The following is a 144,179-nucleotide window of genomic DNA, read 5'->3' on the forward strand; positions in this document are numbered from 1 at the left end:
GTTGTATATGCTACACTTTTCCTTAAGATTTTTGTCAGCTCAGAATTACCACCAATCAGTGATTAAGTTCTGTAAAACTTGCATTTTACATCCTGTTTACATTTAATTGAAAATAGGTATATGAAAGAAAGCTGTGGATTTTACTTGTTCGTGTTATTAAACACTGCTCATCATTAACAGGACAGAGTCCTATGAGAGATGTTACTAATGTTTAAAATGATAATATAAGCACTTTATGAAATGTTAGTGTTTTTCTTAAAAGCTAGTGTTTGATGTAAAACGGAGTCCATGCATGGACTCTGGCACCTGCTCTATGATGTTTCCTAAGTAGAGTGTGAAGTGGAAAATTGTCCTGTAACAACTTCTGTGAGTTTAAAGGCCTCACATTTTCTAATGCCTCGCGATAGCTGAAATATACCACCAGGGGGTTCTTTTGGTTCCGTTGTTCAATCATTGGCTGGCCAGTTTTTGTCCGATGGACTAAGAATTGCAGGTTTATTTCTCGCAGCAATATGAATGCAGGCCCCTCTTGGAATAAAGTACAGCGTCCAAAGAATTCAAGAAAAAGGCAGAGTAAATCCCAAGTCCCCCATCTCTCGTCCCAGCCGAAAAGCAGTCTCGGAGGATGTGTCCCCCAACCAACTGAGGATAAACTGAAGGAAAGCATTTCCCCGGAAGGAAACCCCAAAAGGAGTCCCCTTGGCTACAGGTGTCGGGGGTCCTCAGGGAACAAGTTGTTTCTGGACTTTCAGACGATGAAAATTATCAAAGAAGATGCTGAGGAGGACAGCGCCAGTGACCTCTCTGATTCAGAAAGAATCCCCGTCCCCCCTTCTCCCCTCACGCCTCCAGATCTTCATCTTCGGGCCGAAGAGATCGATGCGGCTCACTTCGATCTGCACCCAGGGCAGGGTCCCACCCAACAGCCCGAATACTCCTACCCTGACTTCCTCCCGGCCCCGTGTAACTCCTGGGACCTGCGGGACATGGCCGTGCTCTTGCACTCTGAGCGCAGGACAGAGGCCGTGCCCAGAACCGGGGGGCTGCTGGGGAAGTACATCGACAGGCTTGTCCAGCTCGAGTGGCTGCAGATCCAGACTGTCCAGTGCGAGAAAGCAAAGGGGGCCAAGGCGAGGCCTCCCACTGCCCCTGGGACCTCGGGGGCTCTGAAAAGCCCTGGGAGGAGCAAGCTGATTGCCAACGCTCTGTCCAGGCCTCAGCAGGAAGGGCCTCCGAAGTCAGGCCCTTCACGAAAGAAAGACGTGCACCGCAAAGAAGTCCATCCATCCTATTACACATGTGAGGCTTCCACCAAACCCCTCGATGTGCTGAATAGCAGCAGACTGTGTTCTCAGAAGCAAACCCTGGACGTGCAGACAGAGGAGAAGAAAAAGAAATCCAACAAGAGCTCCAAGCTGCAGCGCTGGGATCTGTCCTGTGGGGACAGCGGTGACCCTAAGATCAAGAGTAGCGTGAACCTTCGCCTTCCCAGGCAGCCAGCAGTGATCGGGGACTCCACGGACACCTACAAGGCCTCCAGAGCGCCAGCACATGCAAGTCTTAAGCAAAAGGGAAATGCAAATAATTGTGCTCGAGCCACTGTATCCAGCGAGAAAAAGCTCAAAACAAATGGAGTAAAACAAAACACACACAAATTCAAATCATAACTGAGACGATGAATTGCAAGGACCTGCAGGTGCCTCAATATTAGAGCTCTTCCAAAAGTTACAATACTGTGAATTTTAAGAGACTTTGGGATTACTGACACTGAAGAGGTTGACCAGTTCTTTAGTCCACGCCACGCCCACCCAAGCCACAACAGGGTGGTTTCCAAAGAAGGGTGTCTTTCAGTAACCATATTTTGCGTTGACAGTCTTAGGCAAATGAGAGCCCTTCAGATAAAAATTAACCAAGGTCTGTGCCGTATAAAGAAATAAAACGACAGCTCTCCAAGGGAAGAGTAGACTAAACTTCTGAAACCTCAGCCAGGCCACGTACAGCGCAGGTAAACTAGTGCGTACTGCTTCAAACGGTGTAGAATCCTGAAGGTCTGAAATAGGGCTCTCTGCATCCTCATCCTAAACTATTCAAGCAGAAGGTCCGGGCATCTCACTCCTGGGGAAGCTTCGGCTCTTCCTCGAGTTACGGAGCAGCTATTATGAGCAAAGTCATTTATCACTAAGCTGCCTGTTCCTTCCAGACAGTGGAATCTAGTGCTTTCAAACACTTTCCCTGATATGGGTTTAAAAAAAACAAGGCCGGGCTTCCCTGGTGGCGCAGTGGTTGAGAGTCCGCCTGCCGATGCAGGGGACGTGGGTTCGTGCCCCGGTCCGGGAAGATCCCACATGCCGCGGAGCGGCTGGGCCCGTGAGCCATGGCCACAGAGCCTGCGCGTCCGGAGCCTGTGCTCCGCAACGGGAGAGGCCGCAACAGTGAGAGGCCCGCGTACCGCAAAAAAAAAAAAAAAAAAGGCCTTTTCAATTTAGAGGTGGTGGCGAAGTCCATTTCTGTATTCTCTAAGCTGAACTTAAAATAGCGTGCAGGCTTCGTCCCAGTGGATGTCGGCGGGTCTAAGCACAGTTGTTAGCACGTGATGGGAGGAAGAATGAAACAGTTGGCACCAGAATCCCCGGCGTGTGTGGCTTCTCTGAAGAGGTGCCGTGGGAAAAATCATCAGAATGATGATCTGTCTTCATTTGCAAGAGCAGGACTTTATAATCTTGCTGGGAGCAGGGAGTGGGAGGGCGGACCATGGATAAAGTTACTGAATGTCTTAACCTCCTCACCTGGCCCTGCGGCTTCCTGACTCCCCTAAATGCTTCTTATTTAACTGCTGTTAAGTCACATCTACTTGTCCCTATGGTTGTGCTGAGAGATTTCTCTTGATATTATGGTGAATATCCGTAGAACCTTTGCTTGACTACTTCTTGATGTACAGTATGTTTTAATGACTGTAGCTGATTTTATCCCTTCAAACGATTATTCTATTTGTTTTTTTACATATATATTTGTTTCTGTTTTGTCACCTTTGGGACAAATGAAAAACTCGGCACTTTTCATCTGAAAATATTTACTAACTCGCAGACTTTTCACCTAGTAACTCAGTGTCATCCAAGGCACTGTTTAAGTTAACATAAAGACAAGATGCGTTTATAAATAATTAAAATAATAGGCCGAAGTTGAATATTAAGATGCCCTTTTAAAATCTGATTTTAATTGTATTAAACAACAAAAATTTTTACGGTAATTTTTTTTCTTCTAAGGCTTTTTTTTACAGAGTCCCTCTTATATTCTCTCTCACACCACCCTACTGGAGAAAGCACTGCTTACAATAAAATCTTATGCATTTTTATAAATGAACAAACAATGTACATCTGGCAGGCATTACTTCCATGGTTCGCAATTATACTATAACTTTTGTACTCAGTATAAGTATAGTGTTTTGAAAACAGTGCTAGTCTTACTTTTCCTTTCTGTGGTTCCTGAGTGGCACCCCACATGTCCCTCGACGGCCCTGCTCCAGTGAGTACAGATGGGTTAGTCCTATATACACTGCCGGCATGTATATAGGACCCAATTCATGAGTCGTTCTCTGCTAGATTTTTTTTTTTTTTTTTTTTTGCGGTACGCGGGCCTCTCACTGTTGTGGCCTCTCTCGTTGCGGAGCACAGGCTCAGCGGCCATGGCTCGTGGGCCCAGCCGCTCCGTGGCATGTGGGATCCTCCCCGACCGGGGCATGAACCCGTGTCCCCTGCATTGGCAGGCGGACTCTCAACCACTGCGCCACCAGGGAAGCCCTCTCTGCTAGATTTTTATGTAGCTCTTTATGAAGTATTCCGGGTCGATAAATCTCTGTAAGCACATTACATATATTTACACACATCTATATACACATATATACGCCTGATATTAATCCCACAGGGTTTATGCTGAGCTGCCGCCTCTACCAGTAATGCACCTGTGCAGGTACCCTCAGAGACCTTTCCCGGCCTCGCGTATGTCTGAGCTGATTGAGAAATGCTGAGGTAATGCCTTGAATGTTCCATTTGTTCCTAGCTCTTTGACTTGAAGTTGGTTGCTTAATTTGGGGGGATAGCTGTAATGTCACATGTTAAAACAGTTTTAAAAGCCTGAAAAAGTGGCTTGTTTACTTTTTTGCCTCGGGTTCGTAGTTTATTTTAACCAACATTATTGTGAATGGATCAGAGCTCCTAATGAATACAGGTTCATTATGGAAGATAAGCACAATTTTATGATTTCTGATGCACACATCTTAATGCACTAAACGCGGCAGATAAAGATCTTGCCATTCAAGCAGACAACATTGGAGAGTTGAGTCAGGAGCTCATTCAGTTCATCAAATCGAAGCCATTGAATCTTGTGACATGAGTCATTGTATTTCTAAGAAGTGCCTCTCATTTCTGTGGAGTTGTTTACATACATGTTGCATTTAAACCAATTAAAATGATCCAATAAAATAAAATAAATGGTAGCAAAAAAAAAAACCCCAAAGTTTAGAGAATCTAAGAAGAACTGCTTCAAGCTTAGGATCAGGGGAAAAAGTTGTAAAAACAGTACAAAAATGAATTACAAATATATATCAGTATTAGCTACAATTGTTTAGGTTGAGACTACTTCTCAAATCTTTAATGACTAAACTGGCTGCAGGTTTGTAACTTAACTGGAATAGGGTGGGATTGGTGGCTATGACAGAAAAGATGGGGGAGAGGATATCATTGATTAGTAGTGGTTCTTAGGCCTATTTGGTTAGTTTCCAGAAGGAAGAATTTCTACCTTCCATGTTTAAATATTATCTATTTCCTCTTTCCTTTGTGCTCATTTACGTGAGTAGTAAAATAAAAATATAAAACTCTTGGTGGTACCGTATTTCAAGGTAATAGAGAAGCAGCACTTATTACTTATTCATGTACATGTACAGAGCACCATTCAAAATGGCCTGAAAATATTCAGCATGTTATTTGCCGTGTAATTATTGTATGCTTGGTTTTGTATATAATAAAACAATACACGTAGGTTTTTGTGAATCTGGACTTTTTCCTTCCTTGAGATCAATTAAACACTAGAAAAATATTGCCTGGATTTTTCTGGTATGGTTTTCATTTGCCTTTTATGCAGTTTTATTTCAGAGTTTGTCTTATTTCTCTCCCTGATTAGTTCAAAAAACTACTTGAGGGGGAAATTCTGTTCCAATTCCTTTCTTAATACTGAGCAGCGTGCATGGCAGCAGTACTAGAGGCATCTGAGGAGCACCCCTGGCTGTACCTTTCTTGGGTCCCTCTTCCTTTTATGACCCCCAAAGGTGGTTAGGGAAGCAGATGAAAATTCAATAAAATTGACATAACGCGGTAGAAATCTATTGCACGTGAACTTACACATCCAGAAATGAGTCCCGTGTCTTTTCAAGGAAGCCCCCCGGCTGGGAGATGGCAGTTGTGGGCAGCCACTGGCGTAAGCATTCTGAAAGGTTTCCTGCCCCTCTTTCTAAACTCACTCTGACAATGAGGCGCCCTCTTTTGAGTCTACCAAATAGTGGCAGTTTAAAAAAATAATTTTGGGGTGTAAAAAAGCAAGTTCACTGAGTAAATTTCAATCTTACTGACTTTATTCTGTGATTCACGAATCAGCAGCATGGAGTCCAGCAGCTAGAAAGGAGCTCTGCGGGGCTGTATAAAATGGAACTACGGGCAGAAGGGAGCCGGACGAGAAAGTTATACCAGCAAAAAGCAGATTGGTGGTGTCAAGGTCGCCTTCCTTTAGGGGCCAGGATGGCAGGGGGCGGACCAGGCAGGCGACTGAACGAGTCCCGACTGGGCTGTTCCGACAGACTGGCTGAAGATTCCGTCTGGGGAGAGCTGAAACTAAGTCTCGGTTTGGTGAAGTGGGGCTTAGCATAAGCGACTCATTTGGGGCCTGCTGTCTTGTTTTTAACGGGGTTTACAAATAATTTTTTGATAACTTGAAAGTTAACCATGCTGGAGGTTTTAAATCATTTGTTTGTACAGAAAATGGTAGATTATCTTTGGATGCGGCTCTTTTCTTATCCACGAGGTGGCATGTAAACCTTTTCGGGAAGCACTGAAGCGGTTCTGTGAATGCCTTCTGCCCAAATGGAGACATTTTTCTTGTAATCAAAAAGACATGGGGAGTGGGGAGGACTGTTTGATTTCAGACACAAGAAGATTAAGACTTTTCTCTTTGAAAGATTTAAGGATTGATTTGAGCAAAAATCAATTCAAATTGAGCAGCAGCAAAGCCTTAGAGGTTCGGAGCACTACTTACTTCCCAGACAGGAGCTGAGGGCGGAAAATTTTATAGAGAGGATGCAGAAGCAAGGAAATCATTTGATTGGCTGTGGCTTAGGTGGTCCTGCCATTTGGGAAAGCCTGATTGGCTGCTGGTGACTGGGTTGTTTTTCCTGCTCTTGAGGCATTTGCAGGAAATACTCCGCTTAGGGTTTGGTCTGCTCAGGTAGGCGAAGAAGGGGTTAAAACCACCTCAGTCCAAAAGCCTCCCTGCATCGACTTTGATATCATAAAACACTATTTATAGCATAGAAACAATGCTCCATGAAGGAACATAAATCATTCGTTTATAAAAATCTTCAGAGAGACCCTGTTTCAAAAAATACCAATCGTATATCTGTCCTCAGCAATTTGGTGTTTAAGGAATTAACTGTGATAACACTGGAAAATATATATGGAACTTTAAAAATGGGAGAGTCGTACATAGAACTGTCCCAGCTTGCATGATATTTTAGAGAAAACTAATGATGCATATTTAACTTTCGATCCCGTTCAGCTAGCACAATTTTAGGCCTTACTCCTCGTATTGTGAGCCCCACTTCAGACCCACTAATGGTGAAGGAGTTCAGAACACACCACCCCGAAACACGGCGCTCTGGCGTTTGGATGATTTTGAGTTAAAGGCACTCGAAAAACAGCAGGTACAAGACCAAACACTCCTACCTTTCTGCATTCTCCTAAAAGCAGGAAATTACATTCCTCTATGAAAGATGTGCTCCTTATACCAGGAGGAAAGTAACGTTTCTCATCGTCAGGGATGAGAAGTTGAGACCGAGAGAACTCTACACAAACTTGAGTTGTTCAATGATTCTTAACTTCCTCTAGCCGTCCACATCGTGGACGACAATTGCCCACTTTGTTCAACCTAATATAAAAGCAAGTTAGTGTCACCATTTCTCTGGGTCTTCATTCTTTATGAAGGCTTCTGGGTCCTGGAAGACCCGTGTTGAATAAATTGGTGTGCTTTTCTCCTGTTGATCTGTCTCATGTCAATGTAGCTGTCAGGCCCAGCCAAAAATAACCCTAAGAGGGTGGAGAGGGGCAGAACTTGCCGCCACAAAATATGCCTCTTTGGCATGAGGATTTTTTTAGGCTGATCATTTTTGAGAAACAGCAGACACTGGAGAGGCTTTGAAAACTGAGACGTTACCCTTTTGTAAAAAGATATTTACATTAAGGGAAATCTCCGTCTGTAAGGGTGTCTTCCTCTCTGTGCCTGGAAGAGGAGGATGAACTAAATCTAGAAATTCTTATCAGTCTTATCAACTCTTATATTAAGGCAGGAGTTAAACCTGCATAACAACTATACTCCCGTTTCCTGTGCTTTTCCTGACAACTTCCTTTTTCACTCGCTCTCCCAAATCCAACATCTTTTGTCTTTAGCTGGAGATGGTATTTATGGCGGCTGGGCCGTGTCTGGGAGTTCCTCACTTTTCCTGGGTGTCTCCCATGTATGCAGGGAGCATACAGGTTATTCAACTTCTGTTGGTTTTCCTTGTGTTAATCTGTCTCTTATTACAGGGGATGTCAGCCAAGAGGCTAGAGGGTAGGGGAAACATTATTTTTCCTTCCCCATGTCAACTACAAATTGGCGCTTGCCATCCACCTCTACAAGGGTTAAATCACATGTTGCTGCAGCTGCTGACCATCGACACCCCCTGAAAGGAGCTCAGGGTGGAGAGCAGAGATGAGGCACTCTGTGCTCTGAAAAAAACTAGCACAACAGGTCTTCAGATAGTTAGATATTTCCATGAGTCATTTTTAAGAGCCCACTTCTTGTATCTCCTCGTATCTAGAAAAGCACTAAAATCCTTCATGGTGACATCTGCTCCTCGTTGACTAGCAGAAACCTTCTGCCAAAAGATATGTGTTTGACTGCATGTACTCCCCCTTCACCAAAATCACATCTATACTGACCTTCCCCCCAACCTCTTTGGAGCGACTTCTCAGAGCTCTCTGAGATGCTGTCTCCCAGGCTACAGTCCTCATTTTGCCCCCAGTACAACTTAACTCACGACTCTCACATTGTGCTTCTTTTTTTTTTTTTAAGTTGGCACTCACAAGGGTAAAGGTAAACGCTGGCCTCCAGAATCAGAGTCTGTGTTTTAACAACATCTTTGGAGGTTAAAGTTTGAGAAAACTGCCTTTATGGCACTTAAAGACTGCAAGGTTGAAGTGGCTGCTTTGATAGCATCTCACCTGCTGGACCAGTCCCCTCTCATGCTTTGGCCACTAACAAAGCCTTTTGCTTACCCCCGTCTACTTTCTCCAGGGCTTAAAGGCACTTAGCTGGCTCTTCACCTCAAGAATAGGTCACTACTCAGCCATCAAAAAGAAGGAAATTTTGCCCTTTGCAACAACATGGATGGACCTGAAGGGCATTATGCTAAGTGAAATAAGTCAGACAGAGAAAGACAAATACTGAATGATATCACTTACATGTGGAATCTAAGAAATATAACAAACTAGTGACTATAACAAAAAGGAAGCCGACTCACAGATATAGAGAACAATCAAGTGGTTAGCAGTGGGGAGAGGGGTAATATAGGGTAGGGGATTCAGAGGTACAAGCTGTTATGTATAAAATAAGCTAAAAGGATATATGTAGGGAATATAGCCAATATTTTATAATAACTATAAATGGAATATAATCTTTAAAAATTGTGAATCACCTGTAACTTATTAATATTGTACATCAACTATACTTCAATAAAAAAGAAAATAGGACACTAACCTGCATGCTTCATGGCTCTGATGACCTGTGCCACAGGTGGGTATGAAGGAGTGGAGGTTTCTCAGAACACATCCACCTTGAGTATGTTTTTCTTACATCCACACTCTTCTATTTTTAAACTCCAGGTGTAGAGAACTCACCCTCCCTTCAGCTGACTTTTTCACATTCTTCATTCAACATTTTGGCCAGGTTTTCCTGTCACCAAGGTTTTCCTCTGAACTCATCTCTCTGGAGATGTCCACCTTAATAAAGGAAACAGAAAGAAAAGGAAGGCTTGGCCCTTTTCCTATGTTGTTCAATTTTCTAAATACTGAAATGAAATGCTTTTTGCTAACAGGTCTTCTGCAATAATGAATGATCTACCAAGTTTAACTGAAAATATTCTAATTTAAAAAAGAAGCATATATTTTTACCTCAACAGGATAGCTTATGTGGGGAGACAAAGTAAATAGCCTCAAATCTTTACCTCCCTTCTTCTTCCCTAAAAAAGCATAAAAACATTTACATACATAAACAACTGAAGAAAGAGCTTGGTGATGCTACTATCAGAATACTTGCACAAAGCGAAAAACGCTCCAATCTGTTGTGTTTGGCAGCATCCCCCCCCCCCAATTGTTCATCTACAATGATTAGTTGAACAAATAGGGGCAAGAGATTAAAATCTCTCAAAGGCAATTTTCTGGCCAGCTCTTGGTGGCGGACTCAAAATACTGAAACATAAGGGACCACTTCTGATCAACCTATGTGACTACAAAGCACCCAGATAGGAGACAAACATTTGTGAGTCACTGAAAATAAGTCAGGAAATACAAGTGATGCATTATTTTATTCTCTCATGAAATCTAACACATTAGATGTGTTCCCCTGTATGTGTGTTAGATATTGGGCTACAACTGGATACGTGATATTAACATTGGAGTAAAACTACACTTAATAATAACTTGGATTTTTTTATTTTATTTTATTTTTTACTGCTGGAGTCAAATTCACTCCAGTGACTTTTTTCACCAATATTGTATTGTAAAACATTGTGAACATACAGAAAATTTGAAAGAACTGTGCAGGGAACACCCACACACTCAGTACCCAGATCCTGCATGAACACCTGGCTCTCGGCCCGTCTGTCCATCCTCCGTCTGTCCGTCCTTTTCTGGGCACCTGGTTCCCTTTAGTTTCTGCGCCTTTGGTCTCTCTCCAGAGGCTCCAGGCAGTTGTTGTTTTATGTTTTGTTGAAAGGTGATCATTCTATAAGGCAGGGCTGGGCTTGTGGGAACCACTTCCCCATTTCTGGAAGCACAGCCCTTCCTTGGGTTGTCTTCTGTTTTGTCTCTTGGAGACTGTTCTCAGAAGTTAAGCTTTTCCCATGACTATGAAGAAACAGACTCTCCCCTCTTCTCTCTAGCTCCCACCAGCACAGTAGGGCATGGCTGTGGGTCCCACTGGGACACCTTCCTTCCCTCCTTCTTCTGTTTCCAGGTGGTCGCTTAGGTTGTCTCACCTCCATGGAGAAGGCGTCCAAATGTCCGACTCTGGACTCCTCTATGCATATGAGGTATCCCCCACTCCCAACCAGCAGCATCCCACTGCGGGGGCAGGAAGAAGGCTCATACCCGACCATTTCCCTTCTTTGATGTTGACTTGACCAACGGGAGAAATTCGGTTTCCTCGCCACACTCAACGGAGGAAGTGATGGGCACTTTTCCGTTATCCTTCTCTGAGTCCTGCTGGCCACCACAAGGCCCTTCAACTCAGCTGGGCACAGGGCTCGGCCAGCCAGCCACTGTCCGAGCAGAAGTCTAAGCCAGGCTGGGACGCCAGGGCCTCGGCTTGCAGCGACCCTCGTGCTTGACCAGTGATCCTCAGGAAGCTCCCATCCCATTCACAGGAAAAATCCAACTCACCGATTTCCTGAAGTGGAAAGAAAGCATCCCATCCATCTGCAGCAGGGAAGGTGGGATCAGCTCTCACTGCAACTGAGGCCCAAGGAAGCCAGCTGACACCCGCCCCCCTGGACTCCTCACCAGTGGGTGGGCTGGGACCAGGAGACTGGGCTGTGGTGCAGGTTGTGGGCCACAGGGTCAGTCCTGCCATTTGGGGGAACGCTGAGGTGTCTGGTCCTAACTGTTGGTGTCTCTTTTCAGAACGTTGTGAACTACTGCTTCTTTATTCTCAGTTAATGACTCTACTCACCACTTCCTGGGCCAGTAGAAACCTCCCATGAAACATGCTTTTCCCTGAAAAGATGGAAGATGAACATGTTTCAGTCGTCTTGACTAACAACCCTGAAAATGAAACTCAGTGAGTGCCTGGCAACTGTAGGAACCCTGACTGACAGGGAGAATCCAAGACAAAATCCTTGCTGAGATGCACTCATGGTGCGTTTATCATTATAAAAAACACTGAGAAGACTCTTGGAGGGCTCACGCCAAGGAGTACTTCCCAGAACTTCTGCTGCCAGTGTCCTTGTCCCCACGGTGAAACAGAGCCACCCCCTACCTCTGTAGGAGTCCCTCTAACACTAGCAGATACACCAGAAATACATCTACACGTGGAACAACTCCTACAGAACACCTACTGAACGCTGGCAGAAGACCTCAGACCTCCCAAAAGGCAAGAAAGTCCCCACGTACCTGGGTAGAGCAAAAGAAAAAAGAATAAACAGAGACAAAAAGATAGGGACGGGACTTGCACCAGTGGGAGGGAGCTGTGAAGGAGGAAAGGTTTCCACACACTAGAAAGTCCCTTCGCGGGTGGAGACTGTGGGTGGCGGAGAGGGAAAGCTTCAGGGCCGTGGAGGAGAGCGCAGCCACAGCGGGGCCGCGGAGGAGAGCGCAGCCACAGCGGGGCAGAGGGCAAAGCGGAGACATTCCCGCACAGAGGATCAGGGCCGACCGGCACTCACCAGGCCGAGAGGCTTGTCTGCTCCCCCGCCGGGGCGGGCGGGGCTGGGAGCTGAGGCTCGGGCTTCGGTAGAATCGCAGGGAGAGGACTGGGGTTGGCGGCGTGAACACAGCCTGCAGGGGGTTAGTGCACCACGGCTGGCCGGGAGGGTGTCCGGGGAAAAGTCTGGAGCTACCGAAGAGGCAAGAGACTTTTTCTTCCCTCTTTGTTTCCTGGTGCGCGAGGAGAGGGGATTAAGAGCGCCGCTTAAAGGAGCTCCAGAGACGGGCGCGAGCCGCAGCTGAAAGCGCGGACCCCAGAGACGGGCAGGAGACGCTAAGGCTGCTGCTGCCGCCACCAAGAAGCCTGTGTGCGAGCACAGGTCACTCTCCACACCCCCCTTCCAGGGAGCCTGTGCAGCCCGCTACTGCCAGGGTCCCGGGATCCAGGGACAACTCCCCCGGGAGAACGCACGGCACGCCTCAGGCTGGTGCAACGTCATGCCGGCCTCTGCCGCCGCAGGCTCGCCCCGCCCTCCGTGCCCCTCCTTCCCCCCGGCCTGAGTGAGCCAGAGTCCCCGAATCAGCGGCTCCTTTAACCCTTTCCCGTCTGAGTGAAGAACAGACGCCCTTCGGCGACCTACATGCAAAGGCGGGGCCAAATCCAAAGCTGAGCCCCTGGGAGCTGTGAGAACAAAGAAGAGAAAGGGAAATCTCTCCCAGCAGCCTCAGGAGCAGCGGATTAAAGCTCCACAATCAACTTGATGTACCTGCAGCTGTGGAACACCTGAATAGACAACGGATCATCCCAAATTGAGGAGGTGGACTTTCGGGGCAAGGTTTACGATTTTTCCCCCTTTTTCTCTTTTTGTGAGTGTGTATGTGTATGCTTCTGTGTGAGATTTTGTCTGTATAGCTTTGCTTACACCATTTTTCCTAGGGTTCTATCTGTCTGTTTTTTGTTTGTTTATTTTGTTTTTTGTTTTTGTTTTTTCTTTTAAAAAATGTTTCTTCCTAATAATTATTTATTATTTTAATAACTGTATTTTATTTTATCTTCTTTCTTTCCTTCCTGCCTTCCTCCCTCCCTCCCTTCTTTCTTCCTTCCTTTTCTTCCCTCTTTCTTCCTTCCTTCCTTCCTTTCTCTCTCTCTCTCTCTCTTTCTTTCTACTTTTTCTCCCTTTTATTCTGAGCCGTGTGGATGAAAGGTTCTTGGTGCTACAGCCAGGAGTCAGTGCTGTGCCTCTGAGGTGGGACAGCCAACTTCAGGACACTGGTCCACAAGAGACCTCCCAGCTCCACATAATATCAAACGGCAAAAATCTCTCAGAGATCTCCATCTCAACACCAGCACCCAGCTTCACTCAACGACCAGCAAGTTACAGTGCTGGACACCCTATGCCGAACAACTAGCAAGACAGGAACACAACCCCACCCATTAGCAGAGAGGCTGCCTAAAATCATAGTAAGTCCACAGACACCCCAAAACACGCCACCAGACGTGGACCTGCCCACCAGAGAGACAAGATCCAGCCTCATCCACCAGAACACAGGCACTAGTCCCCTCCACCAGGAAGCCTACACAACCCACTGAACCAACATTAGCCACTGGGGACAGACACCAAAAACAATGGGAAGTACGAACCTGCAGCCTGCAAAAAGGAGACCCCAAACACAGTAAGTTAAGCAAAATGAGAAGACAGAAAAACACACAGCAGAAGAAGGAGCAAGATAAAAACACACCAGACCTAACAAATGAAGAGGAAATAGGCAGTCTACCTGAAAAAGAATTCAGAATAATGATAGTAAAGATGATCCAAAATCTGGGAAATAGAATAGACAAAATGCAAGAAACATTTAACAAGGACCTACAAGAACGAAAGATGAAACAAGCAATGATGCACAACACAATAAATGAAATGAAAAATACTCTAGATGGGATCAATAGCAGAATAACTGAGGCAGAAGAACGGATAAGTGACCTGGAAGATAAAATAGTGGAAATAACTACTGCAGAGCAGAATAAAGAAAAAAGAAGGAAAAGAACTGAGGACAGTCTCAGAGACCTCTGGGACAACATTAAATGCACCAACATTCGAATTATAGGGGTTCCAGAAGAAGAAGAGAAAAAGAAAGGGACGGAGAAAATATTTGAAGAGATGATAGTTGAAAACTTCCCTAATATGGGAAAGGAAATAGTTAATCAAGTCCAGGAAGCACAGAGAGTCCCATACAGGATAAATCCAAGGAGAAATACGCCAAGACACATACTAATAAAACTGTCAAAAATTAAATACAAAGAAAACATATTGAAAGCAGCAAGGGAAAAACAACAAATAACACACAAGGGAATCCCCAAAGGTTAACAGCTGATCTTTCAGCAGAAACTCTGCAAGCCAGAAGGGAGTGGCAGGACATACTGAAAGTGATGAAGGAGAAAAACCTGCAACCAAGATTACTGTACCCAGCAAGGATCTCATTCAGATTTGATGGAGAAATTAAAACCTTTACAGACAAGCAAAAGCTGAGAGAGTTCACCACCACCAAACAAGCTCTACAACAACTGCTAAAGGAACTTCTCTAGGCAAGAAACACAAGAGAAGGAAAAGACCTACAATAACGAACCCAAAACAATTAAGAAAATGGGAATAGGAACATACACATCGATAATTACCTTAAATGTATATGGACTAAATGGTCCCACCAAAAGACACAGATTGGCTGAATGGATACAAAAACAAGACCCATATATATGCTGTCTACAGGAGACCCACTTCAGACCTAGAGACACATACAGACTGAAAGTGAGGGGATGGAAAAAGATATTCCACGCAAATGGAAACCAAAAGAAAGCTGGAGTAGCAATTCTCATATCAGACAAAATAGACTTTAAAATAAAGACTATTACAAGAGACAAAGAAGGACACTACATAATGATCAAGGGATCAATCCAAGAAGAAGATATAACAATTGTAAATATTTATGCACCCAACATAGGAGCACCTCAATACATAAGGCAAATACTAACAGCCATAAAAGGGGAAATCGACACGAACACATTCATAGTAGGGGACTTTAACACTCCACTTTCTCTAATGGACAGATCATCCAAAATGAAAATAAATAAGGAAACACAAGCTTTAAATGATACATTAAACAAGATGGACTTAATTGATATTTACAGGACATTCCATCCCAAAACAACAGAATACACATTTTTCTCAAGTGCTCATGGAACATTCTCCAGGATAGATCATATCTTGGGTCACAAATCAAGCCTTGGTAAATTTAAGAAAATGGAAATTGTATCAAGTATCTTTTCCGACCACAACGCTATGAGACTAGATATCAATTACAGGAAAAGATCTATAAAAAATACAAACACATGGAGGCTAAACAATACACTACTTAATAACGAAATGATCACTGAAGAAATCAAAGAGGAAATAAAAAAATACCTAGAAACAAATGACAATGAAAGCACGACGACCCAAAACCTATGGGATGCAGCAAAAGCAGTTTTAAGAGGGAAGTTTATAGCAATACAATCGCACCTTAAGAAGCAGGAAACATATCGAATAAACAACCTAACCTTGCACCTACAGCAATTAGAGAAAGAAGAACAAAAAAAACGCAAAGTTAGCAGAAGGAAAGAAATCATAAAAATCAGATCAGAAATAAATGAAAAAGAAATGAAGGAAACGATAGCAAAGATCAATAAAACTAAAAGCTGGTTCTTTGAGAAGATAAACAAAATTGATAAACCTTTAGCCAGACTCATCAAGAAAAAAAGGGAGAAGACTCAAATCAATAGAATTCGAAATGAAAAAGGAGAAGTAACAACTGACACTGCAGAAATACAAAAGATCATGAGACATTACTATAAGCAACTCTATGCCAATAAAATGGACAACCTGGAAGAAATGGACAAATTCTTAGAAATGCACAACGTGCCAAGACTGAACCAGGAAGAAATAGAAAATATGAACAGACCAATCGCAAGCACTGAAATTGAAACTGTGATTAAAAATCTTCCAACAAACAAAATCCCTGGACCAGATGGCTTCACAGGCGAATTCTATCAAACATTTAGAGAGGAGCTAACACCTATCCTTCTCAAACTCTTCCAAAATATAGCAGAGGGAGGAACACTCCCAAACTCATTCTATGAGGCCACCATCACCTTGATACCAAAACCAGACAAGGATGTCAGAAAGAAAGAAAACTACATGCCAATATCACTGATGAACATTGATGCAAAAATCCTCAACAAAATACTAGCAAACAGAATCCAACAGCACATTAAAAGGATCATACACCATGATCAAGTGGGATTTATTCCAGGAATGCAAGGATTCTTCAATATATGCAAATCAATCAATGTGATAAACCATGTTAACAAATTGAAGGAGAAAATCCATATGATCATCCCAATAGATGCAGAGAAAGCTTTCGACAAAATTCAACACCCATTTATCATAAAAACCCTGCCGAAAATAGGCATAGAGGGAACTTTCCTCAACATAATAAAGGCCATATATGACAAACCCACAGCCAACATCATCCTCAATGGTGAAAAACTGAAAGCATTTCCACTATGATCAGGAACAAAACAAAGTTGCCCACTCTCAAAAAAAAAAAAAAAAGTTGCCCACTCTCACCACTCTTATTCAACATAGTTTTGGAAGTTTTAGCCACAGCAATCAGAGGAGAAAAGGAAATAAAAGGAATCCAAATCAGAAAAGAAGAAGTAAAGCTGTCACTGTTTGCAGATGACATGCTACTATACATAGAGAGCCCTAAAGATGCTACCAGAAAACTACTAGAGCTAATCAATGAATTTGGTAAAGTAGCAGGATACAAAATTAATGCACAGAAATCTCTGGCATTCCTACACACTAATGATGAAAAATCTGAAAGTGAAATCAAGAAAACACTCCCATTTACCACTGCAACAAAAAGAATAAAATATCTAGGAATAAACCTACCTAAGGAGACAAAAGACCTGTATGCAGAAAATTATAAGACACTGATGAAAGAAATTAAAGATGACACAAATAGATGGAGAGATATACCATGTTCTTGGATTGGAAGAATCAACATTGTGAAAATGACTCTACTACCCAAAGCAATCTACAGATTCAATGCAATCCCTATCAAACTACCACTGGCATTTTTCACAGAACTAGAACAAAAAATTTCACAATTTGTATGGAAACACAAAAGAACCCGAATAGCCAAAGCAATCTTGAGAATGAAAAACGGAGCTGGAGGCATCAGGCTCCCTGACTTAAGACTATACTAGAAAGCTACAGTAATCAAGACAGTATGGTACTGGCACAAAAACAGAAAGATAGATCAATGGAACAGGATAGAAAGCCCAGAGATAAACCCACACACATATGGTCACCTTATCTTTGATAAAGGAGGCAGGAATGTACAGTGGAGAAAGGACAGCCTCTTCAATAAGTGGTGCTGGGAAAACTGGACAGCTACATGTAAAAGTATGAGATCAGAGCACTCCCTAACAGCATACACAAAAAAAGCTCAAAATGAATTAAAGACCTAAATGTAAGGCCAGAAATTATCAAACTCTTTAGGAAAACATAGGCAGAACACTCTATGACATAAATCACAGCAAGATCCTTTTTGACCCATCTCCTAGAGAAATGGAAATAAAAACAAAAATAAACAAATGGGACCTAATGAAACTTCAAAGCTTTTGCACAGCAAAGGAAACCATAAACAAGACCAAAAGACAACCCTCAGAATGGGAGAAAATATTTGCAAATGAAGCAACTGACAAAGGATTAATCTCCAAAATTTACAAGCAGCTCATGCAGCTCAATAACAAAAACACAAACAACCCAATCCAAAAATGGGCAGAAGACCTAAATAGACATTTCTCCAAAGAAGATATACAGACTGCCAACAAACACATGAAAGAATGCTCAACATCATTAATCGTTAGAGAAATGCAAATCAAAACTACAATGAGATATCATCTCACACCAGTCAGAATGGCCATCATCAACAAATCTAGAAACAATAAATGCTGGAGAGGGTGTGGAGAAAAGGGAACACTCTTGCACTGCTGGTGGGAATGTGAATTGGTACAGCCATGATGGAGAACAGTATGGAGTTACCTTAAAAAACTACAAATAGAACGACCATATGACCCAGCAATCCCACTACTGGGCATATACTCTGAGAAAACCATAATTCAAAAAGAGTCATGTACCAAAATGTTCATTGCAGCTCTATTTACAATAGCCAGGGGATGGAAACAACCTAAGTGCCCATCATCGCATGAATGGATAAAGAAGATGTGGCACATATATACAATGGAATATTACTCAGCCATAAAAAGAAACGAAATTGAGCTATTTGTAATGAGGTGGTTGGACCTAGAGTCTGTCATACAGAGTGAAGTAAGTCAGAAAGAGAAAGACAAATATCGTATGCTAATACATATATATGGAATTTAAGAAAAAAAATTTCATGAAGAACCTAGGGGTAAGACAGGAATAAAGATGCAGACCTACTAGAGAATGGACTTGAGGATATGGGGAGGGGGAAGGGTAAGCTGTGACAAAGTGAGAGTGGCATGGACATATATACACTACCAAAAGTAAAATAGATAGCTAGTGGGAAGCAGCCGCTTAGCACAGGGAGATCAGCTCGGTGCTTTGTGACCACCTAGAGGGGTGGGATAGGGAGGGTGGGAGGGAGGGAGACGCAAGGGGGAAGAGATATGGGGATATATGTATAACTGATTCACTTTGTTATAAAGCAGAAACTAACACACCATTGTAAAGCAATTATACTCCAATAAAGATTTAAAAAAAAAAAAAAAACCACCGAGAACTTGAGGTGGGTTGGGCACCCCTCAACACCCAAGGTGTGAATGTAGAGTCTAGATAATTAGTTCTCACCCTCACCTTCCTTTTAATCAAGAAACTTTTATCTCACCATCACTTTCTTCATTTCAGCTTACATTGAGCTGGGAGCTGCCACCTTGTGGCCATAAGGTATTACTGCACTTCCAAGGACACAGGAACACTGATGGTCTTTCCCCGGAATTGTGGATACACAGAACAGAGAAACTTGACATCTTCCAGCTCTGACTCACCTAAGACATGAGGCAGGTGAAGCCCAGAGTCACCAGCCCAGTGAGTCACAGCCTAACTGAGAAGGACTGCCATATGGGAAACTGGCTTCTTGCTCAGTTAGTTTTAAATGTTTGAGGATGTTGAAAATTTGTTTGCTTTTTAAAATATTAAAATACTAATTTTCTTCAACTTAAAGCAAATATAAAAGTGGAACCCTTCACTCGCATTCCCCAGCCCCTCTCCGGATCTCTGGAGGCCAACACATTGTGTTTCTTTTTATTTTATTTTATTTTAGTTTTTGCGGTACGCGGGCCTCTCACTGTTGTGGCCTCTCCCGTTGCGGAGCACAGGCTCCGGACGCGCAGGCTCAGCGACCATGGCTCACGGGCCCAGCCGCTCCGCAGCATGTGGGATCTTCCCGGACCGGGGCACAAACCCCTGTCCCCTGCATTGGCAGGCGGACTCTCAACCACTGCGCCACCAGGGAAACCCCACACTGTCTTTCTTGATCAACATTTTCAGCGCCAGCATTGGGAGTGTACGACCTGCATCTCTCATGAACATTCCACATGGTTTAGTTTACCTCACCTATAAATTCTGAATTAGTGACTCTAACTTAATCAAGTTTTTGAATAGACTTACATGGAATCAAAATATCCACTTTGAGGGGCTTCCCTGGCGGTGCAGTGGTTGAGAGTCTGCCTGCTAATGCAGGGGACACGGGTTCGAGCCCTGGTCTGGGAGGATCCCACATGCCGCAGAGCAACTGGGCCCATGAGCCACAACTACTGAGCCTGCGCGTCTGGAGCCTGTGCTCTGCAATGAGAGGCCGCGACAGTGAGAGGCCAGCACACCGCGATGAAGAGTGGCCCCCGCTCGCCACAACTGGGGAAAGCCCTCACACAGAAATGAAGACCCAACACAGCCATAAATAAATAAAATTTTTAAAAATCCACGTTGAAAATAAATGCAAGGTTGTAAATTTGATAATTATTGTTATGCTTCTCTTTATGCACAGGAAATACAGAGACGTCTTAAAATTACATTAGTTACTCTTTTCAATAACAAACTATTAATTTGGATTCAGATTATAAACTATTCGAATTAAAATGTGCAGCAGCCTCTCGTGGAGCTATGAATGTACGGTAAGGCAAGAAAGCCTACCTTCTATTTCACCTGCTCAAAAACTGTTTACTATTTTAAACAAGGTGATGAGATAACAAGGTAATAGGTTAAGGTAATGAGGACTAATGGATGTCAGATTGTGTTTTAAACTTGGTCATTGCAGCCTTAAGTATTGGTATGGTAGAACCTCAACTTGTCTTTTTTTCAGAATTCTAATGCAAAGACCCCAGGTTGGTACAGAGACCCCACCCGTAGGGAGTCTCTTTCCCATCCCTCCTCCCTCTTCCTTTAACCCCAAACTCAAAAAGCCAGACTCATCTAAGCATAAAAGAGATTTTGGTAGAAGAAGTCTACAAACCCCAGAGCCTCGAGACATGGTTGGGATAAAGATTGTTAGTGCTTTGCAAAGTAAAAAGTATACTTTTTCTTTTTTCCTTGATAAAGTTATCCTTTCCTTTTCCAGTTCTTTGGTTTCAAATGATAGAGACTATAAGGAAATAAATATTAAAATACCCTGCTATAGAAAGAGATCACTGGGCATTTCACTGATTTTTGGAAACTAAAAATAAAGAAACTAAACCCCTAGTTCCTCAGAGCCACTGGTTTCACTTTCCTCTGACTGAGCCCTAATCTCCTGGGGTCAGATTCCCAGCCTCATGTCTGCTGTATGTGTGGCAGGGGCAGTTTTATTTCCGTCCACTCCCTTCCTAAGAATTCTGCTTGTAGCCAATGAGGTTAAAGGCTAAGGCTCAGCCCACCCCACTCTGATAAACCAAGAAAGGCCAGGGATTAGTTTGCCTAATCCACCAGAGGGAGGACAGCAGAAGCAAGAAGAACTACAATCCTGCAGCCATTGGAACAAAAACCACATTCACGGAAAGACAGACAAGATGAAAAGACAGAGGGCTATGTACCAGATGAAGGAACAAGATAAACCCCAGAAAAACAACTAAATGAAGTGGAGATAGGCAATCTTCCAGAAAAAGAATTCAGAATAATGACAGTGAAGGTGATCCAGGACCTCGGAAAAAGAATGGAGGCAAAGATCAAGAAGATGCAAGAAATGTTTAATGAAGACCTCGAAGAACTGAAGAACAAACAAACAGAGATCAACAGTACAATAACTGAAATGAAAAATATACTAGAAGGAATCAATAGCAGAATAACTGAGGCAGAGGAACAGATAAGTGACCTGGAAGACAGAATGGTGGAATTCACTGCTGTGGAACAGAATAAAGAATGAAAAAGAAATGAAGACACCCTAGGAGACCTCTGGGACAACATTAAATGCAACAACACTCACATTATAGGGGTCCCAGAAGGAGAAGAGAGAGAAAGGACCCGAGAAAATATTTGAAGAGATTATAGTTGAAAACTTCCCTAATATGGGAAAGGAAATAGCCACCAAAGTCCAGGAAGTGCAGAGAGTCCCAGGTAGGATAAACCCAAGGAGAAACACGCTGCGACACATAGTAATCAAACTGGCAAAAATTAAATACAAAGGAAAATTACTGAAAGCAGCAAGGGAAAAAGGACAAATAACATACAAGGGAACTCCCATAAGGTTAACAGCTGATTTCTCAGCAGAAACTCTACAAGCCAGAAGGGAGTGGCATGACATATTTAAAGTGATGAAAGGGAATAAACTACAACCAAGATTACTCTACCCAGAAAGGATCTCATTTGGATTCGACAAAGAAATCAAAAGCTTTACAGACAAGCAAAAGCTAGGAGAATTCAGCACCACCAAACCAGCTCTACAACAAATGCTAAAGGAACTTCTATAAGTGGGAAACACAAGAGAAGAAAAGGACCTACAAAAACAAACCCAAAACAATTAAGAAAATGGTAATAGGAATACACATATCGATAATTACCTTAAACATGAATGGATTAAATGCTCCAACCGAAAGACACAGGCTAGCTGAATGGATACAAAAACAAGACCGATATATATGCTGTCTACAAGAGACCCACTTCAGACCTAGGGACACATACAGACTGAAAGTGAGGGGATGGAAAAAGATATTCCATGCAGATGAAATCAAAAGAAAGCTTGAGGAGCAATTCTCATATCAGACAAAATAGACTTTAAAATAAAGAATGTTACAGGAGACAAGGAAGGACACTACGAAAGGGATCAATCCAAGAAGAAGATATAACAATTATAAATATGTATGCACCCAACATAGGAGAACCTCAGTACATAAGGCAAACGCTAACAGCTCTAAAAGAGGAAATCAACAGTAACACAGTAATAGTGGGGGACTTTAACACCTTATGTACACCAAAGAAAAGATCATCCAGACAGAAAATTAATAAGGAAACACAAGCTTTAAATGATACAACAGACCAGATAGATTTAATTGATATTTATAGGACATTCCATCCAAAAACAGCAGATTACACTTTCTTCTCAAGTGCACACGGAACATTCTCCAGGATAGACCACATCTTGGGTCACAAATCAAGCCTCAGTAAACTTAAGAAAACCGAAATCATATCAAGCATCTTTTCTGACCACAACACTATGAGATTAGAAATCAGTTACAGGGAAAAAAACATAAAAAACACAAACACATGGAGGCTAAACAATACACTACTAAATAACCAAGAGATCACTGAAGGAATCAAAGAGGAAATAAAAAAATACCTAGAGACAAATGACAATGAAAACACAACGATCCAAAACCTATGGGATACAGCAAAAGCAGTTCTAAGAGGGAAGTTTATAGCAATGCAAGCCTACCTCAAGAAACAAGAAAAATCTCAAATAACCAATCTAAACTTACACCTAAAGGAACTAGAGAAAGAAGAACAAACACAACCCAAAGTTAGCAAAAGGAAAGAAATCATAAAGATCAGAGCAGAAATAAATGAAATAGAAACAAAGAAAACAATAGCAAAGATCAATAAAACTGAAAGCTGGTTCTTTGAGAAGATAAACAAAATTGATAAAGCATTAGACAGACTCATCAAGAAAAAGAGGGAGAAGACTCAAATCAATAAAACTAGAAATGAAAAAGGAGAAGTTACAACAGACACCGCAGAAATACAAAGCATCCTAAGAGACTACTACAAGCAACTCTATGCCAATAAATTGGACAACCTGGAAGAAATGGACAAATTCTTAGAAAGGTATAACCTTCCAAGACTGAACCAGGAAGAAATAGAAAATATGAACAGACCAATCACAAGTACTGAAATTGAAACTGTGATTAAAAATCTTCCAACAAACAAAAGTCCAGGACCAGACAGCTTCACAGGTGAATTCTATCAAACATTTAGAGAAGCGCTAACACCATCCTTCTCAAACTCTTCCAAAAAATTGCAGAGGAAGGAATACTCCCAAACTCATTCTATGAGGCCACCATCACCTTGATACCAAAACCAGACAAAGATACTACAAAAAAAGAAAATTACAGACCAATATCACTGATGAATATAGGTGCAAAAATCCTCAACAAAAGAGTAGCAAACAGAATCCAACAACACATTAAAGGGATCAAACACCATGATCAAGTGGGATTTATCCCAGGGATGCAAGAATTCTTCAATATACACGAATCAATCAATGTGATACATCATATTAACAAATTGAAGAATAAAAACCATAAGATCATCTCAAGAGATAAAGAAAAAGCTTTGGACAAAATTCAACACCCATTTATGGTAAAAACTCTACAGAAAGTGGACATAGAGGGAAACTACCTCAACATAATAAAGGCCATATATGACAAACCCAGAGCAAACATCATTCTCAATGGTGAAACACTGAAAGCATTTCCCCTAAGATCAGGAACAAGACAAGATGTCCACTCTTGCCACTATTATTCAACATAGTCCTGAAAGTCCTAGCCATGGCAGTCAGAGACAAAAAAGAAATAAAAGGAATCCAAATCAGAAAAGAAGTAAAATTGTCACTGTCTGCAGATGACATGATACTATACATAGAGAATCCTACACATGCCACCAGAAAACTACTAGAGCTAATCAATGAATTTGGTAAAGTTGCAGGATACAAAATTAATGCACAGAAATCTCTTGCATTCCTATACGCTAACAACAAAAGATCAGAAAGAGAAATTAAGGAAACAATCCCATTCACCACTGCAACAAAAAGAATAAAATACCTAGGAATAAACCTACCTGAGGAGGTACAACACCTGTACTCAGAAAACTGTAAGACACTGATGAAAGAAATCAAAGATGACACAAACAGATGGAGAGAATACCATGTTCTTGGATTGGAAGAATCAATATTGTGAAAATGACTATACTACCCAAAGCAATCTACAGATTCAATGCAATCCCTATCAAACTACCACTGGCATTTTTCACAGAACTAGAACAAAAAATTTCACAATTTGTATGGAAACACAAAAGAACCCGAATAGCCAAAGCAATCTTGAAAGAGGAAAATGGACCTGAAGGAATCAGGCTCCCTGACTTCAGACTATACTACAAAGCTACAGTAATCAAGACAGTATGGTACTGGCACAAAAACAGAAAGATAGATCAATGGAACAGGATAGAAACCCCAGAGATAAACCTATGGTCAACTAATCTATGACAAAGGAGGCAAGGATATACAATGGAGAAAGGACAGTCCCTTCAATAAGTGGTGCTGGGACAACTGGACAGCTACATGTAAAATAATGAAATTAGAACACTCCCTAACACCATACACAAAAATAAACTCAAAATGGATTAGGGACCTAAATGTGAGACTGGACACTATAAAGCTCTTAGAGGAAAACATAGGAAGAACACTCTTTGACATAAATCACAGCAAGATCTTTTTTGATCCACATCCTACAGTAATGGACATAAAAACAAAAATAAACAAATGGGACCTAATGAAACTTCAAAGCTTTTGCACAGCAAAGGAAACCATAAACAAGACGAAAAGACAACCCTCAGAATATGTGCAAACGAATCAATGGACAAACGATTAATCTCCAAAATATATAAACAGCTCATGCAGCTCAGTATTAAAAAAACAAACAACCCAATCCAAAAATGAGCAGAAGACCTAAATAGACATTTTTCCAAAGAAGACATACAGATGGCCAAGAGGCACATGAAAGGCTGCTCAACATCACTAATTATTAGAGAAATGCAAATCAAAAGTACAATGAGGCATCACCCCACACCAGTTAGAATGGGCATCATCAGAAAATCTACAAGCAACAAATGCTGGAGAGGGTGTGGAGAACAGGGAACCCTCTTGCACTGTTGGTGGGAATGTAAATTGGTGCAGCCACTATGGAGAAGAGTATGGAGGTTCCTTAAAAAACTAAAAATAGAATTACCATATGACCCAGCAATCCCACTACTGGGCATATACCCAGAGAAAACCATAATTCAAAAAGACGCATGCACCCCAATGTTCACTGCAGTACTATTTACAATAGCCAGGTCATGGAAGCAACCTAAATGCCCATCGACAGACGAATGGATAAAGAAGATGGTACATATATACAATGGAATATTACTCAGCCATGAAAAGGAATGAAATTGGGTCATTTGTAGAGATGTGGATGAATCTAGAGACTGTCATACAGAGTGAAGTAAGTCAGAAAAGAGAAAAACAAATTATCGTATATTAACGCATATATGTGGGACCTAGAAAAATGGTACAGATGAACCGGTTTGCAGCGCAGAAATAGAGACACAGATGTAGAGAACAAACGTATGGACACCAAGGGGGGAAAGCAGCGGCGGGGTGGGGGGGTGGGATGAATTGGGAGATTGGGATTGACATGTACACACTAATATGTATAAAATGGACAACTAATAAGAACCTGCTGTATAAAAAAATAAATAAAATAAAATTCAAAAAAAGAAAAAAGAAAGGCCAGGGAGAAGGGAGGGGAGAGTTGAGATGAGAATGCCTGGGACAAAGTGACCGAAGAGTGACTGGAGGAGAGGGCCTGCTGGAAAGGCTGGGCTGCAGGTGAGCCCACGGTCCGGAGGACTGACCATCGCCCGCAGGCTGTGGGAGTATCCCAGGCATCCCCACATCGGCATGAGCTCCAGGGCCCAGTCCGTGCTGTTGCTTCTTCTCGCACTGCTGATGCTGCAGGTGAGCAGGGACGGGTACCCACAACCTGGCGCGTGGGATCTATCTGCCAGGTGCCAGGAACGGAGAGCACAGCTCCAGCTGGCTCTGCCCCTTCGAGGATAAGGGGTCGGGGGTGGACTGCATGTGATCGGCTGCAGCTGAGAGCGAGGGGGCTGGGAACTTTAGTACCGGGGAGGAAAAGGCTTTTCCAGAATTTATACAAAGGAGGGGTTTAGCGCCGTGCTCTGTTTGGGAGAGTAGTGGGAACAGGCTAAGGGGACTGGCCTTAAAACCGGTATACACAGTACACACACTTTTAGATTTGTATCAACGCATTTCCTAAGGATACGTCTATTCATCTTACATAAGACTGAGAAAATCTCAACTGAGTATGTCAAAGACGGTTCGAGCAAACCGATGGGGGTGGGAAAGCTAAATCCCCCCGTCCCCCACCAGTTGCCTCGGCTCAACTGGGAAACAGTAGAATCAAGGTGAGAAAAGTATGGGCTTGTTCTGTTTGTACTTACAGTGGACGGAGTTAACGCTGCTGCATACGCCTGTGGGTCACGACCTGCTTAGTCACGCTCCTCAGAGCGGGAGGGAGAGCCGTGAGACTCGCGTTGCTGCTGAGTTCCTCCTTATAAACCCGCCGAGGGCCGAGGCAGGAGGCCCTGCAGTGGGCGGGGGTCAAGATGCTGGGCCTGCGCTGGGTTAGTGGGGTGTGGCCTGGGCGTCCGGTTTTTAAAGGTTTTAACTTCACCTTATTAAGCCTCATTTCCTCCACCTGAAATTGGAGCTAATGCTTGTCCTTTTCTGCGGGAGTCAATGAGGTAATACAGAGAATCTGCATCTTTCTGTTTTCGCAGCCCTGGTGAAATGGTTGCTCTGTTTACTCAGGGCCGGGGCTGCTACTACTGATTGGCTACTCGTTCTGAGCCAGGTGCTTTCATAGCCACTGGGGTGTAACAGTAAACAAAAGAGCATACAAAAAGTTCCCAGTCCTCTAGCCAGCTCTGCTTCTGAAATTTGATGCCTCATTTGGCACCCTTTGCTTGGTGTTCGGAGGACTTTCTTGGCTACTTTTTAACATGGAAGAACCTTTTTTTATAAATTTATTTTATTTGCTTCTGGGCTGTGTTGGGTCTCATTGCTGCGTGCGGGCTTTCTCTAGTTGTGGCGAGCGGGGGCTACTCTTCGTTGCGGTGCGCGAGCTTCTCATTGTGGTGGCTTCTCTTGTTGAGGAGCATGGGCTCTAGGCACACAGGCTCAGTAGTTGTGGCGCAGGGGCTCAGTAGTTGTGGCACAGGGGCTTAGTTGCTCTGCGGCATGTGGGATCTTCCCGGACCAGGGCTTGAACCTTGGTCCCCTGCATTGGCAGGCGGATTCTTAACCACTGCACCACCAGGGAAGCCCTCTTGGTTACTTTTTGCCATGAGGAGTTGTGTGTTCTGGTAGAATCCTGTTTCAGTAGCCCATGTTCACCTGGATTTGAATACATCACAAATCAAACCCTGTCTCCATCTTTGTCTTGCTCCTGCCCTCACCCCTAACTGGACTCATTAGAAAACAGAGGTGTATTTTTTCTCCTTTCTGTTGTGTTAGCACAGAGCCCAGGCAGGTCAATTCACGTCGGAGGGTGTGGTGGGTTGGCTGGGCAGTAGGACTGGACCGTGGGTAGCAATTCCGTGTTTGTTGAAAGCAGCTTTATATAGATTCCAGGGTATCAAGGCCAAGGGAGAGAATGGGATGCAGCAGGATTCAGAGGTTTTGAGCAATCCACACTCTGGACCCTTAATTGACGAAGACCTTTGCACCTGGGAGGTGCCCAATTATTTGCTGAGCGGGCTGTAAGTAACCTATTCCTTTCCACCCCTACCTTTTCCTCCCACACTGGCTTCTGACCAGCTCTGACATGCAAAGCAGGCACCCCCTCCCCCTCCTCTGATCCAGATTTAAAACTGGTACCCATTCTGCTGAAGAGCTGCAATGTCTACGACAGTTTTCTCCCCAAATCCCCTCCCCTTGCTTTGTCATCCTGACATGAAGCAAAGGACAAAGCTGTGACTCTGCTGCAGGTCTTTGTCTCAGATTCCACGACAAGCCACAGAAGCAGGGTCCTGCTCCCGTATTTGCCATTTCCAGTCCTGAGAGCCTGCACATCCTCAGCTTTGGGCTGTGGCAGCTTCCAGGACCCAAGAGAAGGGAGGGTTTGGGAAAGAAGTTAGTGCACAAAGTCTGTTACGGTTGGTTGTTGTTTTTAATCTGGGAAATTCTGAGTCGAGTTATCTTTGAAAAGTTTGTTAGCATTTATGCTCTGCCTGATTAACTCACTCAACCACTTCATTCAAGAACAACAGAGCTGGCGGATTGCAGGAGGTGAGGGGTCATATGGTCAGAGGTGATGCTGAGCCCTCAGCAGGGGGCAGAGTGGCTGGTCTCTGTCCTAAGAGCCCTGAGAACCCCATTTTCTGTTGCTCTATGCCAAATCCGCACCTGTAAACGATCAGCCAAGCTTCCATATGCAGAGAATGTGTTTGGACCCGTGTGCTCGTCTCCAAGGGCTGTTATTACAAAGGACAAACTAGGTGGCTTAAAGCAACTGAAATGTACAGCATGGCGACTCTAGTTAATAATTCCAAATCGCATATTTGAAACTTGCCAAGAGAGTAGATCTTAAAAGTTCTCATCACAAGAAAAAAAAATCTGTTACTATAAATGGTGACAGATATTAAGTAGACTTATTGTGATGATCATTTCGAAATACATACATATATGGATTGAATTATTGTGTTGTGCTCATGGAACTAATATAATGGTGCATGTCAATGATACCCCAATAAAAAAAATTGTTCTTGAATTCCAGTGTGCTGTGAAAAATATTTTCAGGAAAGAATTATTTCCATATAGGTCTCTTCGTTCTTTACGACCTTCTATAGACACAAAGCCTTCATTTACTGAGAAAACGTCTCCCCAGAGTTGCCACGGCTCCTCAGCCTGGCCCGCACAATGCCGGTGACATGCCCTCAAGTCAGCAGCAGCTATTATGTGATGGGCAGGCTGGACCTTACAGTGACCGCCCACCTGCCACACTCCCATAAATAGGTGGACAGTGCAGCTGGAGATGCGCTTGGAGAAAGTTTGCTCCCCAGTCGCGTTACAGAAAGCATTACGTAAATCTTTTGAATGGCATCCTCTTTGGACAAACAGCCTAAAATTGGCAGGGATGGGAACTATAATAAGCATACTTACAAGATCATTTCGACAAATATAACTGTTTCCAGTCTTCCTGCCTCACCAGTCGAGACAGTGCAAATGAATTCCAAGTGGTGCATAAAGAGAGGAGAAACAACACACATGTGCACACAAGGATGTGAAATTTCAGGTGTCTCTGGGCGAAGAAATACACTCTTTCAGACCTCTTTTCCAGCGCTCCAGCCGGCTCCTAGTGACTGTCGGCTGTGCTGTTTATGTGCCGTCATAGGAAAATGAAACTAGAGCTTTCCTGTTGAAAGGGCCCTACACCTCGCTTCACACCCTTGCTCACAGAAGGGGAAACTGAGGCCAGAGAGGAGACAAAACCTTCATGTATCCTTGTTCATGACCTGGGCCACCCGGAAATACACCTGTCTTAGAAATGGAATGAATTTCTTCATTCTGTTGCAAGACCTGCAATTTTCTCCATTTTAAAATTCCACATGCGGTTAGGCTCTTAATTTAAAATTAACAACATTAATCAAGAAGCATTTGTTGTCTGAATAAGTCGATGTTTGAGATTTTGGAAAGAGTTTAAAAAAATTCTTTGCCTTTAGGGAAAAAGATAGAAATAGAGTCTGTGGCAGGAAACAAATACGTTTATATTTGACATTAACAAAACCAGATGACCCAATAATATACCCCACTCACTGGAAGGGTGGCCGACCACAAGAAATGAAGATTTGGAGAATGTTTCTTTACTTTCTATGACGCTGTTATTTACTACACAGTCCTTTATGCTGCGACAGATCCTTATAGTGGGGGGGAGGCGACCACAACAAGGGGTGTTTGGCAGGCTCTAGGTGGGCTGGTGAGCTCTTACCCTGTCCCGGGAGATCTTAGGTATAAATCCTAGAGGAGCAGCTATCAAACCTCTTGCTCTAAGATGCCTTTCCACTCGCAAACTTTATGCAGAACCCAAAGAACTGTTGCTTATGAGGTTATATTTACTGATGCTTACCATGTTAGAAATTAAGACTGGGAATTATTTTTTCGGCCACGCCATGTGGCTTGTGGGATCCTAGTTCCCTGACCAGGGATCGAACCTGGGCCTCCTGCAGTGGAAGCATGGAGTCCTAACCACTGGACCGAGAGGGAATTCCCAAGACTGGGAAATTTTAAACGTATTTCTCAATTCATTAAAGTTAATGATAAGTCCATTACATGTTAATATAAATCACACATGTCTATGAAAAATAAACGTTTTTCAAAATTCCATTCAGTTTGAAGAATGGCACTCTTTTATGTTTTTTGCAAATCTCTTGGCTGTCCGGCTTAAAAGCAGACAGCTGGATTCTCCTCTCTGATTCCGAATTCAGTCTGTTGTAAATGTTGTTTGGTTAAAGTATGTGAAGCAATTCTGGTCTCACATAGGTATATATGGAAAGGGAGGAATATTTTAATCGCCTGGAACAGATAATTGTGGGTATTCTTTTTGACATCACACCAAAACTTGACAAGTGGTCCTTTTTTAACACTTACTTGCAATGTGGAATCCGAAAGCATATTAATGAACTTTCCTTACTCTGTTCCATTAAAACCATTTGTGTCTCTTGCATTGCAGATGACTCTCACCTGTGCATGATTTTGGACCGTGATGTCTTAATCAGTAGGAAACTCAGCTCTCGGAGCAAGGAAGATCTTCCAAATGTTGACATTTTTCATTCTACAAAATCAAAAAATCACATTCATCCATCTGTCCACCGATATCAGCAGAAAACTCTTTACCTGTTGGGAAGCTGTCAAGCTCGGAGTAGCAGACACAAATTTTCCAAAATTCTAATTTTTGCTTGAGAGCTTAAATTTTACTGTCGGCAACATGACTGTCCATTGTTTTTCTCGAAGTGACGGGTTGACTCTGTTCATTACCAACGACCTGTCAAGTACCTGATCCCGAACAGCCATGGTCAGGCAGTCATTCTTTCGAGGAAAATGCTGCTTCAGAAAAAAGTGGCCTGGGGCTTCCCTGGTGGCGCAGTGGTTGACAGTCCGCCTGCCGATGCAGGGGACACGGGTTCGTGCCCCGGTCCGGGAAGATCCCACATGCCGCGGAGCGGCCGGGCCCGTGAGCCATGGCCGCTGAGCCTGAGCGTCCGGAGCCTGTGCTCCACAACGGGAGAGGCCACAACAGTGAGAGGCCCGCGTACCGCCGGGGGAAAAAAAAAAAAAAAAAAAAAGGGGCTTGTTCAGCTGTCAACTCTGATAATCACAAAGGTGCTCTTCTTTGATTCAAACCTTCTACACTGATGGGCAGCACAGGGGTTCATGCATCCTTCCCATGTAGACCCAGAGTGCTCAAAAGATAGACATGCAGGTGTGGCAATGGGATAAATTAATAACATTTCCTGCCTCGCCCATCCTCAAGTGATTTCAATAACTAAGTGAATTCACCAATTACATCATTCTTAAAGGAGACTGGCTTTTTTTCTTTTCCTTCCTCTCTCCCTTCCTTCCTCTGTCCTGCACGTGCGCGGTGATGAAGAATGCATGACTATCAGAGGAATTTGTGCCATGGCCTCCAATGGTGCTGAGGCATCAGCAGTTTTGTCACCAATCTTTGGTACCATCAGTGCAAATGTCACACAGCAAAACAAATAGTATCTTAGATTATTATGTACGTGTTTGGCCTTGTGGAGTCTCTGATAGCGTCAGGGACCACAGTGAACCAAAGTGAAAACCAGGGTCCAGAGACATTTTCTATGTGCATATGGGTGTTTATAACATTTTTATAACATTTTATAACATTTTTATAACGTTTTTGTGCGTGTGTAATAACAAACAACTGGAAATAACCTAAATGGCCATCATTAGGAGAATGATAAATAAATTGTCCTCTATTCGTATAGTGAAATGCTACAGGGCAGTGAAAATGAATGAAGTAGAACTATGGGTGTCACACACATGCCCATACATGCACACACATGCACATATACATACAGACACACATGTTTTGTGTTGGTTTGACATCCATTGCAGGGCTCGTCTCTTTCTCTTGGTACTTCAACACTCTTACTGTACATGTTTGGGGTTTTTTTTTTGAGGGGGAAATTTGTTGAGATAAAAATGATAAACAATTCTCAATGTAAATAATTATGTAAACGTAAAGTACCAAATTCCTTAATTTTATTGATGACTGTATGATAAAGTCTAAAAATAAGGTAAACATAAAAGAAAAAACAAAAAAAAAGCCCACTTGAATCCCACCACCAATTAACGTTTGGTGCTAATTTACATGTGCCCATGGAAATACATTTGTGCTCACCCTGAACAGACAGTTTGATTACCCATTTATTATGCTATGCTAACATAACAGTAACATTTAGGGTTTTAAATGTCCCTACCGTTGGTAATACTTAATCAGAATTCTCCTCCAGCTACAGAAGGGAAGTGGTAATTATGAATTGAGATGTCAAGAACGAGAAATTATAGTTATCAAAACTGAATGCAGTTCTTTTTTTCCCCTTTCTAATTCTAGAAGATTTGTGTGACTTTAGGCAGCTCCTACCTGATTCTGCTAAGTACATTCCCTACTAATTAATGTCATTTTTATTTTTAAGGTCAACAGTGTTCCACCAGAAAATGATGGTCTTGCTAATCGAACAAAGGTGGGGTTTGGAATTCAGTTTCTTGATAAACCAAGTGAGACTGTACTTTACTTAGAAGCTGGATTGCAATTTTGAGTTTTTCAGTGCCCTGTCAATATTTGGTTGAGACAAAATAAATTAGTAACTAGATGTGGCCTTTTAGAATCTCAAAGGACTGAAGAGAATTGCAGACGATGCTTTTATGTCTAATTAGAACACGAGCAATCTGTGAACATCAGGAATCAAGCACACAGTGCTGGCCCAGAGGTTTGCCCACACTCTTTTCTTCTTTAGGGAATTAGAAACAGCAGACTTGCTATTTCCCAGTGTGTGAGCACAGGGCAGTGCAGGGATGCAGTCACCACCACCATCATGAGGTTTTGTTGTATCCTCATCCACCTTATGGTTTCCTTCCTGTAGTTCTTGTGATCTACTCACTTTCTAATTACATAATTTTTTTAAAGCACATTCTTGTGAATAAAAATGAATGTGACTAGAAACCGGCTATACTGTAAAATATATATAAAACAAATGAAACCACATAGTTAAATTCTATCTATATTCCCTTGCCTGACTAATCTCTGACCCTAACGTCTGAGTCTAAGTCTGTTACAAGGGACTTGAGTAAACAGAGGGGAATTCAAGACCCAGCTGCACTGAATGGAGGCTTTCTCACCAAGGATTTCAGAAAGATGGAGAGAGAAATGGAGGGGCAGTAAATCTCCCACTAATTCAACAACGCTGTGCCTGTCTACTTTAGAGCAGGTGCTCGCACACGCTAGGCGATGATCTTCAGTGCTGTGTCTTCATGGCCCTGAAATTATCTCATGAGCCACATAAAAATGTAAAATCCTTGGGTGTCACATGCCCCCCAGTTTAGAACTGACTCTGTGGTTGTAGAGAGAACGGGCACTTGGAATTGCTGAGCATCGGAGACTGTTGTGAGGATGGGAGAGGAAAGGGCTATCAGTCACTGCGCCCCTGGCACCACAAACACCCTCCTCCTCACCACGGTCACTGTGATTTCCGGGGAGACAGCCGGCCTCTACGGCGACCCAAGAGAAGATGGGTTATCACGACCATGGAGCTGGAGGGGGAAGACTCGGGACCCTTTCCCAAACTTGCGGGTGAGGTAAGGCAGCTGCTCTAAGGAAGGGCCCCATCACCCACCATCCTCCCCGATTAAGCATGCCGCTGTTGGCAGGAGGCTACGGAGGCCAGGTAGTGGAGTGGTAGGGGCAGCACTGGCCAGGGTCAGGAGTCAGGAGGCCTGGGTCCTAGAGCCCACCCTGCCTCTACCTGAGTGTATGACTTTGGATAAATCGCTGCTCCATGTGAGAGTGAGCTGAGAAAGTCAGAATCACATATATACACGCAGAGCTGATTCACTTTGCTGTACAGCAGAAACTAACACAACTTGTAAAGCAACTATACTCCAATAAAAATTAATTAAACAAAAAAACAAAACAAAACAAAAATATTAATTTAAAAAAAATCACATATGGCAACAGGCTGGTTAGTTCCAGCCTGCAGGCCTGTTTTATACTGTACCATGATTTTAAAAATTGGAAAAAATAGGGTGATTGTATTAAAAATTCTGCACTTCTAGAGGCTTTTTAAAAATGGGAAGATCTGATTCCTTGGAGAGTACATCCCCACATGGTAGGAATTTGCTGGGGCTTGAGTTACCCAGGGCGTCACAGTCCCCACCACTCCCTATTGTCTCCCTCACTTTGAGGTTTGAGTGTCAACTGAAGCACCAAAGAAGTCCCATGGGGATGTTGGATGCCAGGATTTTTATACTCGGCCCCTGCTGTTCATTTCCACCACCTTCCTGACCTCCATGGGTCTTTGAGTTACATACTAAGTCCCCTACAGCTCTGACGTTCTATGATTCCTAGAAAAAATTTTTAAATGATTCATATTTGTTCAATATTTATAAAAATAATATATACCTACTGAAGAAAACCCATCTATAGACAGTTTGGAAGGCCCAGCGGTTAACAGTGAATACTCCCAAGGGTCAGGGGACTCAGTGGGTTCGTATTCCAGAGGTACCACATCCTCACCATACAAATTAGATAGACTTTTTGCCTCCTCATCTGTACAATGGGGTCAACGATAGTACCTTCATTATAGGGTTGCTAAAAGATTAAGCAGGGCTCCCCTGGTGGCGCAGTGGTTGAGAGTCCGCCTCCCGATGCAGGGGATACGGGTTCGTGCCCCGGTCCGGGAAGATCCCACATGCCGCGGAGCGGCTGGGCCCGTGAGCCATGGCCGCTGAGCCTGCGCGTCCAGACCCTGTGCTCCACAACGGGAGAGGCCACAGCAGTGAGAGGCCCGCATATCAGAAAACAAACAAACAAACAAAAAAAGATTAAGCAGGTTAGTGCAAGTAAGGCAATATATAAGCTGGCTCCTTCTAAGCAATTTGTAAAGTTAGCTGTATGATTATTACTCTTCTTTGGAGGAATAATCAGTATGGACAACTTGGTATGTATCCTTTCAGATGTTTCTTTGCACAGTCACTACTATGAATCTGTATTAACAAAATGGGATCACACTGAGTATACTGTCCCGCTGGTGGCCTTTCTTGTTTTACCATGTGTCACAGCCCTCATTCTGGGGCAGGGAATATAAACACTGAAAAGCTGCAGAGCCCCACGCCACGGGAGGGGAGAACCACTACACGACTATTTCCATAGGGATGGACATTTATGTTGTTTCCAACTTTTCACTATTACAAACCAAACTGCTGCTATACCCCTTGTTCCTCCATCTCTACCTATCTGTTTATTTCTTCAGGGTAAATTCTCAGATCTGTAATTGCTGGGTATGGTTCTTTACAAATGCCTTTGAATCTTAGCCTAGATATTTGATAGGCGTAGTGGCTTATTCTCGCCCTCATTTTTCCCTTATTTTTTCTCCTTCCAGCTGTTCAATAATTTGTCTGCCGGCATGGAATTAGTATATTTAATCATTGGAACTGGTGTAGATAAATATCCAGAGACTGGTTTGTTTTCTAAAGAAGATAATGTGAATGGAAAAATACATGTTCACCGCCCTGTTGATTGAGAGAGAACACCATCTTTTACGGTACTTAAAATTTGATACATTCTAAGCTTGGATTTATTGTAAAAGTCTTGCAGGAATATTGTATTCGGTAAGCATTCTGTAAGCTGGCTGTGTGCCAGGTTCTGGGAGACTGACATCTTATAAAATGTGCCACGCTTTAGAAGTGAGCCTGGGACACAGAGGTTAATTTTGTAATCTTCTTTTCCAGTTCTGGACTTTGGCTTTGTAATCATATCTGTAATCTGTGAACTGCTACAGGTCTCCCTTCTAATGACCAGTATGCTGATATGATTCAGGATATCTGAAAGCATTGGGCTATAGAGAGACAGAATGTTTATAAAATGGGCTGATTTAGTCTTTGATGAGTCATAGTTGAAATCTATGGAGAGAAGCTACAAACAGACTCCATGGATTGCATAATGATGAATGAGGAATTGCAGCCCTGGGTCATGGTTTCTTACTGTGAGTCTAGGTGTTCTTTATGATTTCATCACACCCTAATACCAGGAAGCTGAAATTCAAGTTCTAAACCACAAAGGAAATTCAAAATAAGCATGCCCCAGACCACATGGTGGTATCTCGTGCTACCAGCCTAAGCTTAACGGGCTTCTTAGGAAGCCTGCAGCCTCGTCTGGTTTGACGTCTGCTGGAACCTGTGCTTGGGTCTCAGGCCTGCTTGGCTACACATTGCCTCCTTCAGGGGGGCAGAAGTAATTTGTGAAGGTTTTCTCCAGTGACTCAAAACTTTTATATACAAAGTAAACTATATACCCTTAAATCATTGATGCGCTTGGACTCTCTAATTCTTAAACAGGCAGAAATTCTCCCAGACTCCAAAAGACATGCAAAGATGACTGTCTAGGTCTTCTCTCTCCACATAATCCCTCACCCACCTCCACAAAACGTGCAGTGTTTGTTTAAAAGAAGGAATATACAGTGGTCATAAAGGAGACCCTGGGACAGCACTTCTCAATCTCTACTGAGCAAATAGGTCACCCAGGAATCTGGTTAAAATGTGCGTTCATCATACTTGTCCTTTTACATCGATTTCTGCCATTATTTACTAGTTGGTCCCCTCTGACTGTAAACTTTCATGAGGGAAGGTACAGGCTGGGGACTCCAAGGCCTGCCTCCACTGCCCCGAGGCTCTCGGTCCTACTACCTGCTTTACTTTCTCCTCAACACCTTTCATTACCTGAAATGTATACCTGGATGGAGGTCCTCACAGCCCTGCCGGTCCCTCTTCACCCATCACAGCACCGCCTGGCCCTGGCGACTGCCGAGTGTGAGAACCTTGCCCGGCCTCGGTGCATCTGAGCGGGACTTACATCTCCCACATTCTCTTCACTCTATGTTCCAGGTCAGGGTTGGCCAGGAGAGAAGCCTCTGGGCCGTCTGGAAGGCAGACACGAAGCGGCGTGAAATGGGCTCTGATGGGCCGGGCCTTGTGGAAGCTCCTGCTTGTTGCCTCTGATGGGGCCTCACCTGATTGTCCCGGGGCAGCAATGGGACCAGCGGCTCCTCCAGCTCCAGTGAGTCGTGGACCAGGTGCATGGCCAGCAATGTGTGAGGGTGGCCATCCAGCCAAGCATCTTGTGGGCTTAGAGGTGGTGTGAGACAGAGGCAGGTTCTAGTCCATCCTGGGGGCTCCAGTTTCTCCCCGCCCCTCCTGCTCTGTGTGCCGCCCTGCTCAAGCCGGGAACTTCGGGCCAACCACCCGATGTAAAGGCATCAGCCTTCCGGAGACTCGCTCACCTCCTTCGTCACTGCATAAGGTCGAGCCCCATCATAAATCTTATCCCAAATCACTCACAGGGTTCGATCAAGGAAGCACAACTTCTTATCAACACAGCCCTGGACTAGATGGTCCCCGAGGCCACGATTAAATTCTGGGGGTCACAGGTCAACGTGAGAATCACATGAAAGCTATGCGCTCCATCACAGACACATACTTGGTGATAAGACGTTTGGCCCAATGGTGGGTGTCTGACCAGTGGGTCTCAAGCTTCGATGTGCACACATGTCACCTGGGGATCTTGGTCTCTTACTGAAATGCAGACACAGGGGCTGCAGTTCTGGGGTGGGGCCCAATATTCAGCATTTCTAACAAGCTCCCCGGGCAGTGCCAGCACTGCGGGTCCACGGACCACACTTTGAGTAGCCAGGTGTCAGAGGGTTCACGGACCGCATGTGAGGAGAGGTCCACAAAGGTTTGCCCAGTAGTTTGACTGAACAGTTTGTCCAAACTTTCACACACGGGGAGAGGCACAGTGTGATACACACAGCAGATTCTCAATAAATATTTGCTGCACGGATGAATAAACGTGCAGTTTTCACAGGTTTATCCTAAGTTGGTGTCCCTTGGCCATCTGGACCTCCATGCTCCCTGTCACACCTCGCACCATTCATTTGTGGGTGTTCAAGGACCAGGGACCCCTGTCACCAGCATCTTCACCACAGTCTAGTCAGAAAAGTGAGCCAACGGCTCAAAGGCTGTGGGCACGGCTCTCAGAAGCAAAGAAGAAGGGTAAGGGCAGAAGGTTCGGGTTTGGGCAAGCAGGTTTAAACTCAGGCTCCCAGGGCCCCAGCCCAGACCTGCCGAAAGAGGCTCTGGAGGTGGGACCCAGGCATCTGCATGTTAACAAGCTCCCCGTCTGGCACATTCCATCCATCGTTGCTGTGTATCTGTAGCCATCCGTCCTTAGCGTGAACCAGTAAGGGGCTTTGTCCACTCATCTGCTACTGCAGCTCACTCTGACGAAGTGTCCAGCTCGTGCCAGGCGCCGTGTACCACAGAAGCAGGTAAGACAGCACTTGCCCGCAGAAGGCTGGCCTGCAGTGGGCTGGGTAGGCAGACAAGCCAGGAGGGGGCATACTTCCCCAGTGCCACGTGAGGGGCGGTGTGAGGGGCCGGGGGCCAGAGGAGAAACACGACCTGGTCACGGATGCTGGCCAGGCCATCCCAGCTGGCACCCGCAGGCCAAGCATGGGAGAGACAGGCTGGAGGGGCACACCCAGAGCCTGGTCTTCCCTCCAAGAACACAGCATGCGAACGCTGCACCTCGTGGCCCCACCCTTACGCAACGGGTGTGAATGGCCCACATTCTGTAAGTGCCCGGGAAGCGCTGGAATATCGCCCGCTCTTCAGAACCTAAACGAATATCGCCCGTCTGAAGACAGTTTGCAATAAAATAGTCTTTATCATTATTGAGAGTTTGACCTGAACCTGCCAACCGCCATGCTCGATTTAAAATCCTTCCATCTGGAATTCTTAGTTAAGGGCAGTTTATCAAAGTAAAGATGGATGGTGTAAGCAGATTTTGCTGCCGGCATTCAGAAAAACATGTCATCCCCTGCCATTCAGCAAAAGTTCTTTAATCACGGTTGAATGAAGGTTACCAGCTTTGAATTATTAGTTAATGGCATCTCTGCAGAAGAATGATTTATTGGGCACCTAAACTTTGCAAACGAACGCAGATTCTGAATTGCTGGGTATTTCATCCAAAGCTGAAATGTGCATTATTTGGACAATCTGCCTTCACAGAGAAAACAAAGTCCAAAGCAGAGGCTGACGTTTAGCCTTGAGCTCCGATCTCTCTGTGCATTCGAGATGTTGGGGATACTGAAGCCTGAGGCACAGCAGAGTCCCCACATTTTCTGTTCCCCTACAGCCTGGAAAGCCCCCCCTCAGCAGGCCTCGCCACTTTGGAGCAGCCGTCAGGAGAGACGCGTGCTTCAGTGACTGTGACTTGGTCACCCTTCTCTAGGGCCCTGTCCTGAAACACCAGCCCCGCTGGGCCAGCACCATTCACTGTCCCACACATACCAGAGACCTGACACCAGCCCCCAGCCCAGCCCTTCCCGAGAGGGATGACTCACCATCAGGCCCCACTCACCTGGACCCACCTCAACCCTGCCTGTCAGCACAGCAGTTCTCAGGGACCACGGGGAAGGAAGTGAGGGGGACCTGTCATCGGCCTCAGCCACCGTTCTCAGACTCCCGAGCCTCAGAGCCCTCGGGAGGGCTTGCTAATACCCAGAGCACTGGCGCCACCCTGGCTTCGGAGCCTGCAGGCCCGGGGCTGGGCCTCAGAATGTGCTCTTTAAGGAGCTCCTGGGTGATGCCACTGCGGGGCCAGGGCACCCTGCTTTGAGAACCGCTACTCTAGTCTGAGCCAGAGGCTTCTGGGCCAGGACAAAGGTCACCAGGAGCCCTGGGTAACACCCCACAAGGGATCCAAAGTGTGGCTTCTATTTTAGCCTCAGGATTCTGGCCAAATCCTACCTTCAAAAATAACTAGACTTAGGATCATGACCTGGCCTTATTAATCAAGGCCCATGAGATCACTCAGTGCACCGAACGAGGGCTCCCTGCCTGCCCAGACCTGGGAGCATCAACCCAGGCAGGTCAGCAGTGCCCGAGGACCCTGGGCCAATCCCCACTCTCCCCTGACCAGCAGTGGGTGTAAGCAGCCCATGGGGCCCTGGTGAGCAGAGCAGAGGCAGCAAGGGTCCAGCCAGGTGAACTTGCCATCATACACATCGTACCATGTGTACGATGGTACACAGAGAAGCTCTGTGTGCTTGCCACGTACTAGGTGCTCAGTTAAAGCAGCTGCCGTGAATTATACTATCAAAGAGCCGCTCCACCCGGTCCTGCCCCACGAACGTCTGCTTGAAGAGACGGCTTGTGCTCGTAAATCATTACATAGCAGTCTCGCGTTTCATGTGATTTCTCAGTTACGTGTCTTCCCTGTTCATAGCTGGGGCATTAATCAGCTCCCCCAGCCCCTGCACCAGGCTGGTCAGGAGCAAGAGTTGGACAGAATTCCTGCCCACAGCTGTCCCTCCTCAGAAGCCGAGACATGAAAGCATGTTGCTGGCACCCAAGTTCCCGTGAGTTCTACTTGTGACTTGCAGTGATCTCAAAGGCAGCTTCCCAGAGACAGTGGGGGAGCATTTCTGAAGCCCTGTCGGGTTCAAGCCCCGGCCCTTCCACGCGAGGGGTTCATTTGCCAAGGGGCCAGCAAAGTCTTGCCGTTAAGGTAGTAGAACTGACAGAGGGCTCGGCTGCGCAGCTCTGAAAATCTCTTAAGCAAAGGAGCTGGAAGTGGCATTTCATTTGAGCCTGAGTACCAAGGCCGTCTTGGCAGAAGCTGAAGCTGTGGGCACCCTGAGCTGGCTGACCTTTGTGGCTGGGCGGCCTGCCTGCTGCCCGTGTTGTATCAGCTCTCCCCGGGGCTGCCTCTGGAGAGCAGTTTTCTAAATGCAAGCCCTCGGCCCATGACCAGGGTATTTTTAGCCCATCTCCTGGTGCCCAGGGCTCAGAGAACATTCTTGAACTGTGAGTCCCTGCTCTAGGCTGGGCTGACTCCCACGGATACTTTAGCACTGTGTGGCCTCCCTCCCGACCCTTTCCCCAGAGCTCAAAGCTCCTCCTGACCATTCCGAGGACAGACTTTGGCCCTGCAGGTCCTAATACTGGGAACAAATCATCCCTTCATGGTTAACAGCAGCAGGGACGCCGTTGCCCCCACTGGGAAGAATGTGACATTACTGACAAGAGAGTCATTCGCACTCAGGACAAACTTCAAGTGTAGAGCTTCTAAGCTGGAACGGACAGACACACCCTCTGGCCCAGGGTTCCTGAATCTTCAGCGCTCCTGGGCTTTCCACCTTCACTGTTTTTACCTTCCCTCTCATACTCTGTAATGTTATTGCTACTCATGCACTTTCTTAACCAGTATATTAACTTTAGCTGCATCCCAAGAACTACCATATATAATTTCATGGGTTTGACATGCTAGTTATTCTTTTTCTTCCTACAATGCTTTAAAGGAACTTCTATTAAAATTTGTAGGAAGAGAAAAAGAAACTCTTCTGTGTGCCTCTGATAAGCAGTAATGAAACCAGTGGAGAGGAAATCACACTCTAGAAACACCACTGTAGCGCAGTTCCCACGGTTCACGCAGGAAAAAATATTTATTGCCAGGCCTTGGCATATGTTATTTCCTCTGCCATGTTTTCTCTCTCTCTCTCTCTCTCTCCCTCTCTCTCTCTTTCTCTCTCTCTCTCTCTCTCTCTCTCTCTCTCTCTCTCTCTCACACACACACACACACACACACACACACACACCCCTCTTGCCCACTTGGATAACTGACACCTGCTCCAGGAAGCCATTTCCAAGGCCCTAACCTCCGAGAACAGACACATGACCCCCACTACATTCTCCTTAGACCTGGGGTGGCCTGACAATTTTACTGCCTATTATGCTCTGCTGGCTCCTTGCAAAGACCCCTTTTTGTTAAGGGGTGATAAGGAGTGTGAGCTCTGGACTCAAATGTCCCCTGTTCACTTCCTGGCTATATGGCCCTGGGCAAGTTACTCGTCTGTTGTCCCCAAGTCTACCTCCCTCATCTACAAAACGAGGGTGATGACAGAATGTGAGAAATAACGTAGGGAAATGTTTAACATAGGCCTTAATCAGCGCTCAATAAATATTCGTCGAATGCATGAACACATGAATGGATGCAGTCTGTATACAGGCTGAACTTAAGCAATAATCCACAACTTATTCAAGAGCTACTAACAACCTTATTTAAAATACAGGTTCCCAGACCTGTAGCCAGACTTCCTAAGTTAGATCTAGAACCTGTATTTATGCAAGCCCTCAGTGTGATTGTTTCAGAACTAGCCTATTTCTTCGTAGGGACAGTGCTCAGAAGCTGAATGACCACTGAGAATCTGTAGATGCTTCCACAGATGCAAAGTCCCCAGCTCACCTCACATTTTCCCATTACCCTCACACTGTACGCACCACTGCTTAAACTTACAGTGGAGTTCTCTCTGAAGCTACGGCAATAGGAGTTAGAAGTTAGCATTTAGAGACCCTTCCATGGGAATGTGGTGTCTAAATAATAAGTGATTATGATGATCTTGGTGGTGGTGTTGGTGATGATGGTGATGACAGTGGTGATGGTGGAGACGGTGGTGGTGGTGGTGGTGGTGGTGGTGATGATAGTGATGGTGACAGTGATGGTGGTGATAATGATGGTGATGGTGAAGCTGGTGGTAGTAATGGTGACGAGAATGTTGATGATGGTGATACCAATGATTTCTCGAAAACCTACAAGAGAGGGATTATTGTTTTCCTCGCTTTACAGACAAAGCAACGAAGGCTCAAAGTGTTGAATAAACTTAATCATAAAGGAGGTGAATGATGGAGCTGATTTCAAGCCCTGGCCTTTTCCCAAACCACAGCAGATGTTCTAAACACCTACAGTATGTCTTCCATACACAGTGTTTTCATCCTCTGTGGGACACCAGGGTTGGAAATATGTTAGGGTTACATTCAAGTTCTTCATAATTCCACCATCTAAATCTGCCAGCAATTCCCTGGCAGTCCCGTGGTTAGGACTCCACACTCTCACTGCCAAGGGCCCGGGTTCGATCCCTGGTCAGGGAACAAAAATCCCATAAGCCGTGCGGCGTGGCCAAAAAAATAAATCAGGGGCTTCCCTGGTGGCGCAGTGGTTGAGAATACACCTGCCAACGCAGGGGACATGAGTTCGAGCCCTGGTCCGGGAAGATCCCACATGCCACGGGGCAACTAAGCCCGTGCGCCACAACTATTGAGCCTGTGCCCTAGAGCCTGCGAGCCACAGCTACTGAAGCCGTGCACTCTAGAGCCCGTGCTCTGCAACAAGAGAAGCCACCGCAATGAGAAGCCTGCCCACTGCAACAAAGAGCAGCACCTGCTCGCCACAACTAGAGAAAAGCCCGTGCGCAGCAACGAAGACCCAACGCAGCCAAAAATAAATAAATAAATTTTAAAAAACGAAAAAAAAGATTGAATTAGATTGTGTTGTTTAAATCAATCAATCAATCAGAGTCTCAAGTTTAGTTTCTGACTAACAAACACAAGAATAGAAATCCACCTCACGGTGGTGGAGAGGTAATGTGCTTTCAGCATCCATGTGTTCCTCTCCGTCTCACAGCCTCCCTTAAGTTCTGGCCAATAGAATTTAAGAGCCACTGTGATTTCTTCATCTTTTCCCTGCCGCAGCAAACTTGGAGGCCCAAATTGTACAGTTACTGGCTTTTGCCTACATGAGAAATAAACCTTTGTTGGGTTAATGGAATTTGTGGATTTATCTGTTCAAGCTGCTTGTACTAACTTCCCTGACTAACGTAGAAATTAATTTCAGGGTTAATTTCTCATGCCAACTTCTCCCATTCATTGCAACACTCAGGCCTATATGGTAGCATTTTAATAATTATAGTTATTGAATTATAATACTGTTAAATTATTTTTAAATTGTTCTTAGCCTGTACGGCTTTTGAGGAACAACTCAGTGTTTGTTCCATATTAAAAACTGACTTATAGAATGAGTCAAGTCTTCCACTCCATGTCACCAATGTTATTAAAAGCTAAGAGGGGCTTCCCTGGTGTTGCAGTGGTTGAGAGTCCACCTGCCGATGCAGGAGACACGGGTTCGTGTCCCGGTCTGGGAAGATCCCACATGCTGCGGAGCGGCTGGGCCCGTGAGCCATGGCCGCTGAGCCTGCGCGTCCGGAGCCTGTGCTCCGCAGCGGGAGAGGCCACAACAGTGAGAGGCCCGCATACCGCAAAAAAAAAAAAAAAAAAATGCTAAGAGAAGCAGACAGCTGTCTGTTGGGGGTATCGATTTACAAATCACATGATAGATTAAGTTAATATGCTTCCAAAGTGGAAAATAAAATCTTCAAAAAGATAGATCCGGAAGGTGAAAATACAAAGACAGTGCTTACCTCCCGGCCCCTGATGAACACCCAGAGTGAGGGCAGGAATCATGCAGCCCTCTCACCTGTCCCCTTCCTGCTCTCCCTCAGACTTTCTTCCAAAGAACCTTGCATATCTCGCAAAGCTGCTCACAAAATGCAACAGATGGGAAATTACAAACAGAATTTCATGAATATTACCTTCCTTTCATCTAAAGAACATGAGGAAGTTTTTACAAATAATTAATTAAATTCAATTAACTCTCAAGTATTAAATTTCAGATGCCTGAATCCATAACCAAACCTTTCTAAGGAGGAGAACTCTATTACATGCACAAATATAGAGACTCAAACCTCAGTGACAATAAAGAACTTTCTTGAAAGGGGGCATTTGGGTCAAAGCCCGGTGTTTCCATTTCCCAGGCTCTGCTAGTCTTGGTTTCATCATTTCCTCATAAATATTCTGATGCAGCCCCTGTCAGCTGTGGCCCAACTCAACAACACCGTCCCTTTAAGCCACTCAAAGCAGGGGCAGTAGCTCACGAGGAGGGGTCTCTGGGAAAGTTTGACTCCTAGTTAAAACTTTTGAAGCAAGTCATTTCATTTGAGGAAATTTTCTTACTCAGGCTGGTTTCTAAAAACCTGAATTAGGCACAAAAGTAACGTTATCAGTACAGGTAATTGTCCAGGGGAAGTTGTGGAGTCACAACTTGGTGCAGGACCAAAGCAAGGTTATTAGGAGCCAGGCTCTGTCCTTCTCTCGTCTCAGCTCCCCTTCATACTGCCTGATGCGGTGCCCTCTGCCCCCAAAGCTCTGCAGCTTCCCCTCATGGTTGCAAAGTGGCTGCAACTGCCCCTGCACTTATACCCACTCAGGTTCCAGCCCTACCCAAAGACTTGAGTAGAACTCGGCCTGACCCTCATTGGCTCAGATTGGCTGACATGCTCATCTCTGAGCCAATTATGGTTGCTACGCTAACTAGCTTAGGTCATTCATGATCCACCCCTAGAGCGCATGTGAGCAGGGGATGAAGAGAAAGGGAACTGCGCGTAGGAATTCCCATATGTGCTTTCCCAGAAGAAGGGTGAGGAGATGCTTGTGGAAAGACAGACATACAGATACCTATAATACCAACAGACCAAAGTTCCTCTGCCGTAGTTGATCCTGGGTCACACTGATGTCCCTGAAAATGCTGAGACTCTGGGGAACTCAGGTGGGAAAACCATCCACCAAAATGAACCCTCAGTCTTACAGGTAGATGCTGATGCCCAGACCAGGGAAGTCTCCAGCAAGGGGGTGGCAGAGCCCTGCACAGCCAGGAGCCGGACCCTTCTTCAGACCACGTGTCCCATTGTGGGCCTGTGCCTGCCTCTGGGCTCTGAGAACTCTGAAGATTCCATGTAGACTTCCTGTTAAGCATAGTGTGTAGCACAATGAGTTCATTTTTCTGGGTTGAAGGCATGTAACGTATGAGTTCTGTCTACTCTAGGTTGATTTTGGTCAGGGGCGAGCAACTCCTGTCTAATTATCTTTATTCTGTTTTCAGTCCCCACAAGCAGTGGCTTAAGAGCATTTTGATGACAGAACAGTGTCAACCCAGGGTAAGTCGTGTGAGGGTGGCAGCCCTGGCCCAGAGGGAGCCCTCGAGATACACAGTTTACTGTACTGCTTAATATCAAGTCTCTCAGCTCATCTCAGAGAGGCAGTTCTTTTAAAACAGAGGTCGTTAGCTTCTTGCCATCTGCACGGTATTTCAGAGCGGGTCTCAGTGGGTCTAGGGCAGGGTTTTTCAACCTTGGCACTGTTGGCCCTCTGGACTGGATCATTCTCTGTTGTGGGGACCATCCTGTGCCCTGTGGGACGTTTAGCAGAATCCCTGGCTCTACCCACCCCTTGCCAGGAGCACCCTCTCCCAAGTCGTAACAACCAAAGTGTCTCCAGTCATCACCCAGGGTCCCTGGGAGCAAAATCGCCCTGGGACAACTGGCCTGTGGAAGGAGGCTTTAAAGTACAGCCTCCCAGAGCTCTCAGTGGCTGCTGACTTCATTAAACTGGGCTTCTCCCCACAGACACTGCAAAACATAGAGTGAATTTCAGCTGTTGGAGGTGGTTCATTAGGACGATGTGAACAAGAATAACAATAAAATCATTCTTTTTTTCCCTCACTTAGTTATGTAAATGATTAGTTAAAATGGAAACTGTAGGGTCTGGAGACCCTGAACAGTGGACCCTGGCGATATCATTCCTCAAACCCGGGAAATGCTCACCGACCTTTCCCTGGTGAAGGCCTCCTTCATGGGTTCAGATCTATGTGTGGATCCTCCTGATGGCCAGACACAGCACCATCTTGGTTGACACGAGCATCCTGGTAACACCGCCTCTCCAGGCATGTGAATTCATTGTGCCACAGAATCCTAGGGGGTTCTGAACATCACAAGGCAAGAACTAAAGAATAAAATTGATTGAGCTCACCCGGCCCAGCTGCACAGCGATGCCATGGGCTCAAACGTTTTACGGGTTGTGGGCCCCATCCTCCACCTTCAGCCCCATTCCCAGCCCACAGTGCTGTCACTCAGGCTGATCCCTCACCTGCTTACCCGGCGAGGCCCTGAAGGCCTTTCGGCAGTTTCCAAAAATCAGACCCAAGCTCAAAATGATACCGTGTGGACAGAAAAAAGGATATTTAAAAGAGTCTTGTCACAGGGTAGTGACAACCGTTTTGGAAAATAATCTTAGAACTATATTAAGCCTTCATGCAGCACAGGGAAGAATGAAACATTCATTGTACAAATATTTGAACATAATGGAAAAAATCTGTTCAATGAATAAAATTAACTACACAGGTAATCGCTCTGAAGCATAATGCACATATTTTGTTATGTCAATGTTTTTTCTATTTATTGGTTTGTTTTTTAGGTTATGTAACCTGAGTTAATTAGTACGAAGTTTGGCTGTGAACGACAGAACACGAACCCCCTATAAATAGAGACAGTGTCTATTTCTCTCTCGTAAAAAGGGAGGTGATTCAGGCTCTCATGGTCTCCAGGGTGAGGGATGAGGCTCTAACACATTATCCCATGGTCGGAAGCCTCCGTTCCCAAGGTCTCCCGATAGCCTGCTTTTACAGCCATGTTCCAGCCTACAGGGAGAGGAGAGGGCTGGAAAGAGGCATCCTGTTCTCCTCAAGGACCCATCTCAGCATCTGCACATATGCTTCTGCTTCTGCTTCTGCAATGTGAGTCCCATTGGCCAGAACATGGTCACCTGGTCACATCTAGTTCCAGGAGGGCTGGGAAATGTCATTTTCACTTGAGGAAGCCGTAGCCCTCACTCAAACTTGGGGAAGAAGGAAAGAAGGGACAATGGGGGTTGGGAGACAGTAGTCTCCGCAGCCGTCCATGCTTTGGCCGCCCACATACCTGCTTGCCCTTCTTCTACACACAGAACCCCTCCCACACCCCCCCCAAGGGAATCAAGTGCAAAGCCCCACCCAATTACTGCATCTGGCTCACAATCCAAGATCCCAGGGTAAAGCCCAGTCCTCTCCAACAGATATGGACGAGGTTCTTCATGGTTTTACAACCTACAAACTAAATCATAAGTTCCTGGTTCCCAATACACCCAGCATAAGGTAGATAAGTAAGAACAGTAAGACGCCTGCAATAAAAATGCCCATTTGGAGAAAAGCAAACTAATAAACACAATTATCATTGATCCATACACATGAGCGAATCCTGGAGGCAGGAACAGTGAAGACACCCCTGCAGCCGTCGCCGCCCCCGGCCCCTACCTGCGTGCTTGCTGTTGTCTCCCCTGCCACAGCTGACCGGCGTGGGTACCGGAGGGGATGCCCTTCCTGGGACCTGCATGGTTTTCACAGCTTGCTCCTTGTTTTCAGGGATTGCTTTGGGGTTGAACAATCGCAGGCTTTTTCAGACCATGCTGTGGCTTCTTTGGCAAAGCATTTTTTCAGAAACGTAAAGATTTCTGATCTATTTGTTTCCAGCCAGCTCTCTCTGTTGAGACACAGTTTATAACCCTGGAGCACCTGGCCTGTCCTTGTTGGCCTCCACGCTCGCTTGGCCAACGTCTCCCGTCCCTCAGCACAACGGCACCGCCCACCTTGAGTCACCTGAAGCAACAGGCCTGGGTAGGAAGGCAACATCCTTAAAGTGACTTTTGCCACAAGGTTTACAAATTGGTAGGACGGGGCACTAGTTTTATTTTCCACTAAGTGCAATGCTTTGCACAGAACCTTTCCAATGATTGATGTCATCTGAGAGATGCAGCGGTTGCTTTTTTCAACCCTGCAAGGCTCCAAATTACCCAGTTCTCAGTCAATTTAGATTGCGGGCTTCAGGCAGAGATGGTCTCCATGAGCATAGCTGCCTTACCTTTCATGCCACACCTGCCCTGGCCAGCAGTCACCCATGTCCATCTCTTTTGTGGGACTTTGCTATAAGCAGTGAGAAGCAGCTAATGCATTTCTACATTATGAATTTCTCCTACCATTTCCTTCCTCAATCCTTGTTCAGAGCAAGGGCTGCTTTTCAAAAAACAACAGAGGAGAGTTGTTAGCAAATGCTTTGTTTCTGCCCGATATGGGTCACCTGTCCTCCAGCCCCCACTATCTGAGTCTCTGCCCCCGACCACATCCATAAGCCAACGCCCCAAGTTTCAGCTCTCCTACTTACAGTTTGCTTACCTTGGTCCTATATTTTGTATCAGTTAAGATTAGATTTGGCCATGAGTGACAGAAAATCCAAAATGGCATGGGCTTGAACAAGACATATTTAATTCTCTTTCAGTTTGAGTCCAGAGTAAGGGAGTCCTGGGATGGGTCCAGTAGGGCTCTCTGGTGTCAGAGACCTCCATCCCTTCTATCCTGTTGGTGTACCATGCATCAGCTCTAACGACAATGTCTAGGATGGCTGCTCCTGTGCCAGCCATCACATTTTCATTCCAGCCAGTAGAAGAGAAGAGGGGGAAGAGATGAGTCTACATCTCCATGCTTCAAGGACACTTCCTGGAAGTTGCCTTCCATTGGCCAGAACGTAGTCACATGGCCATACCTGGCTGCAAGGGAGGGTGGGAAATGTCATTCCCATTCTCGATGGCCAAAAATTCAGGGTTCTTTTATTGAGGAAGGAGAAGTGACAGATATTGAGACGATTAGCAGCTGCTGCAGCCATTCCAGCACCAGTGTCCTCATGCTGGGAAAAATGAAAGGACAAGTCCTTCCTGTTTTTATATCTCCAGCATTCTTTCTCCTCTTCCTTCTTCCTGATGGCAGATTTGTTTGGCCTCTGACACACACATTTCAGGAGAGACAATGACTACCCAAGGTCTGCAGTCTTCTGTCCACATGCCATCTTTGAGGGGACTGTTGCTATGCCTACTTTACAAGTACATAAAATAAGATTTCCTGGGTTAGTGTTTCACTTGGGCAAGTTTTTTTTTTTTAATACTTATTTATTTTATTTATTTTTGGCTGCGTTGGGTCTTAGTTGCGGCACGCGGGATCTCCATTGCAGTGCACAGGCTTCTCTCTCTCTAGTTGTGGTGCGTGGGCTTAGTTGCCCCGCGGCACGTGGGATCTTAGTTCCCCGACCAGGGATCGAACCTGCATCCCCTGCATTGGAAGGCAGATTCTTTACCACTGGGCCACCAGGGAAGTCCCTCACTTGGGAAAGTTTTTAACAACCAAGATAGCTTCTGTGTTCAGTAAATCATAAAAGTAAGCAAAACAAACTCCTCTGATGAAAAACTCCATAAAGCCAATGAGACCGTTAATATAAATGGAAACCCAAAATTGATGAAATGCAAAATAAATATTTAATTTATGAGATGGCAGCTATCTTTGGATTGCTAGGTAATTTGGAGGCTAATGTTCTTAATAAAATCACATTTTCTAGGAAAATATTTACTATTTCTGTTTTATTGCCTTCTTCGTTGCCATTAGTAAGACTTCGTTTAGTTCATGAGTGTACATAAATTCCACTGGAGGCTAACATTTTTTTCCAAAACCTCCTGGTGCTGGTGTTTCTAATGGAAACCTTTCTAAGCATGTAGATAGACTTGAAAATGAACTTGTGGGGAGAACCGGCCAACATCCAAGGATGTTCCCTGCAGACATCAGTTGGGACAGGTGATAATATATAATATAGTCTGGCGTCTAAAGGGAAGAGTCAAAGTATTACATGCCAGGTATGCTTCATAAAATGCCAACAGGGCCAGTGTCTCCACTGCACAATATATCCCAAAGGCTTGAGACCTACGAAAACATATATATAGGATTCAAAATACACAAAGAAAGCAGCAAAATCAAAATTAATACATGTCTAATTAAGTACCTACAAAAGATAACATTTTGTTCTTGCTAAGTGTTAAATTTGGGATTCATGAATTTTTCATGAGTATTTTATTACTTTTGAGAACAATTAGTTGGAGAGAGCCTCATAATGCAAGAATTCACAAGTACGCACAACTGCCCAGATTTCATAACCATTAGTAAATGGGCCAAGTTACCCGTAGCCAAAAGCAAAGTTATCTAAAACCTTCCTTAATTGTATGGCAATGTATTTGTTTTTAACATAGAGTACGGATATATCTTAATACGTTTGTTACAATGTGGGGTTCCCAAAAAGAATGCCTTAGACAAGGGGGTCAGCATACTTTTCTTCTTTAAGAGGCCAGGAAGTAAATGTGTTGGGCTTTGTGAGCCATACGTCTCCATCCTGACTACTCAGCGCTGCTACGGCAGCACAAAGGGGTCATGGAGGCCCTTAAACAACATATGAGCACAGATGTGTGCCAATAAAACTTTATTCACAAAAACAGACGGTGGGCCACATCTACCCCATGGCCATAGTTTTCTGTCCCTTGCCTCAGATCCAGGAAGGTCCAGTGACCACCTATACTGATCCTTAGCAACCATTCAGACTCAAAAAGTATACTATCCTAAGATATTACTGTTATCCTGAATTACCCAGAAAATGTCCTATACTCTCCTCGGAATCATTCCAGCATTAGCATAGCTGTTCTACACGACTGTGAGCCAGCTTTAGACTTTCCAATGCTTTGGAGATGGTTTTTCTTCTTTTTCAGTTACTCAAAGCAGTAGGTGATACATGAAATAACTATGTACAAATTCTTGAGATCGCTTTAAAGTAAGCATTTGCACAGCTTCTTTAAAAAGAAAGGGAAAGTTTTAAGCTTGCGTCAGCTAAAACTTAGGTTTAATATAGCATTTCACTCATTTGACATAAATGTGCTTCTCCTGATTTATCCCTCAGGTTCAAGAGGGGACTAACAAAAGACTACGCTCATTAATTATATAAATTTTGTAGAATTTGCCACAGGCTTTTAGATATCTAATATATACATTAAAGTGTCCTGGTAGCATTTAAAATTCTGCTTAACCAGTTTCTTATCTATTACTCAGACAAGAAAACTGAGTATATATAGGGCACATGTCCTACTATTTACATTTTTTTAGATATTTAAAGGAAACTATCCCCTCCCCCACAATTTACACTAGCGGTAGGTGGACATGTAGAAATCAATTAAAGTTTGTGGTTTTGTGCGTAGATAAAATTTAATCAGAATTTATTCACTCAAAGGCTCCTAAGTTATTTTACTTACATAATACATGCAAGTTAAATTATGTCAGTTTGGTTTTTTTAGTATGTACTGCTCACAAATTTTAAGTATAATCATTTCTCTCATGATAAAATATTTATCTATTTATCTACTCAAAAACTACAATGGGATTAATATTTATGTTTTTTAAAAAATCACTAAAAATACTGATCACAAATGTTCTAGAAAACATTTCCCTATTTTTCACTTAAACTGAAGCAGAATCATAATTATAGAAATTTAAATAAGCACTTAAAAAATCTGTTTCCCCAGTTTTTCCCAAATAGCTGGGGGTAATCAGTGGATTATATTTTATTTACCCTCAGAGTTGGGCTATGAGCAGCCATGAGCTGCTTCCCCGAGCTGAAGCAAGGAATTACACAATTCAAGTTTCTCTAGAAAATCTGCCTGACAAATCGAATTTTTATAAAGTATAACCTGCTGTTTCACTTTGGTTCAAGATGTCTGGTCTGCAAATGTCCAAGCATTTAATCCAGACTCAGTTTAACCTCATTCAAGAACTAGAAGGTAATTTTTTTAAAAAGGAAGTAAGGAAGAAACATTCTAGAAAAGTGATTTCCCCTTCATGAGTTATTCCAGTTCACCATAATATGCAGTTTTTAAGAAACGAAAACCTCACTCAGAATATATTTCTTTGAGTGGAGCAGCCTGTGGCCCCAAAGAGTCCAGCAAGTCGGGCCACAGGTCATGTTCGGAGAAGGCGAGAGAACTGCGGGTCTCTATTCGCTCACCCTTGCCCTGCTCTGCGTAGACGTGAGGTGGGTAATCAGGGTCTCCCTTGGGGATGTCAGCACCACTGAGCTGCTGCAGGGGAGCCGCGAGAGAAGGTAAATGCCATGGTGGGCAGGGCCTTGTCCCCACTGTCGCAGACGTTTCTACAGACTGGTCTTGAATGAGGTACCTAATTTCTTCGTCCCTGAGTTTCCTCATTTTATAATAAGGAAAATAATAGCACCTGCCCTGGTGGGCTGATGCAAGAACTGAGTTAATACCTTTTGATTCCTTAGGACAGGGCCTGGTACGCAGTGATTATCATCCACGACTTTGCCAAGTAAAGTAACGCTTGGCAGACGACGCCCACCAAGCATTGATCTAGTCCTTTGCACTTATTATTTCACAGGTCTGAGCCCCAACTTTCCTGCAACGTATGGGGCTCCTTAGGGTCGGAAGCAGCACCTGAAGCCTCCCCGCGTGGGTTGGGGCCAGGCACACACAGAGAGCGTCTCTCCACAGCACCTGCTCCAGCCCCTTCCCTTGAAACTACCCATGCGTTTGCCCCAACTCCCAAATCACTGTTTAATTTGCCCAAGAATAGAGGGTGGCTGTGTTGAGGAACCTTCCAGGAGAGACAATGTTATTGCCCAATAATTCCCTCCAGCACAGTCAACCCACATCTTTCATAATTTCACAGAAAGAGACCATTCACTGTTGTCTGAGGCTGTGCTGATCTGCAGAAATGCCCCTGGAATGAGGATTCCCATGAAAGCACTTGCTATGGGCTGAATTGTGTCCACCCAAACTCCTGTGTTGAAGCCCTAACCCCCAATGTGATGATATTTGGAGGTGTGGCCTTTGGGTGGTAATTAAGGTTACATGAGGTCATGAGGGTGGGGGCCCTCACGACGGGAATAGAGTACTTATAAGAAGAGACACCCGAGAACTTGCTCTCTCTCCCTCTCTCTCTGCCACATAAGGACACAGCATGACAGTGACCGTCTGTGAACCAGGAGGACAGCTCTCACCAGAACCTGACCATGATGGTGCCCTGATCTCAGACCTCCAGCTTCCAGAACTGTGAGAAAAATAGTCTGCTGTTTAAGCTGCCTATCTGTGGTATTTTGTTATGCAGCCAAGCTGACTGACACAGTGATTAGGAGGAAGTGGCCCCAGGTCAGTGTGGGGCCAGATGGGGAAGCAGAACCCATTCACCACCAAGGAGAGGCCTTCCTACCTGACTCAGCATCCCTGCCATCACTCGTACCCTCACTTCCAGGGGTCCTCTGGGCACCACAGTATCCAGGTAAACCTACAAAGCAAAGAAGCAGAGTCCTAACACCACCAAGGACTCACAGCTCCCCCCAAGGTGATGGCCTCTTCTGGCCAGCACACAGGGGGCCACCGCTGGGCAGAGGGCTGCCAGAGCTCTCCTTGAGGGACAGCGGGCCAAGGGCAGTTTGATCAGATGTCACCTATGTGTGTGGTGGGAGAGAGGGCAGGCCCTGCCAGTTTTGACTGATAGACCCTTCAACGCCTTGGCTTCTAGGGAAGAAGTGAGCCGAGCAAGCCTGGCCAGTGGGCTTTGGGACCATTCCACAAACGAGATTTAGCAAACAGCTGATTCCCACAGGGAACCTCATCCCACTTCCTGCTCCCCCGACCACATGGCTCTTCCCCAGGTTCTAATTTCTCCTCTTCCTGTCCTTGCTGGGTCAGCCGCACCTCATGTGTGGTAGTGGGTGTGCCGCCCTCCACTCATTCACCGGGCAAGTGCTCATGGACCTGGGTCTTGGGGTACCGGCTGAGGAGTGGGCTAGAGCAGTGAGGAGATGGACGCAGCGTGCACCATGTGGGGGTTGCCTGGGAACCCACAGATTCCCCAACTGCATCATGTAAGTCAGGCCCGCACAGGGTAAGGCGAGGCAGCCTCACTCCTGGGCTCATGCAGGCACGGGGCCAGCACCCAGGGTGAGAGAAACACAGTGATGACCGTGGAAGGTGCAAGAGAGACCTCACCCAGCCTGAGCCTGGGGACCTCTCAGGAGCAGGACCAGGAGACAGGAGCAGAGCGGCCAGGGAGAAGGAAGGGCCAGCAGAGGCCTGGAGGCTGGCGGGAGCTCAGACCTGCAGGTGGAGGACAGAGGCCACCACACGGCCTCAGGCCTCAGGGCTGCCGATTATCACAGGGCAATGGCCAGCGCTGGGAAGGTTTAAACTGGAGAGTGACATGATACAATTTGTGTTTCTAAAACACTGATGGCTTTATGGCTGAAGTGACTTCTGATAACCCCTGGGTTTAGGGGTACTTAGTGCACTCCAGAAGATGTATGTAAAAAAATTGTAAAGCTTGGAATAATTTTACATGTCCATGAGGATACACACACACACACACACACACACACACACACACACACACACACACCCCTATCTGTACACATATCTATCTATATACATAAACGCATCACACCCCACCATTGTGAATTGAACTAAACACACTTAGCGAAAGAGAGAGCAAGGGGTGACCCCTACAAACAGCCCTGAGGACCTGCTGCCCAGAGATGCTGTGCCCTCAGTTGGCCACCCTCCAGCTCCCGTGGGCCTCTAAGAGGACGATCCCAGAGACATAGGCCCTTCTTCCAACGTGCTCACGGGTCAGACACCACGGTCCTTCCCGGGCAGTGGAAGAGGCTGCGCCAGTCTCCAAACTTGCCTTGAGCCAATTTTAGGGCCTACCATATGCTGAATTTTGCTGCATTTTGCCCCGTGTGTGTCCACTCTGGCCTACAGCACCATTTCCCTTCACCCGGCCTCTCTGCACTGAGACCCTGGCTTCAGCTGTGTCCCCAGGACCTGTGAGTTCTCAAAGATACTTCGGCAAGAGTATTTGAATTTCATTTCAGGGAAGATTATTTTAATAATAATACTTAATGTTATTTTTCTAATATAATGGAGAAGGGTTTACATCTTTTACACTGAGTCCCCCCAACATGTTAATAAAAGCAAACATTTTATAATTTGCTTTTATGAAACTTGAATGATGCTTTTTGTCTCTTGTTTGCTGAATCAAAGGGAACCTGATATGATCAATTGAGCTCCCTAAAAAATATTTGAAAGTGCTTATTGGCATGAATTGAAGTTTTCTTGATACTTTAAGAACTAATTTCAACAACGTGAGGCAATGAATTAGGTGCTAAGGTAAAATTTCGCAAACTGCCTCCACAATGCCTAACTTCTTTTTTGTTGTTGTTTTCAACCGAATCACTATTTTTATTTGTTGCTTTGGCAATACGTATATGTTATAAACGTTAATGTACTTCAAAATTGGTACTAATAAAAAACACCTCTTTTCTGTTTTATTTATAATGGCATTCTTTGTAGGATCTCATTTGTAAGGAAGGATTCTGCTGCTAGTAAGGTTTAGGGAAAAGATGGACCAGATGGCTTCAATGGCCCCCTTAGCTCAAAACTTCTACAAATCTGTAAAGAATCAGAGCAAAAGAATATTCAGGCCTTCACCAAGTTCTTAGCTTCTCAGCAGCAAAGGAAAGTTGCCAGGGACTGAAAAACTCTGATGCTTTCAAGTCTAGATGTAGGTACTTCATTTACTTCTCATCTGTTTCCCACATTCACTTCTTTTGGCCTATTTGGGTATTGGGTGGGTATGTTTTTTCTCACCTCCTCCCTTCCCAGTTTCCCATTTTCAGGGCTTCCCATGGCTATCAGGACAGTAAGGTAACTCTTTTCATGATAACATCTTCATCTGTACTTACAGGAGGAGGGTATTTGTTTCTCACACTTCTTGGATCAAAAAACGTGCCACGACCCTTAAATTTTTTAAAAAATGAAAAATTAATTAATTCAAGTAAAAAGAATGAAGTCTTCATTGGTTTCATATAAATTACCCAAGGATACAAACACACAGCCAGAAATTCTTGTAATCACATTGCCTTTTGTTTCTGTGCTAAAGGTATAATAATTCTAACGATAGCCGTGTAGGTGTTCACAGCTGAAATCCATGGGTGAGTTTTATAGTTGCTTTGTGGGGATGGAGCATGAGAATATAAGATTTTTGAGCCCCATCTTGGGTCCACAAAATCCCTATAAGACTCATTTTGTGCCATGAGCATGGCCTCAAAGTCTGTGAATGAGACGCACGCAACCCCTAAGACTCAGGACCGGCTACATAATTTGCAGCACCCAGTGCAAAATAAAAATGGGAGCCCCTTGTCCAGATACGCAGAATTTCAGGATGGTGACCGTAGAGCATTAACCAAGCACAGGGCCTTTCTGAGCACAGGGCCCTGTGGGACTGACCGGGTTCCACGCCTGTGAAGCTGGCCCTTCCAGGACCAGAGGGACACACCTATCATACACAGGCCCTTTCAAGGATTCATGGCACCATGTCTGCGCAAAAAAGAACAGCACATTTGTAATCTTGGTGCAAACTCAGCCTGAGAAAAGATAATGAATTATAGAGATCTTGAATTATTTTTTAGAAGTTTCCATCATAAAAACTGTGGCTCTTTGGACCTTGAGAACCTCATTTAGTTCTTGTCAGAAAAGTAAATTTTTTGTTAAAATAATAGCTAGTTATACTAGTGAAGTCCAAATAAGGTCTGTGTTTGAGACCTGTGCTAATAGTGTTGTACCACAGTCAGTTTTCTGGTTTTGAAAGCATACTATGGTTATATACAGTGTTATTCTTGGGGGGAGCTGTGTGAAAGGTACACAGAAACTCTCTGAACTATTTTTACAACTTCTTGTGAGTCTGAAAAGTCATGTTAAAAAGCAAAGCCACAGTTGTAGAATTTGTACATGGAGTGTATAAAGGGGAGTTGGGGTTCCATTTGGCAGGAGGTATGGAATCACTGGGCTGGAATTTGCCCAGGGCCAAGGCCATTGCTCTTGATCTTACAGATGATCTCTATAAGAGATGGACACAGGGAAATGTAGCTATCTGCGGCTGTTCTGAGAAGTGTCGTATTTGATCTGCACTATCAAATAACAACTCAGTAACAACCAACGATCACAATAACTAGGTAGACAGATGAGAAGGTTTTCACTGACTATGTGTTTGTTCTACCCATATCACAGAATCTTCTAGAAGGGCCGCCTCTCAAGGGAACCAGCTGTCAGTCATCAGTGAAGTCCCAGCAGGAGGGAGTGAGCTTGTGGAACTCACCAGAGTCCCCAGCATGAAGTGGACTTGGTCTGATGCACTTGGCGAAGATAGCAGCATTTCGCCTAAATCCTGGGGGAAAACGCTAGGGGAAACTCCAAAGACAACACGTCTCCCTCCAGTTGAAAACGAAGGCACAACCTTTCCCTGCTCAGATACTCATATGCAAATAAAACTGGCATTATGATGGGGGAGGTGGTGGAGTGGGAGTAGAAAAGGAAAGGTGGAGAGAAGCAAGGAAAAGGGACTATAGTGAAATGGAACTGCATGCCCCAATGTGACCTGAAGACGTTGATTCTAACATTCTACCGATGACGTTATAGACACCTGACAATTGAATATGCCCACGGACAAGATCTAGAGGGTAACACAGACAAATGAAGTTGCTTAGATTTAGGGATAGGAGTGTGGACAATTTTTGCTTTGGGTTTCTATTATTTTAATATAAACCCTTCAATCATGCAATAAAATTTCAAAGACAATAAAGCAGGCAATGGTCCTTAGCAACAGTTTTAAGATAGTTCATGTCTTGTCACAGATTTTAAAATATCAGGTTACCTATAAATCATAAGTGACAACTTCACTTAGGGCAAGTATGCGAATGGCTGTCGACTCAACCAGCCACCACAGGTGCACTTGCTATTTGCAGGACATCATAAAGGGGACCCAGAGACACTCCAAGAAATAGAAGCCACAGGCCTTGGTGTCCTCCCCTCCTGCACGGGTCTGGTGAAAATGCAGTGGGATTATGCTCGTAGAGTGCAAACCCCAGGGCACGCTCAGTGGATCAGAGCTCTTAGTGTGCTTACCAGGAGCAATGCTCTGGCCTCCCGAAGCTTACAGACCAGTTAAGGAAAGAGAGGCCTCCGCCAGCCCCCCAGGAGTCTCTGCACTCCCTTCCCCTGGGAGCGTGGATTGGTGGGCAGATGCCCTCTGGACCTGGACCTGCTCACCCCAGCCAAGCACCTGCCCAATAAATGACGGCAGCCCTGGGTCAACTCGCTCTTTTTCAAAGTGGGATCATCGTCCTCTTAGAGAAGGGAAGGTTCAGCCAGTTCGGGAACAGGGTTTTAAATGACATTGAATTGCACAGCAAGAAAATTAGTCCCTTTCTAATTCCTCTTCCATACTCCTAATGACAACAGGAGAAAGTCTCCATCGGGTGCCAGCCTGGCTTGGCTCTCTCTCTCCTTCCACATTTTCTACCTGGAATTACTGGGTTCTATTTCTATGAGCACTTACCTGCTCTTTATACAAGCAAAACTGGTTTTTCATTTACAGTTGAAATATAAAATTTCCTATTTAAAGAAGTGTATTTCATTGGTATGCAAGTCCATTTAAAGAAAAACAAGTTTTTTAATACACTAGTGCAAGTGGCATCTGCATGTGGCAAAAAGTCGTAATGGTAGCAGTGGACGGACTGGAATGTGGGCCCCGGGTCATCTGACACCTGAGCTGGGAGGCGAAGCCATGTGAGCTTGAGCAGAATCGCACGGCCTTTGCAGGTGGGGCTGGTGTGGAGGCAGGTGTGGATCAGGCCTGCAGGGGATCATCCTGGGTTGGGGGCTGGGGGAGCAGCCAGGGTGTCCCCCCCCAGGGGGACCAACAGCAAAGCCACCCCTCTGTTTCAACCCAAGCAGCAAATGAGCCACACTTACCTTAGCTCCCAGCGTGGCACCTGCCTCGGCTGTGTTGACGGACAGGGCTGACATCTGATCCCTGACGAATGACCTTTCCTGCGGGACACAGGGAAAGAAATATGACAGGAGCTGAAATTACAGATGGCGGTAATAAATGCAGAGGGCAAGGAGTATCATCTCCCCCAGATGCCTTGTTCTGTGCCATCACAGAAGCATCCAGACACCTGTCCTATGAAGCAAGAGGACATACTTGGGGAGGGGATGCTTCTGTAATTGCTGGTTAGGAAGTGGAGCTTCTTGTTGTTCAGTGTTTCAGGTAAAGTGATGGTAAAAACAAAAACCAACCAACAAAACCAAAAGCCTTGTTTCACTAGGGCCTCGGCATCTAAAAGCCTGTTCTCATCCTCTTCGAAGACTCACAGTGAAGGCTCTTGGGGTCACCGCGGTTGGGCAGTGCTGTGTGCAGCCTTATCCATTCCTCATTCAACCAATATTCACTGAGGGACTCAGAAGCTGATGGGTGCTGGATTTCCTTCTGTAAGAGCTCACCAGCTTCCCCACAGAGAGGGCAGGCCCCTATGCTATCTTGCAGAACCTCTTGATTGGGGGTGTTCGGCGGCAGAGTAGGACAAGGTGGGTGGAATCAGTGATGGCATCTGGGATGAAGGAGTCTTCCCAGGAGTGTACAATGTCCCCGGTGTGTGAATGCAGGCTGGTATATTCAGGCTAACGGAGATGGGTAACGGAGAAGCGTGGACACTTTGGGGTAGCCTTATTTACCAATGGCTACAAAGACATAATTGGTAATTACTGTTAATAATACTAGTAGTAGCAGCCACTGTTCACTATGTACCAGTAATTACTAATTTACATGTGCTACTTGATTAAATTGTCCAATAAGCTTGAGAGAAAAAGAACATCATTGATCTCACTTTATATATGAAAGTCGAGGATTGGTTAGATTGATAAGACACAGTTTGGGAACCGAAACCCAGGTTTGTTGGGTCCCCGTTCTCATAGCCCTAAGATACTGTGGCAGGAGCGGGGGTATGTCCTGGGGTGTGAGTAGCAGATGAGAGGAAGGACATCTTCTGGGACAAGATGAGCTAGAGGCCCCTTGTCCCGGATTGGGTGCTCATGTCCCTCTGACAGCTGGCCCTTGGTCAGTGCCACCAGACCCCCTCCAACCTGCCGGCCTAGCCCTGCAATGACCAAGCTTCCCTTCCACACACTCTGCTTCTGTAGCTGCTCCTCCTTCCCCAAAAGACAACCACTAAGCAGCTGGCCAACAAGAAGAGGCATCACCAGCTCCTCTCCCACCTCGGCAGTGCCCTCAGCCAGTGCCTGGGGAGACGCCCTCCCCACTGGCCTCCTTCCAGCTGGGCAGCCTCAGCTCCACCCACCAAGCGGGAGGCTAAGCACAGCCCCTGGCTCAGGAGCTCTTTCCATTTTCCTGGATGGTTGAGCATCAGAGCAGAGTAGAACTGCCTGAGGCAGGGGATTCTATCTGTCCCACAAAGCACTGTTGTTCGTCAGGATGGTTTCCTTCTTAAAATTACACAAACAAATCAAAACAGGTAGCTGCTATTCTCATAGCTGGGGGCAGGGGGCATTCCTTCTGGGAATCCAACTATCTAGCTAGTTCGGACCACGCCTCTACCTTCCTGTCCCCACGACAGGCAGGGCTGAACGCAGGCCTGCAAAGACATGGACTTACGGGTGTGTGCATCCTCAATGTGGTCCAAAGCTCTTACTTCCCCTTCCTTTGTGCCAACAGAGGAGAGAAAATGTGGGAAGAACCCTAGGAGTCTTGGTCAACCATCAGTTTCTCCAACCACCAATCATCTTTTAGAATATCTCCCTATTTATCCGAGCCAGGGACCAAAGTCCAGTTGACTCTCTTTTCCCAAAATCATCTCACTAAGTCTCTTCCTTCCAGGAGAAAACCGAGGGTAGAGGTGTCAGACAACAGCAGATGAGGCAACCTGAATCTTCTGCGTGAAAGACAGTGTTCCCTTTTGACATTTCTTGGCTTTCATCTTTTGGATCAAGCAGCCTTAGTTCAGAGTGAAGTGAAGACAGACAGGAGCGCTCACAGCGCTTGTATCTCACGGCCCAGCTGCTAACGAGGGCAATGGAGCCAAGGCAGGGCCAGGATCAGAGGCGGCAGGTGTGAAAACCCAGCAGTCGCTGGCTGACTCCACCTTGTGTTGGAGGCCTGTGAGGTGCTGTCATGGGCTTCGTCTTCCTTGACCCATAACCAACTTCTGAGGCTGGTTTCATCCTCCCTCGCTCACAGCTGAGGATGCGCAGAAATGACTCGCCCACCGTGACAAAGGCCCAGGGTTGTCCCTGCAGGGCCAGTGGGCTCTCTGCTCCACCTCTGCTGGAGACGCTGCATGAGTGGGTTCTGCCTTACTTCACCCCACACCACGGCCAAGAAGCCAGCGTGGGCTCACTTAATGAGGGAGCATAGCATGTTTTCCATTTAGAGAAACTCCACCTGGCAAAAGTCATTTTTCCTAAACAAGGTTTCTCAGCCTTGGCACTGCTGACACTCGGGCCAGTGACTTCTCTGTTGTGGGGACTGTCCTGTGTCCGGTAGGACGTTCAGCAGCCTCCCCGGCTCCTACCCGCCAGACGCCAAAAGCATCATCCCCCCACTGCACTCCCAACTGAGTTGTGACCACCAAAATGCCTCCACACTGCCCACTGTCCCCTGCGGGCAGGGGGCAATGGGGGGGGCAAAATCACCCCCAGTTGAGAACCAATGCCCTAAAATAATAATCAGTTTAGTGGGGTTAGACAATTTTCACAGGACTTTCTTTCCCATTTGCTACTCAAATATGGTGAGATGGTGAAATGAGAAAGAACAGTGAGTGAGAACAGTACGGCCGTGCCTAACTCGGATCGACATGAAACACAAGCACTGAGTTCACTACCTGGACGGGGCAGCTCCACTCCCATCGTTCCACATGATCAGGGTCTGGATGCCTTCCTCACGTGGGATAGAGCAGCCCTGCCTCTGGCTTCAGACACAAAATAGCATCTCAGCAGGAAAAGCAGAGCGGCTGTGATGAGAGAAAGGCGCAAACGAGGTGCACAAGCTCATCTAGATCAGAGGTTCCAGCAGGATCCTGTCCTGCTAACTTGTAACTCAGCCATGAACTCAGGGGTCAAGTGCGCCTTCAGCATCTTTGTAGCCACAGCACTTAGCACAGCTTGGGGCACAAGTAGGTGCCAGATGACTATCTGTTGAACTGATTAATACCATGTGAGCAGTAATATTTTATTATTTCCTTGAAAACTGAGCTTCCTCGTTAGCCTTTGCCAACCCTGGGAGCTTGTGTTCATGGCTGCCCTCAGCTATTATAAACCATACAGTCACCCTCAGACAGTGTCCATCTATAGGTTCCATGGCTGTAAGTTGCTGTGTACTAAGTAGAAGCTGCCCTTGCCAGGCAGGCAGCATTTCTGACCAGGGTGGCAACCTCTGATCTGAGTCTGGGACTCTGACGAGCCTAGAGGTTATTCTCAAAGGCATCACGCTGACCTCGGCCATCATCTGCTCCCCACCCCCGAGGACTCATCCCCCTGGCTGGGGAGAGGAGCCGCATTCCCAGGGTAGCTCCTGTATCTGCTGACCTGCCAGAGCTATGAATGCTGCACAGAGAGGCCAGGACCCCCTGGAGGAGCCCGGCTCCCGACGGAGGGCTCTGCACATGTGAATCCACCGGGACAGGAACAGACCTTCACATGGACAGTCTGCTTCCGGGAAAGTCCCTGTTTGTCTCCGATGAAAAGCGGCACCAAGTAGTCACCACGCGGAGGCTTCTCAGCATAAGTTCCACTGAGCGACCTGCAGAGGGAGAGGGACCTTAGCTGCACTGACTTGTGCATTTGTTCAGCTGCTCGGCGGGTATTTCCTAGGTGCCTCCCACGTGCCAAGGCTCTGTATGAAGTCAGGGTCACCAGAGCGACCCTCACTCGGACACCAGCTGCAAGTGCAGGGGTTCCCAAGACCACCCTCAGGTTGATAATTCTCTAGAAGGACTCAGGACTGGCTGAACACTGTATACGCAGGGTTAGGGTTTATTACACTGAAAGGATATGGATTCAAACCAGTCAAGGGAGGAAGTACATGGGGCAGAGTTTAGAAAAGTATCAAGTGCAGAATTTCCAGTTCTCCTGCCCATGGAGTCGGGACCACGGCACCTCCCGGCATCCATGAGTGACAAGATGTGTGGAATGTTGCCAACCAGGGAAGCTCACCGAGCCCTGTGTCCACAGTCTTTATCAGAACTTGGTCTTGTAAAACTGGTTAGCCACCCACATGGCTGGTTAACTGACACCCACACGCTTACATGACCCAAAGGCCACACCCAAAATCACATTGTTCTTATTGACGGACACAAGATCCCCTCCCCTAGGTAAGCAGAGACACTTTTATCAGGCAGGATATTCCGAGGGCTTGGAGATCACCTCCCGGAAGACCAGACCTCTTTGGGGGTACGTTTCAACGCTTTACAGCACACTCTGGGTCTGGGAAATATAAACATGGACTCACAGTTTCAACTAAAAAACAGGTCACATCCTAGAGACCAGTTAATAGAAGCACAAAGTAGGATGTTGACACTGGATGCCGGTGGTTCCTCCTGGTAAAAGCACCCCAATTTTCCTTTGGGGGAGCCCACACTTCCTGAACTCTCAGCCCGTGTGGGTCAAGAGAGGCTAAGCCCAGATCCCAGCCAGATCCAGATGTGGGCTCAGAACCAGCCAATCAGCACTTCTGCCCTCCTCACCCACGATGCTGAGCAGGACAGGTAACTCAAGCCTTGCAGTGAGGTACACCTTCTTGCTAGGTGCCAGGATGAGTCCCAGGGACTCCCAGCTGCTACCCTGCCACCTCCAGAGGAGAGCCTGCCTTAAGATGAAAGGACCCAGAGAAAGGCAGGGCCAAGGTCCGGAGCTGCCTTCTCCAGGAAGTCCTCGGGGCCCCCAGCTCTGCTGGGAGACAGGCTCACTTAGCCTCTTTCTCGGTTACATAGCTAACACATTCCTCTTTTGCTTAAGTCTGTGGAAGTCAGGTTTCTGTCTTTTTCCATCCTTTATCCCCGACCAATGCAAATACTCACCATTATTTTCCGCCAGCCTCCACGTGTCTTCTGTGTTTGCCCACGTATTGTCCAATCTGAAGGTGAACGGGTGGGAGTAGGGCTCCTGGGCCCCGTCCTCCGCCTCGATGGGGCGGGGCCTGCCTCCTGCAGACTCCAGACCTCCCGGTATCGAGACCGTGGGTGGAGGGTGGGCGTGTCGTCGTTGGTGTCTGACAGGAAGAGCAGCATGGGCCCCGTCCCCGTCCGTGGCGGGACACCTGTGGCGGGGAGATTCCAAGAGGGTTGCTGATTAACCAAAGAGGCTGCTCCATGCACACAGAACCCTGGGGAATTAGCATTCTCAGCCTCTGGGAAAAGAACCACTCCATGGAAACACTGAGGCCGCTTCCCTCTCAAAGTCATAAGCTTTACTGCAGGGGCTCAATCTGTTTTCCTGCTTTTTTGAAAATTCAGAATATCTGGGCAGGATAAGTTAACAAAACACTTTGGCTTCCCTGGTGGCACAGTGGTTGAGAATCTGCCTGCCAATGCAGGGGACATGGGTTCGAGCCCTGGTCTGGGAAGATCCCACATGCCGCGGAGCAACTAGACCCGTGAGCCACAACTTCTGAGCCTGCGCGTCTGGAGCTTGTGCTCCGCAACAAGAGAGGCTGCGATAGTGAGAGGCCTGTGCACCGCGATCAAGAGTGGCCCCCGCTCGCCACAACTAGAGAAAGCCCACGCACAGAAACGAAGACCCAACGCAGCCAAAAATAAATAAATAAATAAATAAAAAAAATTTAAAAACAAACAAACAAAGAAAACCACTTGCCCCTTCACATCATTTGTAGAAAGAGGTAGAATGTAGAATCATCGAGTAGATTAAAACATCAGTCATGGGCTTCCCTGGTGGTGCAGTGGTTGAGAATCTGCCTGCCAATGCAGGGGACACGGGTTTGAGCCCTGGTCCGGGAAGATCCCGCATGCTGCAGAGCAACTAAGCCCACTCACCACAACTACTGAGTCCACTCACCACAACTACTGAGTCCGCTCACCACAACTACTGAAGCCCGTGCACCTAAAGCCCGTGCTCCGCAACAAGAGAAGCCACCACAATGAGAAGCCCGAGCACCCCAATGAAGAGTAGCCCCCGCTCACTGCAACTAGTGAAAGTCCGCGTGCAGCAACAAAGGCCCAGCGCAGCCAAAAATAAATAAATAAAGTAAATTTATAAAAAAAAAAAAACCCCTTTTAAAAAAAAAAAAAGAAGGCAGCCATTGGAACCAAGCCGGAATACCAAGCACAGCTATTGCTCCTCCTGAGGGACCCGCAGAAGGAAAGGCCTGTACCCACAGGCAAACACAGAAAAGGTGCAGCTCCACCAAAGGGCCAGAGAAAGGGAGTTTCCGTGCCTTCTCTTTCATGCTGTGTAAAGGCTTTGGAAAAGGTCAGTAACTCTCTCTCTGATATTTGACAGGTCATGGTTTTTAAAGGGACCAACCATACTGTAGGGATGGGAATACAGCACTGAATCAGATACAGGCTCTACATGGGTGTTCCCAAAGCAAGGTCCAGGGACCAGCAGCTTCAGCGTCACCTTGGAACTTGCTAGAAATGCAAATCTCAGTCCCCACGCCAGGCCTCATAATCAGAAACCACAAGGGTGAGGCCCAGCAACGGGCATTTTAACAGGCCCTCCAGGTGATTCTTATTCTAACTCAGCATGCACCGGCGTGGACCTGTGCTGGTCTGGAGCTCTTGGTTAGCTGCCCACAATGAGACAATAGCAGAAACTGAGAGCAAGTGTTGGGGAATTTTTATAGTCAGTGGCATTACTGTGACCCCCAAGCACATAATCATTTTTTGTAATTTATTTTTTCATATTTTATAAAATTATTGCTCCACAGTGAATTGGAAATTAAAAGAAGCAAAATATGGTCCTTCTCAATGGTTGAGAAGCATTGCTCTAAGGAAGAATCTCAAACTCTCGTGCCCGCGACGGTCTGAGCACGTGGCAGAAACGAGCGAACTGCTCTGATGGGGATTGGAGCCAGCTGCTGAGTGAGAGGTGGAAGGGACATGATGCAGGACCCTCTCTACGCCCCAGATGATCGTGACCTCGTGGGACACAGACCCAGTGATGCCGAATCTTCCTCTTTTTCAAGAACAACCAGATAATTTGGGCTGTTAGCTTAATCTCCTGATGTTTAAATGATGGCAGCTTTATTAGTTTTTTCTTTTTTTCTTACAGTAAAATACACGTAACATACAATTTACCACCTTAACCATTTTTAAGTGTGCATTTCAGTGGTATCAAATATTTCACATTTCTGTACAACCATCACCTCCATCCATGCCCACAGCTCTTTTTATCTTGTAAAACTGAAGCTCTGTACCTATTAAACACTAACCCTCCATTCCCCTCCCGCCAGCCCCTAGCAATCGGCATTGCATTTTCTGTCTTTCTGACTTTTGACTACTCTAAGTACTCCTACAAGTGGAACCACATGGAATGTGTCTTTCTGTGATGGGCACATTTCACGTAGCACAATACCCTTAAGGTTCATCCACACTGTAGCATGTTGCAGAATTCCCTTCCTTTTTAAGGCTGAATAATACTCCATTGCACGTATAGAGAACATTTTGCTTAACCATTCATCCATCAGTGGACCCTTGGGTTGTTTCCACATTTTAACTATTGTGAATAATGCTGCTATCCGTGTGGGTGTACAAATAACTCTTTGAGACCCTGTTTTCAGTTCTTTTGGGTACATACCCAGAAGTGGAATTGCTGGATCATACGATAATTCTGTTTTTAATTTTTGAGGAACTGCCATACTGTTTTTCACAGAGGCTGTACCATTGTCCATTCTCATCAGTGGTACACAAGGGTATCAATTGCTTCACATTCTCCCCAACAGTTGTTTTCTGATTTTCTTACGGTAGCCATTCTCCTGGGTGTGAGGTGGTATCTCACTGTAGTTTTGATTTGCGTTTCCCTGATGATTAGTGATGGTGAGCATCTTTCATGTGCTTATTGGCCACTTGTATATCTTCTTTGGAGACATGTCTATTCAAGTTTTTTGCCCATTTTTGAATCACAGGTTTTTTTGTTGTTCTTATTCTTGCTGAGTTTGAGAAGTTCTCTGTATTTTCTGGATATTAATCCCCTATCAGATATATGACTTGCCAATATTTTCTCCCATTCTGGCTTTGTACTCTGTGGATAGTGTCTTTTGGTGCACACAATGTTTCCATTTTCACGAAGTCTGATTTGACTATCTTTTCTTTTGTTATCCGTGCCGTTGGTGTCGTATCCGAGAAATCGTTACCAAATTCAGTGTTGTGAAGCTTTTGTCCTATGTTTTCTTCTAAGAATTGTCTTATTTTAGGTCCTTGATCCATTTTGAGTTAACTTTTGTATACGGTGTTAGGTTACCTGTTTTTGTCTTTGGATCTCAAGAAAGCCTCTTGAAGACAACATAGAGTCAGATCATGTGTTTTTATCCATTCTATCAATCTCTGTCCTTTGATTGGAGAGTTTAATCTTTCTATATATAAAGTAATTACTGATAAGAAGGGAATTAACTTCTGTTAATTTTTTGTCCACCCCGGCTCCCACAAGCAGTGTGCGCAATTCCAGAGACATGTGCACAGCTGCCTTCCGTGGGGCTGGAGGTGGGGAAGGGTAGCTGCTGGGGAAGGTACTGTGCTAAGAGTTGAAATGGACCAAAATTAACCACAGTTTACAGTCTGCCTTCCCCTGGAAGGTGCAAGCCTTCAACAGATTCCTGAGGTCCAAAATAGGTACATGAGACAGATTCTGCCAGCACGACTGTCTGGATGGGGAGAGAGATTCCTGTGCCTCCCACTCTGCCACCTTCTTGGGGATTATCGAAACTGTGTTTTTAAAAACAAAACACTAAGCAACCCAAGTGTCCATCAAGGGATGAATAGATAAAGTGTGGTATATACACAGAATGGAATATTACTCAGCTTTAAAAGGAAGGAAATGCTGGGGCACATGCTAGAACACGGGTAAAACTTGAGGACATTATATGCTAAGTGAAATACGCCAGTCACAGAAGTTCAAATCCTGTGTGATCCCATTTATACGACATCATTAGAGCAGTCACATTCATAGAGACAGGAAGTTGAATGTAGTGCCAGGTCCTGGGGGTGGGGGGAACGGGAAGTTATTGCTTACTGGGGGCAGAGTTTTAGTTTAGGAAGATGAAAAGAGACAGATGGAAAGATTCTGCAGATGGACAGTGGTGAGGGTACACTGTGACGTACAGTATGAATGTACTTAATGTTCCCGAACTACACACCTGAAAATGCTGATAGTGGTAAACTTTACATACATTTCACCACAATGAAAAAGAAAACACTTCTGTCGCCCAGAAGCCAGAGGGCCGCCAGTTTACAACCTTTGATAAAGGGGAACTAGAAATACATAACAAATTCTTTTAATACAAGAAAAAACTGTAAAAGAATTTTGTGCTAAATGCAAAGGAAACGGACAAGTGGATTCCACCTTTGGAGGTCAGAGACCGCTACAGAAACAAGCAGGCATCGAACCTGGGGAAGTGTGTTCTGGGTGGCGTCTGGTATTCTCATAACTGGAATGGAGTCGTCCTCAGGAGCACATGAAAGGAGCTAATTTCTAACAGGGATCCTCTGGGGCATGTGGCTAATTCTGCATAACCCGCCACCCGTCCCTCTCCTGTCTCCCCACCTTATCCGGCTGGCAGTTCTGTCCGGATCAGTAGCATTAAAAATTCCCACCTGAGTCCCAGGCCCAGTGCCGACGCCTTCACTGATGATGAAGGTCCCGGGGAGGAAGGCGGCCGGGTCGTTGACGCTGGCCACCCGCACACTCGCGGTGGTGCTAGCCGCAGCCTGCGGGGCCTCTGCAGCCGCCCCCCTTCGCAGGAGAAGAGCGGCTCCTTGTTCTCCACGGCCACGACCAGGCTCCGCACTGGCTGAGTCTCACAGTCCAAAGGCGGCCGCCGCACAGAGAAGATTGCATCAGCACCCGCAGCTCTGCTGGCCAGACGAAGCCTGCTCAGCACGCGTGTCACTGTCAACCCAGCGCCTGTGGCTTTTGTGCTTCATTTATTATTTACATCGTCTTTGATAACGATCAAAAGACAGTCATCAGCCCATTTTCAGATCACTTATGGAGTTCTTTTTTTCCCCTCCCCGCTCCTGGTTGAAAAGAGCCACCATCCATCAGAGGGTAATGAAAAATGCAACAAAAACCATAACCTAATAAAACATTAATGTGACAACTCTACTGCAAAAAAATTAGGGCAGCTTAGGGAAATATAGATATTAATGATCATAGCTATTCAGGGTACAAAGTGGTCAGTGATTTAAAAGGATTGAAAGACTCGGAATATCTGGGAAGTTCAGCCCCAGGCTGAATTCAGCCCCAGGCTGGTGTAGAGAATCCACAGAGCCTTGCTATTCACAGGGTGGATGTGGCCCGTCGGCATCACCTGGGAGCTTGTTACACTGACAGGCAGAAACGGGCCCCACCCCAGACCTACTAACTCAGGTCTGCCTTTGAACCTGACCCCCAGGTCGACTCACCTGCACTGCGCCAGAGGCACTGGTCATTCTAGGGTCTACTGAGAGCAATTAAGACTAAAGGCACTGGAGTCAGACTGCCCCAGTTTGAACCCCTATTCCAGCTGTGTGACTTCCTGAAAACAACCCAACCTCTCTGGGCTTCGGTTTCCTTATCAGTAAATGAGACAGTAATACTTTACTGCAGGGCCAGCTCTCCACTAGTCACAGCAGGCAAACTGCCAGGAGCCCACAATATTTTTACGGGTCCGTGCAAATGTTCTAATTTCTTTCAAACCCAGGAGGAAAGACAATGAACTCATAGAGTTAGAGAAAATATTTTAAGTGCTTTTATCACAACAGGAGAAAAAAATGTTAGGGACTATATAAATCTATTATATTTTGTCTAAAACAAAAAAATTTAATGTTGGAGTAATTAGTCATATCAAAAATAATCTTTAAGGGACTTCCCTGGTGGCACAGTGGTTAGGAGTCCGCCTGCCAATGCAGGGGACATGCATTTGAGCCCTGGTCCGGGAAGATCCCACATGCCGTGGAACAACTAAGCCTGTGCACAACTACTGAGCCTGCGCTCTAGAGCCCGCATGGCACAACTACTGAGCCTGCATACCACAACTACTGCAGCACATGCCTAGAGCCCATGCTCTGCAACAAGAGAAGCTGCCGCAATGAGAAGCCCACGTACCACAACGAAGAGTAGCCCCTGCTCACCACAACTAGAGAAAGCCTGCACACAGCAATGAAGACCAAGCGCAGCCAAAAATAAATTATTAAAGAATTAAAAAAAAACTTTAATATTGATATGTATAATTTTGGTGGGAGGAGCCATGGAGGCAAAAGGGCTGAGGGTCCGTGGCAGAAATCACTGTGCAGCCCTGCCTTCCTCACTGGCCATGGGGGTCGGAACACACGGATCATCACCACGGTTGGCGCCTATTTCATTGTCAGGAATCCTACAGAAAGGACCTCAACATCTATAGCTACCTGCGGGGATGCATTTACCTTGATTACATTTAAAATCCCTTCATTGGTCTCAGGATCAGTCAAAATGTCAAAATGTCCCTCTTCATTGCCATTTAATATATTGAACTTCACTCTCCATGCTGACGTAAATGGCGAATCACCATCTTGGACCTCAAGACATAACACGCCCTGGCTGGCTCGGCCATCTGCTATCTAAATGTTATACTGACAGAAGCAATCATTATTTCAGTGTCATGGAGAAAAAGAAATGCAATTGAAAAAGAAAAAAAAGAAAGAAGAAAGAAAACATAGGCCTTGGAGACAACAACCTGGATATTTGTCTTGTGACTGAACTTGACCCCTAAGGATCTGCAACTCTGCCTGTTACAGCAGAACAAGCATCAGTAACAAACATCTCCTCCCTGGTCCCTGTGACTTGGTGTCTGAATAACTGAATAGCTGAGTAACTTTAAAAGTACCCTTCAATTCAACGTGATGCACTACTTTTTAAAGAAGTTTTAAAATAATAATACATACCTTAGTTTATGCTGCCTAAAAAAAATCTAACTCTTCTCCTAAAATAGAGCTCTTATGATTATTTCAATTAAGACGATCGTTTTTCTAACATATAATAGATCTTTCAGATAGCTCCTTATTCAACACTTTTGGTGACAAGATAATTTCTCTAGATGAGCACATCAAAATAACAGCGTATATTTTCTCCAGCCCTACTTTTGGGAGCACAGCTTTTAACTAAGCCAGAGAAGGATTTTGAAACAAGACTCAAACATAATAAATATGTTTCAGTTATTATATACTGTTAGGTGAGATGCTTTCATTGAAAACATTTCAACTTTGGTCTATACAATTAATTTTTTTAAATGACAGTTTAAAAAAATAATTGTAGCATTTATTTATTCAACAAAGGCTACTGTGTACCAGATCCTGGTTTAGGTGCTGTGAAAAAGACAGCAAAAATCCCATCACCAGGGACCTGAGAACTGAGTGTGTGTATGTTGCAGGGGTCAGGTTGGGAATTTAACCAGGTCATCAGGAAAGGCCTCCTTGAAAGAGGTCAGGAGAAGGACACAAATACAATGGACATTTTCCTTTTAAAAGTTCATATGGAAGAATGAAAAATTAAGAAATTGAAGGTAGATCATGATGGGTTTTTATTTTCTCTCTTAGCAATCTTCTGTATTTTAAGTGGTATGGTGTTTCCAAACTGATGGGAACAGTGGGTGCCAACACTTTCTTCAAGCCTGAGGACCTAGTAGCATGTGAAATCCTGTGTGGAACCCAATATATATAAATCAGGTGAGCTGGGAAAAGCCAGGCCCGAACCCACCTACCCATCTTTCCTATTTCAGAGCTCTGAACATTGTGCGCAAAGCTCAGGCCCAGACTTCTCACCCAGGGCCAGTTCTGCAAGGTCTGCAGATATTTTCAGTTGTCACACCTGGGGGAGCTACTGGCATCTAGTGGGTAGAGGTCAGGGAGGCTGCTCAGCATCCTACAATTCACTGGGCAGCCTCCCCCCCGCTCCCCCGTACCCTTCCTCCAGCCCCAAATGTCAACAGTGTGGAAACTGAGAACCCCTGACGCGGATGGAGCAGGGATCCTCCGTCCTCCCCGAGCCTCGGTTCTCTTACCAGCAGAATGGAAATCACGCAGCAGCTCCAACCAGTAAGCACCTAAGGATCCATGTAAATGCTCTGAACACAGTTTCTGGCACAAAGTAGTAAAAATGCAAGCTCACGTGACTGTTATTAACTGGTTCTCTATCAGTATAGTTGACATCTTGATTCTAATTTACGTTATTTTGGAGCATTGCACACATCTTGGGTGATATGGGGAATTCCCTCAGCAAAACCAAGCCTAGGACGTGGAGGCCATCCGTGTGGGGACTTAGAAGCCGAGGCCGCGCAGGCGCCTTACACAGTCGCGGCTGAACGTGGCACGTGGTTGTAGCCGTCTCGCACACGTATGTGAACCATGGCCGTGGATGACAACGGTGGTCCTCCACAATCCCCCGCTCTGATGAGGAATGCAAGCCGAGGAGCAGTCTGAGTGGAGAGGAAAAGGAAAGTCAAGCCCTTCAGACACAGGAAAGGGGAACGTTAACACAGAAATATTCCATTTTAGCAATTTCACTAGCCAGTCTAGCCACAGAGGGTTTCTCACTGCAAACATAAACCCTAAGTCTGGGGCTCAGAGAGCGAGAACCCATTTCATTTTTCCAAAACAATAAAGTGCGCATGACCTCGTAATCTAAGCATCCTGACGGTCGTATTTCTCCACTAATACGGTCAATCCAGAAGGCACTTTCTCTCAGTAACGGTGTTTGGGAAACAAGGACGTAAAGGACATGAGAATTTGGAGTATTTTCTTGATCCAAATCCACTGTTAACATCTCAAAAATAGGTTGACTTGGAAAGAATGTTTTCAATTGTTACTGTCGGCCAAAGGCAGCCTATCAAACCAGTAGGAGGATGATTCTTTGCTAAATGGCATTGAGGCATACGCCAGAGTGGATTAAATACTTAAATACAAAGTCACGCTGTAGACATACCGGACAAAATAAAGAGGGATAAATAGTCATAAGGTCAAGAAGCACTTTCTAATCATGATTGCAAATGTAGCAGGCTTAAAGGACAAAACTGGTACCTTGATTTTTAAAAGTGTGGCAAAAAAACTATAAGCGAAATTTAAAAGGAAATGATAAACCAGGAAACATATTTGAAATACACATTGGCAGATAGAGACATACACATTGTTAATATATATGTAGAAAAGTGACAATCACACCAGCAGAAATGGACAAAGAAAAGAACAAGCAACTGATAAAAGAAATAAAAGTGGCCAAGAAAGCTATTGTGTGTTCAAGCACTTAATAATCAGAGATGAACACTGAGCCCTCTCATATGTTGCTGGGAGACGGATAAATTGCAGCACTTAAGTTGTGTGTGCAGTTTGAACCAACAAGTCTACCTGTCTGAATTTGTGCTTAGTAAATACTTGAATGGCACACACATTTAGCTCAGATATGTTCACTGAAGCATGTTTTATGACAATAGCAGAAAGTGGCAAAAAGGTTAGTTAAAAACCTTAAAGCACACCATAAAATAAAACATGACACAGCAGGATGCTGTAGGAGAACACTGCTAGGTTACAAACAGCAAAATTGCATTTTTAAAGAGAAAATTCATAAATATGCACATATAAAAAAGCATGCTCATATATTTATAAATATTCGATATATACACATATACGTTTTGTACTACCATAAGGATGAAAAAAGCATGTAGATATACGAATACACATTTGTAATTATATGTATAAATCTGTGAATATATACACACATATAAATATAACATACCATGGGTATATACATACACACATATAAAATGCAAAGAAAAATATTGAAAGAATATAAACTAAAACATTAATTGTACTTACCTCTAATTGGTAGTAATAGAGATGCTTGCCGTTTCAATCTTTTTGTTTCTTGGAACTTTGCAAATTTCCTCGAGACAGTTTTGCAAAATAAATAATGCTTTTGTGTTATTAAAATAGATGCACATTTTAGTGAGGGCGGTTTGGATTTAAAGACTCACAGATTCACAGAGATTTTAGATGCCATCTTGCTGCCACTTTACAGATGAGACATTTGCAGAGATATTCAGGATCCTACCACCCACCTCTGCCTCTTCTTCCCTCATTCATTTGGCTTTGTTTTAGATTGATATTTATGTATCAGCTCTTCCAACTGACAATTTTCACATCATTTCATTGCCAATACAAAATGAGGCTTGCAGACCTCCAAGCATTTTGCTCTAATCCACACCCTGCAACCTTTGGGATGTGAACAGGGAAAAGTCTCCCTGAAGACAGCTAGGACCAAGTGCCCTGTCACTATGCAAGTAGGAAAACCTTCATGGAACAGAGAGGACAGGAAGCCCCGAGGCCCCGCCGTGCATACCTGCAGTGTGGTTCTCCTTCACACTGATGTTAAATTCCTTCTCAGGGAACTGGGGTGCATGATCGTTCACATCGCTGATCCTGATGTTGAAAATCAAGGATTTATCTACAATTTGTCCTGTTAAGCGATTCACAACATCAAAATAAACCTAGGATGCAGAGAACCACATTAATGTTGTACAAACCATTGATTAGATGACACGAACCCCATACCTGTCGGTGTAATTGTGTCCTGCATCTGTATCCTCCATAGACTGAAAGTCCCTGAGGGCAGGGATCACAGGCTCTCATTCACCCTGTGGCCCCAGGGATTGAGCACAGTGCTGGCACAGACCGGGTGCTCAACCAGCATCTGTAGAACAAATCAATGCACTGACTTGAAAAAATACTTCATTCGTTATTATTAGGTTCAAATCTCAATTTCTCCACTTGCGTCAACATAGGCAAGTTGTTATAAGTCTCAGTTCCTACATCCTACCAGTCTTCTGATGGGAAATGAACACACTAATGAATATTGGTGAAACATCACAGAGGGCAGACACTTAAAAGCTTTGGGGAAAGTGAACATTTAAAGTAACGAGGACTGGGAATTCCCTGGTGCTCCAGTGGTTAGGACTCTGTGCTTTCACTGCTATGGGCCTTGGTTCGATCCCTGGTCAGGGAACTAAGATCCTGAAAGCCGTGAGGTGTGGCCAATAAATAAATAAATAAATAAATAAAGTAACTATGACAGCCATTGACATACCGTGGGTTCTTAAACGGTCACTGCTGTTACTTGAATAAGGAAGGTCAATTCATCTCAAACATGCATTTGAGAAGTCTTTCCTTTTAGAAGGTCTCAAATCAGTAATTTAAGCTTCTACCATTAGTTTCTTAAGAAACTTAAAAAAAGGAGCAAATTAATCTTAAACAGAAAAAAGGAAGTAATAAGGATAAAAGCATATATCAATAAGATTGAAAACAGCAAAATCAATAACGTCAGTAAAACCAAAAGTTGATTGCCTTCCCATATAAATCTTGGGGTCAGCTTATGGATGTCTATAAAAATTCTGCTAATCTTTTGAATAGGCTTGCACTGAATTTAAATTTGAGAGAATTGTCATCTTAATAGTCAATCTTTCAATCCATAAACACACTACATCTTTTCATTCAATTAAGTCATCTTTGATTTCTTTCATCAGTGTTTTATAAAAGCTTTGAGTAAACACATCCTGCACATATTTTAGATTTGTACCTAAGGATTTTGAATTTATACCGAAGCACCTCATTTGTCTGGTGATATTGTAAATGATATTGTTTTAAAAATACTGATTTCCAATTATTCATAGCTGGTCTATAGAAATACAATTAGTTTTATGTAGTAACTTTAAAATTGATTTTCATATGTTAAAAATAGGCAAAGGATTTGATCAGACACTTTTCCAAAGAAGCTATACAGATGGCAAATAATGCATCATTTGTCATTAGAGAAATCCAAATTAAAACCCCAATGCGAAACCTCTACACAACTATTAGAATGGCTAAAATAAAAAACCTGACAAAGATGCATAGCAATTGGAATTCTTACATATTGTTAGTGAGAACGCAAAATAGCTCAGTCATTCTGAAAAGTAGTTTAGGAGTTTCTGATAATGTTAACATATGCTTTTCATGTGATCCAACAAGCCCACTCCTAGATATTTACCCAAAAGAAATAAAAACTTATGTTCACATGAAAATCTGAATGCTTTTAGCAGCTTTGTGAAAATTTTGCCAAAAATTGGAAAGTACTCAAGTGTCCATCAAATGATGAGCCGGTAAATTATGGTACATCTGTAAAAGAAATACTAATCAGCAAAACAAAACAAACATAAAAACTTTTGCTGCATGCAACAATATGGATGAATATCAGATGCATTATGCCAAGTGAAAAATCCAGATTTAAAAAGTGACATTCCCTTCCCTGGTGGTGCAGTGGTTAAGAATCTGCCTGCCAATGCAGGGAACACAGGTTCAATCCCTGGTCCGGGAAGATCCCACATGCCGCGGAGCAACTAAGCCCATGCACCACAACTACTGAGCCTGCGTGCCACAATTACTGAAGCCTGCACGCCTAGAGCCCGTGCTCTGCAACAAGAGAAGCCACCGCAATGAGAAGCCCCTGCTCGCCGCAACTAAAGAAAGCCTGTGCACAGCAATGAAGACCCAATGCAGCCAAAAATAAATAAATAAAAATAGATAAATAAATTTATTAAAAAGTGACATTATGTGTGATTCCACTTTACCTTCTAAACAAGGTAAAAATGTAGGGACAGAGAACAGATCAGTGGCTTCCAGGGGTTAAGGGTTAGGGGAGGGTTTGATTATAAAGGAGAAGCATAAAGAAATTTCAGGGGTAATGGAACTATTCTGCAGCTTGGTATATTAAATGTAAAATACTAAATGTTTTAATTAAAAAAAAACTAGTCAGACAAAAATATAACTATGTGCTTCTTATAAGGAGATACACCTTAAATATAAGAATATGAAAAACTTGAAAGTAAAAGGATATATATATATATATATATATATCCTCTATATATATGAACTTCTCTATATATTATCTTCTTTTGGTTAGTCTTTGAAGATAGATAGATAGATAGATAGATAGATAGATAGATAGATAGGTAGATAGACTGATTTTCAAAGACTATCCAAAAGAATGTCATCTAGTTATCTAGCTACAGATACAAAACTTTAAGGCAAGAAGTCTTACTAGTCATCAATGGGGACATTTAAAAATCATAAAAGGCTCAATCTATGAGGAAGATATGACATAGCAATTCTAAATCTGCATGCACCCGATAACATAGCCTCAAAATATAAGCAGATAAGATTAACAAAACTAAAATGGCAAGCAGAGATTTTACCACATTCCTCTCAGATAGAACAAGCAGATAAAAACAGGTAATCCGTAAGGATATCAAGTATTTAAACAACATAATTAACTGACTTGATGTGATTGATGCCATAAATAGAACAATCTATCCAACACTGCAATACACACATTCATTTCAAGAGCACATTGACTGTTTACTAAAATTGATCATATGCTAGGGTATAAAGCAAGTCTCAACTAATTTCAAAAAATTACAACCATATAGAGTATATTAAGCTAGAAATCACTAAGAAAGATAATTTACAGCCCCGAATGTCTGGAAGTTAAGCAAAGCACTTCTAAATAACGTATGGGTCAAAGAAGAAATCACATTGGAAATCAGAAAATATTTTGAACTGAATGGTAGTGAAAACACAATAAATCAAAATGCATTTTCCTCTCATCATTCAAACTTCAAACCCAGGCTTTATATGCATATTTTGATTCTATAGAGGCTAGCAGGTCAATAAAAGCTTGCAAAATGATTGTTTACAGACAACCAATCATTTTTGTATTTGGCAATAAGGGGTTTTTGAGATTTGCCCGTGCCATGACTCCTAGGTCTCAAGTTCCTTGTTGAAAGCATGTTACCAAAAAACTTTCTTCCCGAATTATATTCTGCTCACACAAAATGCTGGGTGATATAAATGTGTGATCTTTTATTTTGTGTATCAGAGGCTTGGGTGTAAGGAAATAACCAGAAGTCTTTCTAAATCTGACAGTGCGGTGGTGTAAAAGTTTCTGCTTTGCTAGCTTCTTGGGAGATGTTGGAGTCTTGCAAAACTCACCTCATAGTGAATTGGATTGAAGAAGTATTTATGGAATGAAAAAGCAGAAAGGCAATAACCTACACATTTGCCATTGACAAAGGAGCAAATGTGGTGAAGTCTCCGTTGATGAAGGAGTCATGATTGTACCAGGCTTTGTTTATGTCCCTGATTTGGGCACCGTAACAGAAAGACTGCCAAAAGCAGAAAGATTGTGGGCCACTTCAGCCAAAACACACCTCCAGGAGATTCAGGAAATGCATCATCACCTACTTATACAAAACAGCTATTACATGTGAAAACAAACAAAAAAGCTGCCTGAACCACAACAAAAGCCTTGATTCTGTTTTTCCGCAAATAACAATACCACCTAGCACTGCCTAATGTTTGCTTGCAGGAAAGGGCATTCTCTGGAACTGCTGAAGATGTAAGCAAACTGAAGCATCTTGAGAGAACAAGTGTTTCTCACCTGATCCCTGCTGCAAAGATCCTCGCATCATTCTGCTCTGAGCAGATGCTAAAATTGGTGTGCATGCGTGTGTGCCTGTGTTCCTGTGTGCAATGAAAGCTGAGATGCCAGTGGGGATCCTCAGGTCATTTTGTTTCCTTGAAAGCCAGTTACACCCCGTCATTACCATATTTTTTGCAAATGATTATGTGAAGCTGTAAGGACACACAAAATATTAGATACAAAAATATATAGGCAAAGGCAACAATCTAAAGTCCACTTCTGAGAGCATCTTCTTCAAGTGGTTCATCTGGGGGGATGGACCATGAGACTGCATCAGCACCAATGACCAGCTCTTGAAGACCAAGGTTTTAAGGGAAGAGGCACCATTGTCTTAGTCATTTACCTTTAGGGCAGAGGAAACAGCTAAGGACTCAGTGATCACATCAGAGGGAGCCAACAATGACCCTGCTCCTCCAAGTGAGCAGTTCTCTAGTATCACAAACGTACCTGTCATGTCACTGCAGGCCGATTTAGAAACTGTGAAGAGAAATTATTGTTCTTGCAGTAGGTCAAAATGTTTAAATGGAATCCTTAATTTTCACAGAATTGTAATAAATTTTGAGCTTATGTAGGTTGACAGCATATAGTAAAAATGCTTGGAAAGACATAGATGTAAGGTGATCACTTCTGTGAGATCAGACCAGAGTGGAAAGTTGGGGGTGAGGGAGAGGTTTTTAATGACTATTCCATTAAAATAAATAAATAAATAAATAAAATCTTATGGAATTTAAAATTCCATAAGAAGCCTTTATTACTTTTACACCTAAAAAGTAAGATAAGCAACAGGAACTCTTGTTCACTGATGGTGGGAATGCAAAGTGGTACAGCCACTTTGGAAGACAGCTTGGCAGCTTCGTACAAAGCTACACTTACTCTTACCACATGATCCAACAGTCCTGCGCAGTGGTATTTATGCAAAGGAGTTGAAAACTTATGTCCACACAAAAACCTGCACACAGATGTTTAAAGCAGCTTTATCCATAATCATCAAAACTTGGAAGCAACCGAGATGCCCTTGGGTAGGTGGAGGGATAAACAAACAGGGGTCCATCCACAGTATTCCCCAATGGAATATTATTCAGCAACGAAAAGACACGGAGGGGGCTTCCTTGGTGGCACAGTGGTCGAGAGTCCTCCTGCCAATGCAGGGGACACAGATTCGATCCCTGGTCCAGGAAGATCCCACATGCTGCAGAGCAACTAAGCCCGTGCACCACAACTACTGAGCCTGTGCTCTAGAGCCCATGAGCCACAACTACTGAGCCCACATGCCACAACTACTGAAGCCCGTGCGCCTAGAGCCTGTGCTCCACAACAAGAGAAGCTACCACAGTAAGAAGCCCACGCACCGCAAGAGTAGCCCCCACTCGCGGCAACTAGAGAAAGCCTGCGCGCAGCAACGAAGACCCAACACAGCCAAAAATAAATAAATACATAAATTTATTAGGGAAAAAAAAAAGTAAAGACATGAAGGAAGCATCAGTACACATGGCTAAGTGAAAGAAGGCAACCTGAGAAGGCTACAGACTGTATGATTCCAACTATATGGCACTCTGGAAAAGGCAAAACTATGCAGACAGTAAAAGGATCAGGGGTTGCCGCGGGCTCGGAGGGGAGGAAGGGATGAATCGATGGAGCACAGAGGAAGTTTAGGTCGATGAAACTATGATACTAGCAGGGTGGATACATGTCACTAAACACTGTCAAAATCCATAGAATGTACAAAACAAAGAGTGAATCCCCATGTAAACTATGGGCTTGAGTTAATAGTAATGTATATGAGCTCATCGATTGTAACACGTGTACTCCACGAATGCAAGATGTTAATAATAGAGGGAACTGTGGGATGAGTCGGAAAGTGAGGGGGTATATAGGAACTCTGTACTCTCCAATCTATTTTTATGTAACACTAAAATGGCTCTAAGAAATAAAATCTATTAAATTTTTAAAAGGGTCCCTACTTGTAAAATAAGGCATGGGCAACCATATATATATATAGTCAGTCTACTTTGACTTGTTGCTGAATCTCTCATTGCTCTAGGATAAATAGCGATTTTATTTGTTGAAGGCTGAAAAGATTTCAGGGAGTCCGCAGAGAGGCAGAAGCAGCCCTGAGGAGCTCTCAAGGCAGATGACCCCTTACAATGGGAATGTTGGTCTCTCAAGGGGCCTCTGGTTGCCAGGTACACAGCCCTGCTTGGGGATGCTAAGTAAGTATGGGGTTTATTCCCAGAGAAGAAACTTCAGTGAAGCCCAGGGAGGGCGGACTCACCAGGGGACTGGCTGAGCCCTTGCACAGATCAACTCCTTTCTTCCTTCACAAGTCCTGGAGGGATGCCCCCTTGTCACCCTGCTCTGCACCATATGAGAGGTTCCCTGGCTGGCAGGCTCTGAGCCTGGAAGCAGAGCAGCCCAGATTCAAGTCCCGGTAGGTGTCGACTTGACTGTGCCACCAGCCGGTCGTCTCTTCCCTCTGTGGACCCAGAGTCCAGAGCAGAGGCTGCTTCACCAGACGGGTGTCTTAGGGCCTTGGCAGCTTCACGCAGCCATCTTCCCACCCCCCTCTTCCTCACAGCTCACACGGTCTCCTTTACTTTGCTGTATGTGCCTCCTTGGGCCTCCTTCCCAGCAGACTTGCTGCCCTCTCACCGGCAGCCACCACAGTGGTCCCACTCGGCATCATAAGATGCTGGCCTGGGCCCCGGGTCTACTCCTGTTCAGCTCTCTCCTCTCTCCCTACGAGACAAAGGATGCGGTGAGGCTACTAGTACTGAACTCATCTGCTTCAGGGACTCCAACATACATTTTTAAATTTTTGTGCAAGCAAATTGGCTTTCTCAAAAGCAGCATTTTCACAGGCTCCTCCATAATTTATGACTGTGCTGCAACGCTCTGCTCCTTAATCACCCTGACTTCTGGCTCTAAATCTGTGCCAACTGTAATCCTTCCACTTAAAAACAGGAACCACATGTTTGTTTTATGTTTATTATTCTATATTCCATTTATTATCCTAAAAGCTGCATCTGAGACCTTTAGTTCTGTAAGATGCCTGAGAGGCCTATGTGCTATTTATTCTTTGGCAAGATGCTAAGAATTTCCGGGGGACTCAGAATCACAATGTTAAAAGGAAATGTCATGGATATTTTCTGCACTTGTAAAGGGCTTTCAGCCTTTTGTTATAGCCTTGAGACTTACATCCGTGGATAAACACACTCCAGGGCATTGACATGATGGCTACTTGAAATTACATGTACAAGATGTTTACTCTCAGACACTAATGAGCATACAGAAACATCTTAAATGCCAAATACACAATACAAAATCACAACTATGCGTAGGTTATAAGTAGGTAAAGATGACTGTGTTGAGATAAAGATCCACAAATAATCGTTACAAGGAAGATAAAAAGGTGATTTTCTTGAGTGTATTTGTATCTTATGAAATTGAGCATATTTTGATATAAATAGATAAGATTCCTATACAGAAAGAAGACTTTTCCCCTCTCCAGCTCTGGCTTCGATTTTTCAGCAATTCTTGACCGGTGCTACTGCTTTCTCGTAGATTTCTTATGGGGTTAACAGGAAATTAGCTCCCTGCTCCCCCCCCCCCCACCACCTTCAGAACACAAGTTTTTTAAGGTTTTAGTCCGTTTTAGTGACTCCTTTGCTATCCTCAAGGGTAAGGCAGTGCTACTAGAACTGTCTTTCTGCCAATACATTAGGGTTACTTAATTTTTAATAACATCCTCTCCTTATGCACAGCCGAAAAGCCGTAATAAGCATTCTCACAGAGCAGATGGTTAAGCTAGAACACTCGGTTTGTGCACTGTGCCTGTGACACTCTGCTTATCCCACTGCCATGGCTGGTAATCCTCATCAGCCTGTTTCAAACCTTCCTAACTAGTACGGTAGCCCCTGTGGGTTAGTTTCCTATGGCTGCTGCAACAAACTGGGTACCTATGACAGGACTGTATTCTCTTACAGTTCCGGGGGCCAGAACCAAAACCAAGGTGTCTGTAGGGCTGGCTCACTCTGGGGGCTCTGAGGGAGAATCTGCTCCAGGCCTCTCTCCTTCCTTCTGGCGGTGGTGGTGTCAGCAGTCCTTGGTGTTTCTCTGTCGCCGGCTTCCCATGGCCTTCTCGTCTGTGTCTTTTGCTCTGTGTCCAAATCTGCCTCCCCATACAAGGATGCTGGTTACTGGACTAAGACCCACCCCAATCTGGTATAACCTCATCCTAATTTGATCACACCTGCAAAGACTCTATAACCAAATAAGGTCACATTCACTGGTACCGGGGTTAGGAGTTGAGCATATCTTTTTGGAAGACACAATTCAACACTCGGGAAGTCTGACACTACATTTTGCTGTTCTCATTCACTCATCCAACATAATTGAGAATCTACTATGTGCAGAGGCCAATTCTTGACTCTGGGGTAATAAGAGCAAATAAGGCAGGGTCTCTCCCTTCTTAGAACTTCCATTTTAATGGGGAAATTGACCATATCATTAGAGAATCAAACAGGAAAGTAGGAAACATGGGCCTGGGGATGCCAGATCTCCTAATTTTTCAGGAGAAACTAGAATTTTGAGATTTTAGGTCAAATTTCCTTTTTTTTAAGAAAAAAATTAGAAATAAATTTGGTTTTTGAAAACTGTTAACCAAACAAAATGCTTTTGCCGGCCGGAATTTTATCCTTCTGACCGTGCCCATTCCCTCATTTTATTCCCTCAGAATCACCTGGAGAGAGTTAACGTGATCTCCTTGCTCAGGCTGCACCGCAGACCACTGAAATCAGAACCTGGGGAGGGGGAGGGTCCCAGCATCAGGATGTTTTAAAGCTCCTCGAGTGATTCCAGTGTGTGGCCAGCACTAGATTAGAGAAAGTGGGTTCACACTGAGGCACTGGGGGAAGTGGTTCAAGGCAGGAGGGGTGCAAGGAGAGCGTTCTGCAAGAGCAGCTTCTGAGTTTTCAAGGGGAGGTCTTGGAACTGCAGGAAAGTAGCCATGGGATGGTAGATGGTTCCTGAGCACCTGGTATGTGAGAGCTGATTGAGCTGTGCTGCAGTGAAAACACACCCTTGATTTTGAAGACTTAGTATGAAAGAAGGGAAAAGATTTCATTAGTCACTTTTTTACTGGTCACATGTTGAAATGATATATTTGAGATGTACTGGGTATACTGGGATAAACAAAGCATATTTAAAATTTAATTTCATTATTTCCTTTTACTTCTTAAAATGTGGCTATTAGAAAACATTTGAATTGTAGTAAAATACACAGCTATTAGAAAAGTTTATATTACAGGACTCACATTATATTTCTTAAAGTCTAAAAGCCACAGAGCTAGTATAGAACTATTGACATAGCTTTTCTCCATGGTCCCTGGACAGCAGCATTAGTGTGACCTGGGAAATTGTTAGTGATGCAGATTCCTAGGCCCCATCCCCAGACCCACTGAATCAGGGCCAGCAGTCAGTACTTTAACAAGTCCTCCTGGAAAGTCCGATGCACGCTGAAGATGGGGAATGGGGTGAGGCAGGCTTCCCAACTCTTCCCAAGGGTCAGGGCAGTGTCCCAGGAAGATGAGCTGCTAGAGCAGAGGTTCTAGCATCAGCCCCAGTGGGGTAAGCTTTGATTTCTTTAGGAAAATGAAAGTTTAAAAGGAACAGGACGTAAGCTGTGACAAAGCGAGAGAGAGGCATGGACATATATACACTACCAAACGTAAGGTAGATAGCTAGTGGGAAGCAGCTGCATAGCACAGGGAGATCAGCTCGGTGCTTTGTGACCGCCTGGAGGGGTGGGATAGGGAGGGTGGGAGGGAGGGAGACGCAAGAGGGAAGAGATATGGGAATATATGTATATGTATAACTGATTCACTTTGTTGTAAAGCAGAAACTAACACACCATTGTAAAGCAGTTATACGCCAATAAAGATGTAAAAAAAAAAAAAAGGAACGGGACGGAATCTTCAGAAGCCAAGTAAAGTTGTTGGAACTGCTGAAAGTGACTGAAAAGCTAAGAAACCCAACTGACTTGAGGGAGGAAGGGGTTTGGGCAGCACAGTAACAGCTGTTGGAAAACAACACCATTTCAACTTTGTAACCGAATGTGGGAAGACTCCCCAGTAGGCTGTTCTCCCATCCGGGGGCACAGCCGCGACTGAAGGAGATGTCTGATTTCATTCCCTGAAAGCACAATGTCTGTGGCCACCCAGAAGCTGACTATGTGCGGGATGGGAACGTGGCCCCCACTCCAGGGAACCCTTCTCCTCCACGACAAGGGCAGGACAGTTTACTGTGTTTAATCCCAAAAAATATTGTCTTGAGTTTTCTCTTCCTGCATTGGCAATCTGGTTATTTCAAGGTTATAGCATGCGTCAAGACAAGGACCCATTATTTACCCAGCCACATCCCTCTGGGTCCAAAGCATAACACACACTTGAGTTTTATCTCTACTTTGGGGCCAGACTTTAGAGTCATGTTTGAATAGCAGAAGAGAGAGGAAACAAATTACCCCTACTGGTTTCTGAAGAGGTTCTACCAAACCCACAAGTTGTTGGACACCAAAGTGAAAGTCCTTTTAACATTTAGCACATTTTGATTATCTGCCAAGAAGAACAACCTAGAAGATGACAGACTTGTGACCAAGATCAAGGGGATTAGCAGCTTCTTCGGTAGCCTCCCCCCATAAAAGGCTGGCTCGAGGTCTTCCAAACTTCTCCCAGCGTGGAAGTGGAGAGCCACAGCGATCTGCTTTGAGAGTGGAACAGGACCAGGAGATGGTCCTCCTTAAAAACTGCGCATAATCTATGCTGGCTGCATTAGGAAGTGGAAGGAAAATTCACTGCCTGAGAAAACTCTTGGTTGGGTTTATTTGTCACGAGAAGCAAAATACAGGGTGTTGCCTGGAATGGGGACATCTTGGCCACGTTATTCCGAAGAATAAGATAAATGTGAGTCCCCCATGTTCCAATTAGAAATGTTTTTCACTCTCTCGGATGGCAATGTTCCCTATTGTAGCTTACACTTCCTGGTCCTCTGAGCACTGGCTCCTAAATGCAATTCTTTGGGGAGGCCCCAGAGACAGAAGATTTGAGGTGGGGCACGGGACACCAGGGAAGTGGGGCTGGGGGACCTGGGAAAACAGGACCCCATGTGTGTGAGGTGGGGGAGACAGCAGTTAGGAGCTCCTGTGATAGGATGAGGCTGGCTTACTGTGCCGGTATCCTCTGACATCCGGTTTTCAGCTGTTTCCCGTTTTGCGGTATCGTATGCCTTTGTCATGTTCCTCCTACGCCAAACCATTTTGCAATTTTATGTCCAGTAACTCTGCCTGAGCCTTGGTGGGGTGGTGTACTGGGTAAAGAAAAAGAGACCATGTTCAAGTTTGGGGCAAAATGCAGCAGTGCATGGGCCCCAACGATGACAAAGACATTAAGGGTACTGGACAGAAGCAAGAGGAAAGGTTAGGTGACTGTCAGAAAGTATAAGCCCTCCTTCCCAATTTCTTAGAATCCTCAGAAGTATTCTGGAGAGGACTGAATTCACCAGAGAAATGTGTGATGTTGAGCCTTGGGTTATTGAAACTGGATGGTGAAGGACAGGGTGGTTCTAGGGGCTGGAGGATTGCTGTCCAGGTATTCAGGAAACATGTGTGCTGCAGTTAAGAAATATTTCCGCCCTAGAAAGCCAAAGCCATAACAAAGAACCCCCTCCCCACCTTCCCGTATTTATTCCCAAAGAGGTAAAGTCTTTGCTAGCCAAAAAATTTGACTTCCTGGATTAAGTAAATTTCTGGAGGGTTCCCCACAGTTAAGGCCTTCCCAGATTTGACTCTTAAGGGTATTTTTACCAATGTTTGTTTCCAACATTCCAGATTGCCTGCCTTTCCCCGAGGGCTGGGACTGTCCCTTACTCACCTGTGTGTCTCCAGCACCTAGCACAGTGCCTGGCATATGGTAGGGCTCAGTGAGTGAATCCTTAGTAACGAAAGTCCTTTGAAGATTCCAAGGGCTGCATTCGAGCGCAGGACGCCGCCTGACTGGCCAGCAGCCCGGGGGCCCATGAACAGGACTATTCCTGAGTAGTGTGGTGGAGCGTCGGGGCCTCATGAATCCATCCACAACTGTCCCATCCTACCACCTGCTATGTCTGCAGAACTGAAGCGCCGAGGTGTGACACTGCTTTAATGTTCTCATCAAGAAAATGGGGGTAAAAATGCCTTACCCGGCGGGCTTATGAAGAGGATTAAACTGGACAGAGTAACTGTCCAGGAAATTTGTTTCCCCCTCTTCCCTTCCTGTCTTGTCTAACACTTTCCTTCTGGGAACTTCCCTCCTCTTCTCTGCCGGTTTCTGGTGGGACTGTTAACCTGGTTGGCCCCAACCTGGCCAACCAGAGTGTCCCATTGTTCCAGGACCCAGTGATTGGCCCAGGGGTGAGCATGTGACCCAAGCAAGCCAATGGGAATCTTTTGAAAGGGTTGATAGAGATGCTGGGTTTCTCTCCTTCCCTGGGTCCCTGGGCTGCAGGGTGATGGAGCCATGGAGTGGGTTGTGGCCAGCATTGCCCCATGGTGCCTACTGGACATGTGGCAGATTTGAGAGATGGAGAGGCTGGGTGCTGACACATTGTTTCCACTCCTGCATCCAGCTTTGCCTGAAGCCTATGCATCTTTTGATTTCTCCATTCCATGAGTTCAATATCCTCCTACTTTCTATTAATCCAGTTTTGTCACTTCTAATCCAGAGGGTCCTGATAATACTTTATCTCTGTCCTTCTTTCCTCTTTTCTTCCTTCCTCTCTCCCCCTTTCTACTCCGTTTCTCCACCCTCCTCCCATGCTTTCCTTTCTCTCAGTACCTAGCCAGGACCTCGGCTTTGTTCTTATCTTCCTGTCCATTCGTCACTTCAATGGTGTCCTCATATAACTGAGACAGTGACTCCTGCACATTTAAAAATAATAATGAAAAGATCCTTTCATGACTCACAGGCACACAGCTCTCTTAGGAGCACGATGGGCAGGGATGTTGACATTTTGGATCAGGGAATGGTTATCCTTCAGCCGCAGTCCAAGCCATACTTCGCATTGCTGGCTTCGACCTCACTCGTTTTTGTCTTCATGTAAATAAAAACCATTTTGTTTTCACGTATCACGAGAACCAGGCTTTGTTGATCCCCTGTCCAGGTGTGTTCTGAATGCGTCTCTAGCTCCCGCTAGTGGCTGACATGGCTAAGGGCTGAACTGGCTGGGGCTGAGCCTGTCAGGTGAGAAGTCCCACCCTGGAGATGGGGTTGAGGATGATTGAGGCCGACTGTCCCATCTCTGGGTCTGGCACCCCAGGACTCCACTGCACAATCACAGGCAAAGGATGTCATCTGCCTCCTGGGGTCTCTTGAGCAGTGGGTGGTCTTGTCTGCCAGTGGGGAGTTTGTGGCTATCGACAGCGTTGAAATATTGTTCTTAGAGGAGCGGGGATGAATTAGTCCGTTAATTTGCTCGTGGTCTAAAACCCAAGGAGCACCTGTTTGAGCCATAAGGGGCTTTTTTTTTGTGGCTGGAGGGAAGCCCAAGTTGACGGTTTGATTACAACCATCAGCAGGGGTTGTCTAGAAGCTTCATGGAGAGGAGGCAATGAATCACCACCAGGCACAGTGGCTCAGGTCCCCTGTGTAGTTATCCCCATTGCCCTCAGAGCCAATCTCTTTTTCCAGAGGGCGGTGGCTGGAAGTGGGTTAGCACAAGCCGGCTCCTTTGCTCTCCCTGGGCCAGCTAACCAGGGCTAATGATCATAATGACAACAGCTTACTGTGTTCCTGCTGCGCTACATCCATTATCTCCGGCCTCCCCAACTTCTGTCGTTCAAATACCACCTTCAAGATCTTTGCTGTTTGTGGAACGCTGGTCCTGTTATTTTCTTCATTAAAAAATACAATAGTTATTTTTTCCCCTTAAAATAAATGTACTTAAAAAGTAAACCTTCCAAATGGAAAAACATCTTCTAAATGGAAAACTAATAACACCTGCCATGAATGGGAGGAAACCATAAAAATACGATGTGAAAAATATAATTAGACACTTCTGGTTTCTGGCCCAGCGTGTAAGAAGCTGAAAGACGCCACTCCATCCTAAGAACAGGTAAAAAGCTGAACAAACTGAAAAAGCACCGGCTCTTCCTCTATCTGTCAGAGAAGTGAGGTCACAGGGCAAACTGCTGCCCCCCAAACTGGAGATACTGACAGGCAAATCCAAAGAAACACAACTTACCTGAGCAGAAACTTCCGCAGAGGCCAGCACTGGGGTCGGGAAATCTGAACTCTGGTGATTTGCTGAAGCTCAGTGTGAACAAGCCTGGGAGAGAGAAACTCCAGGAGTACCTGTGTCAGGGCCCCGACACTCGTGTGAATTTTACCTGGAGGAGCTTGGCCATGTTTCCACAGGGAGCATGGGCGGGGCGAGGGGTGGGGATCGTAGACTCACTCTGGCTTCCAGCAGGGGAGGGAAAAAGGAACCATTTTGAAATACACCAGAGCATTCAGTTCTTAATCAGGCCTGCCCTCGGGGAGAAACGAGTTCACCAGGGTCTAACCTCCTGGGGATTTACCAGCCCCTAACTGACCTGGAGGAAGGGAAATGCCCAACTCCCAGCTCACAACAGCCATTCTGTGCCACCTAAGGGGAAGAAAAAAAATCAGAAACACTTGTGAAGTTCACAGCCCAGAGGCACAGGCTCATTAAAAGACTGACACCTGAATATAGGCTAAAGGACCCTTCCCCTCCCCCAGCTCCTCACCATTTTACCAAAGGCCTACTTAGAGCATGTCCTTTTAGCCACCTGGTACATCATATTCACTTATAAATAAAAAAGTTACAAGGCATGCCAGAAGACAAAAAACACAATTTGAAAAGACAGAGAAAGTATCAGAACCAGATTCAGATATGGCAGGGATACTGGAGTTATCAAACCAGGAACTGAAAACAACTATGATTAAGATGCTAAGAGATCTGATGGATAATGGAAACCGCATGTAAGAACAAATGGGCAATGTAAGTGGAGAGAAATTCTAAGAAAGTACCAAAATGAAACGCTAGAGATCAAAAACACTAAGAGAAATGAAGAATGCCTTTGACAGGCTTGCTAGTAGATTGGATATGGCTGAGAAAAGAATCTCTGAGCTTGAAGATCTCTCAACAGAAACCAGCCAAAGTTAAAAGCAAAGAGAACAAAAGATTAAAAAAAAAAAAAAAAAAAGAACAGTATATCCAAGAACTGTGGGGCTACTACCAGAGGTGTAACACACGCATAATGGGAATTCCAGAAGAAGAAAGAGAGAGAGAAACAGAAGAAATATTTAAAACAACAATGACAGACTCATCAAGAAAAAAAGGGAGAAGACTCAAATCAATAGAATTAGAAATGAAAAAGGAGAAGTAACAACTGACACTGCAGAAATACAAAAGATCATGAGAGATTACTACAAGCAACTCTATGCCAATAAAATGGACAACCTGGAAGAAATGGACAAATTCTTAGAAAGGCACAACCTGCCAAGACTGAATCAGGAAGAAATAGAAAATATGAACAGACCAATCACAAGCACTGAAATTGAAACTGTGATTAAAAATCTTCCAACAAGCAAAAGCCCAGGACCAGATGGCTTCACAGGCGAATTCTATCAAACATTTAGAGAAGAGCTATCACCTATCCTTCTCACACTCTTCCAAAATATAGCAGAGGGAGGAACACTCCCCAACTCATTCTACGAGGTCACCATCACCCTGATACCAAAACCAGACAAGGATGTCACAAAGAAAGAAAACTACATGCCAATATCACTGATGAACATAGATGCAAAGATCCTCAACAAAATACTAGCAAACAGAATCCAACAGCACATTAAACGGATCATACACCATGATCAAGTGGGGTTTATTCCAGGAATGCAAGGATTCTTCAATATACGCAAATCAATCAACGTGATACACCATATTAAAAAATTGAAGGAGAAAAACCATATGATCATCTCAATAGATGCAGAGAAAGCTTTTGACAAAATTCAACACCCATTTATGATAAAAACCCTGCAGAAAGTAGGCATAGAGGGAACTTGCCTCAACATAATAAAGGCCATATATGACAAACCCACAGCCAACATCGTCCTCAATGGTGAAAAACTGAAAGCATTTCCACTAAGATCAGGAACAAGACAAGGTTGCCCACTCTCACCACTCTTATTCAACATAGTTTTGGAAGTTTTAGCCACAGCAATCAGAGAAGAAAAGGAAATAAAAGGAATCCAAATCGGAAAAGAAGAAGTAAAGCTGTCACTGTTTGCAGATGACATGATACTATACATACAGAATCCTAAAGATGCTACCAGAAAACTACTAGAGCTAATCAATGAATTTGGTAAAGTAGCAGGATACAAAATTAATGCACAGAAATCTCTGGCATTCCTATACACTAAGGATGAAAAATCTGAAAGTGAAATCAAGAAAACACTCCCATTTACCATTGCAACAAAAAGAATAAAATACCTAGGAATAAACCTACCTCAGGAGACAAAAGACCTGTATGCAGAAAATTATAAGACACTGATGAAAGAAATTAAAAATGATACAAATAGATGGAGAGATATACCATGTTCTTGGATTGGAAGAATCAACATTGTGAAAATGACTATACTACTCAAAGCAATCTACAGATTCAATGCAATCCCTATGAAACTACCACTGGCATTTTTCACAGAACTAGAACAAAAAATCTCACAATTTGTATGGAAACACAAAAGACCCCGAATAGCCAAAGCAATCTTGAGAACGAAAAATGGAGCTGGAGGAATCAGGCTTCCTGACTTCAGACTATACTACAAAGCTACAGTAATCAAGACAGTATGGTACTGGCACAAAAACAGAAAGATAGATCAATGGAACAGGATAGAAAGCCCAGAGATAAACCCACGCCCATATGGTCACCTTGTCTTTGACAAAGGAGGCAGAAATGTACAGTGGAGAAAGGACAGCCTATTCAATAAGTGGTGCTGGGAAAACTGGAGAGCTACATGTAAAAGTATGAGATTAGATCACTCCCTAACACCATACACAAAAATAAGCTCAAAATGGATTAAAGACCTAAATGTAAGGCCAGAAACTATCAAACTCTTAGAGGAAAACATAGGCAGAACACTCTATGACATAAATCACAGCAAGATCCTTTTTGACCCACCTCCTAGAGAAATGGAAATAAAAACAAAAGTAAACAAATGGGACCTAATGAAACTTAAAAGCTTTTGCGCAGCAAAGGAAACCATAAACAAGACCAAAAGACAACCCTCAGAATGGGAGAAAATATTTGCAAATGAAGCAACTGACAAAGGATTAATCTCCAAAATTTATAAGCAGCTCATGCAGCTTAATAACAAAAGAACAAACAACCCAATCCAAAAATGGGCAGAAGACCTAAATAGACATTTCTCCAAAGAAGATATACAGACTGCCAACAAACACATGAAAGAATGCTCAACATCACTAATCATTAGAGAAATGCAAATCAAAACTACAATGAGATATCATCTCACACCAGTCAGAATGGCCATCATCAAAAAATCTAGAAACAATAAATGCTGGAGAGGGTGTGGAGAAAAGGGAACCCTCTTACACTGTTGGTGGGAATGTAAATTGATACAGCCACTGTGGAGAACAGTATGGAGGTTCCTTAAAAAGCTACAAATAGAACTACCATATGACCCAGCAATCCCACTACTGGGCATATACCCTGAGAAAACCATAATTCAAAAAGAGTCATGTACCAAAATGTTCATTGCAGCTCTATTTACAATAGCCCAGAGATGGAAACAACCTAAGTGTCCATCATCGGATGAATGGATAAAGAAGATGTGGCACATATATACAATGGAATATTACTCAGCCATAAAAAGAGACGAAATTGAGCTATTTGTAATGAGGTGGATAGACCTAGAGTCTGTCATACAGAGTGAAGTAAGTCAGAAAGAGAGAGACAAATACCGTATGCTAACACATATATATGGAAGTTAAGAAAAAAAAAATGTCATGAAGAACCTAGGGGTGAAACAGGAATAAAGACATAGACTTACTAGAGAATGGACTTGAGGCTATGGGGAGGGGGAAGGGTAAATGGTGACAAAGCAATAAAGAGGCATGGACATGTATACACTACCAAACGTAAGGTAGATAGCTAGTGGGAAGCAGCCGCATAGCACAGGGATATCAGCTCGGTGCTTTGTGACCGCCTGGAGGGGTGGGATAGGGAGGGTGGGAGGGAGGGTGACGCAAGCAGGAAGAGATGGGAACATATGTATATATATAACTGATTCATTTTGTTGTGAAGCTGAAACTAACACACCATTGTAAAGCAATTATGCTCCAATAAAGATGTTTAAAAAAAAAAAGTATATATTCGTATGAAAAAAATATATCCATACATATATTTCACCTGCCAAACTGGCCCATGGTAGTGAATGACAATGATTAATTAGGAGGAATACTGTTCTGCAGTTATGATGGCATGTTTATGTAACCAGTCCTGAAATCTCATGTTTTTGCTAATATAAAAATAAAAACAAATTTGTTGTAATAAAAAAAAAAAAAAAAAAAAAAACAATGACTGAGAGTTTCCCAAATTAGTTTTAGGTAACAGACTACAGATCCGGGAAACTCAGAGAACATTGAACACAGTGAAATGCCCCTAAAACTACATCTAGGCTTATCATTTTCAAACTACAGAAAAATCAAAAATAAAGAAAAAATCCTGAAAGAAGCCATAGGAAAAAACCACAGTACCTATAGAGGAGCAAAGATAAGAATTACATCCAACTTCTCCTGAAAAACTGTGCAAACACGAGAGTGAAGTGAAAGGTTTAAAGTGTTGAGAGGAACACACCCGCCAATCTACAATTCAGTCCCCGTGAAATTATCTTTCAAAAGTGAAGAGGAAGTAAAGACTTTCTCAGAAATTGAGGGAATCCGTTGCCAGTATACCTGCCTTGCAAGAAATGTTAAAAGAAATTCTTTAAAGAGAAGGACAAAAATGTAGGTCAGAAACTCAGATCTACATAAAGAAAGAAGAGCATCAAAGAAGGCAGAGGTGAAGGTAAAATAAAACCTTTTATTTTGATTATTAATTGATCTAGAAAATAAGTTTTTTTAAAAACACAGTAGCAACAATGTATTCAAGTATGTGTATCTCTCTACATAACCTTTTGTGTGCTTATGTATAAGTGAAATGAATGACAGCAATGACACAAGGGACAGGAAGGGAGACTAACACTAGCCCCCAAGTCTGAAGAAGTGGGTGCCAGCTCAGTGCCATGTGGGCTGTCTGCCACCCCACACAGGTAGCAAGAAGCCCCCGGAGAGACGGCCAGAGTTGGTCACATCATTTTCGAGCAAGAAGGGATCTTAGGGAGCCTTTTAGCTCAGCTTCCTGAGCCCTTGGTGAGGGGTGGTGCTGGCACTCCCTTCCTGGTGTGACACCGATAGACCTGCACACCCTCCAGGACCCCAAGCCCCCTGCAGCCTCCAAGCTGCTGTTCATCTCAGCCATTCTCTTCACAGAGGGGCCAACCCCGATTCAAAACACCACCATACAATTGCAGCCTTATTCCCATTATCTAAGAAATGAATATCTTGGTATATCTTTTCCAATAATAGGTTTCATTAAATTAAACCCACGGCACTTAGAGTCCCTGGAAATAGCAGGCTGATTCAGTTTGGCAGACCTGTGCTGAATTTCTTTAGAAATCATCACATTGGTTTCTGAGGCTTCTGGTGATCAAGGGCATAGGCTGCCGGGGTTTAAATCCAGGCTCTGCCACCTGTGGCTGTGTGACCATGAGCAAGTCACATCACCTCTCTGGTCTTAGCGTTCCCATCTCTATAATATGGCAACAGCAGTTCCTACCTCCCAGGATTGTTGTGAGGATTAAATAAATTCACATTAACGCTCCACAAGGTTAGCTGTAAACATGTACACACAGACTTATAGTGCAGCTCTTGTAGGAAAAGAGACGTGGCCAGGAAACTCATTGCCACCCAACAGGATGCAGGGAAAGTGTTCATTTCTTTAAAGTTGAGAGCAGGAGGAAGCTGCCCTAGACCCTCTCCCCTCTCCTTGCTTTGTTTTGTCTGTCAAGCAGAGGCCTCCTTTCCACTCTATTTTTTAACTGAGTAAACTTCATGATTCTAAACGCAAACACACCCAGAGCAGCACAAACAAGCACTGTTCTCTGCACACACAGCTTCCAGGAGAGCAAGATGAGTGACGGGTTGGCTGCTGAGAGACAGAGATGGAGCCCGAGCAGCTGCTGCTTTTTGCCAAAAGGCCCTGCAGGTTCGACCCATTTGCTCCTTCTTTGTCAGATTGTTCATTCACTCATTCATTCATTCATTCATTGACTCATTCATCCATTTATTCATTCATTTATTCAAATATTTGGTTTCCTGTTTCATGGGCTGGGATTTTGGCCCCTCATTCTCACTAATCTGTTAACTCCTTGATATCTTCAAACGGGTATTTTTAAATTTTTGTCCAGATTTTATTATTTTTAAAATTTTCTATTTCTTTCATTTCTTCTCATATTTTATTTATTTTATTTTATTTTTGGCTGCATTGGGTCTTTGTTGCTGTGCACAGGCTTTCTCTAGTTGTGGCGAGTGGGGGCTACTCTTTGTTGCGGTGTGCAGGCTTCTCATTGTGGTGGCTTCTCTTGTTGTGGAGCACGGGCTCTAGGTGCGTGGGCTTCAGGAGTTGTGGCACGTGGGCTCAGTAGTTGCCATGCGAGGGCTCTAGAGCGCAGGCTCAGTAGTTGTGGCGCATGGGGCTTAGCTGCTCCGCAGCATGTGGGATTTTCCCGGACCGGGGCTCAAACCCATTTCCCCTGCATTGGCAGGTGGATTCTTAACCACTGCGCCACCAGGGAAGTGCCAGATTTTGTTATTTTTTAAATGAGAGGATTGGTTCAGAGACCCTAGCCTGCCATTGTTGGAAGGAGAACTTTCCCCAAACTACGTACATGAAAACTTGGAAGCACCTTAAACCAAACAATGGGGGTCCATTATGGTATATCCAGGTAAATGGAATAATACACTGCCACTAAAAGTGTTAAAATATATTATTATTATGCTAAAATACTAAAAATAAAATTTTGAAGAAAAATCAGAGTATAAGTTTTTTATATTATCCCCATTTTTTGCAAAAATAAAATGTCTGTCTGAGCATAGATGGCTAGGAAGAAAGAGATCAAACTATTTATAGTGGTTACTGCTCAACAGCTGGGTTTCTTCTCCATGTGCTTCTATAAATCCTAAATTTTATGCCTAGAGAATATATTACTTCTATAGTCAGAAAAATTAGGAAGAAATATTTACCTTTGCTTCAGACATGCAGAATTGCTGGGTTATATCGTGCCCCTGTGTCCTTGGTCGTTTCAAACCAAGAAGCTTTGTAAACCTGATTTTCTCTGAGTCTGGGGGGAGGTGAGGAGGGCGCTGGCTGTGTCTCCTGGATGTTTTGCTTGCTGTTAAATGTCTTATCCTATCTCTGTCTCATCAGTACCTCTTGGTGAGCACTTATTGACAAGTCATTGCGTGCTAATCACCACACTAAATGGAGCCAGTTATGAAATGTTTGTGCTGGATGGGAGCTGAGATACTGTAACTAGAAGAAGCCTTTGGCATGAGACACACAAGCCCCAGCTGGGCTGCTCTAGATGGTGTGTGTGTGTGTGTGTGTGTGTGTGTGTGTGTGTGTGTGTGTGTGTGTGTGTGTGTGTGTGTGTGTGTGTGTGTGTGTGTGTGTGTGTGTGTGTGTGTGTGTGTGTGTGTGTGTGTGTGTGTGTGTGTGTGTGTGTGTGTGTGTGTGTGTGTGTGTGTGTGTGTGTGTTCAGGGGGAATTCCACCCGTCCCTGAGGTCCCCCATCCTCTCCCCAGCAGGTGGCTTCTGGGGCAGGCTTGTGGGGCCCAATGTCTGTAGAACATCCTGTGAACACAGATGCTCTGGGCTTCTCCCTGTGGAGGTGGGGCCTCCTACTTACTAGGTGAGGGCACCATGTTCTCTTCACAGCACACTGTTCAAAACCCTCCATGCTGCCCCGCCCGTGGCCCTGCCCACCAGGCCCCTCCATGTGGCCCTTGACGCCCCATGCCTTGTCAGTCATTCTGTCCTTCAGATGTACCCTGGCCCTTCCTGGCACAGGGCATCCTATGTCACAACTTCTCCCTCTGCTGGGTCACCCCTTTCCACTTATCTGCTCCCTTCACCTGCCCACCCCTCCACTCTCCTCTGAGATGCCCCACTCGGTGAAGTCACCACGTTCACTCTTCGCAGCATCACGCAAAAGGGGCACCGTGACTCACCCGTGTGGGGAGAGCCCCCGGCATCCTCAGGGCCTCGTCTCAAGCTCCTGGCCTCTCCGTGTCGTGTCCCGTTTTACTAACGGGGGCGGCCCACGGGGGTCTCAGGAGAAGAGTCACTCTAGGAAGGAGCTCAGAAGGCTGGCTGGTGGGTGTGAAATGCAGGCACGTAGCCGTCACCTGGAGCTGGTTACTGTCACAGCGTCAGGGCAGGGCTTGCCCGCCATCTACATCCAGGCCTCCTCACCACTCCTAAAAGCTCTGATTTCTGGTTCAAGGCTTCCTTGCCCTGAAAAGGAAATGCAGCCCTGCAGCCTCTGCAGCCTGGCCCCTTGAACTCGCCCTCCTACTCGCCTTCTCTGCAGACATTGCCTCAGATGCCGACTCACTTCCCTCCTCTCGATTCCGACCCCAACAGAGAGGCTGGTCACTGGCTTTCTCCATCCATTTCTGGGGTGTTGCCCCAGCAGGAAGGAGTGGTTTCCTGTTCACATCCTGTGCTTTGGGCCTTGTGAAATCCTGGTGGACAGCGACGCCCAGCAGGGCTGAGTGTGCCTGACGGCTGCCGTGGTCCAGCTCACCCGTCCTGAGAATGAAACACTGAGAAAGGGTGTCGCCCCAGTGGGTCAGGCCAAACCAGTAGTTATCACAGCCCGGGGCCTGGGGACCACGGGTCCGCTGTGCAGCCATTTGGCTGATGGTAAACGTTTACTACACAGTGCAGAAGCCATTTAGCACCTTTGAAGAAATTGGAAATGTGTGTTTCATGTGTGGTGGTGCTGAAAATTGAGAATAATGACAGAATTATTAACAACAGGCTTCCCGGGCTTGGACTCTTAATTGCCTGTGGTCTGTAATGCTGACAAGCGCTGCAGAATCCAAACGTGAAATACTTAGTCTTGGGAGCCTGAGAGAATGGCTCCTAATTCTTTTGTTTATTGGTTGTGAGAACTGCTTTGGGGGTAGAGAGATGTTGCAAAAGCAAGAAAGAGCGTAGAGCTCAGAGTCAAGGGGCCGGGGTTCCCACCCTGATTCTGCTCTCAGGAAGCAAGGTAAACTGATGCGGGCAAACGCACTCTGTGCAACAATGCATCTTGCAGGGTTCTGCCACGGCTCTGTAGGCAGCTGGGCTGGGGAGAGGCTAAGCTAAGGTTGAGCAGCGGGCTTTCCTGCGGGACTTCTCAGAGCCTTTAACAGCATTGTAATGGCAGGTGATATTTATTAAGCACTTACTCTGAGCCATCACAGTGCTAACAGCTTTGCACCTGGCCTCATTTTTATCCTCATTAACAGGTAGGAGAGGAGAAGCTGGGGCTTAGAGATTACACAGAACTTCCCTCCTGTTCACAGAGCTAGCGAGTGGAAGTGTCTGGTCTTTACCTTGGGTCTTTCTGACCAGAGAGCCTGGGCTCTAACCATTATACCTCTGTCTCTCTATCCTGTCCAGAGAACCCTGGGGGGAACCTTTAAATCATGTAGTTCAGTGCTCCCATTTTCCAGATCAGAAGATGGAGGCTGCTCTAGGCCTCCGAGAGGATGAACTGCAGGGCTCCTCTCCTCCGTCCTCCACGGTGCCCACATCCCTCTTTCTTTGGTGCTCCCGTGGGGCCCCATGGAGTAGGAGGGGGAGGGCATCTGGGCCATCTGCACAGGTGTTGGTAGAACGTGCCCTCAGGTGCCTTACTGCCTGGCTCCACCCCCTGTGCTGTGCAGCTCTGAGCGGCTTACTTAACTCTCTGTGCCCTAACGCCAGCGTCTGTAATAGTGCCCCTGACTCACAGGCTTGAGGTTGATAACAGAGTTAAGATGTGAAATGGGGAAAAGTCATAGCTGCAGGGCCAGTGACTTTCCCAACCCACCTGTGGCCTAGAACCTGCCCTACTCAAGGGATGGGTCAGCCAGGCGGCTCCTGCCAAGGGAGGAATAAAACTGGCAACGACTTCTTCCTAGAAGGAAACAAAAGCTTGTGTGAGACTGGAAAATAAGGCATGTCAGTGAGTGGCCAGCAGATGGCAGAAGCAAGCCAGCAAAGGGAGCCTCTGCCCCGCCTGCTGGCAGCAGCTGCCTTGGAAAAATCCCGTGGTGTTTGCTTGTTGTATTAAGAGATCTCCAGTGTGAGAGCCATCCTTCATCCCGAGCAGGATTCTAAACAAACAGCATTGGCTTTGTGGTCGGCACCAAGGACCCCTGGGCTCCCGTGTACTCCCAGTGGGCACCGATGCCCACTTGCTCCCAAAAGTCGGCCCCCCGCAGAGAGGACTGACCGTTCTCTCTGCTCCTTGACCGCAGAGAACATTCCTACTGGTGCAGCAAGGCTCAGAGAGATGCTGCCTTTAAACAGGGGCTCTTGACAGTGCTTCCATGAGGCCCGTCCCGCTCCTGTGGTTGACCAGTCACTCACCAACACGGATTTATGGGCCTCAGCTGTGTGCCTGGGCCTCTTCCAGGTCTGGAATGCAGCATGACCAGCACACACCAGCTCCATGACCGCCAGGAAGCTCACATTCCAGGAGCAGGGAAAGAAAATAACTAGCAAGGAGTTAAGGTAAAGTGGGATCCCGCAAGGCACAAGAAAGAAAACCGCGTTAGTGAAGGTGAAGAGGGTGTCGGGTGGGATTTATTTGGGGCACCACTTTAGGGAGGGCGGCCGGGGAAAGAAGGCTGAGACCTGAGTGGCCAGAAGGAGCCACCGCCCGGGGAGCTGGGGGGCTCCCAGGCAGAGGGGGCAGCTGGCTTGACTCTGGAGGCGGGATGGGCTTGGGTGTTCAGACCAGAGAGGAGGCCAGTGTGGCTAAGCAGCAGACACTGGGGGGAGGGGAGGGGAGGACGGGGGTGGCAGGGGCCCAGGCACCTGCAGGGAGGGTCAGGGGTGGGAATTCCACCTGCAGAGAATGTGAAATTGTCCAAATGGTTCAACCTGACCGGTTCTGTGCAGTTCCCTGAGAATCCGGTTCTGACCCTCGCAGACCCTCTCATTCCGCCGGCCCCTCCCTCCAGTGGATCAGGCTGCCCAGGCATCTGGAAATATCTTCAAGTCTTCAAGCGGCTCCTCGCTATGTCTTGCTGACATCATTTCCAGCGGTCTCCTGTGGGTGGCTGCCCCCTCTCTCACCTGCACATCTGGCTCTCGCCTCCCCACCAACCCCCCTTTCAGCCCCAGGTCTAGGGAGGCCCGGAGCAGTTTCCTGGGGCCTCTTGGGGGTGCTCAGGCCAGGCGGAGCCGGCACCAGAGGCCTCCATCCTCCCTTCTCCAGTCTGACACGTTCCTCTCCCGGCGCTTTAAAGCCGAGACGTGGTCTCCACATCTGAGAAAACAGTTCAACTGACAATTCCTCGCAGACTCTGGTTCAAATCCTTATTAGGCTGTTAAGTGAAGGGAAATTTCACTTCCTTCCAGGGGCCTTCGTTTCTGCCAGTTCCCAGGCCTCCCCTCAAGGCCTTGCCCATCCTGTCCTCCTGCAGTCGCCTGATGTGGCCAGGGAAGCAGCCGGGGGTCCTGGCAGCCTCTGGGGAAAGTGGGACCCGTGCAGTAGGGCTGAGGGTTGGGAGTCCCAGAATGGGGCCCAGGGGAGGGCGGGGTGGGGACCCAGAAGTGACCAGCAGGTAGTAACTGAGGGGTCCTTGGAGAATGTGTTCTGGTGACACGGCCGTGGAACGCCTGCCTCCTGTCTGTGGGGACTTTACAGCTCTGCTCTGGACATGCACAGAGCAGTACCTGTAAGCACGCATCCATACATACAGACACACATATACATACTTACACATACACACACAGACCTACGCATAGACATACAAATATACACACACGTGGACACACGCATAGGCATGTACATATGCACACACAGATACATGTACATGTACACCTATGCCTACATGTACACACAGATACACATATACTCCCAGATATGTGTATACCTACATGTACACATACGGATGCATATATAAACAATGTAGATATATACCTACATAAATCACCCAGCCTGGGTCCAAACCCAGTTCACTGAGGTCGGCAGGGCCTTTGGGGAGCTGCCTGCCCGCTCTGGGCTTAGTTCTCATCTGCAGCGGGACAGGGTGACGGTGCATTTTCAATGAGAAGATGCATGTGGCACACGTTCCCAGTGGAGACACGGCCACAGCATCCAAAGGGCAAGGGCTGCAGGTCCCTGTACCCGGGAAGCACAGGCGCACCTGCTGCAGGCGACCAGGCATTGTGACCCTGGCTCGTGCCTTTGGGGCACACTTCGAACATGAGACTTCCTGGGGGCGCACACGGCCCGCTGCACAAAACAGTGGATTTGAGGACAAACCAAAACAAACTTTCCAACGGAACCCGGGGCTCTGCCTGTCCTGTCTGAAATCTGTCCCACTTAGGGAGGCACAGTCCAGCCACCAAAAGCCCTCAAGGTGAGTGAATCCCCAGTGTGAATTTCTCAAGGAACTTTCAAAAGGTCCGGTTAGTATTCCTCTCCACACCTTAACCCCTCTCCTGGCTTTCCCCTCCCCCACGCTCTCTCACCGGTGCCTTTTCCAGGGACTTCCTCTTCCCCAAACTCTCTGGCTGAGGCATCCTCAGGGGTCCTTGTCCTGCTTTCTGCTCCACGTTTTCCTCCTGCCTCGTCCCTCCTCCCGGTGATGTCACACCAGCCTGGGCTGGCGTGGGGATGAGGTGGATGTGGGGAAAACAGCAGAGGGGCTGTTTTCTTGAGCAGGTAAGGGGAAGAGGAAGGCTGGTCCCTCCCCCCGTGGTCAGAGTCGTCCCCGTGACACACAGTTATTGCTCAAGGAACTTTGGGGAGACGAGACCAAGTACTGAGCCCCTCACCACACACACTTCCATGACCTGAATACTCACCTTAACGACTTGTCAAAATATCCCCCGAATTCATTCACAGAATAAAACTTCCCTGAGATGGATCTGTGAGGATGCGCAGTGGAAAGCACGGCGCGGGTGTGAGGCCGGATGCAGGCCGGGTGCAGGCGGGCGAGCGCTGCCAGTGCACCTGGCTCTCCTCCCATCAGGCCTCACACACAGGCTGCGCAGGCAGGTGTGTGTGTTATACCCCCACCTCCCGGGCTGAGCCCTCCGTGGTGCCCTGCTTGCTCCTGCAGGGCGCTGGGGGTACTCCCAACCGCGCTCTAACTTAGGGAGAGCCTATCTTCAATCTGTGTCTGCATTTGTGGGGTTACGTTTTATACCTGCCCCTTGCAGTGTAGAAAGCAAATAGATTTCGAATCTGATTCTGTTCAGTGCAGTTAAATACTGCATGTAAACATTGCCCTCCATGAGTTCATTCGGTGTGGACTAATTAGAAAGTAGGCGTTTTACATACTTGCATTATGCAAAAATCCTTAGTGTGCTGTTATATAGGTGTTTTGGAGTGTTTCAGTGATACCTGGAAAACTGGTTGGGGGTTTTGGACGGTCTGGGAATGTGTTATTGTTTTTTCCCATTTCACATAATGGGATATGAGCTTCCGATGAAAATTTGCTCTGCAAAGCATTTCCAGGAATTGATAATACATGGATAATGGGGGTTGCCTGCATTTTACTTGATCTGCACTGCTGGTCGGGGGTCGTTCTCACACCACTGGCCGAAGCCAAACAGACTGAGAGTCAGGGAGAGAACAGGGGTTGACACAATGAATCCCTACCTCTTTTTGTCATTAACAAGAAAATTAATAAGTGCCTCAAAGAACCCTGCTGGGTGAGCAGCTGATGAAAATGCTCTCTTAGGGGCTCCCCTGCGAGTTGTCTGGTAGTGGCTCCCCTGCCACTACAGGAGGGGAGGGGACTTTGCAGCCACGCTGCAGCTGGACGCTGGTCCAACTGAGGGCTCTGCCAGGCCGGGATGCAGAGCCCTGCCTCTCATGGTGCCAGGCGTGGGGTGAGCTGAGCCTGTAATTAGTTAGAGCTGCAGCTGATTGATTTTCTCAAGGCTGGCACTCACCTCGGGGCCTGGGAGGCCCGGGGGGGTTCTGTTGTGCCAACGTGCAGCCTGGCTGCCCGTGTGCCAACTGCCGCTGGGATTTCACTGCAGCCTTTCCTGCAGCAAACCAGGGATGGCCTCAGCCCCGCCTGTCACCGTGGCATGGACTGTGTGAGCCTGCTGCACCTGGCGGCCGAAACAGCCCGGATTCTGCCGGAAGATGCTTGTGGCCTGAAAGCTCACTTTGCCGTCACTCTACCCTGAGACGCAGCTTCTGTGCTGGCAGGATTCACGCAAACAGAAGTTGCTCTGCTCTTTCCTCCTCGGGCCTCCACTGCTGCCATCTGCCAGGGAGAGCCACTTGGTGATACTGTTAATTAAAACCATGGCACTCGGGGGCAGGAAACACGCTTAAAACTCTGAAGTCATTTTTCCCTAATAGAAATCTTATTGTGGAGGTGTTTGTGGAGGTCGGGCTGACCAGGAAAACCTGCCAGCCTCAGATGAACTCCAACAGCTTTACCTAATTTACTCACCTGGGGGCCTGGAGGCAGAGCGGGGAGAAGGGCCTGCCATCGGCAATGGATCAGGGCGGCCACCCTCACCTCTCACCCTAGATTCTGTCCTGGGACTGGGAGATGGGAGGAAAGAGCCAGGCTTTCGTGGAGGAATCAGGAACTGCGGAGTGGATGCTTTGGGAATCGCTGACCAGGCATCTGGGAGTGAGCCTGACTGGCCATCTCTGCGCTGAGCTGTCTATAGTCAGACGGCTGTTGTCACCTGGAAATTAATTTTAAAGCGGCGGCTGTGACGGGGGAGTAGCTCTGTGCTGGATCCATCAGTCACCCACACAGAACTCCCCTTTCCATGTTTCCTGGCCCAAGTCGCTACTTGAATGCTGACGACTCCTTGGAGCTGGCAGCATCCAGCAGACCTAGCGGGCTCCTTGGAGAGAAGCTGGAGTGATTTGAACAGGCCCAGAGGGAAAGGGCAGCAGAAAGCCTCAGGAATGTGCGGGCCCGAGCCTTCTGCAGTGGAGGGAGTCGTACTCCTGCCGCAGAGGGGTTAACTTATTCAGGGTTCTTGGCTAATCTGTGAAATTACCTCTTCTCACGGGGCTGGGAGAGAGCGGTCTTAAATAGGAGCAGTTTAATTCTTGGATCCTGGTCCTCGTCAACGAAAAGTCAAATTTTATCCTCTCTCCTTCACTCGCCCATTTAAAGCCTGAGGCAGTGGGGCTGGGAGGGTGAGGGCCTGGAGTTGCTATGGAAACTCAGGGCCTGGAAGTGGACACAGCGCTTGAGTGCAGGTAGTGGTCCCTGTGCCGGACACGGCCACTCCTCCTCTCCCCCGCCTTTGAGCTCTGCCTGCCTGTGGTCCTGGAGAGATATGGAGACCACAGAGCCCGGCCTGCCCTTCAGGCACCCTGGCTTTCCCAGAGACTCACATAGCCCTCCTATAGGTTCCTTCCAGAATGTTCTCCAAATTCTCTCCCAGTTCAACTCCTTTATCTCCATAGCAAGCAACACCCCATGATTAATGGCCAGACCCAATACTGTCTTTTATTCCTGGTGCCTCGGCCTCTGATAAGCAGGTGGGGGTCTCCTATGCCTAGGGGCTGCATCCCACTGGTTCTGTTGAAGCTCAGAATCCTTCAGTGGCCAGCATTTGTGCAGTACAGACGTCCCTGCAATACAATAAAGGATTGTCTGGCCTTTATCCCTGGTTTCTGAGAGGAAACTTCTAAATCTTTAGAATTTCCTGGGTGATAGCAGTGTCTCTGCTATTCATGGGGGCCCCTTGGACCAGACCTGGGTTTATGCTAATGAGATAAATCAGGATGAGGCTGCTAGAAAGATCAATCATGTGGTCAGAGGACTGGGGCTTAGACCTCTGTGATATCACACATTGCGGGAGGGGAGGGGGCTAGAGGGTGAGTTCAGTGGTGCAGCCCGTGATCCAGTCACCCTGCCTACAGAGAAAGCGCTGGACCCCAGGTGCAGGTGAGTTTCCTGGGTGGTGATATACATCCATGTGCTAGAAGGGGGACGGGACGAGCCCTGATTCCAAAGGGAGACAGCACAGAAGCTCTGTGTTTGGGGCCCTCCCAGGCCTGGCCCTAAGCACCTCTTCATGTGGCTCCTTGTCACTTGTGTCTTTCGTAGCAATGCTAATCCTAAGTGTAACGGCCTCCTGAGTTCTAGGGTCCTCCTGGCAAATTACTGAACCCAGGGAGGTTGTGGGAGCCCAAATCTGTAGCCAGTGGGTCAGAAGCGCAGGTGGCCTGGGGACCCGGGAGCACTGGGCTGGCATCTGAAGGGAGGGGCTCTCATGGGGACCACCCCCTCGCAGCCTGTGAGGCCAGAGCTAACTCCGGGCCGTGCACGCCAGGTCGCGCTGCAGTCCCTCAGTACGAGTTCGGGGAAAGGAAAAGGAGGCACCTCTGCACTCTGACACGTCGGCTCGGTGCTTTCCTACGCTGGCTGCTCCTTGAGGTCTCCCGAGGGGCTGTTAGGGACACGAGCTGCCTGGGGCCCTTCCTGAGCGGTCTGCTTTGGTGGGTGTGCAATGGGTGCCTGCAATCTGCATGTTTAACAAGTTTTTGCAGGAAGTTCAGAGGCATAATCGCATTTGAGAGTGACTTTCTCAAGGAGCAGAGCACACGTTCCGGGCAGAGAACATCTGCTTGAAAGGAGAGAACTTGCAGGAGGCCATTTGCCAACATTCAAACCAAAGGGAACAAAGGGACGGTGGAGAAAGAGTTAAGTGCTGGGCGCAGGGCACATTAAGATCTGTGTCTGGGAGGGCACAGCTTGAAAGCCAGGGTCACCCGGCTTGTGCTGTGACACAGCAGCCACGTGAGAGGCCTTCTTGCCTCTCAGGACGCTCTCCCCTGGCTCCAAGGGCCTCCGGTTTTTCCTTAGGGTCAAGGCATAGTGCCCTCTGAGGGGACCAGGCTGGAAGCCACGAGCTGCTGCCGGCAGGGCCCGGGGACCTCAGCAAATGGAGCTGTGAACATCTGGATGTGGGGCACAGGGCAGAAATGCCTAGAGAACTGGTGGCACCTGATTAATTGGCCATGACAACTTTCTCATGTCTCACCCTTTTCCCTTCTCCCCGGCCACTTGCCCTGGGCCACTGTCAGCTTCCACGGGGGCGATGCCCACTGGCTCCCTCTCATCTCCCTGCTGCTTCTCTTGCCTCCATGCAGCCTTTCCTCCTCACAGCAGCCAGGGTGCTCCTTTTAAAAGTCAATCAGATCATGTCTCTTTTGCTGAAAATCCTCCAATGGACTGTCCTCTCACTGGGAAAAATAGGAGCCCCTGTGATGTGTCCCCGCCTATATCCTCCACCTCCCTTGGTCCACGCCTGTACCAATTCGCAGCCACACTGGTCCCTTTCTGTTCCTTAGCGAGTCCCACGCTCCCTTCTACCACAAGGGCCTTTGCATAAGATGTTCCACTGCTGCAATGCCCTGCCCTCCCTCCCACATTTGGCAGGGCTGGTTTCTTGAATTTTATCATCTCGCCCTAATGTCCCTCTTCAGAGAGGCCTTCCTTGAGCAAAACAGATAGACAGGTTACCCCTACTATTGTCCAGGACGTAATCCTGTTGTCCTTCAAAGAATTGGTCAGGCTTCTCAATATGTGTTTACCTGTTTGTTTTTCCTGTCTTTTCTACTATGCTGTTGAATGTTCCATCCAGTGCCTGGCAGACAGTAGGTGCTTATTTCAGTACAAGTGGCAATAGGAGTGTGGCAGGCGATCACCCTGACACCCTCGGTGGCTTACCTCAGAAAGGGCTCTTTCTTGATCACAGGGCTTGCCCAGCGCCGATGGGTGGGGACTTCTGCTCGCCACACTCCAGCTAAAGGGGGTTCTGCCACCATGCAGCCGCTTCATCCCGACTAAACGTCCTACAAAGTTTGCCAAAGAAGAGGAGTCAAGAGAAAAAGGAGATGCTTGGTTTTCACAGCATGGCAGCCCCACGTGCCACTTCTATTCCTGGTCTATTTGCCCCATCCAGACATATGGCTCCAACTTACTGCAGAAGGTCCGGGAAACGGAGCGGGCCGGTGGGATGCTGGGTGAGCACGAATGGGAGGACCTGGGGAGCCAAAAGATCTATAAGCCAGAGGTCCCATAGGGGGCGGGAGGACCACACCCACGGCAACGAGCACAGAAGCTTCCCCGAAATTTTCCCTGCCTGTATTCTTCTAGAAACTAATGGTCAGGTTGAAGAGTGGGCAAGGACTCGGGACAAATCCTCCATTTCCTTTTGCACGAGCCCTGGCCTGTGTGACGGAGTAGCTGTGTCTTCCGCGGGCAATGTAGATGTTAGGAGGTGGACAGAGACTCTGCAGCCATTATCAGGCTCTGCTTGCCTAATGTTCCATGAAGCACCTTGGAAAACAGACCGCCGGGGGAAATAAGTGATCGCGGGGGCACCGGCGACCTCCAGCTGGCTTCAGGGGTACTCCCGTTCCCTGTGCGGCCTCCCGCCCTCCTCGTGGGCTCCTGGGAAATGGGCGGCAGAAACCAGCCCAGTGATTCACCTCCCGCCTTCCTGTGACTTCCTCCCGGTCCCGTGCAGGTCACGTTTAATTATAAGGCTGTGGATGGCGGGCATATTAATTATAGGGCCGAGGCTGTGTTACCTAGAGAAAGTCGGTGCACATGGAATCCTGCTTTCCTCAAGGAGGAAAATTGTATTTTTCCTGATCTCAAAAAGAATGCCAGGGAAAGGAGCAGAGTCACACTTAGGAGTTTTAAACTAATGAGATTCAGTTTTAAAAAATTAAAAACCTTTTTATATGCAGAAGATTGGGAGAATCCATTTCCGGCATTTGGAGTTTCTCTTCAGCTGCGTTACCTGGCAGTGGTCTGGTGAGGGGCAGTGGCTTTCCTATGGGGAGGGTTGGGGTGCTGTCTTAGGTAGAGCCAGCTTGGCTCCTGGTGTAAAGCCAAGAGTAGGTTAGGCTGGGTTTTCTAAATACATAGAGCAAAAGCGTTCCTTGGCAAGAATCTTTCTGGCAAAAAGCAAGCATGTATGTTCCAAAGAGTAAGATGGGGTGAGAGTTTGACATATTTTGGTTTGTGAATAAATAAAAACCAAGCTAACATTGATAATAATAACAAGAACTGTTCTTTGAGCTTGTGTTATCTGCCAGGCCACATTCCAAGTGCTCTGGGTGCACTCTGCCATTTTGTCTTCACAGCAGTCCTGAGGTGGTTCCCACTTTAATCCCATCGCTCATGTGTGTATGTGTGCATGTGTGTATGTGTATGTGTGCACACACACATGTTCTTGCACTCATATGTGCATGCATGTGTTCCTCTGTGACACTTCGTACCCCACTTGGTGTCAGGCCCTTCATGTGGTCTCTTTCCTGGATCCCCCAATAGCACGATGAGGTTGGTACTGTCACCTGCTCCACTTTGCAGGTGAGGAGAGCACTGATTTTCGATGGAAACGGAGGCTGCACGGTGGAGGAGGGACCCGAACACAGATTAACCCAGTCACAATCCTGAGGACCCCCGGTCCTACACTACTCGTGGAGTTTAGTATTTTTCCTGTTCTTTTCTTTTATTCTCTTCTGCTTGGTGGGTGGTGGCTGGGACTGTTTGGGTGCAGGCTGTTAGAGGGTCAGGCCACTGGCTAACTTGTTCATTTTGCCTTTCCCAAGACTCGTGGGGCCCCATGAAAAAGTCAGCTTAAGTGATCAATTATTCAACACAAGGACAGAAAGCTCTGCATTGAGGCCAAAAACGGGGGTAGACAATGGTAATTTATTAATAAAAGGAATTCCACCACGTTCCTCATCCTGTACTAGGAGAGAGAGTCATGGAATCGACTGAGTGAAGGCATCAAGTTTAAGCCGCTAATTACTTCCTAATCATGCAGAATAAAAGCTACATCCCTTAAAATACATCAGACAGCTAAACATAATCTTTGCTTTTCCCGGTATCATCTAAGGCATCCAGATGTTACTGTAATAACTGCTCCATAAACAAACACAAGACCCAGCTGCAGGGCCGACTTCTCAGCATTCTTGTGCCTCCCAAAGTCTCTCCCCAGGCTGGGTTCTCCATAGCTGCTCAGCGTCGCCGCAGCCCTACTGGGAGGGGACGGGCTGTGGGTACAACCACACGCCAGAGGGAGGCCAGCGGGGAACCTGCTAAATCTGAGTGTGATTGAACCCGGGACCCACCTGAAACCTTTTGTCTGTGGTCCTTTAGCAAAGCTGAGGGGTTTGGGCATAGAAGAGGATGACTTGAACAGATTGGAATAAACGACCTCAGACACTGAGACATACTTAGGTGGCACAATTTAATTTAGGGCCATCAACATTAGTGATAGTGAAAGTAGCGAACACTGACGGGGGCTTATTACGTCTTACTGCGTTGAAGCATCCACTCTGTGAGACGGCTGTGTCACAGAATGAGATTCAAAGAGGTGAAGTGATTTCCCCGAAGTCCCTCTATAAGTAGGTGGGGAAGGTGGAATCCGAGTACCAAAAATCTGGTTCTGCTATTTCACACGTTTCCATTGGGTTCAAGCTGGCCTTTCATCTTTCCAAACAACTTCTGTAGAATTCATGATTTGGTAAACTAAAGTTGGTTTTGACATTCAGCAAAAGATCGCATTTTTAGCGTTCACTCTTTTTTATCTCGTGTGTGTCTAAAATGATACCTGCTCACTTGCTGTAAACGTTTCGAACAACACAAAGCACAAAGACAAATTAGTGACCACCCAAATCCCATCCCCTAGTTTAACAGTTTGTTGAATATTCTTCTGGGCATACTCCATCCCAGAATGTTCCATGATATGGGATACCCCAAAGTGCTCCAAGCAAGGGGCTCTGCAGTCATGATGGCTGGGAGACTCTTGGAGGGTCATGAGGTGTATCCTCATGTTAAAGGATCTAAGATGTTCTGCGGTAAACGAACTCATTTGTCTTGATCCCATCTCATGCTCCCCAACCCAACTTGTCCATGGAATGCCTTATCCCATAACATGGATGTGCGCTCCTTCCAGAGAGCGTGCTCTGGGGAATGCTGGCCTCAACACCCTGCACTCATCCACAGGCGTTTATCAAGCAGAGACTCTGGGCCAGGCCAACGCTAGGCTCTGCAGGCTCAGGGCTGAAGGAGGCAAGTCCCCATTCCACAGTGCCCACTTTTTCTATTATTTTGAGATTTTCCAAGAATACAACCTCATTATCTACAGATTATGATTGTTTTGTCTCTTCCAGCGTTCAGGACTGCTTTATATTCTTGTCTAATTGCTTTGTTCAGCACTTCTGGAAAAATGTTATACAATAGTAGTGATAAAGGGCACTCATAACTTTGTGACTCTAATGGAATACTTGTAGCATTTTCACAATGAATTATGATGGTAATTTTTGGATTGAAATGTGTATTTAAAAAATATTTATAAAGCATATCCCCTATTTCCATTTCAAGTATCAGAAGTGGATACTAAATTTTATGAAGTATATTTATGGCTTATAAGAAAAGAAGTGATTGCATGCTTCTTTTCCCCTTGTCCTGTTAATTCGGTAAAGGCTTTTTTTTTTTTTTTTTTTTTTTTTTTTTGCGGTACGCGGGCCTCTCACTGCTGTGGCCTCTCCTGTTGCGGAGCACAGGCTCCGGACGCGCAGGCTCAGCGGCCATGGCTCACGGACCCAGCCGCTCCGCGGCATGTGGAATTTTCCCAAACCGGGGCACGAACCCGCATCCCCTGCATTGGCAGGCGGACTCTCAACCACTGCGCCACCAGGGAAGCCCCGGTAAAGGCATTTTTAAAAGTTTCCTAAACAGAACAGTTCCTGGACTGTGCTCACCATCGTGGTGTGTCATTTGCTTCTATTTGCTAACTACGTTCAAGCTGTTCGCATAAACCTTCTCTAACTACCTTTTCTGTGGTGATCTATGTCAGCCCTGGCTTCCAGGTTATACAGCCTTCATAAAAACAGTCAAGTGATTTTTGTCTTTCTCTATGCACTGGAACTGTTGAGACAGTGTAGGAATAATCAGTTCCTTGAAGATTTGAGAAAACAAGACTCTGCCAAGCAGCAACTCCTGCCCTGCTGTTACTGATAGTGTAAATTGTTTCAGCCACTTTGGAAAGTAACTTGTTAATACCTAGTTAAGTCGAAAACATTTATACCCTATAATCCCACAACACACTCCTATATCTGTAGCCTAGAGAAACGCTCTTACGTGCACAAGGAGACGTGTACCAGAATCTTCACTGCAGTGTTGTTTTGGTTAACAAATCGAAAATGACCTAAATGTTCTAATAGGGGATTGGATAAGGTAATTGATGCAACAGACTAATCTGTGGCAGTTGAAGTGATTGAATTAGGTCTCCCATATCAACCTGGAAAATTCTCAAAAACAAAATATGAGGGGGAGGGAGAAGAAAGTGAAAAAGAACATGTCCATTTAGATACAATTTGCATAAAAGTAACACAGGAAACAATACTACGTACGATTTTTGGATGCACATCTATTATCAGAAGTACAAAAGGGAAGGATATTCATCACTTTTAAGAATCAGGTTTCCACGGAGGAGGGAAAGAGAGGAACAGAAATGGTACTTGAAATGTCTTGGTATTATTTTATTCACTAAATCAAAAAGGTCTGCTGTAAGTACAGAACAACCATGGCATCTCCTAAAGCTGAGTGGTGGGACATGGGTGTTTGCTATATTAACCACATTTCGTTGATGGCCTTACCACATCCTCTGCTGCCTTTATTAATTTTTACCTGGTTTCTCGAGACAGGGCTGAGAGAGGTCTTCCAAAGTCACCTGTTATGTCTCTAATCCTTTCTCCTGTTTATGCTCTTTTCAGAGTTGGAGATGGAGGCTGGATGGTGACGACTGACATTCTCTGGGTACCCTGACCTGGATAACACGGTGCTCGGGACACAGCAGGTATCCCGTAAACGCGAGGTGACATCACCCCCACCACCAGCATCACCCCCACTGCGGCTCTACACTTGTCTCCCCAGATTCTCTGCACCACCTGCCTCGGTATGGACTGTGGTCATTTCCCGGCGTGGGTGGGAGCGGCACCTCGTGAATAGTGGGGGCATGGGCCCGGCACTCACTGGGTCCTGTGCGTGTCACTTCTCTGCTCCGTCCACTTGCAGTACTGATTCCCAGGTTATTCTTCAGGACCTGTCCCACCGGGTTGGTGGCAGTAAGGGGGCTGTAGCTTTGCCCCCTCCTCTGTCCTGCCCACGCACAGCACTTCCTCCTTCTCCCTGGCAGCCTGTTGCTCCGTCTCCAGCTTTCACAGCTTCTCCTCTTGCTTCTCCGTGAATTGAAATCATGTGTGTCCCCTGGCAGTCTCCTGCTGTGAGCCTGTTCTGATTGTAGCTGGTGGACTTCTGTCAGCGTCTATGGCTTGCGGGGGAGGGGGGGCAGTTCTTGTTCCCTGATTTCAGAGGAGGCCAAGTTTACTTGTCCATGTGTAGATTCCTTAGGTCAGTGGTTCTCAACGTGGAGCAATGGTTCCTGCATCCCAGGGACATCTGGCAATGTCTGGAGACATTTTTGGTTGTCACACCTGGCTTGGGGGGGTGATGCTTCTGGCATCTGGTAGGGAGAGAGCAGGATGGTGCTCAACACCCCACAACGCAGCGAGAGGACAGCTCCCACCCCAATAAAGAATGATTCTGCTCCAACTGTAACCAGTACCGAGACTGAGAAGCCTTGCTTTAGGCTCAATGAGCCGTTTATTCAGGTCTGCCCCATTTTACGCAACGGCTTGGAGCCGCGACATGTGCTTCATCTGGTTTTATTTAACACGCACCAGGCACCTGGTGCTGTACTATTGCTGGGTGACCTTCCATCTATCCTGTAACTTTGCTAATGTGCACAGTACAAAATATCCACTTGAAGTCAGAAGATGGGTTTGAATCTTTGTTACGCCACTTTCTTCTGTGCATTCACTTAACACATCTTTGCAGAGCGCCTACGAGGCACCAGATCTGGAGCCAGACTATGCCCTTCTGGTGCTCACAGCCCAGCGGGAACACAGGAAGTAAACAAGTAAAGGGATAAAGCAGGCACATTTAGGACAGCAGTGTTCAGTAGGAAGGAAATAGTTCCGAGAGTACACAGGCAGGTGGTGTATTAGTTTCCTGGGGCTGCTGGAACAAACTGCCACAATTTGTTTTAAAACACCAGAAGCATATTGTCCCCAGTCTGGAGGCCAGATCTCTAATGCACGTGTGGGCAGGACAGAGCTCCTCCGCAGGCTCCGGGGAGGGTCCTTCCTCCCCTCTCCAGCCTCTGGCGGCTCCAGGCCTTCCTTGGTGTGGCTGCCTCACTCGGCCTCTGCCTCGGCTTCAAATGGCTTCTCTGTGTCTTCTCCTCTGTTTCTTATAAGGACACTTGTCATTGGTTTTAGGGCCTGCCTGGAAAATGCAGAACGATCTCATCTCAAGATCATTAACTTAATTACACCTGTAAAGACCAGACCCTTTTGTCCAAATAAGGTCACATCTACAGGTTCTGGAGGTTGAGGTGTGGACATATCTTTCTGGAGGTCAGCATTCAACCTGCTACGGATCCACATAATCTTCCCTGGAAGTCCCCAGCTGATTTCCCTTTTTGATCTTTAACCATCAACAGGAGAGGCTGGATTAGACCAGGCAGGATTCATTAACCCTTCCAAAGCACACTGATGCTCAAACACAAACAGCGTTCTAGCACCAAGAATAAGGCAGGCAGAAATCCTGTCTGTTGGCTGGACAGAGAAGCAGCAGGCTCTACCACCGTAACCCCCTTCCCCTCCTCCCCACCTTCCAGACCTGCCCAGTGTCACCCTCCCTCCGTGCTCTTTATCTCATTTTTCCTGAAGCAGAGGCTCTGAGGCTGGAGCGTGCATCAGAAGCACCTGGAGGACTTGGGTTTCAGGTTCACAGCCTGCACTTCTGATGAGTTCCCCGTGACGCTGAGCTGCTGGTCCAGGCACCACATGTTGAGAATCTCTGGGCTGAAGCTGCTTCCTGCTGCTGCCGGCTTCTCGGCCTCTTGACCCTGGGATTCCCGCTCAGCCCCGCTTCCCCCGGCCCCTCCAGGTCCTGCCTCCTTTCCTCTTGTGTGGCACTCACTCTCGGGCTCCGCCGGTCACCGCACTCGGAGCTCGTGTCTTGCGGCCAAGGACAGCGTCTGGTCTCCGCGCCGCAGCATCTAGCCCAGCATCCACGTGGATGGCACGCATCAGGTGGGTGGCGCGAGTGACGTTCATGCAGCCTTCCTCCTCGAGGAGCCGGTGGGCGCTGAACTCCAGGCTTCCTGCCCCCAGCTGGTTCTCAGCACGGCTCCCCGGGGAAGCCATTTGCCCTCCCTGGGCCTCCGTTTCCTCATCTGCCAAAGGGGCACAGTAGCACTTCCCTTAATGTCAGGACTCTCAGATGTGGGGAAAGCAGGGGGAATGCTCCCGGCATGGATGAAGGGCCCGTCAATGTTAACTGTGGGGAATACAGCCTTCTCTCTGGGACGAGGCAGGCCACATGCGCGTGCTCCCCCGGCTGTGCTGGGTTTCATCGTCAGGTAGAGCTTCTGCAGCTAGGCGTGTTCCTCAGCGGGTGCAGGGCTGAGAGAGGCCAAGCAGGGCCACTGGAAGAGCCTGGTGTGTTGACTGGGAGCGCTGGTCTCCTCCATAGCGAGGAGTCACTTCCGCTTTTGAAAACCGTAACACAGGCGCAGTTACATTACAGCGTAGAATGAAGATGCTCCTAAGTTTGAAGGTACAGCGTGCAGATTTTAGCAGTGCCTTGGGCAGAGGCCCTGCCCCTACAGGGGCTGTTCCTTCACGGCCCCACCCCCACCCTAGGGCGCCCTGCACAGAGCTGCACACAGGCCAGGGGCTCAGGCCTGGGAGAGGAGAACAGACTAGTGAAGCTGCTTTCCAAGCACTTCTCTTACCCTAACACAAATGCTTTTGCAACCCCTGTGCCCCAAGGCCATGTTTCACACTGAGGCAGGGCCTGGAGGCAAGAGTTGACACCAGGCAGCTCTCACCCTTGGAGGAAAAAAGCATTTGATTATTTGAGGCCAGAATGGTCCAGCCTTCACCTCCCTGGCCTTTTGCACTGGAACAAGGCCAGTCAGTTCTGTCTGCTCCTGCCGGTGGTGACTTGGTTTAATCACACAACTGTGTGTCTGGGAGAGCTCCCTGGCTGCCTTGACTACACCTCCTCACCCCTGCCCGGCCTTGCACACACTCCCCAGGTCATTCAGCTCATAAATAATTCCCATTCATCCTTCCTGAGTCTTTTTCAATATTGCTTCTTCCAGGAGCTATGCCTGACCACGTTTGTTTGCCAAACACAGTGTGTGGCCCAGGGTGAATGTTTACGTACATTCAGTGAGTGGCCAGAGCTTAATATTCATGAGGAGCACAGCCTTAAGTATCCACTCATGTAAAAATACACGCTGTGCCTTTTCCGTAGTGCTTCGCAGAAACTCAAAGGAGAAAACGCTTGTAAAAATACCTGATGAACTACAAAGCAGTGCCCATCCCCGTGGTGAGAAAGCCCTTTCCCAGAGGATGGTCCAGAACACTACTGCAGTATGCCCTAACACACACCAGTGCTGTGTGTGGCCCACGCTTTGCAAGGAGTCACGTTTAAAGAAGCAAATTCCACAACCAAAAATGATTAGAAATAAATTGCAATCTTTTCTTGCTTGTCCACAAACTTTAATGGGGATCCTGTTAGTAACCCAAAGCATCTCTTCTCCAAATTTCCTTTTCTCCCCATCACCTCATACCCTTCATGTTTCTCACCTGCCAACCCCCTAAATAAATCTCCTCACACCCCAAAGTAATCCTCTCTCCCTCTCCTCCTCTCCTGCCTCCCCTGTCATTATGTAGATTCTCCAGCCACTGCGGCATCTCCAAGTTTACCTAAAACCCAGATTCTTTATAACAAAGGAGAACCCTGGGACTTTCCCAGCTAGCCAGCATCCCTTCATTGTCCCTGCACCAGAACCTGACTCCTCAACCCCATTTCCAAATTGTGGGGAGGGGAAGAATTTGGGCTAGCAAAAGCAAGGTCATCTTTAGTGGATGGACGGTACAGGAGGAGGAAGTCTTAGGATTTTCAACCCCCATCAGTCATATCTCATTGGCAGTCCTGCTTCTAATTCTGCACCATTTTCTAGTTTGTAGGGAAGCTTCCTTTCCATCATCTGTGTGTCTCCAGGCCAAACCTGGGAGGTGGTTCTCCCTCTGCCTCTACCTTTTTTATTTTCATTTTTGCTTTTTTTCCAGATGAGAACACTGAGCTCAGGTAAGTGAAGTGACCAAACAAGAGTCACAGCACACAGGGGACAGAACTAGGATTAGACAACACAGTCTCTGACCCCGGGGTCCCCCGGTGCCAGCTGTCAATTAGCAATTTCCTAGCGATCTGACACAGCACACTAGTGAGCTGATGCTATTCCAATCATCCCCATGTTACAGATGCGTAAACCGAGGCTCAGAAAGCTAAAGTAACTTGCATGAGGTGTGACAATCAAAAATTGGCAAATCCGGCATTTGACTTTGTTCAATTAACCGTAAGGCCCATGGATATTTGCCTCTTCTATTCTTGTCCCATGATATATGATCAGAACTTTGTACTAGTTGTTTCATGTCTCTTTTTCTGCTGTGTATATAGCACTTACCCTTGAAATATCAAGGAAATCAGAAAAATGTGTTCTTTGCAACCCTTCTCAGTGCCTCCTTCCACCCATGTGCCCCAAGGCCAGTGGCCTCACACCTGCCTCTGCAAGCCCTGCCCACCCTTGCTCTGGAGGCCACGGCTGCCTGCAGCTTCTCGGCCAGAGCTCCCTGCAGTCAGGCTGTCAGGGTCAGACCTGGTATCTGCAGGGGAAGCTGTGGACACCTCCACCACCAGTAACACCAGGTGAAGTTCAAGGCTGGGAGCATTCCCAAAGGGCTTAACTTTATTTTTATAGTCTCAAGTGTGTTCTCTAGGTCTTTGGGGGGACTTTTGTTTACTTATGGAAGAAAACAAGCATGATCAATTTTCCCTGGACCTCGGGAGCAATACAATTTCATGAGGTTGGTGCCAGAGTGAGACATACGTGGGTTCAAGTCCCTGCTTCCCTTGCACCTGAGGGACCACGGGCAGCTGCTTCAGGTCCGGGGGGTAGGGCTGTTAAGTCAAATAGTATCCTTTCTGTGTGCAATAAACCATTTACTCACCCCTCCCGTTCCTGGCACCCTAACTCAAAACCTAGACCCCAAGGCTGTTTCACATCTCTCTTCTCTCCCCTTCCTCTGCCCTTCCTTCTCTCCAATTCCCATTGTGATAACAGTCATTCTGAGGTGTCAAGAAAGACCTTTTCTTTTTAATCAAAAGGGGAGAATTCTAACATCTTAAGTCTGGATGCCGCCTTGAAAGGTCACCTGCTGTACAGCCCCGTCTTTAGACAGGACCACTTTCAACTGATCCAGACAAATGGAAGCTTTCTCTACACATTTGCTTAAAAAGGACGTTCCTTCCTCTTTTTGTGGTTGAGGAAACGGCTAATTTTAACACATCAGAAGAGATACTTAAAGGACCGCGCAATATGAAGTCAAATGTGCCAATTACACCTGCGCCGTTCGCAGGCAACTGCATAATGATGGGCTGCTTTCACAGGCGACCGTCTGGGCCAAGTCCTCGCACCGTCCGTAAGGGTCAGCCTTTCTCGTTCTTAATTTTGTAAGTCAGACGAAGCTATTCTATACGCGCATAGAGGGACCTGAAGGCGCAATCAGTAAATTGGGACAGGTTGGTTAAATTGATCTGTAAATGATAATTGTGGGAAAAGTCTAGCCCTTATGGCTTCCTAATCAAAAGCCCATCACCTGAATAGGTGAGTGCCTCCTGAAGGCTGAGTGCCAGTTTTTCCACATTTTTACATATTTTTGATCTCATTATTTGAATAACTTAAAAAATACACTAATAAAGGGAGGAAATAATAGCAGAGCTTCCGGCCAATGGAAGAGAGAAGCACCTGCCGAGATCCATCACCTGCTTTTAAGGGAAACCTCTGACCCCTAAGCCAGGAGCCTCGGGGTCTCACACGAGGGAGCGGGAGACGTGGGAGCAGAGCAGTGGGAATGAGGGACAGGAGCTGTCTCAGGGCCGCCCGCAGTGGAGGATCATGCTCAGAGAGGAGCGATGCGGAGACTCGGAGGCCGGGGTGAGGGCTGTTCCGCCCCAGGGCCCCCTGAGCAGCCGAGGACGGGCCTGCGGTGCAGCACGAGCTTTTGGCTGGGGGTGAGCAAGGCCCAGGAAAGGCTCCCTCCTTTGCCTCAGCTCTGAGGCATCCCTTGGGTTGACCCCCGAGTCTTCACCCACTGAGCGGCCTGGCCCTGCTCTGCACCTCGCTGTCTCTGAGTGAGTCTCAGCCGGGCAGTTTTAACTTCCAGGGACATTTGGCGATGTCTGCAGGCATTTTCGGTTGTCACGTGGGGTGGGGGGGAGCTGCTACTGGCATCCAGTAGAGTCCAGGGCTGCTGCTGAACACCCCACAGTGCACAGGGCAGCCCCCCAACAGAAAACGACCAGCCCCAAATGCTGAGAAATCCTGTCTTGGAGCCCTTGGTTGCAATTCTTACAACTACAGTGCTGGCCCTTCAAAGGGCTGAAAGGCACTGCTTTCGAAGCAGGTGCCCGAGGAGCCAGCCTTTGCCCAGCTCCCTGCCAGCCACCCCACACGTCAGGGGGTGATGATGCGGAGGGGCCGGGAGGTCGTGGCCAGATGTGGACAGACACAGCAGTGAGAAGAGCAGGGAGCCGGCCAGGCCGGCCTGCTCCCACCACTCGGGACCCGAAACCACTCGGTGCAGCAAAGACGTGCCAAGCAGAGCCCACACAGCTGCTGCGCTCAGAAAACACGTTCTCCAAGACACGGGGCTGCAGCTTGCATCATAGCCCTTCCTGCAGCTCATCCGGAATGGAGTGAAGTCGGCTGACTGTGACCTGGGGAGTGTGTGCGAGGCCGGGCAGGGGTGAGGAGGTGTAGTCAAGGCAGCCAGGGAGCTCTCCCAGACACGCAGTTGTGTGATTAAACCAAGTCACCACCGGCAGGAGCAGACAGAACTGACTGGCCTTGTTCCAGTGCAGAAGGCCAGGGAGGTGAAGGCTGGACCATTCTGGCCTCAAATAATCAAATGCTTTTTTCCTCCAAGGGTGAGAGCTGCCTGGTGTCAACTCCTGCCTCCAGGCCCTGCCTCAGTGTGAAACATGGCCTTGGGGCACAGGGGTTGCAAAAGCATTTGTGTTAGGGTAAGAGAAGTGCTTGGAAAGCAGCTTCACTAGTCTGTTCTCCTCTCCCAGGCCTGAGCCCCTGGCCTGTGTGCAGCTCTGTGCAGGGCGCCCTAGGGTGGGGGTGGGGCCGTGAAGGAACAGCCCCTGTAGGGGCAGGGCCTCTGCCCAAGGCACTGCTAAAATCTGCACGCTGTACCTTCAAACTTAGGAGCATCTTCATTCTACGCTGTAACGTAACTGCGCCTGTGTTACGGTTTTCAAAAGCGGAAGTGACTCCTCGCTATGGAGGAGACCAGCGCTCCCAGTCAACACACCAGGCTCTTCCGGTGGCCCTGCTTGGCCTCTCTCAGCCCTGCACCCGCTGAGGAACACGCCTAGCTGCAGAAGCTCTACCTGACGATGAAACCCAGCACAGCCGGGGGAGCACGCGCGTGTGGCCTGCCTCGTCCCAGAGAGAAGGCTGTATTCCCCACAGTTAACATTGACGGGCCCTTCATCCATGCCGGGAGCATTCCCCCTGCTTTCCCCACATCTGAGAGTCCTGACATTAAGGGAAGTGCTACTGTGCCCCTTTGGCAGATGAGGAAACGGAGGCCCAGGGAGGGCAAATGGCTTCCCCGGGGAGCCGTGCTGAGAACCAGCTGGGGGCAGGAAGCCTGGAGTTCAGCGCCCGCCGGCTCCTCGAGGAGGAAGGCTGCATGAACGTCACTCGCGCCACCCACCTGATGCGTGCCATCCACGTGGATGCTGGGCTAGATGCTGCGGCGCGGGGACCAGACGCTGTCCTTGGCCGCAAGACACGAGCTCCGAGTGCGGTGACCGGCGGAGCCCGAGAGTGAGTGCCACACAAGAGGAAAGGAGGCAGGACCTGGAGGGGCCGGGGGAAGCGGGGCTGAGCGGGAATCCCAGGGTCAAGAGGCCGAGAAGCCGGCAGCAGCAGGAAGCAGCTTCAGCCCAGAGATTCTCAACATGTGGTGCCTGGACCAGCAGCTCAGCGTCACCTGGAACGCGTCAGAAGTGCAGGCTGTGAACCTGAAACCCAAGTCCTCCAGGTGCTTCTGATGCACGCTCCAGCCTCAGAGCCTCTGCTTCAGGAAAAATGAGATAAAGAGCACGGAGGGAGGGTGACACTGGGCAGGTCTGGAAAGCGGGGAGGAGGGGGAGGGAAGTCAGCGAGGTGGGAAACACCCAGAGTGTCAGGCCTGACTGGGGGAAACTCCGAGTCTGCAGAGATCTGCTCCTTCAGGCTGTCTCATCATTGCTCCATTTCATGTTTTATATCTTAAGTTGGATGTCAGTGACATAGAGCTCAACCTATCTGCAATAAATCACAAATTACATTTTATAAATACAATTTACCAAAAGGCAACAAGAAGTTGTTTTACTTTATTCATTATTTTAACCTACTTTTCCCATGTGTGTCACTGATTTTTGAATTTTTAATATTTTATCTAGAATCCGTGTTAGGCTATACCCGAGCCCAGCAATTCTGTGTTGCTCTGTTTTTCTAAAGATCAGCTATTTTTCAAATAAGAAGTTGGTAATGACATGTTAATAGATAAATCGACAAAATAACTTATTTAAGTGTATCCTTAAGTTTATTCTTTCAGCAGTGACATGACATCCACCATCTAGGTCCTTTCAGAATCCCTCAGTTATTTCCATTTAAAAGCAGAGAAAATGGAGGCACGGGATGATTAAATGATCTGTCTGTGGTCCCCCTACTGGGAAGGGTCAAATTGGGATGAGAAGCCAGCTCTTCTGATGGAAGCTTATGTCTGTAAAATCGCACATGGGTACTGTGCTAAAGGACTCGTATGTCCCACAGTCTAAGGGCCTTTTCTCTGGACTTGAAGCCCTGCCTGTTTCCCGGCGTTCATGCTGGGAGGGGTGTTTGTGCAGAGGGACCCTTGGTGAGCTGCCACATTATGCAAACTTGATCATCCCGTCCGACGTTATTGATGTCGGCAGCCATTGTGAAATGAAGTTTGGGAGGTGGAGTGTGGAGAACAGCACTTGTAATTTTTAATAACCATCCTCTTTTACTTCTTATGGGAAGGTTGTGGGTGCTTTAATGGAATCCGTCTGTCATGATGAAGAAGTGGACACAGTGTCCTGGCACACTCCAGGCAAGCTCAGGGCTTCGGTCCACTCGTTTCTGGTGAACAAGTTCCTCAGGAACCTCAGATATTCTCCACCGTTAAGGCAGACTGGGAACAACTGAGGGGCTAGTGAGACTGTGACCCCTTGATGTTTAGTCATCTCTGGAACTGGTGCTCTCCATAGGCTTGGTACCCAGCAGGTGTTGGCACAGTGATGGCTGATTCCAAACTAAAAGAACCTTTCCACCTAGAGTTTCAACAGCTCAGTTATCCACTCCTTCAAGTTCAAAATCTCCTTATCTGACTACCTTGTCAGGTTCTCCCTTCGCATGTCACATGGCCAGGACAGGACAGATGATCTCCCCTTGAAGGATGTTTCCTTCAAGATGGTGAACGGCATCACCATCTGCCCAGTCACCCAAGCAGGATGACGCCCTGGCATCATTTCTGATTTCCAGTCTCCTTTGCACCAGGCACCTACTCATTTATCAAGCACTGCCTCTCCTATTCCCTCACTATCACCTGAACCCTCACACTTCTCTCCATCTCCACCACCAACTCTCTGGACCATGCCAGCTGCAAACCTAATTGGTTTCCCTGTCAATCCATGTTCCACATAGTAGCCAGAGTGACATCTAGTCAACTCCTACTTAAAACCTCCCATGGCCCCTCAGGCCAAAGTTCAAGGTCTTCACATGACCTAAGGCCCTGCGAGCTGTGTTTCTCACCAACTTCTTCACCCCCATCTCCCACCCTGCTCCCCGCCTCCCAAATCCACAGTCTCCAACGTGCCGCGCCTCCTTGAAGCCAGCCATCACACACGCTGTTCCCTCTGCCCACAGCATCCTTCCCCTGCTCCTTGTCTGGCCAACTCTTACTCATCTGCCAGGTCTCAACTTGACAATCTTCAAGCTGAAGCCTGTCTTCAGTGAGGACTTCCCTGAGTGACAGGAGAGGCAGACACTTGTAAAGCCCTTGCTCTCTCCCCGGGACCCACCAGAGCGCTTTATATACACTGACTTGTTTAATCCTTGCAGCAACCCTATGGCATAGCGAAAACATATTGTCTGCAGCTTGCAGATGGGGAAACTGAGGCACCAAGAGGTAAACGAACTTGCCAAGGCCACATGTTTAATAGAAAAGCCAGGATTCAAATGCATACCTCTTGGCTCCCCAGCCTGCGCACCAATCTCCACACCACAGGTCTCTCAGCTCTGACTGCAGGCAACGGCTGGTGATGCACTCACTCGTACCCCACGCCCTGGAATTCACTTCTGCTGCTGCTGCCGCTTACCCAGTGATAGCCTCCCCACCACCTCTAAAGCATCGCATGGGAAGGACTTATCTTCTTGTTCGCTGGTGCGTTCCCATTGCTCAGGAACACATTCTTGACGCAATGAATAAATGATTACGAATCCTCCCTCAGCACGTTTTCCTGTTGGAGCCACTGCTGCTCTCCCAAAGCATTCCAGGTTCACTCTGGGGCAGAAGCGGGGGCTGTTTGTGAACACTCTTGGCTGATCAAAGGTGTCCAAACAGGGAGGGGAATCGCCCACCAGGGGCTTGGATGAGGTCCCTGTGTCACAGAATAATTTGTCTTTTGGTTGGTATCTCTTCTCTCCCAGCCCAGGAAGCGTCCAAGCTTTCATTTGGGAGCTCTAAGCCTCTCCTCTCTAGAAAAAGGAGGTTTTAGTGACTTCTCTTGCCAAAAGCAAAAACTGCTAGGCACCTGGAAGGAGCACGGTGCCCTGATTCCTGTGGGGGGAGGTGAACTGGAGACTCAACAAAGGGGAAGCGGACATCTCCTCCTCCTTGGCCAGGGTCTGTGTGGAGACTCGGCTGCAACAAACAGATGGAGATCGCTGCAGAGGCTGGAAAGGGGGCTGGCCTGGAGAGCTGCCGGGAGGCTCCCGTGGGTCCTTTTGCACTGGACTGGACAACGGTCAGGGGCAGCCGAGCACGCTCCCTGGAGCTCAGTGACAGCCCAGGGTTGGGGACCACTGGTATCTGGGAGCTGAAGAAGCCCCTGGGGCTGAGGGCCTGCCCCGGGGTCCCCCCCACTGGGGCCTGGTACCTGTGAGCTCAGGTCCTTAATGCCACCCCAGAGTGGGGGAAGCGATGTACCTGAAGCTGAATGTGCTGTCCCTGGGCCACGTAGGGATTACTGGCGACTAAACTGGACTCAAAGATGTGGCATGTATTTCTCCCCAGTGTCGTCAGCACACCCGAAGCCCAGACAGGGGCCTTGGGACCTTGTCTTGGGTGCTGGGCGCACAAAGCAGACTGGATGGGGGAGGGGGGTGTGGGCAGAGCCTCGGGCGCGAGTGGCATCATCCCTGCAGGATGAGCGATGGTGACGGGCTGCCTTTGGTGCTGGTGCAGCTCCGATGGCCTTGAGCAGGAAGATGTGGCGATGCAGCTCTGAGCTCTCTGCTGCTGCTCTGTGGGTTCTCCCCACCCACCTCCTGCATCCAGGGCCTTGTAAAGTCTGGTTTCAGGGGCTTGGGAAATTTGCCCTGCCCAGTGCCTCTGGATGTCTGTGTCTGGGGCTCAGGCCGGAAGTCCCTCTTCTAGTGGGGCAGTGAAGCCTCTTCTGGGGCAGGGAGAGCCTTGATGGTGAAGAAAGTCCTGGAAGCCCCTTCGGGAGGGCCCGCCGGTTCTTCAGAGTGTCGTCAGGTTCATCGTGTTTATTCAGCTACGCTCGCTTTTCCTTCTGCCTGTGACTCCCCCTCTGTCACAGGGGGACGCCTCCACAGTGGGTCCTCGAAGGGAACCCATCCTCAGGGACACCCGAGGGCCCAGCCTGCCAGGCGAGAGCGGAGCGGGAAGGAACAGTGGCTGGTGGGTGAGACAGGCGAGGCAGCTTGACAGGAGAGTTTTATTCAATAATTAATAAGCAGTGGGCCAAGCAGATGTGACGTTAGGAAAATTTAATTAGAACATGCAACTTATATATGTAATTGGATGCCTGGGGGTAATAATAATGCATTTTCACAATACCTCTCTAACCAAAAGGAAATAAAAGGTTTTGAGTCATAAAATGGGATCAGTGGTGAACAGCTGCAGATGCTGGGCTGTCCTTTCTGCTGTCCTGAAGGTCACTTCTGTGGCCCAGCCTGTGGTGCATGGCACGGTGCCTAGTAGGTGCTTGTGATATTTGCTGTTACAGAGTTTTCTGATGAGATTAAATAAGTTAGGGCTTTCAGGACTTCGCTGGATGGTTGCACATTTAATCCCAGAATGAGTCTAATCAGATTGAAAGTGGCTCTTCTTTATTTGTAGCTTCTTCTTTGTTGAGGCACCTGAGCTAAGATCTCATGATAATTATCTCGGGTGGTCCTCCAGCAGCATGGCAGGTATTCTCCTACGTTTTACAGCCCAGGAACTTAAGGCCCTAATTCCTCTCCAGTCTTGGCCAAGTTCACCTAATAGGAAGTGATGGAGCTGAGACTTGAACCAGGTCTTCGGGCTCCAGAGCCCCTGCTCTGAACTGCTAAGTAAGTACCTTCTCCAGGGGCGTCTCTGTGTGGCGACCCTCAGCCCTGCATGCTTGGCGGCTGGGATTAGGAAGGCATAAGGCATGGGGGACGCAGACAGCTGAGGTTTTCATAAAGGGCAAAAGCTGGATTTCACTGCTTTTCCTGCGTGAGGCTGCCTGGTGAGCTGGGGCTCCAGGGAGCAAGGTGAGGCCGTCAGCCCTGTCTGGGGAGGTGGACGCCGGGAGGCTGTGGGGTGTTGGGTCAGACAGTCGAGGCCCAGATCCTAGCTCTGTGCCCTCGGGCTGTGGGATTTGGCATTTGGGACTGTGGTCATCTCCAGGAGGTTGATTCCTGAGAGGGTGGGGTGAGATTAACGACGACCTGTTGCCCATCATGCCCCCATTCATTCCATTTCCTGCAGCAGCCGGAATCCACTCTCTAAACTACCTCTCTGCCCCGAGGCGCAGATGGCCTCCCACATCACAGGGTGAAACTCACATCCCTGCCTGGCCCGAGGCCCACGTGCTCTCCCTCCTGCCTCTCCCTCCAGCCTCCTCCTCACTCACCCCTGCCGCCCTGCGGTGCCTGCCTGGGGACCTTGGCACGTGGCGTTTCCTCTGTCTGCCCACCCCCATCCCCCATAGCCTCATGGTTGTTTTTTTATTTCCCTGCGGTCTCAGGTCAAATGCCACCTCATCAGAGAGCATGTCCCCGGCACCACAACTAAGGGAATACCCCCCACCCTGTCCCTGGCACGCCTGGCCCCTTCAATGCGCATTACAGCTCTGCATAGCACTTTCTGCCATCGGGTTCACTTGCCCACAGGGAGGCCTGGACCTCACTGCGGCCCCTGTAGTGTCCCTGTGCCTAGAACTAGCTCATAACAGGCATGGCACGAGTGAGTGAGAGAATGAAAAGTGCTATGTGGTGAGAGCTGAATCAATATTAGTGGTTCCTGATAGTTTGTTTCTTATTTTTTAAAATTTTTCATTATCAATTGGTTTATCGTTACTGCATGGAATTTTGCTGTTAATGAAGTCATAAAGAATTCTGAAACTGTCTATAAAACCAGTGTGTGTTTATAACTTTTCTAATGTTAAAGACTACTTTTATGGAAAATTTAGAAATCGCATTATTGTAAAGTAAAATAAAAATCACCTGTAATGTTTTTTAACATTTTCATTCCATCTCATTTAAGGTTGGGTAAATGTTTACAATTTTGGCTTTTCATTTTCTGCTTTTTTAAAAAAATTATGGTGAAATGCACATAATATAAAATTTGCCATTTTAACCACTTTTAAGCACACAGTTCTGTGGCAATAAGAACATCCACATTGTTGTGCATTAGTTATTTTTTTAAACCCACACAATCCTCTCAGGTTTTCATCTCTGTTGGAACAGAGAACAGTTTCAATGGGAGGAAAGCACGTTTCCCTGACTTACGTGTGCGACGCTGGGTTAGAAGGAGGCCTGGCAGGTGGTCCTTCTTGAGGCTCTGATGGGGAGGCCGCCTCCCTTTCATGTCTCCAGCTTCCAGGGGCCCAGCCTCCAGCTTGCTCTCATTTGGTCTCTTGCCTGCCCTCCCACGGTGCCTTCCCAGGCAGCAGCTGTCCCCACCATGGCTGTGATAACTGAAGGCCTAGCGTGGAGGTCTGCTTTGGCTGCTGGAATGTGTCTGGTTAAAGTGTGGTTTGGCGACACCCCCCTCCCCGGATCATTGGGGCAGCTCCTCGGAGGGGCAGGCCCCTGCCCACCCACCCGGGCCGCGGGGTGGAGGGTGCAGGGCAGCAGAGAGCCCCTCACCAGACCCAGGCTCACAGCATCCCCGCAGGTCACTTTCGGCTCTCCTCCGTTCTTGCTTCAGATTTCATGGAAAAGCAAAAGAAAGACTTCAGATATTAGGAGATGCCACAGATAAATAATTTCACACTGTGGCAGATGCATGGGAGGGACAGGCAGCGTCTGACTCTCCTGGCAGGTCAGGGAGGGCCTCTCTGAGGAGGTGGCATTTCAACTGGCCCATGGGGACCAGAAGGAGCACACAGCGGGGGGGACAGTGGGTGCCAGGCCCTGGGAGGCACATTCGCGAATTCGGGACTGGAGTGAGCAGGCGGCCTGTGGGAGTAGAGAGGAAGCCCTCGGAAGCTGGGGCGCCACAGGCCTGGCCACCGGCAGGAGAACCCCACTCTGGAGTATGAGAACCAGGCATCACGTGGCCAGAGGAGGTGCAGCTGGGAGCAGAATGGACCTAAAGCTGACTGCAGGGTGTCGTGTTGGGGTCACACAGCAGGAGCAGAGGAGGGCAGGGCCTTGGGCATGCCCACTCCCCGGGCCAGCCAGCAGGAACAGTGGCCTGCCTCCGGGGGTGATTGTGTGGAGGGACAGGTGAGCGTGTGGTGCAGTCACCCCACTCAGGAGCCCCTCAGCCTCCCCCGTTCTGCAGGAACGTGGGCAACAGGCAACCCTCAGCTAGCGGGGCAAAAAGCCGCGGCCAGGAGCCCAGCCAGCCTAATCGTGGAGACTGTGCCACTGAGGCCTCCTGCGGGTTTGCAGTTCTGGGAGCCGGGCTGTGGCTGTTTTCTCTCCTCTCTGTGTCATCCAGGGCCCAAGGGAGGCTCTGGCCAAGGTGGAGAGGAGGCCAGGGCTGTGCGCGTGCGTTGTGTGTGTGTGTGCGCGCACGTGTGTAACAGAATGGCTACCGCAGCTCCCCCTCCAGGTCTGGCTACCCCAGCGGCTTGAATGAGTCTGTACACACCGGCCTACACCACTTGCTCAGTGAAGTGCTGAGGCTGCTCCTTGATACAAATTCTATTCGTTTCTCAGTTATTTTCCTAAAATGCCAGTGTTGCCACTCCCTCTGCTTCATTAATTCTTCGTTTTCTGTCTGGATCCACAGCGGGGCCTCCACTCTCATCAGCTGGCGCCACATTTACTTCTAACTCTCTCAAGATTCTTCTGAGATTCTGTCCCCAAGGCCTGCCAGGTGGCCACGTGGGAAATACTCCTGGAAGGCTTAGGATCCCGGCTCGCTGCCTGGTGCACGCACCCAGCCTTCCACAGTTAGCTGGCTTCAGAGCTCAGGGTCAGGGAAACACTGCCTGTCTGATGAGGACTAGGGTGGGTCCGAGTCCTGTTTGTAGGGTTTTGTCATACACAAAATCAACTACATCTTTGAGGTCTTAACCAGAATGGAATTTCCCAGAAATACTGGGCTGTCTCTGTGCCTGAGGCCCTTGCAGTTATGAACAGATGGTTTAAGGGAGCCAAGGGGTCCCCAGGTTTCCCGAGCCTCCCCTGCTGTGAAGTGGCCGCGTGGGGTGGGGCTTCCACTTCCGCACTTGCCAGTGATGGAAACCGTCGTAGCCACCCTGACGTGGCCTCGAGGGGACGGCCTCCTGCCGCCGCTGCCTGGCCATGAAGCTACGGGCTGTTCCCGTGACAGGCATCTCCGCACCAGCCGCGGAGTGATATTTATGGTGCACTGAGCCGTTGCACCCACAAGATATTTCACTGAATCTGAAAACCTCTTTACTATCATTCTCTCAGTTCTCTCCGGCAACGAGATCGGGGGGGAGACAAGGAACCCTAGTGGAGACACGCACAGTCACGGCAAGGGACGACAGGGCTGACCGTGTGCTTTGGGGGTGGGTTCAAGCCACTTCCCTCCCAAGTGGCACTTTAGAAATGTGTTTTCCCAGAAAACTCTTTGTTCTAGACCAATATTGCCAATTTCACTGATACTGGTTGTTGACTGGGATGACTTACTGTGGATCTCGTTAACTGCATTTTGGGCACGAAAGTGGTCCACTACCTTCTGACGCTGAGGAGGAGCCATGCCCCTGCCCCCTGCCTCCATTCGCCTAGGCTGGGCCCCCGTTTGCTTTGGGGACCCACCCACCCACCCACCACTCTGCCGGGGTGGCCATTTGCCGCCTGCCCTTACATCCACTCCTTCTCCTCCCTGCTCTTCCCTGCATCACGAGGAACTACATTTCCCAGCCAGCTGACATCAGCTAATGGGGCACACAGCTGGAAGAGAGGAAGGAGGGAGGGAGAGAACTAAGCGGGCTTCCCTGCTCTCTCGCAGCCTGGGGAGGGGTCTCAGCACTGGCCCTAGCTCCCACTGGGCAGCCACCCTGCCTTGTTCCCAGCTCCAGCCATGATTCAACCTCAGCAGGACGGCCTTGGCATCTGCGTTCTGGCAATGCCACCTCCTCCTTCCATTTCTTCTTTGTCCTCGGGGTTATTTCACCAGTGATGGAAGAGCAGAGAAGCCAATGGGATCGGGAGGCAACTCAGAGATGAGAAAGACAGGAAGCTACTCCCACCTCTTGCTGAACCTACCCAGAATCCGGAAAGCAGGAAGATCTAAGCTGGCTTCTGTTTCCTTGAATGGACCCTGATTAACCATTCATATGGTGTTCATGTGACCCAGGCCTGTCAATCAAAGAGCCACACTCTCCTTAGCAACAATGAAGGAGTGAAGGGTACATGACTTAATGAAGCCAGTCAGAAGCAATAAGACTTAATTCTGAGTCTTTTGCTTGAATTAAGGGGAAGCTGCCTCTCTCTTCCGTACCGAGGGGCCCAGGAGCTGCTTCAGACCAGCATCCCAACATCATCATATGAGCTTGGTCTGTCCTGAAGACAGATCTCCTAAACTTTGCTGAACGCAGGCCAATAGCGTCCTCTTTCAAAGGGGTTGGATTTTATTGCTTGAACAGAAAGAGTCTTTTAACAGCCTCCGTTACACATAGTGGGAGTCACCCAGGCGATGGGACGAGGTGAGAAGAACATGAGATGGCATCAGTTACAGTCGGTCCTGGGCCAAATCTTCTGCTTCCTCCTGGGGACCTCAGCTCCATCCCCTGTCATTTGAGAGGTGGACTGTGCCTCCGGGCCTGGACTCAACTGCTTTGAAACGTGAGGAATACATTCAGGACTCCGAGGTCGAGGTCGTGGTGCTGGATGCCCCACCACACTGCTCTTCTCAGCCTCCCCCCTTTAAGATGAAAGGCATGTCTTACAAGGAACTCACTCATTTAGGGCTGCCTTCCTTAGGGGCAGGACAACGAGTGTGTATAACAAGCCTGGATTTGAGGGAAGGGAAAGGTGCAAAAAGTTGCCAAAAGGGCTGCTAGATTTGACCAGCATCACATTTTGACGAAAGGTAGGCTCCCAACAGAGGAAGTGCCCACCGCCCGCTAAAAGGCATGGGCTGTTGCTATCAATAAGAATGCACTTGCTTATGCGATCACTTATTGCCAATTCTTAATTCCCATTTACTGTGTTAAGCATTTTATGTACATTTTTTATTGACTCGGCACAACATCCAACAAGCTGCATAGGTATTTTCCTTGTCCCTGGTTCACAGACAAGCACGTGGAGTCTCAGCTGAGTCAATTTCTCACGGCCGGAGTGGAAGGCTGAGGGAGTTAGTGTAGAAACACCGACACTGGGCCTGTGTTCTCAATTGTACTGTTCTTGGGGATTCTTACTGATTAAAAAAAATTCTCCTCTGCTTCCGGTAGCAACATGAGATTTATCTGCGCCAGTACATAGTGACGATCGTGCTAACGCTTTTTGAGTCTTAATCATGGTTGTCAATGCTGCCCGTCAGCATCCCTTCCCCACCTCTGTGCCCACAGCTGCTCCCTGGCCCCTGGAATCCCACCTTCCCACGGCGTGGCCACCATCTGTTTTGGCATCACTCTGGGTATGAATTCCTTGGGAACTGCTTTAGCAGAACATGCGGGGAGAGCCTTGGAGCCCCGGGGAGCACAAGGTAGTGGAAGGAACCTGGGATTCGGAGGCCGGGTCTAATCCTGGGTTCTGTCCCTGAGTGGCTACTAGCGGCTCGCTGAGGAAAAGCCCCAGCTGCGCCTTCTCATGCAGTTTTAAAAAGGCATCCAAAGGTGGGGCTCTGCTAACCCCTGCAGGTTCTGGAGGTGGGAACACTTAGCAGTTTTGAGCACTGACTTCAGAGTCCGGCAGAGCCGAATTCAACTCCCGGCTCCCTGACGAGACCTCACTGCACCTCACTCAGATTCTTCCACTGCAAAGTGGTCTCACAGGACCAACAGAGTCACGTAGCTGTGGCCCCCAGTACAGCGCCTGCCACCTGCAAGTGTCCATAGATAGCAGCGTTATTGTTGCTGCAGCTGCTGTTAGTATTATTGTTATTGCGAGTTTGTGGTTCTGCAAAGTTTCCTTTCTCTCATTCCTCTAGCACGAGGTGGCTGTGGTCTACCAGCCGCCCTTCAGCAAGTGCTGTTCAAGGGTTCCTGAAGTTGCGGGCAGCCCTCACTCGCCTCGGTTCACTTTGAATTGCTTTTTAATGGGAGAGAGATAAAGTGAAATTACAGCCTTGGGTAGCTGCTTGCTTGGGAGGCCGGGAACAGCCCAGGCCCTTGCCTCATATACTATAGCTGCATTTACAGTCCCAAGAGCAAAGGGACAGATCGCAAATCAGATCATTTATTGCTGCTGCTAGCTCAGCGAGGGGAAAATTCCCGAGGGATGGAGGCGGGGGCTCTGGCTGTGAGTGTAACACTTTGGTCCCAGGGCTGCCGAGGACCAGACTGGCATGCTGGTGATATTGGCTTATGAGAGCAATAAACGGGCGCCAACATGCTGTGTGTGTATGTGTGTGGGGGCATCCACATATTTTCTGCTCATCAATCAACCTGTGATTCTGTGTGTGAGATGGGGAGGCACTCTGATCAATAGTCTGCAAAAATGAAGCACAGTTGGCAAAACAAACACATTGAAAGTATACTAAGAGCCCCAGGCCTCCGGCTTTAACTGTGACCTTCAGGGCTCTGCTAGCTTGCTTTCAGGAGCAGATGCCAGGAGAAGCTGAGACCCCAGGGGGCCTGAATCAGGAGGCATTTGGTCCACAGATGGATCTCAGAGTCTTCACAGACCAGCCTATTTTGTTCTTCAAAGTCTCCCTGTTGCCCAGCACGGGGTGTGGCACAACGCACAGGGTGCCTGCTGTAGGTGTATTTACTTCGTAATTTTTGTGAGCCATTGTTGAAAAAGTGATGTGTTCAGAATTCAGAAATTTGTGGAAGTCCCTTTACTCCCCTTCCCTTTGTGTTATAGTTGTCTGATATATTACATGTACATACACTGAAAACCCATCCAAAGCTGTAATAGCTATTTCCAAACCGTAAACATATTTTTTAAAAAAACTCAAGGGAAGAATAGTCTGTTGTATTTACTCAGATGGTTACCATTTCTGTTGTTTTTCCTTCATTCCTGATTCTTTGAGCTTCCTTCTGTTTGAAGAACCTCCATTAGCATTTCTTGTAGTGAAGATCTGCTCACAGTAGGCTCTCTGAGTTTTCCTTCATCTGAGAACATCTTTAATTTGCCTTCGTTCCTAAAAGTTATTTTTTCTGGATATAGAATTCTGGGTTGACAGTTCTTTCCTTTTAGCTCTTTAAAAATGGTGTGCCACCTCCTTCTGGCCTCTGTGGTTTCTGATGAGAAAACTGAAGCCCTTCAGACCATTGTTCCCCTATGGGTCATAGACTGTTTTTTCCTGGCTTTTTCAAGATTTTTTTTCTGTGACTTTAGTTTCAGTGGTTTGATTACAATGTGCCTGGATTTCTTTGGGTTTATCCCTTTTGGAGCTCACTAAGCTTCTTAAATCTGTAGGTTTACATCTTTTGACATATTTGGGAAGTTTTCAGCCATTATTTATCAGATCATTTTTCAGCCCTATATTCTTTCTCCTCTCCTTCTGGCACTCCCATGACACGAGGGCTAGAACTTTTGCTATGCCTCATAGGTCTTGGGGGCTCTTTTCATTTTTTAACTCATTTTTTTCTCTCTGTTGTTCAGATTGGATAACTTCTGTTTATTTATCTGATTTTTCCTCCTGTCATCTCTTATTCTGCTTTTGAGCTCATTCAGTGAGTTTTAAAATTCTAGTTGTATATTTCCAGTTCTAAAAATTCTATCTGCTTCTTCTTTACATTGCCTATTTATTTTTTGAGATTTTCTCATTTATTAATCACTCTTAAATGTTTATTATTGCTTTTTTTGAAGCATCTTTGTATAATAATTGTTTTAAAGTTTTGGTCATAAATTCCAACATCTGCGCCATCTTGGTTTTGTGCTGTTGATGACCATTTCGCATGTAAGTTAAGATTTTCCTCATTCTTCATGAGCTGAATCATTCCGGATTGTATCCTGGACATTTTGACTATTATGAGACTCTAAGTCTTGGTTATGGAGACTTTTGGAAAATGTTGACATTTTTGTTTTAGCAGGCATTTGAACTGGTTACGTCCAAGCCACAAGTTCCAACCCACCTATGGGCTGTAGTTCCAATCATCAGCTCTGTTTTCAGAGTCTTTACCTGCTTCTGAGAACTGCCCTGTGTGTGACACCCCGGGGCCAGTGGCTAATAGATCAGCTCTCAGATTACTTTGCATGAGGATCCTGGTAGGAGCAGGTGCTCCTATGTGCCACTTGGATTCATAAGCATCTTATAGGGCTGCTTCCCCAGCTCCTTCTCTCGGCAATCTCCATGGGGCTTTCTGACTCTCTGGAGATCTTCTTTTCCATCCTTTATCCAGAATGTTGGCATTTCAGTTATCCTACTCTGCCATATGTTTCTGTAACTGTGCCTGCCCTGGGTCCAAGTGGTGGGAGGACAGAGAGAGAATAAAAAGCAACAGGGGTTCACCCCACACTCCTGGTACCACAGCTCCACAGACTGGATAGGAAGAATCCCACCCTCAGGATTTTGGCTCCTGTGTGCCCCTAATTCTGCCACTGTTGCTTGCTTGGGGGCTGAGAGAATGGAGACAAGAAAAAATTTGCAGGGGGGGGGGGAAGGATTTCTGCAGTCCTTCAGAGCCTGAAGAGTTCCCTGTCCATTCTTTAAGCCAGAATTAAAGGCCTTCTCCGGAGTCCTCTCTGTCTGTGTCCTGATGCCCACTTCCAGGTCTCAGGCTGTGCTGAGGCTGGGGATTCTGAAGGAAAAGGATAGTAGGCTAACTGCTAGCTCTGAGGTACTTCACATTCTGCTCTCCTTCCTGGATTTGCCTACCACTATGTGCTTTTTAGAGCCCTCACATGCAATTTTGTCTAGGTTTCATAGCTGCACAGAACCTGGGAGAGACAGGGTAAAGTGTGCTTTCTCCATCTTTCCTGAAACTGGACCCCAATTCAGTTTTAAATACAAACTTATATATGTTTGTGTAAATTAAATTTCAAATGACACAGAAATATATAGAGTAAAAGGGAAAAAAGAGGTCCTCTCTTCTCCATTGAACCCCCTGAAGGTAAGGGCTGTTGATGTTTTAGTGTGTATGATTTTCCAGATCCTTCTCTCCTGCACACTGTGGCATCCTTGTGGGAGATACTGTGGTCCAGGGGTCAGAGGTGCCAACTCGAGCCTTAGAAGGGGTTCTGATTCAGGTTCCCCACAACGTTTGCAACTTACTGAACTTCACCGAGTCTTAATTCTCAATGACGTAAAGTAGGACAAATAACACCTGCCCCTCAGGGAAGTTTTGAGGGTGAAATGAGCTAAGTAAGGCATATAGGATTCCCCAAACAGACCTTGGCATGTAGTTAGGTGCCAATAAATGTCTCTATATTATGATATTTATAAAACATATGTCTATGTTTGAATATCACTCAATGTGATAAAGCCACAGAGGGTTGCTTTGCTCTCTCTTTGCCTTGGACATCTCCTGTGTTACCAGCTATAGATTCACATTATTCTTTGGGATGGCTCCATGCGACTTTGCTGTGTAGACATGCAGTAGCTTATTTTCCCTCCTTCCCCGGAAACCCTGTTTCCTCAGGATCTTGCTCTCCATTTCCCTCTAACAGCAGAGGGGCAACTCCCATCCTCTTGACTGTTTTCATGCTCTTCCATAAACAGTGGTGAGTTGTGACGGAGCCGCAGGAGAAAGGGCTCTAAAACTCCCAAGAGAGAGGTGGCCACCTTCCGTCTTAGTTCACCGAGGTCACTGGCTGACCCTGTCTGGATCTGGGGTGGGGGACTCATCTGAGTGCAGATCAAGGGCCCCAAGGTTTGTGTGTTACATAAACTGCAGGCCAGGTATTCACTGGTTTGCTTCCAAGAGTGCAGCACATTGCTTTTTTCCCGGGCCAGAAATGGCTCCCTATGGAGTGTTCTCGTTCATTCCAGGAGCAGAGTTAAGGTCCCGGGATGGCTTTTCCAGGCAGTGAGTGAGGAGCACGGAGCACCAGGGACATGTTCGGGACTCAGCACTAGATAATGGTGCACACAGGACTAGCTCCCCCTTCAGTTCCATTCAGGCTCTGTGGGAGCATCAGAGAGTGTCGTGGATGGGCCCCAAGTCGTCTTTACCGGCCCTCCAGTCCTATTTCCTCCCCTTCTTCAACAGGGAGAATGGATTTGGGGGCCCAGAGTTGGACAGGCCACAGTATCTAGGCAGAATTTAATAACCTTCATTGGTTTTCATGGTATTTACTATTTTATTATTGCTTTCTATTTGTGGCAAGTTTCACTTGTAGGTGTATTTAAGTTTGAAAAGTGAGATAATTTGAAGAAAAACATGCAACAAAATGGCATAGGTTGTACGTGGAGTTGGTATAATTCACGTAGGGGGTTCCTAGATGCTTTAAGTTTGGGAATCATTGAACGCAGGTGTGAACGACTAATGGCAGGGCTTTCCCTGAGAGCAAACTTGGAAGAGGGAAGGGAAGACCACTGCAAATGAGTGCAAGAATGCGGTCCAGAGTAACGTGGGAGAACTCCACCCGTTTTCTGTATTTGCTGAGAACTGGCTCTTCCTTTGGGCCCCAGGCTGCCTGCTGAGGGGAGAGAAGAGGAAGGAAGTGGGCCAGCCCAGGGCAGGCAGGTGGACGGGCAGGGCAGGTGACCACAGCCTGCTGGCTGCACTGTGCTGCTGAAACCTGGCTTCACCGGAGAGGAAGTCCTCTCCCTTCTGTGCTCCTGCTCTCTGCTGTCTTATTCCATCTGTTCTCCGCTCCCCAGTTCTGCGAGGCCAGCCTCCGTTCTCTCCTGGGGGCATATCTCTTTTCTACTGTTTCCCCACATGGTACTCACAGGAGTACCAGCTCTGGCAAACGCACATATTCTCAACTTTTTGACTCAGTGATTGGATCAAGGCTGGGCTTGTTACCCAAGACAGTCCAAGCAGGCTGAATCTGGAGGCTGCTCTCCTGCCCAGTTGGGGTTGCTAAGCTGATGGGGGCAGGCAGGGAGCTCCCTGTGAACACAGGGTCCTGAGACTGAAGCCACCCCCCACGAAAGCACAGCTGAGAGAAGGAGGAAGGCCTCCTCCCAGTGTCCCCATTTGAGCAACTGCATCCACCTGGGACTGGACTTTCATTTGTGAGCCCATAAGTCCCTCCTTTCCCGTTTTATTTGCTGACACCCGTTTGAGCGGGATCTTCGTTATGAGTAACTCAGTCTTAATACACCTCTTTAGTACTTGGAAAAACTGTGCTCTGGACTGTTGTCATTATAGCAAAGAAGTCATGGAAACAGGCCCTGGAGATGGGAGATGGCACCTGGGCTGAAATCCCAGCTCGGGAACAAGTGGGCTGCTCGAGTCTCAGCAAGCCCTTCCACGGGCTGACATCAGGGAACCCTAACCCTAACCCTAACCCATGCGGAGCACGACTGCTGATGGTGATACTGGTGGTTAGGATATAATCTGAATTACAGTGAAACACCTGCTGCCTCCAGTGGTGAACGCTGTTTCACTCCCTCATCTTTGGTGAGGGGTGTGTGCTGTGAGGAGTGGGCTTGGAATTATGGCTTCCACACACTCCAGGGTACGTTTTGATAAAGGCTAAGGCGGCAGCAAGCGTTCAAGGGTAGAGAGACACCCCTGGTTAGTCCTGCCTGAGTGTCACCGAGGGCTGTGGTGGGCCTTTGGGGAGACAAAAGCTCCATCTCCCTCCAGATGGCGTGCTGTGTTCATTCACGCGGAGCCCAGGTCCTGCAACCGCTCTCATCCCTCACAGGAGCCAGCCTGTGGGCTGGACAGACACAAAGAGCCTGGGGAAGGCCAGAGCAATCGCAAAGCGGCCAAGCGTCCTGGTCACGCCGTGCTGGAGCCTTCCCTGCACTGTTCCACGTATCAGCAGATCAAACTTCTGGGAAGAATTCAGCCTTCGACAGCTTTTCTCACCAAGTGTCCCCCAGCCTGGCAGCCTTGCTGTGAGGGTCTGTGGAATATTCCATTTGTTGGCATATTCCTGCCGCTTCGTCAGGAGCAACTCAGGTGAATAACAAAGGGAGCAGACCGAGCTGCTGGTCAAATGTCTTGTGCTGTCATCGGGCAGGACGCCACCTCGCGGTCAGGTCCCCACGTGGCTCCCATGCAGGGCCTCTGAAACCCAAATCTAACCCCTGGCTCCCGGGAGCCCTGGTGCTCTGTCCCTCACCAAGTCTGGGCTCTTGTTTGCTTCAGCCCCGGACTTGTGGCCCCGATAGGCGGAGGGTGGCTGTCTGTGGAATGCAGATGGACGCAACCGATCGCATGTGCTGTAAACTTCCCCTTAGAAATCAAATAAGTTATTTACCTGTCAGCGAGACGCCACCCCAAACCAGCTGTTGACACCTCTGGTGTTCACTATGGAGAGGGTGCAGGGTGAAGGGGGGACCGTGGCGCCCTTAATGACTGCTGTGCATTGACTGTGCCACTTGTTAGTCGGCTCAAGAGCTGTGTCCAACCACTACAGTGTTCTGAAAAGACAAGTGGCCACGAGGACCAAGTCGGTGCCTCAGTTCATTAAGGCAACTTGTGCTCTAGGGAAAGGAGGAGGGAAAGGAACCAGCAGCTCCTGGCTGCTTGAGTTTCCTGAAGTTCAGGCACATCGGGTCATCGTCAGTGGTTCACAGACATGGCATAAAATGACATAAATCACACGGCGAGGAAGTCACTCTGTTCAGCTCTTTGTGGACCTGGTGGCGTCACATAAGCCTCGGCTGGTGCTGAGTGATCACCACTCACACCCCTTACTCCTTCTTTCTGACACAGAGAGAGGGCCTTGGGGTGGCTGCTTCTGCAGGTGCCTAGACCAAAAATTCAGTAACACTGGTTGTGTTTCATTTGTTTTTAAGGTTATGTATAGTTAAGGAAAGTGGTACTGCTTTTCCATTTATAGGAGTGAATGTTCTTTGGAATTGGCAACTTACTTCCATTTAATATATCATTTATTTGTTATTTTTGGCACATAATACACTCATCTGGCTGAAAATGAAATGCATATGAAAAGGTGCATATTGAAAGTCCTGCCCCCCAGCTCAGTCTCCTACCACCCAGCTCCCACCTACGTGACACCCTGACTCTCGCTTCAGTGCAGCTGTGCAAAGACTTTATGCAAATACGACCTCGTGTGAGTAGACGTTCTCCACACAGTGGTAGCGTACACTGTATACAGGCCTGTCTTCTGCATCCCTCTTTGCATAATAATATAGCCTGGCAATCTTTCCCTATCTGTGTATTTCCTCACTCTGTTCTGCTGCATAGAATTTCATTGTATGGATGTGCTATTGTTCATCAAACCATTCCCTCCTGATGGACACTTAAGTTGCTTCTCATCTTGTGACACTGGATGCAGAGCAATTGGAGGTAACTTGCACTTACATCAGCCCACACGTGTGTGAGCCAGTCGGGAAGCAGCAGTGCTAGGCGCTGCCAGCTCAAAGAGAACATTAACTTGTAGTTTTGATGGACATTGACAAATCGGGGGTTATAGTTTTGTTCTTAACATTGTTTTATTAATTTTAGATTTTCGGAGAAGATACTGTAGGGAAGCAAAATCTGCCACCCCCCAATGTGTCTCTTTGCCGTGAGGATTTTGGGGGGCTGGTTCTTTTTAAGAAATGTAAGGCTCACTTCTTTTTACCTCTCCCTTAAGTGCCTAAGAGAATGTACATTGTAAAGCAATTATACCCCAATAAAGATGTTAAAACAAAAACAAAAACAAAAACAGAATGTAGATAGAGGGCCTGGTCCAGGAAGAGAGCTCTGACCAGAGGGGACTACAGAGAGCATGAGGTAGGTTTGAGGAGCTGGGGGGCAGGGCCTGGAGATCAGAGTCCTCTCTGTGTCCCACTGTCTCAGCCTGGGGTGGCGAACATTTGTTTACCAAACATTTGCTTTCCCAGTTTCCTGTGAATTGTCTTCCTCCCCTTTGAAGTCCAGACCCCCTCATGTCCTTCTCCTTAGCTCAGAATTGTACATAAGCCTCCACTGCCTGTCTGTGGGTCTCATATTCTTATGGGTACCCCATAATATGTAATTAAATTTGTTTTTTCTCCTGTTAATCTGTCCTATGTTAATTTGATTATTAGAACAGTGAAATAGCCAAGAAGGGTACAGGAAAAGTTTTTCCTGCCCTGCAGTACGAAGCCAAGGATAGTGTAGATGGGCTGAAATCTGTGATGTCGGCAGGTGACTGCATCGGAGAGGACTAACAGGCACTGTCCTTAGCCCCAGAATTACTTGGCTGGGGAACAACCGGACGGGGGGCTTTGGGCACTGCACTGGGGCCCTGGCCTGGCGGGAAGGGTCCCAGGCGCCCAGACAGGGCTGCCCAAGGTCCCAGAGGCCTCCTGTTTCCTGCCTGTCCTGTTGGAGACTGGCCTTTTCTTTGTTCCTGGATTCCATAAGATTCCTCAGAATACGCTCCCTTTTGAGCCAGTTTGAGTGGGCTTCTCTTCCTTCTAAATCAACCCATCCTGAGACATTGCCGCTCCTGCCCCAGTGGAAGCAACCTGATTAGGTGATGTTAGAAATTCCTGTTGCATCCGCTTCTTCTGGTCACATTTTAAAAATTAAAAATCCAAAGTTTGTCTTTGTTTTCTTTTGGAGAAGAATCCGGCTTGGCAAAGTTTCCACTTTTTGGTGCCTGCTTTTGTGGCTGACCCCTAATGGTGAGTATTAAGAATTTCTTCTTACATAGTCCAAGGGGCGAAAAGGAATTTTTCATTCAAAAATCGCAAAACAGATTTATGTGGAAAATAATAAGAACTTTGTTGGTGCCCTGGAAAAACATGTGAGAGAAGCAGAGAGTGATCTCTTTTATTCGACCGGATTGTGGAAGTTAATGCACTGGTCTCAAGGGAAGTAAAAGGTCTTTTATTCACCTTGGCAATTTGTTTTCAACGAAAGATTCAGAATGCCTTTTCTTTTTTTTTTTTTCTTTTCTTTTCTTCTATTTTTTTTTTTTTTTAATAAAGGAAGGATATAGTTAGTTGACCAAGGATTAGCTAGCGATTAAGGGCTGGTTGACTTTGCAATATTTCCACCTGCCTGCGGTGCATATACTTGAATTAACAATGGTAAATAATCAAAAGGGTATTAAAATGTGAGCCGGGCCTCAGAGGGACAGCCCGGAGTCTGTCTCTTTGTTGTATGGAGCCCTGGGGCCTCACTTTACCTCGCTGGAATTCTATGGTTTTGAATTTATAACGTCCAGGGATCTGGGGGTTTCCGCAGGCCCCAGGATCACTCCCGTCACATTGCAAATAGTCCTGATTTGGGGTAATTTTCTTTAATGGCGAAGTTGACTGAGAATCCAGGTTCTATTGAATTGAGAGGTCCGTTTATCACCAGCGTACAACTATCGGCAGAGACACACTGAAATGACACAAAGGGCCGTAAGAGTGGCGGGGCCGGAGGCAGGAAGAAGGCCAGCGCCTGACCCTGACCATCATGACCACAGGACAAAAGATGTAACCCACAGGGAAAGATTCCCACCACAGACACTTTTCACCTGCTTAGTTAAATTTAACTCAGAAGGCTGGGAGGATGATTTGATTAATTCTGTATCTCAGTGGAAATTGGAGCCTTAGAAGATCAAGGCTTCAGAATTCTCCTGGGGGAGGAAAGACATCAGCCACATGGCACAAAGGAAAACCTCCTTTCTGTTTGTCAGAGGAAGACATAATTGTGCTGCTTCCTTACTGAAGAAGTTTACAAACATTTGCCAGTTGTCAGAAATAATTAGTCTAAAATTGTTTCATAAACCATGGAATGAAACAGTACATGCCTTGTTGAGATCAAAGGGCTTCTGTTACCTTCTTGTAAATCCAAATGAAATTCTTCTGAAAGTAAACTAACTCCTGCAATGAGTGGTGGTGTCTGCTGAGTGCTGATGGCAGGGGGAGGGGAGCAGAAGGGTTAGGGCAGGAGCGTCAGACGGGAAGCTGAAGGAGCAGAGCCGCGTCCAGGGAAAGTGGAGCGGGTCTCGAACGGCAGCAACCTCAGTGCGACAGACGGAGGACTTTTGCCACTGAAAGCTCAGGCCCTGCATTCCTGCCGGGATCTCGACCAAGGCTGGTATCATGACCCTGACCTCCCAGGTGGGAGTTAGCGTCAGCTTAGCACCCGGCCCAGATAAGCTCTGCGTAAAGGCAGCTCTATTACTTATTACTGTTATTCATTACTGATGACAGAAACTAGCAGACGTTCATTTCCTGAGGGCTTCATCAGTGCCAGGTGCTGGATGGGGGGTCTGGGAACTAACTCAGAACCGAGGAGGTCTGGCTCCTTTTCTTAATGGGAGGTCAGATACAAGGCCCCCTCACTGCACACCTGCTGGGCTGTGTCCTGTGTGAATGGTGCCCCCTAGAGGAGAGCCATGCAGCTGCCCCATAAACAACTCGAATGACAACCCTGGGAGAGGCACACGGAGAGGTCGTGGAGGGACTGGGGTGGGGGTGGGGGGGCATGGGGAAGCCTTCTGGGGAGCCCTGCTTGAAATCAGTGGGCAGAAGGGGGTGAGATGATAAAGATTTGATGGCTGAGAGGAAGCAGATAAAACAGAGCCTAACAATCAGAGTGCTTCCATCCTCCGTCCCTTGCTCTCCCCCGCCACACACACACACACACACACACACACACACACACACACACACACACTCACACACACACACACACACACACACACACACACACACCCCACATCTGCGCTCGATGATCCATCTGTCCTTTTTGGTGATGGTTGTTTGTTGCTATGCTGATCCGAAGTTTGATGTCTGAAGACCCAAACGGTCTCCTTGGAGTCACTTTTCCCTCCTCCTCACTGTCTCCAGCCCCACCCTCTCTGGATTCTCCCGGAGAATGGACCCTCTGCACACACCTTTGCAGCCTCCCTCACCCTGTGCTTGTCCTCTTGTCTGCTTGCTGGAGGGCAGGCAGCCCTGAGACACAGGGAAAGTCACCCGGACAGAGCTGTGGCCTGGCGGCAGCAGGAGCACAAGGTGAGGGCTGAGCTCTTGCCTATGCAGACAGGGAGACCATACGGCCTGTGAAGGTGGCCTGATCACTTTGAGGGGCCCCCGGAATTCAGACACAGGAGTTTCTGCTCTAACATTACACATACAGCCTTGAAAAACCTCCTGTTGTGTGAAATCATGCACTGAAAATCAAACCAAAGCAAACAACACTTGAAAACAAATGGGGGTTACGGGTAAAAACGGTTTAGGGCAGATCACTCAAGACCTATGGATATTGGTAACCAAAGCACTCACAGAAATAACAACTGCAGTAAAAACACTAACCCCATTCAATCTAGTTTCATGGTCAGAGAATCCTTCCAGCCTGTGCCTCCTTCTATGAGATGTAGGTCCTGGAGGGTATTCCCTCTGAACAGAGATGATTTTAAAAATGAAAATTGAAAGCCAAGGCAGGGTCTGCCTTTATATATGGATCCATTGTTTTACGGGAGAAATGGCTGCAGCTTCTGCTCACGGATATGCAAATTATCCCAGTAGCTTGACAGGCAGGGAGTGGAGAGGCTCTTGAAGCAACTGAGGCAGGACTGCTTGCATGAAAGGAAAGCATTTCTAGAGCTTTTAAGCATTTTTTTGAATTGATGAGTATCGCTTTTCAAGTGGGAGAAAGCTTGCCCCCGACCGCTTCAGGCCATCGCTGCGCTTGGGGAAATCATGCGTTAGGAACACAGAGGCCCGCCTTACACCCTGTCCCTCCTCCGACAATCCGGTCTCTGTGAGCTACTTCTCGCCAGGTAACCCGCGTGGCTGCCGAATCCTCCCGCTGCTTAAC

General features: G+C 46.8%; 2 protein-coding genes and 1 long non-coding RNA gene across 4 annotated transcripts in view; 1 reads left to right on the forward strand and 2 right to left on the reverse strand.

Annotated features, from left to right (window-relative positions):
- Positions 1-5,045, forward strand: part of FAM217B (family with sequence similarity 217 member B) — a 7,722-nt gene extending 2,677 nt beyond the window's left edge. The window contains exons 4-5 of the mRNA XM_033839557.2: positions 509-2,257; positions 3,796-5,045. Of these exons, the coding sequence (XP_033695448.1) occupies positions 509-1,667 (1,159 nt within the window). The 3' untranslated portion in view covers positions 1,668-2,257; positions 3,796-5,045. The remainder of the gene's footprint in view (positions 1-508; positions 2,258-3,795) is intronic.
- A 4,779-nt stretch (positions 5,046-9,824) lies between these two features.
- LOC109551335 (uncharacterized) lies at positions 9,825-49,635 on the reverse strand. 2 transcript variants are annotated; one of them, XR_012326415.1, is made up of 8 exons: positions 49,607-49,635; positions 49,307-49,455; positions 48,703-48,928; positions 47,184-47,336; positions 31,068-31,158; positions 26,768-27,722; positions 11,960-12,170; positions 9,825-11,291 (listed from the first exon to the last, which is right to left on the reverse strand). It is a non-coding gene; the product is annotated as an uncharacterized lncRNA (long non-coding RNA). The 2 variants fall into 2 exon arrangements; XR_012326416.1 differs by lacking the exons at positions 47,184-47,336; positions 48,703-48,928; positions 49,307-49,455; positions 49,607-49,635 and adding an exon at positions 35,205-37,653 and having other exon boundaries at positions 9,826-11,291.
- Positions 49,636-53,085: 3,450 nt separating this feature from the next.
- Positions 53,086-98,606, reverse strand: CDH26 (cadherin 26). Its single transcript, XM_073793312.1, is given in 21 exon segments — positions 53,086-53,534; positions 54,526-54,600; positions 59,913-60,009; positions 60,129-60,206; positions 63,053-63,140; positions 63,143-63,181; positions 63,756-63,818; positions 63,821-63,969; positions 65,242-65,383; positions 65,386-65,484; positions 69,571-69,652; positions 69,995-70,110; positions 70,113-70,213; positions 71,805-71,977; positions 73,705-73,830; positions 74,028-74,193; positions 75,743-75,863; positions 75,959-76,097; positions 87,138-89,838; positions 90,189-90,593; positions 98,316-98,606. Coding segments are annotated over 18 exon segments (2,085 nt in total). The 5' UTR covers positions 75,984-76,097; positions 87,138-89,838; positions 90,189-90,593; positions 98,316-98,606; the 3' UTR covers positions 53,086-53,189.
- Positions 98,607-144,179: the final 45,573 nt, after the last annotated feature.

Source organism: Tursiops truncatus, chromosome 15 (genome assembly GCF_011762595.2).
Source record: "Tursiops truncatus isolate mTurTru1 chromosome 15, mTurTru1.mat.Y, whole genome shotgun sequence".
Lineage (NCBI taxonomy): Eukaryota > Metazoa > Chordata > Mammalia > Artiodactyla > Delphinidae > Tursiops > Tursiops truncatus.